This window comes from Desmodus rotundus, chromosome 4 (genome assembly GCF_022682495.2).
Source record: "Desmodus rotundus isolate HL8 chromosome 4, HLdesRot8A.1, whole genome shotgun sequence".
NCBI lineage: Eukaryota > Metazoa > Chordata > Mammalia > Chiroptera > Phyllostomidae > Desmodus > Desmodus rotundus.
This window is the reverse complement of record NC_071390.1, coordinates 9,750,693-9,872,588: the sequence shown is the minus strand read 5'-3', so window position 1 is coordinate 9,872,588 and position 121,896 is coordinate 9,750,693. Positions and strand designations below refer to the sequence as shown.

Genomic DNA, 121,896 nt, shown 5'->3' with positions numbered 1-121,896 from the left:
TTATAAATACGCATCACATCTTTCACCAACCGACCGCCCTTTCCCGTTTCCACACCACCAGGTTGAGGGTACCCAAAGACCAGAGGCTCAGTGACTCGAAGTGGTGTCTGCCTCAGGCTCTGAATGTAGGAGAGGAGAGGGGTGGTGGGGTGCAGAGTGCTTCCCCAGGATAGAAAGATCTGTCCCTGTTTCCCAACCCCCTACGACCCCTTTCCCGGCACAGTCAGCCAGCAGTCTCCACGACCTCATCAAGACTGATTTCAGGGACAGTGGAGATCAAAGAGCGTCTTAAGCCCCTACCTGGGGCCAGATGAAAGCACTGATCCGTAACTCCTCACCTTGGCTCGCGACCCTTCACCCAGGAACCCTTGACCCCACACCCAGGAGCTGTAACTTCTCTCTGTGCGCTCTAGCCGCCTCCCCCAAGCCCCTAGCCCACCCAGGTCCCTAGGAAGTGAGGCCAAGTGCAGGGGCGGATGGGAGTCTGTGCTTCGGGCGGCTTTGGACCTGGCAACCCGGGGGAGGACTCAGAGCTGGGTAGAACAGCAGGGGTCTGGGCGGGAGCAGGGGTGGAGCCCCTCCGGCACAGCCACCGTGGCCCCTCCCGCGCCCCAGCCCTCCGCCCCCGCTAGGCGCCGGCCGTGACGTCAGAGCCGGACCCGCTAAACTGAGCAGCGGCGGCCGCGGGGCGCTAGGGTGGAGGCTACGACCCCGAGGCGCCCGGACGGACGGAGCCCACAGCGGCCAGAGCAGGCAGCCGCCAGGGACCGCTAGGTAAGGAGGCCCCGCTCCCTGCCTGCAGGGCTCGGTGCGGGTGCAGAGCGCCGCCGGGGCGCAGGGGAGAGCGGGGAGAGCGGGGCCGGACCGGGGTGGGGGAGCTGGGGAAGCCCCCAAGGCGCTGGTTGCCGGGCTCCCGAAGGCAGCAGCGAGCCAGCGCTCAGAGCGCACAGAGCGCTTTGTCCCGCGGCGCTTTCCCAGCACGCAGTGGTAGAACCGGGACCCAGGTGCGGGCCCGACGGGCGCCCCTGGGCGTCATTAGCAAGGCGCAAAGGTGTGGGTGAGGACAGTCCCCGCGGGTGAGCCCAGGGTGGGACGCCGGGGGCCTTCAGGTCTAGTCCCTTCTACCGCCCCGGAAGCCTGAGCACGGGGGTTGGCGGGAGCCGCTGGCCTGCCGCGGCTACTCACCTCCCGCCGCGCCCGCAGCTGAGCCCTAAGCCATGGCCCTGAGCGACTGGGCGCTGCTCCGCTGGCTGGTGGACAGCCGCCACTCCAGGAAGCTCATCCTGTTCATCGTGTTTCTCGCGCTGCTGCTGGACAACATGCTGCTGACCGTCGTGGGTACGTACGGGCTGGCCCTCCCCGGGCCCCCCTTCCCTGGGCGCCCCACTTACCCGAGCGCGGTCCTGGAGCTCTGCGCGTCCTGGGAAAGTTGGGGAACACGCTTTGCAGAAACACATCCCCCAAGACCGCCACGCCTGGGCTAGTAAGAGCGCGTTGTGGCTTCGTTTTCCTGGCGGTCAGGTCAAAACTGTGACATCGATAAAACTCAGAGCTTGTGTTTCCTTCTGATAATTTCCAGCTTCCCCCGCCCACTGGCACCACAATGAAGAAGATTTCTGCTAAGGACTAGCAATTCCCAGAGTTCAAAGTAATGTTATAATAATTATTATGTTCCCCCGAAAGGAGGGTTCATAATTTGGTGTACCATCTGAAGGAACAGTAAACATCCTTCTCTCCGAAGAGGGAAGTGGCATTTCCGTAGACTGTATCCGTGAATGACTCAAGATGGGAACATTTCAGGACTGTTTCAAGAGCAACTTGAACAGTGTTCATTTGAGCCTTTTTTCTATAATGGATTTTTAAGAAACTAAATAATTTAAACCCAGGTCTCTTCATTAGCCGCGTTAACAGCAAAATATTTAGCATGTTCTTCCTGAAAAAAATATCCAAATTTTTAATGATTTAAAAAATGTGTTTTTTTTTTTTTTTTACTTTCATCTCTCAGGAGTGGGGTATCTCCTCTCTCCATTTGTAGGTTCTTCGGAGGCAGTTTTCAGAGCATCACATAGGCAGGGGCTCACCTCCAGGACTGGCAGGGATGTGAGGCCCATCCGAGCTCAGTGACGGGGCCTCGCGTCTCCTTTGTGTTGGGTGCTCTGTCGTTACACACCTGCCGGAAGCTTCTATTACATCAAAAGGCTTTTCCTTTATAAAAGTCTCAGAAATTCTTTTTTAAAAACTTTTATTTCTTTATCTGTTTCTAGAGAGAGAAAAGCAAGAGAGAGAGGAACATTGATTTGTCGCTCCACTCATTTATGCATTCACGGGTTGATTCTTATATGGGCCCTGACCGGGAATCGGACCCACAGCCTCCGCATATCAGGGCAACACTCTAACCACTGAGCTCCCCAACCAGGGCTCTCAGCAAGTCTTACATTTTCCAGATACGATGAAAATTTGCCAATTTCCACTAAAAAATAGAGAGATGAAGTGGGCCTGTTGCACAATCTCCAAATTATTACTTCCTGCAGGTTTATTTTTTTCTAAGACACACAGTGAAATTTAGGTTTCTGTTTTCTTCATTCACTCAATTAAAGGTCTTTGGAGCCTCTTTCCGAGAAGCCCTGGTGGACCCGGGGTCAGCACTGGCTCAAACTCAGACCAAAGTTTGCATTCCCCAAGTGTGTTCCTGTGCAGGAACCCTGCAATGAGAGACCCCGTGAAGGACAGGATTCTCGGGGGCTGGCTGGTCGGTTCTGCACAGTAATGGTTCTGAGCACATGGAACTTTCTTAGCCTCCTGGGGCTTTGTTCTCTCTAGGGAGCTAAGTAATGTGGGATTGTTCCAATGTCAGCATGGGAGGGGGGTGTTCCTGGGGTAGATATCCCACCTCTCTGTGTCTCGTTTGGCATTTGACGTGACCACAGATTTTCTGGCGTTTGTCCCAGGGAGGGTGTCAGTGCAATCACCACCTTCCTGTTCTGCTCTTGTCCCCAGTCCCCATCATCCCCAGTTACTTGTACAGCATTAAGCATGAGAAAAATATGACGGAAATCCAGACTGCCAGGCCAGAGCTCACCGCCTCCACCACCTCAGGCAGTTTCCAGAGCATCTTCTCCTATTACGACAACTCCACCATGGTCACCAGCAACAACACCAGAGACCTTCAGGGGAGCTGGCTGCCCAAGGCCGCCACACAGCACACGGTGACTAACACCTCTGTCAGCCCTTCCACCTGCCCCAGGGAAGACGAAGACCTCCTGAACGAAAACGTGCAGGTTGGCCTCTTGTTTGCCTCCAAAGCCATGGTCCAGTTCCTCACCAACCCGTTCATAGGACTGTTGACCAACAGGTAAGTTATATTATTTTGGCCAAAGAGTTTTGTACTTATATTGTTCCAAGCTCATTACCCCCTGGGATTCTGTTTCTCATTCATTTATCCAAATCGGGGAACTAGTGGGGGGTGAGCTGGGGAAAAATCTAATCCCTTCCCCTTATTTTTCTGTCCATAGTTAATTACAATTTCCCATTTGTTTCGACTTTCATGGCTACCCCTGTTGCTTAAAAAGGAAGAGGATGCGAAACAGAACACAGAGGCCCTCCCCTCGTGGGAGAACTTTGATTCTGTCTACATGCCACCTTTCATAGTCGGACTCTCTGTGTCATGCAGTTTTCTCTTCTTTTCCACCCCTGGTTGTGCACTTCCTCACAGAAAGCCGTGGGGGCTTCTGTAGAGCTGGCCGGGTGAAGGTCAAGTAGATGGCTGGGTGGAGGATGTGGGAAAAGACAGGTCATCTTGCTGTGAACAAGAAAGTCATAGCTGATGTGGAGGGCCTGGGCAGGGTGACAGGTCCGTCCCCTGCCAGTCCCTGCCCTGTGTCCCTGTGCACAGAGGGCAGAGAAGGGAAGCTGTTTTCTGCATGATTCACACCAGCTGATAATGCCCCAAATAATGCCCAAACTAGCTCTGTGCTACCCCAGATGTTCCGGACATTTCTAGACCCCCATTCTCTTGTTCACGTCTCCATTGTTGGTGGGTGGCCTCGCTGTCTTTGAGGTGAGAGGTGAGCCGTCTCTGTTCCACAGCAGAGGTGGCCCAGCTCTGCCTGCTTCATGGGGCTCCCAGTGTAGGGCCAGGGTTTGCAGTGGAGGGGAGGGGGCATCAGCTTCGAGGAGAAGGAGACGGAATGGTATAAGTGGTGGTGGTGGGCTGCCATCTCAACAGTGTAGCCCCAAAGGCAGAAGTGCAAAAACCAGAGGAGGAAGTGCCCAGAGTCCTAGAAACGTGAGCAAAGACAAAGACCAGAGATGGACAAGAAGGGCCATCGTGGTGAGGGGGGGGGAGGGGAGAAGGGCAAGCAGGGGGAATGGGCTGGTCTATTAAAGGCCCCAAGTGGTAGGATGAGAAAGGAGTGGGGTTTTTCTGTGGGGCTACTTGGAAGCCATTCAAGGTTCCAGTGCCAAGTTGAAGAGACAGCAAGCCAAGCACAATTTTAAGTAGGTCTGTCCAACACCCAGTGCAGGTTGGGAATAGGAAGGTCTTCGCATTGCCCAGGCTTGGGCCTAAGGAAGCAGGCGGTGGGCGGGACCAGGAGGGTCCTTTGTTTATTATTAGTCTCTCAAGAGGGTAACAGCAAGCATTAGGTCAAGCTTGGGGCCCTCTTAGAGGGGGCACCCTGTGTGATCGGGGGGTCATTAAGAGATGGGGCCTGGGGGTGGGTGGCAGAGGCTCTTGAAGGTCCACCTTCCCCCAGCACAAGCTGTCCTCGGACACACAGAGGTTGCAGGTAATGTACCCACAGTGAGTTGGGCAGAAGCACATTTTATTTTTTGAGAAGATTTTATTTTATTTTTAGAGAGAAGAAGGGAAGGAGAAAGAGAGGGAGAGAAACTCAATGTATGTTTGTCTCTCCTGTGCCCCCTATCAGGGACCTGGCCTGCAACCCAGGCATGTGCCCTGACTGGGAATTGAACTGGTGACCCTTCGCTTCTCAGGCTGGCACTCAGTCCACTGAGCCACATCAGCCAGGGCAGAAGCACATTTTAAACTTTTGCAATTTGATTTTCTGAACCAACTCAATTTGAACAATCCCAAGCCATGTCCAGCCAGCCACCCAGTCCGTACAAAGCAGTGCTATGATGCTGCCACATCAAATAAGCTAAGCAAACTAACTCGGCCATGACAGCCTGATGGCGGCCACCAAGAAGCACCATTGGCGAGGTGACATCACGGGGCTCCTCTGCTCTTGAGGGGAAACCAAACTGTCCGCAGTGGTTGCAGGGTGGTTTGCTTTCGCTTTTCAAGACTGAGAGCACGTCTTCAGATGCGTCTGGGGTAATTACAGAAAACGGCTCAGAGTTTTGTATTCTCAGAAAGCAGGCAGCTCGAGTTCTATATGGGAAAACTGAGGACGTCCTTGTAATAATGCCTTGCTGTTACCGTGGGTGCCCATGTCATATTCCCATAGTGTGATGATTAAAAACTCGGCTGACATGACGCGAGTGTGCCAATCTTCCAAATGCAAATGGCAAATGAAAAGCTTTAAAAAAAGCCCCATTCTTGATTTTAATGCTTTGTTTATTCCACGAGGAAAAGCTTGTTTATGACTAGCGAGCCCTTCCCTCTATATTAAATACTCCAAACACTTCGACATCGCAGCCACCCAAGGCTCCTGTTGGGGGCTCTGGAAAAAAAATGTCTTCCAAAAGAAACCTAATTTCGTTTTGTGACCTGTGAAATTTAGTCTATTCTTAGGGTGAGTAATCCGCTTTGGAATTTATGTACAGCAAAATTTTAAATTCTAACTGCTTCCTCCAGCTAATTTCAAGTTTCGGCAAATTTCAAAATAACCTTCATCTTTTAGTGCTGCCTTGTAATGTGGGAAATGCAAATACATTTTAATACTGATTTTGGCAGAATAATAGAGTGGTCTCTATGCCTCCAAAGATGATGACGATTTGTAATTTCTCTGATACTTTCCGAGCCCGGTAGACCCGAATCTGGGGACTTGCAGCGTTTGTGGGCACTCCCTGGCTCTGCTCAGGGAAGTGATAAATACGCTCCATTTTCCTTTATAGAATCTTCCTTTATAAGCCATTGCGAATAGTCTTTGAGGTAATTTGTGCCAATCACATCCTCAATTACACACAAGATGAAGGATTCACCTTTTCAGTGTGGTAAACAAGTGTGTTTAAAGCAGCATTTTACAGTTGGTTTAATATGTTTGTGATTAAGGAGTAGTTAAAAACACAAAGAACCAGAGACTTTAGCAAAGCCTTTGGGGTGGTCCTAGGATATTCGGGGCAAAGGAATTTGCTGGTCAGGAGCAGAAAGTGCCCACACAGCTGCAGGGCCCAGACTCTGGGCTTCTTCCTCTCTTCCTGTTCTTCCCACTTGCTTCCGGTCATACAGTTTGCATGTCTGGTTACTAAAAACCAAGAACGCAGGTCAAAATCTGTCTTTCTTGCATGGCCTTGGACTCTCTGATGGTACCGGGCTGAGCTAGTAAAGGCCCAAACAGTGAGTTGTTGATTGCTGTTTATAACAATGGGCAGGACATTCAGAAAACAATCAGCATGGTTTGGGGGACCTTCCCTTACCTCTTTGGCCCTAAAAAAAAATCTCTGTTTCCAGCCGCTGAGATGAGCTGGCCCAGCTTTCTAGCATCTCTGCAGTGCTTTTGACAGTGGGGAAAGGGGATGCTTCCTGCACCCCCAGAGGCATGGGGGATTTACCTAGAGACAGGCTGCTTGGAGCCACTCCCATCCAAAGCCTCTTGATGTAAGCAGGCCCCTCTCTGAAATGAGACTCCCGGCATTACACACGTCACAACCCGATCTTCCACGCTACATCCCAGACCCCCATATTCACAGCCGTGATGCTGCTGTGTGAGTGGCTGATACAAGAGGCAGACTGTCTTTCTGTTGTTTTATGTATCAGATAAGATCACATAACAAACCCTGAAAATAAAAAAAGGCAGTTCTTGGGAAGCATGTAAGTGTTTATCTGGCCACTAATGTAATACAAGTAATTTCTCTTTCACTTCCTCTTCTGGTACCGTAGTTTTACTGAAAAATATGTGACCAGATGGGAGCAGAGGACCTTTGATTTTGGCCAAATGTAGTGATCACATAACCAATAAGTGTTCTAAAGCCTGCTGTTACCTTAGTTGACTAGATTTCCATCTTTGGGGCCCGTGTGACTTATTTTCTAATTTCATTTTGTTTCATGATTGCCTTGTGTGTGAAAGGGGGTAGAAGGACTTCTGGTAGCAACACCAGTACCCTTTGGCCCAACAAGCAATTTTTACACATCCACACACATAAAAGGAATGCTCAGGCAGGTATAGTGTGAAAATACCTTTACGTGTCTGTGTCCACAAATCAGGTTAAGAACGTAGCATCATGGTCCTCACTTGCTTAGCGTGGGGATGACATAGCATTTGCATCTTTAGAACTGAAAGTTATTCCAAACATACTGGGTGGCAGGGGAAAGGGTTAATCCCTCCTTAGCTTGTCATTGTGTCAGTGGTCTGCTTTTTATCAAGCCAGCGACAGTGGCTTAATTTATTTCCATAGTTACCTAGTATATTGGAAAGCCCGTTACTTTCCCTCACAAATCGTAGCTAACATCTGAATGACAAGAAGGAAGCCACATGGCCCCGAATCTCCAGGAGATCTACGGGTGGCTATTTTTTTCTCTTGCTTCAGCCAGTTGGTCTAAAGTGGGCTTCGTAGGAAGAAGCAGTGACCTTTTCAGCTTCTCCATGGACAGGGAAACCAGCTGTTGTGGGAAGGGAGCTCCTGCCCTAGACGCTGTTAGGAGGGTGTGTTGGAGCCTTCGCTTCTGAACTCAGAAGCCGGCCATAGCATTGGGCATTTGCCATGGGAGCAAAGCCCCCACTTGAGCGGTGTGTCAGGGAACAGGGGGGCACCTAAGGGAGTGAGAAGCTCGTGGCTCACGTAACTCCCTGCACACGTGTAATTGCTGGAGAAGACGGAGCCACAGGCTAAACTGGAGGATTTGATTTTGTTTACAAATGAGATTGACAGTAAGCTTCCCCGTGTATCCTGTGAATTTATGCTGTTTACTGAAGATGTGCGCTCACCTTCTAGGAGGGCGCTGGGATCATGGAAGGGGCCCCTCTCGTCCCTTCTGGTGACAGTTTGCACTCTACTATGTGTCCTTGCTTTGTTACTTACCACACCGTGGGGAACTGAGGTCTAACAAGCCTGAGAGTGGAGCATGCGTAGTCTCTATGGCAAAGGTGAACTAGTTTGTAACAGAGGGAAAAAGTGTTGCTCGTCAGTGATGAATTAGGGAACACGAGGTTTCTCCACTGACTCCGTAGAGGTGTATATATAGAGTGACGACAACTTTTACTGCTTTGCACTTTTTTCTAGGGATTCACAATGGGATTTTTAGTCTTATCCAGTTGAATGAACTGCTCCCTGATGCTCTGAGGAGGAAGGCCATGGGCTGGGGTGACTCACCAGGGGTGACGGGGGGAGGTTTGGTTATAGGTTTGCCACATCAGGTCTAGCTCTGCTTAGCAATACTTGAGATGGCATTGAATTGAGACAAGAGGCTGACTCAAATGTTTATGACTAATGGCAATTGAGGTTCTGTCCACTTAGGAGACGTCATGGGGAAGGAGAAAGGGCCCTGGAGATCTGCCCATCACTCAATGACCCCAGGGCCTTGGATGACCCTCCTTCTGACGCGGGTGCTCAGGGGGCTAAAAGAGGTTGAGGGTGGAGATCCATGAGTGTTGTCTTGTGTTGGCGCGCTAGGGAAAGGCTGCCCAGCACTTTCCCCGGGGCAGCGCGGCCAGCAGCTTGGCCAGCATGGAAAGTTTAGGGTATGCGTGTCTGGTGATGAGAAGGAAGCCGCATGAGCCTCGGTGTCTGAAGCTGCCGGCTTGCTCGGCGACCGTGGGTGAGCTGCCCCATCTCTGAACCTTGCTTTCTCACCCAAGACGAGGGTTTGGACTCACCAGCCTTTGAGTGTCCTTCCAAACTTGCCATTTGGTTGTCCCATACGTGCTTTAATAAAGTTCCAAAGGAACTTTAGAAACAGTAGCTCCGGTGTGTTTTAAGAAAACACAGAGCCTGGGCCTGGTAGAAAGAATCCTCCGTGGGCACAGAGCCCTGCAGGTTCAGAGCCATGTGGTTTTCAGCAAAACTTTGGCCCTTCCGTCCCGCTCTCCCCATGTGAACCTGTGTTCCTGCGACTGGTGTCCCCACCGAAGGGCACACAAGCAGGACCTGGCCCAACTTATATGCTGGAATTATGCCTGTTGTCCTGAGTTTGGGGCAAATTACTTGAAATGCCTGAGCCTCAGTGTGGCCATCTGAAGAATGGGAATAAAGCCAGCTACCTCTCACAATTGCAGTGAGAATCACAGATGACACCGTCCGCTGGCTCCCTACCGATAGTCTCGGGGAGTGTCGGGCCTCCCGGTAAGAAGGAGCCCACCCCAGCTATGTCCTGCCAGGTGATCTGGGATGGTGGACAAGCTGCAGATGGGGCGTGTCACAGGTGGGCACGGGTAACCAGGTTCTTAGTGATCACGAACGATGAATTGAACAGAACACGCAGAAAGCTTATTGTAGAAAGAGAGAGCAGACTGATGAAGCGATAGAACACTCCACAGAACATGGGAGCAGGCCAGCTCCGAGCAGAGATTGACCTCAGGGGCTGGAGGGATTCTATTCTCATAGGGCGGCTATTTCCTGGCTGGGTTTGGTGGGGTTTTATTGTGCACGTAGACATAGTTACATTACTTTTAAGCTACTGCACATGCGGGTTCCCATGATTTTCCTTGGTTGATCACTGGGGAAGGGGTCCCACAGTGCTAATTTATTATAACGCTGTTATAATGAAGCAGTGGTCCTGTAGCATCTTCTACACAGGTGCATTCATGATTGACCGTGATTCAGCGCTTTTCCAGAGAGCAGGGACAGTGGGTCTTAGAACAGGATCTCTGTCCTGTATCCATGTCCTTTGTCTTAGCCCTGGGGCATTCTGGAGTTTTCTCATTCTGGAGGAACCAGTCTTAGGGTTTTTGTTCTGTATCTGTGTCCTTTGTCTTAACCCTGGTGTACCTCCGGAGCTTCCTCCCTCCTGACTACCTCCTGCCTCAGCTTTCCCCTGAGAGACAAGGTTCTCAAAAATCTTTTTGGGGTTGTTGAAGGGCAAAGAGCATTCTTCTGTAACTTCTTCTGGCTTAGATGGGGCAGCAGTCCCTGCCTGTTGAGGATCACGGAACTCTTGCCCTATTCCATCTGGAGCAGGGGTGTCCAACCTTTGGGCATCTCTGGGCCACGCTGGAAGAAAAAGAATTGTCTTGGGCCACACATTCAATACACAAACACTAACAAAAACTGATGAGCAAGAAGAAGATTTTAAGTAAATTTACGATTTTGTGTTGGGCTGCATTCATAGCCATCCTGGGCCGCATGTGGGCCATGTTTCTGGTGAAAGAAATCCTAGTCTCAGCTGACAGAAACTTAAAGGACTTGAGAGGATCGCCTCAGTCTAGTTTTGCTTCTTTTCCTCTGTTCGGTTCGGAGGTTCCGAGTTCCCTGGACACTATTTGCATAATTCCTGGTCCTAGTGAGTGTCCAGCCTGCAAAACACTGTAGGGAGGGAACCACCCCAGCATCCTCAAGCAATTGCCTGTCATCCTGAAGATCCCAGACCCACTGCTCTACCCAGGCAGCCTGGGTAGGTTTCCATTCCTATATTCTCCATCTGCGCAGACCCTCATCTTCCTGTAAGCCTCGGGTCTGGGGCAAAGGAAGTATCTTACTAGCAAAATAGTTTCTGACCCCATAAGCCACCAAGAGAGGCACCAGCATGACCTTATTATAAAATGATTCTTTTCCAAATCATAAAGAGGACACTAGGGTGTTCTTTTTTGTAATTCTTCTAGAGCTTTAAGAAATTGTACCTGAGTCTGAAATTTCCCCAGAAGGGACCTCAGGAGGTGCCTAACGGCCGCCGCTTCATATTGGAGGTGGATCTCATAGTGGGATGACGGCCTGAGAGGGGAAGTTAAAATACCCCTATAGAGGCAAGTAAACCACTTCAGAATTTTAAATCTGATTGGGTACGAGTGGCTCCACGCAGCCATTTCTGGTAACGAATGACCAGCAGGCACCTGTTAAGTGGCTCTGGCCAGTGTTGCTGTTTGCAGTGATAGTATAAACATGCTAAAGACAGGAGTGGCTCGTTCCTGCAACTATACTTAGCAATGGGACCATTAGTGACCCCAAAATAGATAATCTGGGTACGAATACAGTGGGAACCTTTCCTACACAACAGGCAAGTGGGGTACAGGCACAGGTGTAAAGGCCAAAAGTCAGCTGGGGAGGACAAGCGTAAAAGACTATCTGTGGGCCTGATGAGGAGACCGCAAAAGGAAGTCACAGCACAGGTGAGGTGGTGACTGACATCCTGTACAGGAGGTCAAACTGTGCCTACGAGGGAGCGGCCTCGGGTGGGGCAGTGTCTTGTGGTTTTCGAAGTGTGCCTGACCGGTGTGTAGACATTTTCTTGCACCTGGTAGGGGCTAAGGCTAACCCCGTTCCGCGCCCAGGTTGTCCTGTTACGGGCATCTTCAAGTGGCGGGCACCCTTGAGTCTTTTAACTGCCCAGCCCGTGCCCACCTTGTAGCGGCTGACCTTCTGTCAGGGAATATCAGACTCACCGAAGTGGAACAGATGGCAGTGGAAAGGGACATCCCTGGGCACCAGGGCAGCAAAGGGGGCTTACTGCTCCATTGACTTCTCCTGGCAATGGCTCACCAAAAACAGCTGTCGCAGGTGGGCACAGGTAACCAGGGTCTCAGTGGTTGCAAACAATGAATTGAATGAACACATAGAGAGTTTATAGCAGAGAGAGAGAGCAGGTTGGTTAAGCGATAGTACACTCCGCAGAACACAGGAGTAGGTCAACTCTGAGCAGAGATTGACCCTCAGTGGCTGGAGGATTCTATTCTTAGAGAGCAGCTGTTCCTGGCTAGTTTCGGCGGGCTTTTATTGTACACATACAAGTAGTTATATTACTATTAAGCTACTGTGCATGCAGCCTCCCATGATTTTCCTTGATTGGCCTCCAGAGGAGGGGATCCCCCAATGCTAAATTTATTATGATGCTATTATAACGAAGCAGGGTTCCTGTAGCATCTTCTGTGCAGGTACAGTCATGATTCAGCACTTTTCCAGAGAGAGGAGACAGTGGGTCTTTGAACAGGTCTCTGTCCTGTATCGATGTCCTTTGTCTTAGCCCTGGGGTGCTTCTGGAGTTGCTTCCCTCCTGACTGTCTCCTGCGTCAGGCATAGGTATCACTGGTATTCCGACAGCTTTGACACAGGTGTGGTTTCCCAAGCCGTGTGTGGGAAGTGGGGAGGAGCCTGTGTTTATTCCGGGGCAGCTGCAGGTATTGTCATATGTCAGTTCTTTCCCCAGAATTATGGTAGTCACTGAGAGGTATAAACTGCCTGCCAGCTCATCTCTCTGAGCCCCGTGGACGTCTCCTTATTTGGTATCCCGCAGTACGGTGCAGACCTGGGCTTGTGCATGGGCGCCTTTGCTACGTGCATAAAGAGCACAGAGCTGACAGCTGCAGGCTAATAGAGACAAGAGAAGCTGCCATCTGATGGCCATCTGGACGACAGACCAGACCGTGGCCAGGAGAACTGTTGGAAAGGTTATGTTCAAAACCAGATATGCCCGCTGGCTACTTGAGGAGGTGGGAGAGTTTGCAAGGTAAAACCCTGGACCGGATGGAGTGGCCCGAGTGAAATTAGCCTGAGGACGTCCACCGTGTGCCTTTCTGTGCCTGCGTTTCCTCACAAGTGAAACGGGAGGTGATCGGCTGTCCTTCGCAAATCATTGGGTTGACGGGTGGATGCACTTGGAGAATTAAGTGATTGATACTACAGTTTTTTTCTTCAAGGCTCAATGACTGGAATCAGGACTTTCTTGTCTCGGATCCAGGGCTAGGGGAAGACGGGCCTGGAGCTGCTCAGGGCTGTTCTGGGTGGATGCACCCCTCATGGAGGGCGGTGGTCCAGCCAGCTCTGCACTCCCTTTCTTGGCGGAGGGCCTAGGAAGCTGCCTTTACCCTCATGCCCCACCCACATGGCAGGGACCATAATCAGCAGAAATAGAAGGGAAAGGAGGAAGAATGAGAGAGAAAATGAAATTTCTGAAGCACTGTCTCTGTTCCCGGCGCCCTGGTAGTAGTGTGCATCCACATCTCCATTTGTGTGTGTGTGCATGTGTGTGCATGTGTGTGTATGTATGTGTGTGTATGTATGTATTCAGAGAACATCTTGTTTCCTGTGCCTCTTAGACGTAGTGCAGTTGTCTCTGTGGCCAGTCAGATCACTTGATGCCCTTTTTGTAGAATCATTTGACTGCAGTTGTCCCTTTGGTGAAGCTCCAGCAAAGACAATAATTAAGGAAATAATTTTGGAAAATGATGGAAACGGGGCCATATATTTGGGCTGTGTCCTGGGTTACTTGCCAATATTGTGGTAACATTTGTTCTAGAGAAATTTCTGTTCAGAGTGGCAGCCCGTAAACGTATTCACATTCTGAGACAGTCAAACACAGAAAGGTCACGCAGGAAGCACCCACTGTATGAATTTTCAGAAAAGTTGACCAAACACTTAATCCACCTGATCCCACAGGGAAAGCGGGAGAGACTCTGTGCAAAGCCTTAAGAAAACGCAAAGCAGTGGCCAGATTTGCCTCCTGGTTTTGTCTTGCAGAATCGGCTACCCAATTCCCATGTTTGCGGGATTCTGCATCATGTTTATCTCCACCATCAGTGAGTGTCTCGTGTTTGTGTTGGAGTCTGGGCCCCGGGATGGGCTCTGACGGCCACAGGAGGGGAGTTGAGAACACAGCTGGGGCGGGGGCAGGAGTATTGGCAGAAACTGCAGAAAGAAGTGGACAGGGAGGGGTCTCGGTGGGCAGAAACACCATGTGGCTAATACGGAAATGAAGCATTGGGTTACCGGTTACGGGTCTCAGAGGGGCCTGCGCTGGCCTTGGTTGGGTTGCAGTGTTGGCCGGCCCACCCTGACAAAGCCTGGCCCCTCCTCCCGGCAGTGTTCGCCTTCTCCAGCAGTTACGCCTTCCTGCTGATCGCCAGGTCGCTACAGGGCGTCGGCTCCTCCTGCTCCTCAGTGGCCGGTAGGTGTGGAAATGCCCGAGTGAGTCAGTGCCCGGAGCTCTTCAGTCTGTCCAAGGGACCACCGGCACTGTCCTGCTGGCCCACCCCTTGATGCTAGCTGGATCATTTAGGGAATCCAGGTATTGGTGATGGCGGCCAGTGATGAGCTCTCAGAGAAGGTACTCACCTCCACATTGGCCCCTGCTTGGTCTCGTATTTTCATTAATCTGACAGGTTTGGGAAGCTTGCAGGTCTGGGAGGGAAGGCAAGTCACGGATTATTCTTTAAGTGCTCCCAGAGCTTGGCTGTTGATTGACCTTTTCTTTCCCTGTGTAGGGATGGGCATGCTTGCCAGCGTGTACACAGATGACGAAGAGAGAGGCAACGCCATGGGGATTGCCCTCGGTGGCCTGGCCATGGGGGTCCTAGGTGGGTGAGGCCCACGGCGGAGGCAAACTGGGAGTCTGTCTGCTGCTGGACAGTGACGGTCCTCCCCGATTCCACATGCACGCTGACAGATTCCCTCACTGTCCCCTCTTATTGCCTACTTTCTTTGAAAGATGGTGGGCCCTTCCTGACAAGGGAGAACCTGGGCTCCACTGCCTCTACCCTCGAACTTGCTGGGGAACCTTGGGCGGCCAACACCAGACCTCCTGGGCCCAGAGGTAGAATGAAGGCTTGAACAGGCTGGTCTGCCCAGATCCTCCTTCCCCTCTCACACACACTCTGAGTTACCATCAGAGAGGGCCTCCCCACCTCCCGGACTGGCTTCCCAGACCAGGGGCTGGGATCTTGCTTAAGAGGAGATCTGGATCCTCTCAACTCTTCTCTGTTGAACCCCTGGCCTTCCTGTGGGAGCCCGTAGTCCCTGTCTGTGCTCATAAGGGAGGAAGTCCTTGCTGACCCAGTTTCCTGTGTGCCTTCGGCGGCCGAGATCTTGTTTCTCTCTGATCTTTACTTTGCAGTGACCCTTAGGGTCTCTTGCCCATGTGCCAGATGTGAAACCACTTGGGGGAAGTTGCCACGGCAACTTGGCACTACTGGATATAACATAGAGTGGCCACCTCAAATGGCTTTGGGAACGAAACAGAGTGAAACACAAGAAACAAATGGATGGTCTTGGTGGGGTGGGCGGGGCACTGGCCCCAGGGCCTGGCATGGTTCTCTTTGTCTTCCTTGCAGTGGGTCCCCCCTTTGGGAGTGTGCTCTACGAGTTTGTGGGGAAGGCGGCTCCGTTCCTGGTGCTGGCTGCCCTGGTGCTCTTGGATGGAGGTGAGTCCACATGGGGACCTTGGCCGTGACCTGGGCATATACATGGACAGGGGTGCGGGGCTACGCCTTTTGTTTTTCTCTCATTGTAGCTATTCAGCTCTTCGTGCTCCAGCCGTCCCGGGTGCAGCCAGAGGTAAGCCGCCGGGAGAGGAGGGCACTGCACCGGCCACGCTGAGGCTTCTAACCCCTGTTTTCTTGACAGAGCCAGAAGGGGACGCCGCTGACCACCCTGCTGAAGGACCCCTACATCCTCATCGCTGCAGGTGGGGCTCCCCCCAGCCCCTGGTCCTTTCAGCCCAGGGGTGGGCGGGGGGTGGGTTGGATGGCGAGAACCAGTGTTCATTTTGCTGCTGGTAATGTGGGGCTGTGGAGAAGCACAAAAGGCGCAGAGAAGGTCTACATCAGAAGAAGTGGTTTTCTTCTGTCATCGCTTTCTGACACGCAGCCAAGTTCCTATGTTGTTTTTCACTTGGGGCAGAGGTGTCTGAGTCACGGAGATGCCCTGCAGCAGAGGTTTGTTTTGGGTCAACCTTGTCCCTGTGTTTGTGGCAAAGACCATCACTGGTTGGCCTTGAACTTCTGGAAGGAATTCATGGCCTCCCTGCAGGCGTCTTAGCTGGGGGTCTGATTCACCTTGACATGCATGATCAGACGGCAACAGCAGAGCCCCAGAGGCCCACGAGGGCGCCTCCCTTTCTGGGGAGAGGGCATCCTGTTTAGCTACAGAGAGGCCGGGCCGGGAAATGCCCTTTGGCTAAGAAAGCTCAGGCCTTTGGGTTCTTGGCCTAGATGGGCTCAAAGGAAGCCACGGGTCCTGTGGCTCTCGGGGAGGATCATGGCAGCATTCACCCAAGGGACTGTCCCCTCAAGCCCATCCCAGTGACACAGGGCTGGGACCGCCTCACAAGGGCCCAGCCTTATGCTGCTGCAGCCTGGATGCTCTGATCTGCAGTGGCCCCTGGGGCCAGGCCAGGGGAGGGCAGGTTCTCTCCAGTTGGGGTTAGGTCTGTCCACGCAGGAGTCGGGAACATGAGAACAAGAGGCGGCTGGGGGAGCCGAGTGAAGTGGTGCACACCTTGTCCGAGGGTGTTCAAATTCAGCCTTTTTCCAAACCCCAGGCTGGTTTTGTTTCAGCTTCTGCTGCAGGGTTTGGTCAGGATGGCCCCTCTATAACCCTGGTGTAGGCCCTGGTTGTCCTGCCCATTGGCCGAAGGGTTGTAAACCTGGTGTGGTGACCTTTTCACATGGGGGAATGCTCTCTGTGTCCCCAACAATGCAGGGAGCATTCCACAGCCCAGATGCCCCTGGAGCCCTGGCCCCTAGGTGTGGCAAGAGATGGGGGGCCCAGAGATGTGACTGCCCGCACCTTGGGGCAGACACATGGGCAGGCCAAGCTGCCTGGGCCCCTCCTGCCTCCGCTTTTCTTTGACCCTCACTGTCGTGCCCCTGTTCATGGAGGGAGAGGCAGAGATCCAGCCAGCACTGAGTGGCAGCCCGCCAGCCGGCCCAGGCAGCCTCGGCTGGGGGAGCTGGGAACCAGGTGGTGTCTTACTTGTACCAGTGGGATTTCAGGTTATGGAGGTGACTGATGACATCGAGAGGTCAGTACCATTGGAAGATTTTATTACTTAGCTTTCCCAAGGAGAGGGAGCACACCATATCGTGCAGGGCCATGTGGAGAAGCCCCAGGTTTGGGCAGGAGGCAGAAAGGGGCAGGGGGTGGTCTAGGCCAGAGTCTTTACTGGAGATTTCATGGCAAATGCAAGGCAGGGCAGGGTAAACAGCTTAGTATTGGCTAGGTTAAGTAGTCCCAGCAGCCTTTGGGGCCTGGGGGCTGTCTGGTTGCCGGATTCTGCCCTGAGTGGATTTAGAGGAGGGGGGTAATGGTTTTGTGTATCAGAACTAGATAATGAGGGGCTCTGGATGGCAGGGGGACCATAAACAGTGCCGGCTGTTGGTTTGGCTCTGTAATTAATATAAGTGAAACAGACAGACACAGAATCTAAGAAACACAGGACAAGTGGGTGAGGGGGGTCCAGTCATTTCCACATCGTCTCTGTGTTCTGCCTTTAAATGTCACAAAGAAAGAAAAAAAAATCTTTCTTCATTATGGGAGCGCCTTCATCACAATTGCACAATGTTCTTTCAATCAACATTTTAGCAAATTAGAGGTTCCACAGGGCACAGCACAGGAAGCTCTCAGAATGATGGGAACAGTGCCCTGTGTCTTTTTCTAGATGGTCCTACATTGACAAAGGGTTCTGGTTATCAGGGTGATAATGGACATTTGCAAAGAGACCCTATATACATAGTTGATTTTAAGAAAATCAACTATGATTTTCTTAAAATCAACTATGGGTATCCCAAAACATTGCACCTGTAATTGAGCACACTGGATTTGGGGATCTCCCGGAAATTATTAGAAATATCCGTGTTCATTGCACAGTAAAACTTCAGAGTGGGAGCCCCTGGTCACCCACCTCTGTGTGGGGGCTGGAATGTCTGTGCCGCTGACCTCAAGCAAGTCCCTTCATCAATGAATTGGAACTCCCTTTCTTTGCTAATAAATCAGGAGAGTTAAACCAACTTACCTATAAGGCTCCCTCCAGTTCCAAACTTTATGACCCGGGGAACCTAGTTGTTTAAATCATAGTAATAATAAACACACCCTCTTCACTATCCCTTTAATTTGCTATTTTTTCTTACAAAAGTAGTGGGAGAAGTTCTGGGTATCCAAGCTCCTGGTTCTGGCTGTGGGCACATGGGGTCTAACTGTGCCTGAAAATGGTAGGGAACCCTGGAGACCCAACCCGAAGCACACTAACCCTCTTGCTCCCTTTCAGGGTCCATCTGCTTTGCGAACATGGGGATCGCCATGCTGGAGCCGGCCCTGCCCATCTGGATGATGGAGACCATGTGCTCCCCAAAGTGGCAGCTGGGTAAGGCCTGGGGCAGGCTTCTGATCCTAGAACTTTGTCCCCGGGGTGGGCCTCACTGTCGTAGCCCTGCTGAATGGCGGGTACCAGAATCATGATGAAGTGACTGTTTCTGTTTGACACTTAATGGGGTCAATGCTTGGGGTAACAATGAGCTTTGGGGTCTTCTTTTGGCTCTAGTTTCTGTATCTTCTGTGCCATCCTCGACGGATGGAGAATTTGTACGGAGGCATGAGACCCAGGCAGAAACCAGAGAGGAAGCACACACTCAGCCTCTCTGCGTGTTTCTGAACTGGACCGGTTATCTTAAATGCATGTGGGCGTGTGACACGCCTCTGCATTTCTGTTCTCTGTATGGCTTGTCAGTGTCCCGAGACCGGTAGTCCTCATGTGCCCATGTCTGATTGCTGCCACCTCTTTCGGGCTCAAAATGACATGTGTTCCTGGGCTCACCTCTGGGTTGTCTGTTCTGTATCATTCGTCTATGACGGCTCCTGTGTCCATGCTTTCCTATTGAATTACTGTAGCTTTAGAATATTGTTTACTCTCAGGAAGGCTTGTCGCTACACACACACCCTTCCCTCTAAGAATGTTGATTACCCTTCCTAGAGATTTATTTATTTTTCCACAGTTCTTTCAACATAAATACCGGTATCTTCAGATGGAGACTCTTGGTTCTGAATTAAGTGGACATCTTTAGTGCCCCCAGCCTCCCTCAGGCAGCCTTATTTCCCCTCTGGCATCGGCCGTCTGCAGTGGTCCCTTCCCAGACACTGCCTGCAGGTTCACGCTAGTCCCTGTCCTTTCTGCCTCACAACAGCTGGCCCGGCCTGCGCACCCGCCTTTTGGGTTGTGCGTGGAATTGCTGTGCCCCTTTGTCAGTCATTAAAAAGCCCCGAGGGCCCGGACTTGGGTGACTGCTAATGGACGTGAGGTTTCTTTTCGGAGTGAGGACAGGTTCTGGAGTTAGATGGTGGCGATGGTTGCACAACCCTGTGAATGCCCTGAGCACCAAGGACCTGTCCATTTGCAGAGGGCGAATTTTATGGTGTGGGAATTACATCACAAAACAAACACAAAAACGAGCCCCCAACAACAGCAGTCATTCAGTGAAGGAGGAAAGATTGTTGGAGCTGAGCTAGTAAGGCTGGTTCTTAGGCAGAAAATTTGGCTCTGAATTTCCTGGCTGTGGAGAGAGAGGAAACTTGGAAGCTGAGAGAGAGAGAGAGAGAGAGAGAGAGAGAGAGAGAGAGAGAGAGAGCGAGCGCGCGCGCGTGCACGCGCGTGAGTACATCACTTTGCAGAAGGGTTGGACTCGTTCTAACCCCGAGTTAGCAAATAGCGATGAGACGCTCTTCCTGTCTGATTCCTAGCCACACAGAATGTGCTTTTCCAGGTCGCCTCTCTCTCTGGTCCCTGTGGTCGTCTGGGCCTCCGGGTTTTTCCAGCAGGTGCCCTGTGTTTGGTGGCCCAAGGCGGGAGGGTGGCTTTGTGGTGCTCTTGGGCTGAGATGCTCTGCTGACCTTTTGATGTCTTCACTTAATGGGCTCATCACCCTAATTGAATGCATCAGGCCCTGTGCGGGGCGCTTCAGCTGCTTTGTCCTCATCCTCTCCACACACAGCCTGAAGCTTTCTTTATAAAATGTTTAAAGTTGCTCTGAGCCCCTGGGTCCTCTGGACTGGATAGCAGGCTGCAGGCCGCCTCAATTTCCTCTGGTGGGGCTTGTCACCCGAGCTAGATGGTCCACTTTCCACCAGCGAGACCACCGCATTCTTGGCCCTTGGGTCTCTTCAAGAGAGTTACTTTTCTCTACCTGTCCTGTGTCCTCTGCACAGAGAATCATGTCATCTCAGGTGCTGCCTGTAGCTTGTGGCCCACCCTTGCCGGCACCTCTCAGGCCCCTCTGAGCCTTGGAGAGGAGGGCACCCTGGGTGACATGATGTGAGGACTATTCCCCTGAGTCAAGGACCCAGGGCCAAGCAGCACAGCCCTGTCTCCAAGGCCCCCTCGGCTCAGCCCCTGCCCGCCTGGGGTCCTGTGTGAGCCCGAGGGAAGCCAGTCTGCCAGTTGCTTCCCCCATCATTCCGGAGAAGGACCCTACAACTGGGAGGCAGGGCAGAACAGTCTCATGAGCTGCACGCGTGACTCGTGATGGCTCTCGCCGAATGCTCCTAGAACAAACCATCTTGAAGCCTGACCGTGCTGGGAGGCTTGGCCTTCTGGAGATTTCATTGCTTACAGAGGTGCAGTGACAGGCTAGTGCACCCTGGGAGAGGCAGTGACACTGCGTCTGTGTGCTGAGAGCTGCCTGGACGCGGAAGGCCCCAGGCCCGTGCATGTTGAGGGCCGTGAGCACCTGCTGACCATCTAGTATCGACCATGTGTGTCTGATTTATGCACTCAGGTGATTGATGAATGCTCAGAATCACACCTGGCATATCTGATAGCAAGAAAAAAAAAGTAGAATTTTGAAGGCCACACGAAGAGTTTGGAAGGCCATCTTTCAGAAAGAGAGTGTCCTGTTGTCCTAATAATGAATAGGGCCCAGAGAGAGCTGACGTGGACAAGTCCCCTGGCAGCCAGGGCTTGGCTGCCTTGAGCAGACTTCTGTCCACTGCAGAGGGCACGGGCAAGGCCGCCATGGCCACCCGAAGCTGGACATCGGCTCTGTGCCACCAGGGTTTCGAGGTCCCTCTCCTGGGAGAGCACTCCACCTTGGACGTGAGAATTTCCATCACCTGTGACTTGGCCACAAAAATGACATTTATTTTATAACATGGAAAGATGTTCCTAAAGCTAACTGAAAAAAGCAGGATGTAGAAGACTACGTATAATCCCATCTTTTAGGAAAAAACAAGCAAAATCCTGTGCACACACGTGTTACTTCCCTTATAAGGGAACAGAACTGTGGTGATTATCCGAGTGATAGGGTGTGGGTTCGTTTTTGCTTTTTTCTTTGTCCTTACCTTAATGCTCCCTAGTTTTTCCATGCCTGTTGTCTGCTGTCCACAAATAACGAAGCGGGAGGGAGGGGGCAGGCGGAGCAGCCACGCGGGCTGACAGGTGCCCTGCTCCGACGTCCGGGTGCTGCAGTGTCCGTGCGTGTGGGAAGCTCACCACCGGGCAGAGACGGGGGCAGGGGTGTGAGATGGAGCCGCTGATAGAGAAATGAATTTCACGTCTGGAGTGTCTCTGCAGCCTCGTGCGACGGATGAGCCGTGCCGGCCAGCCTGGCTTGGGCAGCTGCCGGATATTAGCTGCTCGGGTGCCGGCCACAGGGCTGCGTTTCATCTGCTCTGATCGCCCCTGCGCCGCTTGCAATTATTAGTTTTCCTAACACTTGACTGATATCAGTCCTGATACGGTGTCCTTTTCATAAATTTACAGGCGTTGCTTTCTTGCCAGCTAGCGTCTCTTATCTCATTGGAACCAATATTTTTGGGATCCTCGCACACAAAATGGGGAGGTAAGATGGAAGGAAAATAACGCTCACCCTCTTACAATAACGTCAGTCTTCAAAAAAATTCTGTGTTTCTGCTTTGGCTGTTAACAAGTCATCGTTTTGATTCCCATTGAAAATTTGGACTGGGGGGAAAAAAGGGACAGTCGTTTATTGCTGGTGCTGTTTTGTGTTTTGGTAGGTGGCTTTGTGCCCTTCTAGGAATGGTGATTGTTGGAGTCAGCATTTTATGTGTGAGTAAAAGGCAGCCTTGAACCAGTGCAAATGGTCAGTAAATACCACTTCTGCTCTGGGCGCGAATCACCAAGAAATATCTTTTAGCAGTTTGAAATATCTTAGCAGTGTTGATACTGAGTTTTATTACATCTTTCATTTTCTTCTCATTTTTTATCCTCGTAAACACTTTGAACAAGACTCTCCAAGAGCTACATTTTCACTTCATGTCAGTGGGAAGCTATTTGCAATGTTCTCTGATGTAGTTACATTTTACCCACCTCTACTCCTGTGATCTTAAACATTACAAAGTCTTAACACTAGGGCGACGACCCTGAAACAACAGCAAGATGTTTTCCTAGAATAAAACATATTCTACGGATGGCCAATATCTACCCCCAAAGAGGTCTTCGGGCCCTTGTCAGAAATGGAGGCTGATCCTTCACAGCCGGGAGGGAGCTCAGCAGTTTCTCATGGTGCCTACACAAACCCTGTTTCAGCTTCAGCTTGGAAGCTTTGGAGGGTCCAGCTCTCACCAAGCCCATTCTCCTTCCTGTTTCCTTCAGAAGGGAACATGCATACCTGGCTGGAGAGAACATACTTTTCAGACTTTCCCAGGTGTTTTAGAGTTGGATATCATGTGATTGTAGTGTGACGTTTATTTCCTCTTGCAGATTCCTTTTGCAAAAAACATTTACGGACTCATAGCTCCCAACTTCGGAGTTGGTTTTGCAATTGGTAAGTCACATGAGCCTTGTGCCTCCCATTTAACACTGTTTACCCATTACTAAAAGGATTTCCTCTTACTTGGGCAGACCAAAATTACTCAGCCTGGAACTTCTGGAAGCTTGAGAGGGGGCTGTGGGCGGCCAAGCTCCAGTACAGCCTGTAGATTGTCCACAGAAAGACACTTGCTTCCACCTACTACTCATCTCTTTCCTGAAAACCAGTATTTTGAAAAGCCTGATACTTGCAGAAGCAAGCAGACACTCCACCACTGTGCGTGGGCAAACAAGAGTCCCCCACGCAGAGCGCGTTGTCTGGGCTCAGATCTGCGAACAGATCCTGCGAGCCTTCGGTACAGCAGGAAGAACGAGTAGAGCCTTTGCCGACCCCCTGGGCCGGGTTGGGTGGGCCCCCCTGGCGTACACATGTCCTCCCACACACCTTCACAGCATCAGTTACGATTGTAACTCGTTTTCAACTCTTTGCTTAATTAAGGCCCACTTCTTCTGTTCTCCCCATTGTCCCCACATCTCGCACATATTGAGTGATCAGCAAATACTAGATGAAAGAAAGACGTTTCCCTCATCCTCCTCCCGCTGGGACTGGGGCAGGGGAGAGATGAGTTTGAGTGCTTGCTGGGTGTGTTCACTGACACGGTCTCATTGCAGCTAGTCATTTCCATCCCCATCTGACAGGTGGGAGACTGATGTTCTGAGAGATAAGGCGTGACCGGGCTCACCCAGCCAGGGATTTGGGCCCAGAACTCTGAACACGCGCTGGTCCTTTATGCTTCCTGCCCCCGCCTATTGTCAAGAGACCAGAATCCATAATCCTGGTTTTGGAGGTGGTGGCTTCTTGTTCCCCCAATAATGAGCAAACCTCTTTGGGTTTTAGTTTCCTGAACAGGGTCGGTTGGTTCTTCAGACTTCCTCCTGTTCTGGTTCCTTCTGATGCTCCCACCTGTGTGAGGCCAAGGTGTGGATGGGGAGGAGACTGCCTGAGGCCTGTAGGTGTGTCCATTTTTGAGGGCAAGGGACCGGTGCACCAGACACTAGTGAGTCAGGAGAGTGGCCACGGGAAGCAGGCGAGGGGTCCACACAGCCAGTGACCATCAACCCACTGGGTCAGAAGAAGGCAGGTGGGTCAGCAGCGGACTGGGTGACCTCCACCAGAGGGCAGGCCTTCCAAACAGGGAGGCCAAGGTGAGGAGACACGGAGAGCAGGCAAATGGTGGCCCAAGTTCCAGTCCCAGTCTCAGCTGCCTGCAATCAGTCTTCAGTGAAAGGTGTGCGCTAGGGCAGGGGTCCCCAACCCCCAGGCCACAGACCGGGATGGGCCACACAGCAGGAGGTGAGTGGCAGGCGAGTGAGCAGAACTTCACTCGCATTACCGCCTGAGTCCTGCCTCCTGTCTTCTCCCCACCGACCCCCAACCCATCCTTGGAAAAGTTGTTTACCACAAAACTGGCCCCTGGTACCCAAAAGGTTGGGGACCGCTGCTCTAGGGAGTCTGCCTCAGGAACTGCAGGTGAGGAAGACAGAGAGGCACCTGGGCTGTGTGGCTAGGACACAGTCCTGACATTCATCTCATCTTCAGCTGACGACAGTTTACAGACTGTGTTCCCTGACCCCACAGGCATGGTGGATTCTTCAATGATGCCCATCATGGGCTACCTGGTAGACCTGCGGCACGTGTCCGTCTACGGGAGTGTGTACGCCATAGCGGACGTGGCCTTTTGTATGGGATATGCTATAGGTGAGGACGTTGGCTTTACAAAGCCGCCTTTTATCTCGGTGCACGACAGAGAATTCCTACTGAAAATGACTTAAACCTTTGCGTCTTTCTGCTGGCGAGACATTTGCCAAGAGCTTTATCTAATTCTCCATTTCCTGAAAGGTCCGTCTGCTGGTGGGGCCATCGCGAAGGCAATTGGATTTCCGTGGCTCATGACAATTATTGGAATAATTGATATTCTTTTCGCTCCTCTCTGCTTTTTCCTTCGAAGTCCACCTGCCAAGGAGGAGAAAATGGTAAGAAAACTTGAGGATGTAGTGAAGTGTTTCTTGATCATTTTAGCACGGTCTTTTGGATAGTTTCATCGTGGCTTAATTCTGAAATATATTTCTGCTCCTTTTGGGCAGAGCTGTCCAAACGTTAATGGTAAGGGTTTCCATTTAGTTTACACCACATAGGGCAGCTTCTTCTTTTATTATATCAAGCGCTATGTTTATACATTTGAATAAAATTATTTTTGTGCATAGATTAGCAGTCATTATTTTGTCAATGAAATATATACATGGGATAGCTTAATGTTCTATGGTTCCTGAAAATCATCACTATAAATATATATATATATCTCCTCCTGTGCTGACTCCTAAGGTCAGCCATCGTTTGGTGCTGCTTGCCTTTCTCCTTACAGCTCTTAGTAATAGTGTCTTAGTCCTTACTGCGCGGGACTCTGGAGGTGGTTTTAGTGTAGGTAACAGACCCTCATGGAAAAGTATTGTATATGCACCTGCGGGCACACGTGAGCACGCATAACCTTGACGTTCATAATTTCGTGGCCAGAATCGTAGCTCGAGGCAGGATAGAATATACAGTGTTCCTCTTTTGAACACGTGCAAGCTTATCAATTCTCAATCTGAGTTTTGAAATGCCTCAGCCATTTTAACCTTTCTGATAAGCACTCGTAGCCGGAGGTGGTGGGTGTTGGCTGATTTTTTAAAACTTCGAATGGTGATAGATGCTCATCCAGCTAAAAGAGGGCTTTAGATTAGGAGTGGCTGAGAGCAACACGGCGAGGGGAGGTGGCATTTGTGGCTCAGCAATGGGCACGAAGCTCCCTTGTGATGTTCTCCTGGGAGTGCCTGCCGCCCATGTTCTTTCTGACAATCACACAGAAATGGGTCTTGAGGCTGTGGTGGTTCTTCAACTGCCCTTTTAGGACTTTCCCCAAACGGTGGCTTCAAAGACAGACACAGGCCCTGAAATTAGGTTACCTGCAGGCTTTGCTTGTTTGGGGCATTTTTTGCATTTATTAATCTGTTCCATATTTGAAAACTATATCCAGCACTGTGCCCTTTATCTTGTGGGATTTAAGGAGATAGTTTTGAGTTACGCGTGACCCGTTTGACTCAGAGAAGAGAAGGCGCTGTGGGAGCATCCTGATGGAAGTTACCCCATTCTCCCTGCCCCTTGCTTAGTCAGCTGCCTCTCCTTAGTGCCTTATGGTACGTCTCTCGGGAGCTCACCAGTTTTCTGGCCTGGCTGTCTAAGTCCCTTTCCGTCTTTTTGGACCCCAGCACAGTACCTTGCCCAAATCAGGGTGAGGAAATTCTCAGTGCAACAATTGGAAATGGTCATTCTGTTGCCACAACATCAATTTGATTAAGGCTAATCACCTACAAATGCCTCTGTCACCCAGGAGACTGTTTAAGACCGTGGAGAGAGAGTGCAGGGCTGGCACGGGCCCTGGAGCAGGACTGTTGCACGGGGGATGCAACAGCTATTTTATAGAGTTGCTGGGAGGGTTAAATGAAAGAAAGAATCCCAACAGAGAGTTTAGCCCGTGTCTGGCACACAGTAGGCGCTCAAGAATTCTTGCTCTTACCTAAATATGCAACTTACTCTGTCAGCCCAGCTGATGAGTGGTCCCCTGTCTCATCCTCCCCTTCTTCCCTTTGCGAGGTGAGAGCTTCCTTTTGCTATTTGGACCCCAGAACTGCTGACTGGGTTTCCCTAGCGAGGTGAGAGCTTCCTTTTGCTATTCGGACCCCAGAACTGCTGAATGGGTTTCCCTAGCCAAGACAGCAGACATTAGCTGGGGCTGTTGTGTTATCTGTTGTTTGGCAGCTTGATGGCTAATCGGAGGGACCAGAGGAAATCGTGACATCAGAGGACCAGGGAGGGCACGGGGCGGGCGTGGGGGTTAAGCCTGCCCAGCCAGCTACTGCTCAGAGATCTGCAATGTGATGGCAGAGGCTGGCCCCGGCCTCACTGCTTCTCCTTCCACACTGGAACCAATGCTCTCCTTCATTTACAAAGAAAAGTGCTGAAGGAAGTGGAGGAGACAATCCTGAAAGGCAGAGCAACAATCATTACAGGCTCCCAGAAAGCCGCTTTCACCGCGAAATGTAGGACTCCTTAATAAGTGCCTCGCGAGATGAATCATTAAAAAGTGGGGAAAAAGTGCATCTCGCCACCCATAATTGATGCCACCACCGAAGGCATCGCCTCAGATGCCATTTAAGGGCACGTCGGCAACATCTGAGGGCAGCGGCCAGCAGTTGCTGCCTACTCACTGTGCAGACCACCAGCACCTAGCCATCAGGAGGAACGCGGGCGAGACCGCGGACGCCGCGCAGAGAAGTCATCGATTACGCCCATTTGAGTGTCAGCGTTGGGGACCAGCTGTTACCAAATGCAGGGGGCCGTGAGCATCAGAATAAGAAATACGAACCTTAGCGAACAATTCTGTCGCCGGGCAGCATTCCGATAGCATTGTGTCTGGACTTAGGCTGTTTTATATTGGACGGTCTAATGCCATTTTCACAGGCCCCAAGTTACACGCTCAGGAACTAGTTTGTGAGCATGTGAGTTTTTCTTCCATTTGGTTCACTGAGTTTATTACTTTTTGCTTCTTTTTGAAAAACGATCAGTGTTGATTTAGCAATACAGGTGGAGAGAAGTAAACTGTTGCACAAGCCCCTCAGCAAGTGTAAGAAATATCCACACGGGCATTTGAGGAAAACTGTATTCTAGTTACGAGACAATGAACACGCAGGTGGAACTCGCAGAATCCCAGCTGAGAATAACTGAGTTCTGGTATGGATTTGTCTTTCAGGTCGAAGAGTTAGTTTCTAAGATAGGGCACATTTCTTACATCTTACTCGTGAAGTTTCTCATTGTTGCCCAGACAGGAAAGTAGGTGGTTTGAAGATTGTAGCTTTATTTTTCTGGGAGGCTCTGAGCTCTTCCTGCATCCTTCCTGCTCAGATGCCGTGGGCTGGGCAAGGATGCTGTGGGTCGAGCAAGGATGGGGCGGCCAGAAGCCAAGCAGACTGCATATTGTAGTCTGTTTAAAGAAATGTGTCCCTTTGTAAGGCACTTACACAGTGGATGTAAAACCATCACTTTTTTTTTTTTTTTTTTTTGATATGGTAGATAAAACACTTGTAGCGTGCAGACCTGGTATTTTTCCAGGTCTTACATCCTGGAACTCTTGCATTTAATACTTGTATTGTTTACTATCCCGGCTTCCTATTTGTGTTATCTTTACACCTCATTTGGTTCAATGTCTTTTCACCACTTCGGAGATCTGAATTCAAAGGGTGACCTCCCCCTTTTATTTCCTCTTCTGTGATGAGTCAGACACACCTTTCTCCTCACAGCGGGGTACTGAGTGCTGGCTTAAATGACCAGGCTGCTCACGGCCACTCTGTAGTGACCCTCACGCACTTGACTTACCCATTTGACCCTGGTCATGCCTCGCTTTTCAGGGCACTTTTGGAATGCTACATGCCACCTAGCTTATTTAATCATGTATAACTTTAAACAAAAATAAACCTGTTGTACAATGCACCTTTCGAAAGAGGTTCAGAAGCCAGTAAGCTAGGTTTTAAAAGCCAAAGAATATTTCAGGTAAGAAAACTTCCTTACCCGGAACAGGCAGTGTGGTTCGGTTGAACTGGTCCATTCTCCATTTAAATCTGTCTGGTGTCGGTCAGTCTGACCGAACTGGGTTCCTTGTCATGCGGCTTGTGTCTGTATTACGGGCCCAGTGCTTGGACCCGGGGGTCTGTGAGAAGTGCACACAGATGTATGGTCAGGTCTAATGGAAGAGTGATGGCCGTTCTTTCCGAGGCAACCCTGCTGCCTTGGGCCAAGGGTCAAGTCCCTGAGCCTGGCATTCAAGGCCCTGCAGTCTGGTTCCAACTGGGCTTTCCTATGGCTGTCCCTCTGTGCCTAATCATTAGATCTCCGTGGTGGCGAGGCTGGCTGCTGGTGTCCCTGTTTGACTTCAGGTCCCATTTGGTAAACAACCCATGCTGCGCTCATCCCCACCTGCCTCACTGTGCCAATTCTTTCCATTGTTCTGGGTTCAGCTCCACCCCCATCCGTCCCGGGTGGCCTCCCCGAACACTTGACTGAAGTGAGCGCTCTGCCTGTGAGCCCCACGGAGCCTGCCCTGCCGTGCTCAGCGAGGTAGCTAAGTGCTGGTGTAGGGCCTTCAGGGCCCTGACCCACAGGCCTGGCAGGAGCCCCTGTAGCCGCTGTCAGCTGTAGCCCCAGAGGACCTCACTTAACCAGGGCAGTGATTCTCATGGCACATCGCCACCACCCATGTGAGAGTGGGCCCCCCCCAAAGTGATTCTTGGACACATTTCTTTGAGGACCATTAATGTAGGGAGATGAGCCCTTGAGCTCTTTGGGGCTAATTAAGCCTTTTGGCAACAGGGGGAGGATGGTCCTGGCGAACCATGTCAGTGGCCCGTTACCTATTTTTATAAACTGATCCCTTTATTAAACACATGTATCCGTTCACTTGGCAAGAAGCATGATAAAAAAAATGGAGCTAAGTTTGCAGCTGACGATTGGAGCTGGCAGCCTAAACGGAGGGCCCAGGAAGTCCTTATTTTAACCCGAATCGGTTCTTGGGAAATGAGGAGGGGTTAAGCACTGAGTGGCGCCAGAGAAGCACATCAATCAGCTCCGAGGGACGAGAACTGGGAGGAGCAGCAGACAAGCACTGAGAGAGACTGCAACAGGCCAGTGCAGAGCGCATTTTCACCCACATAAACGTGTCCCGCAGATTCTCAAACCGCCCAGGAAGGTATTAGAACAGCTTACGTGGAAGGAAGCTCCGGAAGACAGAACCTGACAAGAGAATTCACTGTAGTCGCACCCGGCGTCCTCCTGCTGTCCTCTGCGCTCCTGATGGTACCACGGCGCTCTGAGGTGGTTTGGCCTAGGCGGTCTGGCCTCACGTTTCCCCCACTCAAGCTGGACATCCCCTGGTCAAGTTGTTTAACCTCGGCACCGTCGGGGAGGGTTATCAGCCCACCACGTGGGACTACGGTTGAGGGATTTGATGGAACAAGCTTAGCACGGGCCTGGCTGACCCACATCAGCTGTGCTGTCAGCCCGTGCCAGGCCTGCACTTTGGGGAGGAATAATGACTCAGGTGCTGACCATTAGAGTATCAACTGACTTTTTTTTTTTGCTTAATTTTCAGTAACAAGGGAAGGCACAAGATTTTTATGTTCACAAGAGGAATGTATTTTTAAAAAATCATACATTTAAGCAAGAGGTGGGCAGCCAGGAACTGGGGAGAGGTGCTCTGAAGTGCCATTTATGAAAAGGGCCATGTGACGTTCAGTCTAGGGAAACCTAAGGGGCTATAGCGTGGTCTTAAATTATCGCAAGGGCAGTCCGTGAAGATGGCTGGCATTAGAACCTGATGCACAAAACAACGGAGACAGGTTCTAGTCCAGCCTCAGGTGCGTTTCTAACGTGAGCGCTCACCTCATTAAGGAAAGTTGGATTGGGTCATCTCCAGGGGCCTCCCCCTCCCCAGCTCCAAGATTCTAAGTGTAACTCTTCCTAAACCTAACCTGCATACTCCTTTCTTCATAGCTCACAGGCTCCCCCGAAATGACTAACGGCCCCTAGCAGGTATATGAAAATACTGGGGAGACTGCTTCTGCTGTATCCCATTGCCTGAGATTTTCACTGAGTGGGGAGTTACAGGTTTTCTGGGCCAGGCAGTTGCACTAAGTGACTGGTCAATAGTGGGTGGTTCATTCTTTCTCTTCCTTCCCTCCCTCCCTTCCTTCCTTCATCTACACACACAAGTGATCCTTAAAAACAGTAGGCTAAAACCACCTTATCTTTATGAAATAGGAAGTTAATATATCTGCACTCTGTTCTCTTTTAGGCTATTCTCATGGATCACAACTGCCCCATTAAAACAAAAATGTACACTCAGAATAACATGCAGGCGTATCCGCTAGGTGACGAAGAATGTGAAAGTGACTGAGACGCTCAGAAGTCATCAGAGTGTCTACTTGTGTAAAAGTGTTTCCAGTGAAGCGACTCGTCCAGAATCGTCTTAGTCGCCCCATTCATCCCTGGTGAAAGAGTAAACACCGTTATCATTTCTGTTCCATGTTGTGACCGATTGCCAATAGCCTTATAAAGAAAAAGCAGCTTTTCTAGGGGTTTGTATAAAGTGTTGAAAACTTTATTTTATGTATTTGGTTTTATTAAATATTATACAATATATTTTGACGAAATATAGTGTAAATCTATAAATATTAGGATCCAAATCAGATATAATTTTTTAACTTACATTCACAAACACTTGGGCAAAAAAAAAATCTTGTATTTTTTCTGAAATCTTGGTAATGAGTGTTTAAAACTAAAGCACACATTATCTCTGAAACGCTTCCCACAATAAGAAACTAGAAGGAAGTCTGAAGAACAGAATCAAGTTAAGACAGCACATGGTTATATAGTGACACGGAGCGTGGACTTACTCAACCTGTAATTATCATCAGTATGCTCATGAGTTAGAAGCTGGTTGTCTCAAGTACAGAAGACAAGAACTTGTCAGTTCTCTTTTGGGTCTATGCATCAATCCTAGCTTGGCATTGGTATTCTCTGTGTAATCACCTACCTGGAAACAGCTGGTTATAAGTTATGTTTACATGTCCTGTGGTTGGAAGCAAACATTAAACTCAGTGAGGGGAAGAAATAGTAAGTGTTCTGAAAGCAGAGGAAAGCACCCAAGTTAACAGTTTTGAACGACTCGAAGCTCTCCCTTTGAGATACATACTTGATTATCTTGCTGGATGAAAGGAAGCTGAGGGTAGCGGTACCTCATACTGCCAAGGTTGTTTACAACACAAGGCGCACAGCTGCCATGCCATGAAAACAAATCAGACTGTGCCATCGTGGATCTGTTTGGGGATCATCCAAGTGTTTTCTAGGGATCTATTAATTTTGAGTCGTCTGAAACTACTCTTTTCCAGACTCTGAAAGTTGTTCAGTTTAATGTGAAAAATTTTTTAAAGATGAAGGAATGAAAAATGTCTTGAATCGTGTTAGGAAAACAGGTAAAGGTAACAGGGTGGTCAAGACACACCCCCTTTCACAGGCAGGAAAACCCCCAAACATCTAGAAACGTCTATGTATCACCTGATCGTCTACTGCTGTGTAATGTGGTTTTTCTAAGCATGACGTGGACGGGCCTCTCCAGCGTAACGGCAAATACTGTGTCAGTGAACATCGGTGAGTTGACGTCAGGTTTTGTATGAGACACGATTGCTGTGTGACCGTAGTGTGGCACGTCTCCAGTACTACCTGCTGATTCTGTATTCAGTGCAAACAAAAATCAGCCAAGGCTGGTTCTTTCGCGTTAAGCTAAATCCGTGTCAACATGGACAGCGAGGAGCAAAGGACTGTTTAGCACAAGGACTCTTCAGCCCTTGAATTCTCTACAGAAGTGAGCTAATACTTCATTCCTGCTTGCTTTAGGAAGCTTTTCTGTGGGGCTTTGAATGAGCTGAAGCCTGCTGTCAGGTGTGGGGTGGTGGGAGCTAATGAGCTTCCTACTCACGGATTTGCGCCGGGCAACTGACAGCAGCCCGTGGTCTGCAGACGCTGCAGATGCGGGGCTTCCGGGCAGGTGGCGCTCTCCTTCCATCGGGGAGAGCCTCAAAGACGGATGTGCGACAAATCAGCTCTCCTAGAGGGTTTGTGGTTCTCCCTGCCCCAATACCGTATGGTTTACCTGCTTCAGTTTGGCCTTTAAGGCTTCAGTCTCTGCAAGAAGGCCTGCTATTGATTCCCAGAGCTAACATAAAAGATAGGTGGCGTTTTTCAGGACTGTTTTAGGAGCAAAAGGGATCAACTACCTGAGAGGGAAAAAGGAATTGTAGGGTCTTTTACGTGGCTAATATTCTGGGATTAGCCAAGACCAAAAAGAGAGGCTTTAGGAAGAAAAAAAGAATGTCCAAACAAAGAACACATAGCTCTCCGAACATGTCCTTTTGAGCAGAGGTGGTTTTTATGTTTGTGCCTGGCAAACAGGTAGAAAAGCCTTAATGAGGTAGCAATGACCATTCAGTTCTTTCTTGTGACTGCTGAGTGTACCTAAGTCATGTTTTAGCTGTTCACTTAATAAATCTCCTGAACACCACTGTGCCTGTTTGTATCCCTTTATACACCAGGCTACCGTTGGAACCAAATACATGAGAAGGTATAAGGGACTGTGGCCATTTAATTAAAAACTGTCTCTCTCTGTTTGCAGGCATCAGGTAAAATCCACTCCATGTTTGAAAAATGTTTTAAATTGAAATAGGGAACTAGTGACATGTCATCAGTGTGGAAAAACTCAGTAAGTTATCCTTGCATCTCTAAAAATGGTATTGTCCTGATTGCTGGGAACAAACATATCTGATAAAGCTAACTAAACTATGCAGCCGCCTGAGAGGGTGGGCCCCTGTCCCCCGAAGTTCCGTAAAGCTTACTGCGTGCATGTGTGCGCCTTGTAGGGGTGAGAGTCTAGGATCTTCAAAGGGGACCCATGGCTTCAAAAGGATTAGGGGACCCTCCCCCCATAAAAGGAAAACTATTATCTCCATTTAGAAAAAAAACAATACACTTTAAATTGAAGTGATTTTACTAAACTTACTCACTTTTAGTGGACTTAAAATTTTATGATCTTTATTATGTATTTGTAAGAGCCAAACATCTTCAAATTGCCTTTCACAAAGTTCAGATACTTTTAGAAACTGACAATACCCTCACATTTTTAGCTGTTTTCTTTCCTCAAAATCACACACGATCACATAGTCATCAACTAGTTCTGATATTGAAGGCTTATATTTAAGGCTGGACATTAAGAAATGTAGCATATTAATTCTGATTTTAAAACAGTGCTAAAGTGTTGCTCAACTTGATTATCTAACCCAATCATCAAGTATCAATGTAGAAAATACACTCTTAATAGTCTAATTACTAATAAATAGGTAGCAGAGGCAAATCCATAAATCCGGTATTTTAAAGCTTAAAGAAACTAGTAAAACCAAAACTTAATGCCTCTAGGCAATTTCCAGAATAGCACTTCGGTTCAGCAACAACGGACTGCGGGGCTCCTTTGCACGGCCAGGGTACCCCAGGCGCTCATTGCAGAGATGCAGTGGTCACCTTTTCCAGATGTCATCAAAAAAGATATTCTTGTTGTCTGTGGTAGTTTCTCTTTATTGTTTTTAAGCTATTGATAACATAGCATGGCGGCAAGATTACATCAGGAATGTAATATAATACAACTTTGCATCGAAGCCTCATCCCTTACTACCCTCTAGGCTGTTCGGAGCGCTCCCCTGCACTAAAGCACAACCAGGGCACCTCCACTGCTTCTCCCAGTACAAGTGGCAAACACCGCACCACGCGAAGGGCTACTGGACAAACAGCACGAGCAGCATTACTGAGCTTTCCACGGCTGTGGTTCTACATACAGCGTTAAACACTTGTAAAGCACGAGGGGGTTTTTATGAAACCAAAGTTTTGCCGTATTTCTACAGCTCTTTCCAACGCATCAGTTTCAGCAGCACGCTTGGGTGTCAGTCACTACAACTTCCACGGTATGATCCACAGACACCAGCCACTTACAGGCACTCCGCCTTCCAGGTTATCGACGGGAAGTTATTTTAATAAGATGAACGTCGGTTATTACACTGGGCAGATTGTTTCAAGCACAGGTTACAGAACAACATTTTAGCTTTCAGAGAATTTTGTGTATAAAGACTTCTACAGCAGTGTTCTTTGCAAAGGCAAGCATGCTTAAGTAAACAAGGGGGGGCATATACAGCTATGTTTCTGTTATTAACTTGGCCAAGAAAGTACTGTTTCCTAATATTTCACTTAACAGCGGAAATGAGAATTGGCCATTGATTTCAAAAGTGGAATGACTTGTCTACCCTCGAAAATGTTTTTATCGCCCATGTAAGCCTTACCTTCTATTTGAATAACTTTTTACTATCCAGAGCACTTAGCTATGCTATTGCTTCCCTCACAACAGACTGGTGAGGTAGAGTGAATCTTGTTTATTCCTACTTGGAGCTGGAGCACGAAGCCCTGTTGTGGCTTGCCTATGGCTATACAGTTCATTTACAGCCAATGGAAGAGCGTGAACTTAAAACTCTAGTGTGGTGTCCTGGGCTACAGATTCGGGCCAGAATCCATACTATTATACCATGCCTTTTCCTGCCAGCCATACAAGCTTTATATATATAAAACTAGATGGGACAGCTTGTACATATATATTTTATATATATATTATCATAGTAGTTACCCACAAAAAGGAAAAACATATGGCTCTTTGCAGAGGCACAGGAAAGACCACAGCTTCTATGGCGCGCCAACCGAGGCCGAGCTCACGTCACCCTCAATCACGTGCCACTGGTCCACGTGATGGACCAGGTGTCACAGCAGACCTTCATTTTCAGAGAACTGGCCCCAGTTCCTATGTATCTACTATTTTTTCTACCTAATTTCTTTTTTCCCTCACGTATGAAGATATCTGAACTACAGCAGCATTTGGAATGATCACCATTCCTTGAAGCCTGCAGGGTGTCAGACGAAGCAGTGAGTCTATCGTGCGTGATCCCTCTCCTTCACCCCATTGTCCTACGTGGAAGTGTTTCTAGAACAAAACAGCGCAAAGCAGTTATCAACATGGTCATTTTAAGAACAGTCCTCTGAAACTTTAAATATCCTTGCACATGCTTTATTTCCTATGGGAGAACTGAAGATGAAAAAGAATCATAAATGTTTCAAATCCCACTGGTTGCTGTTTTTCAGTAATCTCATCATCTTGCTACGAAATCCTTTACCAACTGTTCTGTATTTACTCCTTATTACATTTTGTTTTTTCAATGCAAGCTCTTCAAATTAATCACTATATCCTTATTATACTTCGACTGCACAAAACCTTTAGGAAAAAATTTCACAGAGGCATATAAAGCAAGCAATATATGTAAAAAATTTTTTTTACTAAATCAGTATAACTGACTAAAGCCATGATATCTGCTTTCATGTTACATTTGGCAAAAATAAGACAAAAAGCACCCCTCCCAGAGCCCCAAAATAATAAAAATCTCAAGCAAGTAGAGATGACAAACTTCCCAACACAAAGGAAGATTCAAAACCTGTTCCCTCAGTGACTGCTGCTGTCAACTCGGGCACGCGGCAGTCTTTTACACCTGTGATAGAAACAGAACTATTACAAGAAGCTGGACAGTACCCTATTTAACACTGATTCAAAAACTAAGAGGAAGGAAACTAGCACAATGAGACATCACATACACTAACATGAAAAGTCAGCTTACATAATCTCATAATTAGAAAAAGTTAAAAATAAATTAGTAAAAATAAATTCCAAGTATAAACCCAAAAAGCGTAGCTGTAAATGCAATTTGAAATAACCAATTCAGTGAGCTGGTCATGTTTTTGCTGGAAAACAACCTTTTCGTTCCGGTTCTTAACACAAGCAAATAACTGTGGAGAAGCAGACCAAAGCGCATTAGAAGAGGGTTTCAGCGCGGTTATATCCATGGTGCTTTAGATGCAACTTTCCCCCAATCACTTGGACATTTAAACAGACTGTTACACAGACTCAGATGGGCCAAATAAGTCATCTGATATGCTGCTGAATGGTTGAGAGTCTATTAGTTGAGTTATTTCATTATCAAGATCTTCTTCTGTATCATCTGTGTACTTGCTCATTTTTTTGGAGTGCTGGTCTAAGGACAGGCTTTCCAAAGACTCGATATCCTCAATGCCTGCCCGGTAGTGGATCATAAGCAGTGTCAGAGCTTGCAGTCTTTCACCTGATTTAGCCAGAGCGGCGGAAAGAAGTGATTTTTTCCTTGTATCGGTTGTCTCTCTTTCTTCTCGAATGAGGGAATTATTATGTTCCAACTCCTGATCGATTTCATTTTGCAGTTTATCCAGCATGAACTCCAGTTTCTGGATCCTCTCCTCTGTAGGCAGGCCCCTGTACAGGTCACGACCAATCTCCTTCACCGCGATGAAGACGCTGTCATCCAGACCGCCCTCCTTCCTCACTAGCTTTATCCCCGTGCTGCCCACCCGTTTAGAAGGGCTGTTCTGGCCGCACACCTCCGTGTCGCTGCCCTCATTATCTGATGTGTTCGGGGTGTGTTTTGGTGAAGGTTCCACGAGATCGGCTCCTGGTTCAGAAAGGCGGGTTTTAGACACCTGGCGCAGATTTAACAAACGAGAGCTCGTGTTGATGATGTGCCTCGTCAAGCCTGTTGTTTTGTTGGCCGACTTGCTGGCGTCGGCGTCGGCACGAACAGGCAGGCCTAGGAGGGCTTCTTGTCCTTCCAGCCTGAGGTTTTTCAGGGTGCGGTCTAGCCGCCTATCGGTGGCTCCACAAAGGGGAGTCTCGGTTAGACACTTTTCCTGGCATTTTTTATGGCAAACGTAGGCACAGAACATACACTGGGAAGCAGCTTTAGTCCACACTTTCTTCTTGCAGTAATCACACCAGGTGGGGTTCTGGAACTGAGTGTCCTGAAAGCTATGTTTATTTTCTGTTAAACCCATCTGTCCAGCAAAGTGCTCCTCTTTCGGGAAGGCAGAAACCTCCTCGACCAAATGAAATTCTTTCTCTTTCTCCAAGTTAGTAACTATATGGTGGTCCGGTTCTCCTTCTTTCAAATATTTGAAGTGAACAGTAATGTCACCAAAGCAAAATTTGTCATTGAACCCCTTCTGCATACTCAGATTACGCAGTGCGGTTCTCGTGACCGCGGCCTTAGGGGACGGGGCTTCCAGTCGGAACTTTGAGAGGTGCTCCATGTTTGATGTCGCTAGGCACCCTAAAGCCAGCTCTTCAAGTTTTAGGCTCACATGCCCCAAACAGATGAGCCCCCCTAACTTGAAAGGATCCCTGCACCACAGTGCAATGTTTAAGTACCTGTGGCAGGCCTCTATGTCGAAGACACAGGTCGCTCTGGTTCTTGTCCATTTTCCTAGCTTATTACGATATGGAATTTCTGAAGATTCCCACGTTTGAGGGTCGTCTGAACTGTCCTTAGTGGGGCAGGGACCTTCTGAAGTTAAGTCTTTCGCCACCTCTTGCTTTGTTAAAAACTGCTTTGACGCAGCTACGTCTTCTAGGTGATCCATCATTCTTGCTTGCTTCTCAGCAGGTTTTTCTGCAGGTGGAGGAGGCAGCACCTTTTCCGGCTTTTCAACAGGGACGTCGGGTTCCGCCTGACTTGGGGCGTCGGCAGAAGGCAAAGGAACTTTCACCTGTGGGCGTGGTGGCACAGGTGGTTTGAAAGTGGATCCCTGGGTGGGTTTTGACACTTGTGCTGGGTCTGTTATCTCAGGAGGCTTTAGGGCTAAGGGTCTGTTTCCTTCTTTGGATGGGAGTTTTGGTGGTGGTGGGTGAGTTCCTGCAACTAATTTACGGTTTAAAACTGGTGATACCGTTCCAAGGGGTTTAACTGAAAGTGACGTTGGGGTACGTTTGGGACTATGACTTGTCGATTGTGCCTCTTCTTTGAACTCAGTTTGAGCTCTAACATCACTTGCCAAGTCTTCAAATTCTGAGTCCAGATCTTTATTCTCAGCATCTACTGCCAACCCAGTTGCTTCTTCATCATAATTTGGTTGGCATGAGCTTGACAGAAAGTTTTCTTCCAGCTGTCCAAAATTATCCTGCAGGACTGTGCCTTGATTACTCTGGCCAACGGGCCTCTCATAATACACCAGCACTCGGTCACCAGCCTGCTTGATAAGCTTCAACACTTGCAGTGTAGATGTGATTTTCACACCTGTTTTCAGATTTTAAAAAGGAAAACATAAATGACTGCAATAAGAATTACCTAAATTGCTAAATATAATTGCCATTAACTCATGATTATTTAACTAATGAAAAAGTAATGTGGAAACCTCCAAAATACATGATTAGCTTTTGGATGCACCTGTGTTCTGATTCTGACTGTGCTGACGTCCTGGAAATGTTTACCTTTTGAAACCAAATGACGACACGAAAATCCTTAGAAAGGTGCCAAGCTGGTAACTCCTAACTGCTTCCCACTCCTTCCTAGGTTTGAATGACACTGTGTCTCCGTTCAAGTGAGCTGAGTGAGACCTGAGGAAAAGGATTTTATCAATGGCTCTGCCTGGGCAGCTCAGTTGGTTAGAGCAGTGTCCCAATGCACCAAGGCCGTGGGTTCAATCCCTGGTCGGGGCACATACAAGACTCAACCAATGAATGCATCAATGAAGTGGAACAAATTGGTGTTTCTCTCTCCCCCTCTAAAATCAATAAATTTTTTAAAATTAAAAGAAAAGAGTATTAATGGTTAAACTAGACTTTGAATGATGGAAAACTGATTCTACTGCAGGAAATCCCAAAATATACCAAGTATTACAAGCAGTTGGTTCAAATTAAGAGACAGGTGCTTAAAATAAACTTAGCAAAATACTGTATTATACATAATGTACTCTTTTATAGACTCTTTTTATCAGCCTTACCCATTAACTAATCCTTTTTAGAACCAGGAAGAATAAGGAAGGCATAAGTTGCTTTAAAGTTAAACAAGTTGGTTACTATCTGCGTGTATATTGATAATATCTATCTTAAGTTTTCCTTTTATTATTTCCTAGCAGGTGCTACATTACATAGGTCAGAATTCAAAAGGTACAAAAGATGTATACTGAAAACCCTTCCTTCCACCTCCATCTCCTAGCAATACTCTTCCGTCCCTGAGGCAGTCAGAGCCAGCAGCTTCCCGTGCAGTCTCCTAGAGATCTTCTGGCTGTGGATCATTTACAGGCTCCAGCTGTTTCCTGCTCTGTCACTGCCCTCCCCCAAACAGTACTTACCCAAACTACCACTTTCTGTAGGACTTAGAGAAAGGTGTGGCGGGTCTTTGCCTCCCAAAGTTCTTACGGTCATCCTAAATAAATCAAAGTAACATCAGCCCCATCTAACAGCCTGACTTTGGAGTTCCTCAGCCTATCTCCTCTCTTCGGCTGCCCATGCTGTAGACCTGGCCATCACTTGGCATTTGCCACAGCTAAGGCCTTTCACTTGGAAATTAATCTCTGGCCGCAATCTCTTATTTCACACCTCTGACAATGCATTCTGTGAACTGAATCTGCTTTGAGGTCATGTCCAGATTTCACCATTCCTCCTTTGCTTTCATGGTCCATCTGGTTCTCCTGATATCACCTGCTTTCTTTCTGACCTCAGTCTCAAGGTTTCAGTGATGTTCACATCAAGATTTTCTATTCTTTTGCCCTGGCCCTCTCCTCTTCTACACCTACCTGTCTTTCTGAGCTCCAGGCCCACTAGCTCCACCGTCTCTCCCCCCTGTTCCTGAGATTACCACCTGATCCAGCACCAAGTAACACTCTCCATCTTCAGCAAGGCCTTCAGTGCTGCCTTAGCATTTTGTTGAATGGTCTCTAAACAACTGAGTCTCTAAAACACCAGCTTCAAACCTCTCCTTGTCCTAGAAGCCCACCCTTCCTGCTCCTTAGAAGACATCATCTAATGTACTAAAAAGATCCACCAGAAGCTACCTTTCCTCCCTGCCAATCGTGTTTAGTACTCACCCACCTCAGAGAAGGGGGAATACCTTTCCTTGTACTTGGGATCCCACTCTCCCCCAACCATCTCCTTCAGCACTTTGCTCCATCAATTATCCTCATATTTTTAGTCCCTTCCTCCTTCTGCTTTAAAACTACATGACACTGTACTAATCAGGTCAAGATCATCTCTTCTCTGCTTTTTCTCCACCTCCACCTGCCCTGTGCATGCAGATGTTCCCATGGTTTAGGCCGTCTTTAGTTTTCTCTGCCGTTTTGCTCTCTTCCTGGATTATATCCACTTCAGTAGTTTCATCCTTTCCTTTGGTCCCTCCCCTCTTCCTACACTTCCAGCTACTTCTGGGTGTCACCGCCTGGGTGTCTGTCTGACGCTGCAGACTCCTCCCCTACTCCTCCAGATCACTGGCTTCAACTACAGTAGTAAACAGCTCTTTACTGTGATGATCCCTCACTCACACCTTCCCTATTTTAACCATCCAACATATCGCTCAAAAACCGTTGGCCTATAAACTCACCACACTGAAATCCAGAACTTTCTAACATGACTTCATGATTCATTCAGCCTTAACTTCTACTACTTCCCTTTAACCACAGTATGTCCCAGCAAAATTGTAGTTTGACATGTGCATAAATGAAAAATAAGCCCATCTAACGATCTGTAGCAGGCAAAAACTTCGACTCAGTCTAAACCCACTCTCTGTGATTTAACACCTGCCCGCATCTCATCGCTTCCCCAACACCAGGAGCTCTTTGGACATGGCCGCTGGGCCTTCTAGGGCTGGCTGGCCAAACAGGAATTCTTTTTCTTTTGGAACATTTCAAATATATGCAAAAGTAGATGAGATAGTAAAATAAACTCCATTATTGAGTTGCAAATATAGCAAACATTTTGTTAATCTTATTTCAACAGTCTTCAATCCCATTATTAAATATTTTAAAAATTATTGTAGCCCCGTATAAATTACAGCTATAAAAAAATTAACGTATATCACACTTGCCCCTTATCAATATTTTTTGACACGTTATACTTTTCTACTCTGCATACATTTATATTGCTTAGATTTATTAATTTTTGGTAATAGATATTTACTAATTGTATAACTGAAAACAAAACCCTTTCAAAAAAGTACATGAGAAAAAAATGAATTTTATCCAGTAGGTAAAACCAAAACAGTATGTGTGAATATAAAAAAAATCTTATATTGAATTGCGGTTTTTAGATGAGAAAGAGTAACTGCTATATTTATGTTAAACAATTAAGTAACAGGTGAGGTTTACTTTATGGCTTTGTTATCCTAAGTGTCTATGGCACATGTGTTTTACATTAAGTTTCAAGGTGTCCTTCAGATTTTTATTTATAATAAAGTTATCACTTTCTTTCCACTACAAAAGTAACCTGTGCTTATAGAAATAAAGGAAGACCCCCAGGAAGACCCCCACATCCACCCTCTGCACTCGCTGTCAACGTACAGCACACGGCATACTGGCACGGTTACCTCCAATAGCAATCAGGCGGTCTCCTCTCTGAAGATCGGCCATCGCGGCAGGCGAGTTTGGGGCCACAGTCTCAATGATGACGTGCCCGGCATAACCATCAGTGGACTGGACAAGGCGAAGTGTCAGCCCAACACTCTGTAAATTCCCCTTAATTAATTCAACCTTCGAGAAAGAGAAAAAAATGAAGACATTCAATGGGGCCACAGCAGTGGAGTGAGAGAACATTAACACACTGAGAACGCTACAGTTGAAGCTGACTTCTGTATCATGGGGACTAGTATAAAAACGAGCAGAGGAGGAAGGGAATCTTGTTATGAATATAAATTAACACATGCTCTGATTGCAAATCTAAGCCATTAAAAAGTCAATTCCTTATCTTCACTATGTCTTATACATGCTCACTGTGGAAAATTTGGAAATAAACAGAAAGGCAAAAATGAAAACTACTCCTAATCACACTATCTAGAACTATACTGACAATATTTTGTACTTTCTAATGTATGTATTTTAACACAAAGTTGAGATCCCATTATGAATGTAATTCTGAATCTTGCTTTTTGGAAACATAATGGGAAAGATCTCTTATGTCATTAGATGCACTTTTAATTTTTTTTCAATCCTCACCGGAGGACATGTTTATTGATTTTTTTTTGAGAGAGAGAGACGGAGACAACGATGTGAGGGAGAAACATCAATCGGTTGCCTCCCATAGGCTCTGCAACGGGGGGTCAAATCCGCAAACGTTTTGGCGTACAGGACGATGCTCCTACCAACTGGGCCACCCGGCCAGGGCTGGGTATACTTTGGAACCTCCATTTCTCATGGTGTGTTGTTAAATATTCTTTTTGAGGAGAGGGGGTGAAGGAAAAGCATTTACATTTATGTTTTATTAAGAGTTACCTTGTTAATGAGATATCCTATTCTAACTCATAAAGTTGATTTTGTTTTCTAAATGAATGCCATCCAATTTATCAGGAGTATGTATCCCAGGCTCACATTACCTGTGATTTTAAGAAACAATACATGCTATCTGTCTGCATTCAAACCAAAGGGGAGAGTGCCACATCCCTCTAGATGGCAAGAATGCAATCTGTGTTTATTGAGCTAAGTTATAAATCAGTCTAATTGTATTATCAGTCAGCTTAAGTTTCTTAGTTCTATTCAAGATATCATCATGTTTTTCATGAGGAACTGTGCCAAATAACCTGCTAATATCCAAATACGTTACTATCTACATTGTTTTAATATAAAAATCCCACTTATAAGCCAGAAACTTTATTCTCCTAGCTAATGATGTTGCTGAGTAAAAAGTCCTTACTGTAAGTTGCTCTTTAATGTAAGTGTTAATAGATTTTGTAAATTTGTTTTTATATTAAGGAAAATCTTAATCATATTTTGCTCAAGAAATGGGAAAGTGCAGTCAAGTTTTTGATTACTTAAAAGTTTATAAAAAACAAAAACCCTTCCAAAAACATTATGTGTTTAAATCTCTACATTTGTCTAAATAACTACTTTATAATGTTAAAAGTGTTTCCAGTTAACAAAATCCCCTAAGAACATTCTCTCAAATTCACAAACATAAATATATTCTTAATATAAAGTACCAAAGCAAATATTAAGAATGTGAATTGTTCTAGTATCAGAGAGCTAATGGTAGCAAATGGATGAAGAACTAAACTGCAGGAATCTGAGGACTACACATTTTAAAAGCTAACACTCAGATTTGGAATGTCTGTGATTTACTTTGTCCTTAAAGCGGAACGGAGGTGGGGGGTGGGTGGGGCTGAGGCGGAACTGCGGCTAGCACAGGGTTTTGTGTGCTGCAGTTTCCTATTCATTTTCTGCCTGCCAATCATACTATTCCCTTTGCTTTTCCAATTTCCTATGATCCTTGAAGTGAACATTTCAGATGGAAGAGAGAAGGTTTTCAATAGGAATAATTAGTAATGGAAAATACTAAATAACTTCCCTTCCTAATTTTTACTACTGATTGTTAGTAAATGCTCTTAATTTCATACTCATACAAGGAACGGAACTTAAGACACCATTTTACCTCTTTTATTTGTTAGAATATAAAAACACCATTTAATTAAAAATCTGACAAAACAAAGCATTTAAATATGAGTATCACAAAAAATTGTTATTTTAATATAAAATTTAGGATAACGTTTACAAGACCACCCAAATGATACTGTGACTTCTGGAACAAAACTGACATCTCCCACTGGGGTAAAACTACTTAAAAACAAAGATAAAAAGTGTATCATGTTACACAATTCTCCCCCATATACATGTACCTGTGTTTTAAAATTATATTTAAGACTATGGGATGTACCGTGCACTATAAAACATATACCAAAATAGAACCTTTTAAATCATGAGGTAAAAATTAACAGAAATCTCAAATACTTTTTCTATTTCTAGTGGAGCAAGTGGCATTAACTCCCTGAAATATAACATCATTACCCAAGAGATTGCGGCTTTTAAGATTTTATTCTGGAAAATTTAAAATATATACAAAAGCAGAGATAACAGGTGAAACGAACCCCGTGACCACAAATTACTCCTACTCCTGTATGCACATCCCTTTGCAATTAATAATTTACCAAACCTGCCATTAAAGACGTAATCTGTCTCTATCCTTTTTTCAGCAACCACTGGAACCAGAAAAGATAAGCCAAGACACAGACTATGTGAACATTATCAACCTCAACTTCCACGACATCTGCAGAACACTGTGCCTAACAGTACCGGAATACACAGTCTTTTCAGGTGCACTTGGTACCTTCCCCAGATGTGCTAGGTCATAACACAGGGTCAATACATTTAAAAAGACAGAAACTCAAGGTATGTTCTGTGAATGGAATTAAATTAGAAATCAATTAACAATAAGATAATCAGAAAAACCCCCATCAAATATCTGCAAAGTAAAACAACACACTTCTAAATCATTCATGGTCAAAGAAGAAGTCAAAAGAGAAATCTTTGTAGGTTCAAATGCTGATGTTAGGAAAAAGTATCTAAAACTAGTTATCTTTGGCCCCGACTGGTGGCTTGTTTGGACATTGTCCCACAAAGCGAAAGGTCACATGCCTGAATTGCTGGTTCGGTCCCAGGCTGGGGAGCTTAGGAGAGGCAACCAATCAATGTTTCTCTCTCACATCGATGTTTCTCTCCCTCTCTCTCTCTCGCCCCTTCCCCTGTCTCTAAACATAAATAAAATCTCTTAAAAAATTAGTGATCTTTATTCCTACCTTTAAAAATTAGGAAAAGTAGAAGGAAAGAATAAAGAGCAGAGATCAATGAAATAGAAATATACCAGAAAAGTCATGAAGGCTGATTCAATGAATTGATAAGCCTGAGAAGATGATTCAGTAACACTGATACACCTCTAAGCTAGACTGAAGAAAAAAGGAAAAAAAAAAAAAAACCAGGATATATATTACCAAAATCAAAATAAGAGGAGACTATTACTACGGAATCTACAGACATTAGAAAAATATACGGACAACTTTATGCCAATACACTTGACAACCTAGATGAAAGTAAAAATGTCCTTGAAAGATATAAATGAAAACAACTGACCCCAAAAGACAGAAATTTTGAATACCCCTATAGCAATTAAATGCATCAAATTCACAAACCTTCCCAGAAAACAAAAAACCAAAACCAAAAAAACTCCTCCAGGTCTAGACTGCTTGCTTCAACTGATGAATTCTTAAGGAAGAAATACAATTTTACCTGGAATCTTTGAGAAACAGAGAAGGGACACTTCTGAAATCATGAGTTATGGTCAATGTTACCCTAATTCCCAACCCAGACAAACACAAAACAGGAAAGCAGAATTATAGATTATTCTAATGTTCAGACATGGATTCAAAATATCCATGAGTACATATAGAACTCCTAAAACTAAACAACAAAAAAACTAACAAGATTTAGAAATGTGCAAAATATAGTATTTGAATGGACACCTCACACAAAAAGATACAAATGGCCCATAAGCACATTAAAAACATTCAGTCATTACAGAAAACACACATTAAAACCACAGGGAGACACTACTACTACTAATGGATAGCAGTAATGCTAGAATGGCTGAAATCAACGACCAATGATATCAAGTGTTGATGAGGTAAACAAAGTAAACGGAACTCTCATGCACTGCTGGTGGGAACATAAAATGGTGCAGCTACTTTGCAAGAATTTGACACCTTCTTATTAAATTAAACATCATATGACCCAACAATCTTTTTTAAAGGTATTTTACCAGAGGGAAATGAAAATATGTCCTAAGACTTGTATGCAAATATTCACAAAACATCATTCATAAATTAATTGGCCAGTCAAGAATTGGTCAGCTGGTGAATTGATAATTGAACTATTAATACTACTCAGCAACAAAAATAAAATTTTAATACACACAACACAGATAAATCTCAGTGTCATGCCGAGTGAAAGGAATCAAACACAAAAGACAGTACACGTCTATGATTCAGTTTGTATGAAACTCTAGAAGAGGCAAAATTATAGTGACAGGAAGCAGGTCAGGACTTGCCAAGGACGAGGGGCTGGGGCTGAATATTGAGAGCAAGTAGCACAAGTAAAGTTGTCAAGGTGAGGAAATATTCTATAACTTGATTGGGGTGAAGGTTACATGACTGTATACAATTAGCAAAATTTACCAACTATACGTTTAGTGAATTTACTGTATTTAAATGATACCTTATAAAACTATTAAAGATAAAGCAAACACAAAACCTTGAATATGCCATTTTTGTCTTAAGATACTTAAATACACAGATCACTGGTAATTCATTCAGATAGCTCTTAGTTTTCTAATATACTTAATTTAATAAAACAACTTGGGATGCATTTAAATGGTCCTAAGTCAATCAGAAAGGAGAGCAACATTTAGACAGTTTTTCCGTTTGACTTATGTCAACCAAATGCACACAGCCTCTCAACCACAGATAGCAGAGATGGCTAGACTCTAGACACAGGATACACCAGACATTAATGATAAGAAGAAAGAACAAACAGAGTGTTTGAAAGAAAAAATGACACTTGAAAATGTAACCCACATTTTTATTTTACTGTTAAATAAAACAAAGATAAACCTTTAAATTGTCATCAGATACTTTCATGTAATTATAAAATAAAATACACAAAAGAACGTATAATAAAGGCCAACAGTCTTCTGTGGCTCCGAGCCTCCACTCCGAGGACACAGCAACCACCTTTAACACTTTCTGATCTGAGTGGCTGTGGGGACTGCCTTCTTTGCTCCCTCTGGATAACGCATCATTTCTTAATATATCGAATTTTAGACAGTCTGTTAACTTACTGTAACAGATAAGGATGTTAGTCCATTCTCCTTCCCCCAAATTACAGTGGAGTTGTATCAGTTTTTAGTTCCTCTACATAATCTCTTTATAACTTTAATTAATACCCATACAGCCATATTTCTTATCTCATCAACTACAGACACCACCGCTCTGAGAGTAGGACTTCCATCCTTCCCCATCACCTCTCCTCTCTGCACACTCTACCTTCTAACCTCTACCACTGACGTTGATAACCATTACATTTATGTTCTAACTCTAAGTAAGCTGTCAAGGTTGACTGATTCTAAAGGCTAAAAAATGAACAGTGTTTATATTATGACTACATAAACATTATTTGTTGCAAATCTGGATATCATTACATTTTGTCTTGTTCGGCCTTTTGTTGTTCTCGGGTGTTTTGTTTTCTTTCAACAACGTAAGTTTCACTTTAAATGCAGGATTTATATAAGTCCTGCTTCTGCAGTTAGCTCTTAAATTTATCTATCCATTTGTTTACATATTAAATTATTTATTTAGCACCCAGTAGAAGGGAAGTTTTTCTTTAACCTCCATCTCCACTCCTGCCAAAAATAACCCAGTTAGTAAATGTAGAAGGAATGATCATATTAGAAAAATCACCCATTTATGCCCTGGCTGGGTGGCTCAGCTGGCTGGAGCATCATCCCATACACCACAAGGCTGCAAGTTCAATTCCTGGTTGGGTCCATACAGGAGGCAACAGATCGATGCTTCTCTCCCTCCCTCCCTCTCTGCCTCCCTCCCTCTCTAAAATCAATACAAAAAAATCCTTTGGTGAGGATTAAAACAAACAAACAAACAAACAAAAATTACCCTTTTATAATCTCCACTCAAAGTTAGAAGAACTATTTTAGATTTTTAAAAAAGACAAAGAAAGTCAACCCAATGTAATGTATGAATATTGATGAGATCCTAGTTTAGGGAAAAAGCTACAGAAAAACATTTATGGGACATTGGGAGCATTTTAATACAAACTGAAAATTAGATGAAATTAGGGAAATATTAATTTTGTTATGTGTGACAATGACTATGTACAAGTCCTATTTTTAAAAGGTTCATACTGAAATATTTAGGGGTAAAATATGATTTCTACAACAATCCTTGCCTATAATTTTAGGCAAATGTTAACTTCCCTGAAAGTAACTGGTAAAAGTAAGATCCATCTCAGATGTGGAGCTGTGAAAAGGTTCAGTATTTATTACTATTATTGTTATTAATAAGACGGGGCACTACTAGTCAAAGATGAGGATACAAACGGAAATGGAAAAACCAGACTGCTATGAATGAACTCAATGAACAGCTAAAGAAATAAGGCAAACATGAAACAAACATCAATTAAAGACAGAATATTTAAACTATCTTACATCATTCAAATATTAATTTACTTTTATAGCATCAAGATGGAGAAGCTAAAGTATAACTGTCTTATTAGAAAAGACAAAGATGGTAACTAATGTCCATATTTAGTAACAGAAAAATAGCCAGTTCAACCCCCCTAGAAGAATAATGAGCTCAAGCATGGTCTTTACCTCCAAAGAGTAGAGATGATACTGAGGGTGGTAAATATCTACTTTTTCACAAAACTGTAAGTTTTCATCCCTTTACAAAGCTTCCTCTGTGCAGTAGACTAAAGACTTATCAAATGAAAGGAAAAAGAAGGGGCCATAAAAGGAACAGCAGGAAGAGAAACACTGTATTTCTTATGGACAAATAAAAGCATAGTAATGAAAAAATGACATGAAATATTATGTTGTCCTTTGGGGTGCTGATAATGAAATCTTTATTTAAAAAGAAATGGGGCAGGGTGGGGGGGGCGGTAAAAGTGGCGGCAAAATGTCTGTGATAACAAATACGGGTACAGATTGTGAATGGGAGGCTTTCGGTCTTTGCGTACCTGTTTCAGCAGGTTCTACCTTACCAGGCATATGTTAGAGACTGTTACACACAATATCTCATTATACTCAAAGTGCTGTATTTATCAAAACAGAAAGCTACAAATACATTATAAATGTAAAATTCATTATAAAGGATGTAAAGTGTTTTCTCTGTGGCTTAGCTGGTGTCAACTGGCCTGAATTTTGTTGAAGCCAAAATTGAAGTAGAAATACTATTTCTAGTACTTTTTAATACAACATACATAAAAAAGCTAATCAATCATGACGAATTTCTGACACATACTAACTAAATAGCAATTACAGGAGCCCACCCAAGAGTCAATACACACAAGACTGCGAACAGCCCGCATTTAACTCCACCAATAATGGCGGCCGCAGGTTGACAACTTGCAGCTTCGTACATGCATCTGTCTTGCGGAGAGCAATTTAGTAAAGGCACCCAGAGAGCCCTTGAGAGCTCTCCCACTCTGACATCCCTTTTAGCCTTTCTCGGACCCAGCTGGGGTGCCTTATTTTCACCTGGGGGAAAAACAACATTGATTTTTAAATCCCTTCCTAACATGGACATGATTTTATACAATGGACAAAAAGGATATATTTTAATAACACATCAATGTGACTCTTTTACAAACTGTTCTCCCTGACGCAAGCTTATAGCATTGAGCAAAAAAGCAAAAATGCAACAAAGAGTAAAAGGATCACTAAGTAAAAGACCTGAAATTACTGTGATCAGGTACACTTAGGAGTATTCTTTCATTACATAAGTTTCTGAAAAAGACATCACGAAGACTACTTTGGCAGAGTAGTGGGGAAGGGAAGGGAGATATGTATAATTTGTCAATTAATGCTGACTGGATTTTGTCAATTTTGTGACTGGAAACTTGAATGCAAATAATATTTACTCTATATTGATCCATTCAAGTCTCCTTTCACAAAAAACACACAACTTCATGAATATTAGTACAAAAGGAATTTATTCCCTGAATAAAAAACTAAACAATTAAAATGTTTAAAAATGTTTCAAATTATTTCAAAGTTCGATATACAACACAGCACTTACAACAACGTTTCATAAGATACACGTATCTGTGAACCATCAGGCGCTGCTCTTTCATAGGCCACGCCACGTGACCCATATCCCCAAAGCTCAAGGGCTCTACACTTAAAACCCATGTCCGTGAAGCACAAACCCTGGGAGTTTGCAAACAGACACTTCCCATGGGTATATTTATTTGCTCAGACTGACCCCAAATGGGGAGTTGTCAAAGATACAACACCCCACTTCTGAATGCCTAAACATCATGGGGAAAACAGCGAGAAGCACAGAAATAGGTCTGACACACACAGCACAAGTATTAGCTCCACGTTCCTGGGCAAGCTCGGCCTGGCCTTGCTGCCTGCGCAGCCGCAGGGCCAGGATCCAGGGGGAGAGTCCCTGGACTACTTTCCCATCTATAAGGGCAGACTGAAACCTAGTTCCCTTTCTCCCTTCCTTTCCCAGTGCAGTGGGTGAGGGCCCCGAGCCAGCCCCCAAAGGACCCAGGACCACAAGGTTAAAGGGCGAAGAGGAACTGGACTAACACAGCTCTGGAGGACTTCAGGGCAGTGATGGCCGGCATAACAGAAGAGCTTCCGATAGGAGCTTTCTTTTTTGAGAAACACAGCGACATGAGACAGCGAAATGACAAATAGTATCTGACTTTAGCAGAGGGAAGCCTTGAAGTCCAACCCCCATCATTAACCATCTTCGGCAGGGCATTTCCTACTCGCAGTATTCAACCACTACTGCGCTGAATCTCCAGTGCTTGCGCTGTCCACATTAAAAAAAGGAGGCGGTGGAACTGGATGAAAGAAGGTGAAAGGATCAGCCAAAGAACATATGAGCATAACCCAGACTCAGACGGCAATGACAATGTTTTTAAAATACTGAAAACCTGTATTCTTTCAGCTGCGACACAGGTTTTTGTGGAATGGCTGAGGAACCCGCACAGGCACAGTCTGTGTGGGGAACTCCATGTTCCTGTCACCTCTCCCCTCTCTTCCTCCTCCAGGTCTCTCCTCAGGACCAGGTGGTTCTCTAGCCTCACCTACTCTCTCACAGGTTGCAGAGATCTGGCTACTTTCCCCTCCTTTTCAAAAACTGCCACCAAGCACCTAGGGTTTGTCCCGGCTTCCTAATTCTTACCACCCCAGAAAAGCACGCCATTCTTGCTGAAGGGCCCTCTGGCTGGGTGAAGACCCTCTGCAGGGGCAGAACGAGAGTGACAAGTGAAGAGGTTCTGAAAACAATTAGCTCATAAACTGAAGTTTTCAAAAAATACATATCTGAAAGTAGAATTATTTGTTTATGCCCATCAAATCCCTGGATATTCTGGGATTATTCAAATTTACAAAATGGCCTTCAAAAACCATTTTTATTAATTCACCATCCAAATATTTCTGTCAGAAGGCCACTTGGGTTTACAAAATCTGGTTACTGTGTTCATGCAAATATAATACGGTTTCATTCGTCAAAGTAACCAGACCTCTACATGCTAAGGATTTCTAGAAGGTGACTAAAAATCATCATTTTTGATGGACCATCGTACAATTAACCTTTACCTGGCTTGGTCTGGGATGTGGAATTGAATTCTGAACATTAAGGACCCAGGCAATTATGACCAGGGCAGCGGTTTTCAACCGGTGTGCGGCATGAATTTTTAAAACATGCAAAACCTGACTATTTAGTCAGGGGCACTGACCTCTTTTCTCTTAGATTATCAAATAAAAAAATGAAAACAGCCAATACAACAATACCCATTCAGTGTGAGTGAATCAAAATTATACCTATTTTTTTTTTTTGTCAAATAAGCAAAACATATTTTTTGGTGGGTCACAGAATTTTAGTAATCAGTTTATGTGTGCCATGAGATGAAAAAGGCTGCAAATCGCTGGACTAGTGCATTGAAGATTTATCCTCAAACTCTGAATTACAGCGGAGAGGTCAAGATTTCGACAACCAGAACTTTTATGTTAAACGCGTTACTGAGCCGCTGCAAGGGCAACTCCTACGAACAACGTGCTCAGCACAGCTGTGTTACGAGATGTACCTGTCTGGCCACCTCACTGAGCACCAGATACTGGATCCACCTGACTGTGCTTACAGGGCACACATTAATGCCAGGCTAGGGACCAACAGCTCACGTCCATCTCAGTTAGAAGCAGCAACAAGGCTGTTGGAGATCTAGGGCCAGATTTCACATATTACCATCCATCACCTTTAGTTTTTTAACAATAATTTTATTTTTTTATTGATTTTCAGCGAGGGAGAGACAGACATTGATCTGTAGTTCCACTTGTTTATGCATCCATTGGTTGATTCTTGTATGCGCCCTGACCAGGGATTGAACCCGCAACCTTGGTGCGTCGGGATGATGCTCTAACCACCTGAGCTACCCGGCCAGGGCCACCATCCATCACCTTTAAAAATCAGAACCATAATTGATGATCCTACTAACTCCATTAGTGCCATGCTAAACACTGACAAGGAAGTGTATGTGCTTGTTCATACTCATTTTCTCCCCTGCTCCTCCTCTCTTCCTTCCTCTCTTTCCCATATACACACAAACACACTCGGTCAATTTCTGCTTATTAAACACATTTCAATAAATTATAATTCTGAGAGCATTTAAGATCTTGCTTCCTAGCACATCAGTTTGGCTAAAATAAACTCACAAAAATTCAAAAAATTATAATTCTGAAATGTGTATAAAACAATTTCTAAGTTCTAGAATGAAAAACTAAACACTTTTGAAAAGAAAGAAAAATTGAGTCTCTGAAGGGTCATTCTGTATCAACTGAACCTACTTTTAAGTACAAGCAGTTGTAACAGCACAGAAGATGCAAACTGAAATATTTCATGGCACCTTCAACTACTGGGTATGCATTTCTGCTTCCACAGACTCAGCTAAATTCTCAATCATCTTCCATTTAGGTCCAACACTCTAAAAGAAAAAAGGAAATACAGTACTATATTTATTAGAAATCTTCTTTGAAACGTTCTCCTATCAGCAGAGAGGGCTCACAGTTTGGATGCACACGGCCATACCACCCCCACCCCCAAAGAAAGTACAACACTTGAAACAGACATACGGTATATTCTGTGGTATAGAAATTACTGTCACCTCCTACACAACTTTTCAAAGACCTGCCAGTAAAGTTTAATTCATAAAGGTTTAAATCAGAACAGTCCTTAAGCCCATACGCCAGATAAATGAAAAGAAAAGCATCTGTCAGGTGAAGAGAAGTGCTGCTATAGAAGTAAATTTTCACACCCCTGTCCCAAATGAAGAAAAAATTCTATTTTTTAAAAAGATGCCTTAAAGGGACATATTTAAAGAGTACATATTGAATAAATCTTAAATCCTCTCACGAATTTTACATGTAAACATTTTCTTTGTCAGCAGAATGCCTCGATTTTCAGTAATTACCTCTCAGAGGAGAGTTAAAACAAAACACAACAGTGAAGCCAGCCTCTCCTCAGCATCACGGCCGATCCGAAATTCTCCCTGCAGAAAATCCGCAATGTCCGGGATGACCTGCAGGTAGTGTGGGGTTTGAATTTCGGCTCTGCCGTGTACTGGTTTTGGGCAGGCTCAGGCAGATGACTCAGCCTCTGGGTCTTATCTGGAAAAAGGAGACACTAATGTCTACCACACTGGGTTGCTGTCACGTTAGACACAACTACGGGCATGAACGTCTAGCACAACCCAGGCACTCCCGGTCTCTCTCCTCGGGTGGGTTAGGAAGAGTCCTTTCAGGGGTGAAGACACAACTGAGGACCCTCCGCCTTTGAAACCGAATGCCCGCGTGGCCATCTGATTGCCTGGTCTGCAAAGCAACTGGGTAGTAAGTAAATCAGGACTGCATCCTCTGGTCGCCTCACCTGAGAGCCGACAAAGACACAGAAATATGCGGAAACAGTAAAGTCCATTAGACAAATACAGCTGACCTGAGAGGTCTAAAAAATAAAAATGATCATCTGCCCGGGTTCAAAGGCTGTTAGGAAAGTAACTGCATCCCAATGATTACCTTGTAATACACTTAGGTATCTTCTTCTCCCTCTCTTTTTAAATCTGATTGAAGTCTCCAATGTTTTAATTTGAAACTAATTTAAATTTTATACAACCATTCCAGTGAAATAAAAAGCTCTAAAAATATGGAAAGTCTGGAGTTGTTACAGAAACAAGAGTGGAACGCTCCGCTCCCCCTTTTTAATTCCTTTGTAAGACAGAAACAGGTCCGACTCTGAACCATCAGGTCAACCCTCGGCCTCAAGCATCACCACTGTGCTTCTGCAGGGTGATTTACATCTCTCACTAAATGAGGAAGTGTGAGAGCCTTAGGGACAGACTGTGTATTTGTTTTTTCATAACTTTTTATCCTGAAATAATTTCAAACATATAGAAAAGTTGCAAAAATAATACAAAGGATTTCCATTTATCTTGAATCCGGGTCTGTCAATTGTTTAACATTTTGCTACATTTGTTTATCTTCCTCTCTCTCTGAATTGTGTTCTGAACCATTTGAAAATAAGTTACAGACACAATGCCACCTTACCCCTAAATATTTAAGTGTGATTTCCTAAAAAGGACATTTGCTTATGTAACCACAGCACAATCATCAAAGTCAGAAAATTCACATCGATGCAGTACTATTAGCTACTCTCAAGACTATTCTAGCTGGAATGCAACTTTAAAATGTGTACCAATTATTTTTGCAAAATCTTTGACCAAGGAATCACTTAGATCAGGGGTCAGCAAACTATAGCCTTGGGCTGTTTCTAAAGAAGTTTTGTGGAAAACACCCGCGTTTGTTTATCTGTTGTGCCCAGCTGCTTCAGACGCGAACACAGCAGAGCCGAGTGATGGTGACAGCAGCTGTCTGGCCCACGAAGTCTAAAATATTTACTATAAAAAGTGTGGCAAATGTGTATACAGATAAGAACTGTGCTAAACCATGACTTAAAGAATAAATGTGCATGAATATACACACGCTGACACTATGGATTTCTTTAAACATAAACACCAGTGAAGAAAGTTACGGCACACAATGGAACACCACACAGACACAAAAACAAGGCCACGTGTGCGGAGATAGAGCCATAGACACGCCCTGCAAACAGTGCGCGCAGCGCCTGTGTTTATAAAGCTCTTCTATCAAGTTAGCAGTGGTCTCTGAGGAGAGATGATGGTTGACTTCGGCAATTTTCACTGCAGCTTTCTGAAGTTTTCTTTAATTGGGTAAAAAAATATATAGCTCATGCCCATTTGAAAACATGTATCATTTTTATCTTAGAGAAAATGCAGATTTTGTTAGAATATGCAAGTTTCCTCTAATTTCACAAATGAAATATCACAAAAATTAAAGCTCTGCTTTGTGATACCCACTGCCTTATGCTCAACGGTTTCCTACTTTGACTTCTAACATTTTCAGTGTTGCTCAATTTATGAAAGAAAATTCACGTATCATTTATTTAGAAAACTAGCCATCTGTCCACACTCTGAGAATCACTTGATGACCTTTAAAGAAATAACAATGAATTATGCAGAAGTAGTCTTATTTACAATGATTAATAAAACCTTATCCCCTCCAGTATAGAGCATACTGTTTATATAAAACTGCTTTCGAATATAGCCACCTACTTGTCTAGTACAATCCGATATCAATGTGTATCAACAAGCTTAGAAATGGGAGACACAGCTGTCCCCAAACCCACTTTAAACCCTACCCATGTTCAAAATTTATATAGAGAAATACTCAACACCTTATGGAAAAAGGCTGACTTAGTAGGACATATGAATTAAGTGCTGCTGCCACCCTTTCCACTTGCCTTTTTGAAGATAACAACAAAAATTTCCACCTCGTTTTACTTCAGCCTGTTAATTTTAAAGTACCTTCAATTACTTCCCATTTACAGTAAAATGCAAAGGTGAGTGCCAGAGCTCTCAAACAGCTTAGTACCATGGACTACTCCTTCCTGAATGTCCTAAAACTATGTTATTAATTACAAATATCTAGATTTTTTGGTATGCTACATTAACATTCTTTATTCCTAAGAAGTTCTTAATTAACCTTAAACCTTTCTGAAATTTAAATGTTTGTTCATGTTTTATCCTCAGTTGAGATGAGCAGCAGCTAATTAATCTCCATCCTTCTTACAAAAGCCCTTAATAAAACTCGCTGATGTTCTTAGAAGTCATTATCTTTAAAACCTCCTGTCTTTAAAATCAAACAAAACACCACCATCTCATGACTGAGGAAGCTATTCCTCTGTCCTCCTCGCCTTGTTATAGGACGGATTTAAAAGGGAGTGGGGGCAGGGGATTAATAGAATATACAAAACATCAGGAGCGTTGGCAGCAATTAGGTCATGTTCGATGATAACAGTAACTATTGTAGTTGCTATATGCCCGAACTGTGCTAAGTATTTTACATACATTTAGCCCTTATACTGTTAGTATTATCTTTATTTTAGAGATTATGAAATAACTTGCTCATAGGCATAGAACTAGAGTGGAAGAACCTACCATTCATGGAGATGATTTGGTAATTTAAGAACATCCGCTCTGGAGTCACATGGCCTGGGTTTGCAGACTGTCTTTCCCACCTGCTGGCTGGGTGATCTGGGTACGTGACTTACTCTCTGTGTCTCGGTTTCCTCATATTTAAAATGGAGATGATAATGGGGGCTGTTGTGTGCCTGTTCTGGGGTTGTTTTGAGGATTAAATGGTTACTGCCTGTAAAGTTTTAAAATCATGACTGACACAGAGAAATTGCTATCTTGTTATTGCTCCTAACTTCCGCTGGACTGAGTACACATGAGCAGGGATCTGCACACGACTGCAGGATCTCTGGTAACACCTCTCTAACATTTCCCTAATTGTTTATTTCCTAGTTCTGCATCCTGTGTCTCAGTGTATGACTCATCAAATGAGCTTTTTGGCTAAGTGGGTTTCTATGGGAAGGTGCTACTATGCCTTGAGTAGGGTGTCTGAGTTCATGACAGAGAATGGCCTGAGTCAACCAGTTTTATTTGGACTGCAGAATACGGGCGGGTGCTCGGTAATCCAAAACAATGTGTAAGTTTTATTACTGTCATTTCCTTAACTTGTTCTCAAAAGCTCTTTTACAAGAATACTTAGAATCTTACTACTTCATTGTAAAACCATTGTTTTTTCTTCTATCTCAAAAAAGAGATCTAAAAATAGAGCATATACTCCAAATAAAGTACTCAACTTACTAGATGTCAACACTTCAAGTAACAACACTGAAAATACAAAAACAAAAAAACACTAGATCAAAGCAGCGCATGAAAATAATCCATCTATGAACTGACCTTTGACAATCGCTGTACCTCCAAACCAACCTGTCCATGATGAGATCATTCTCCTCTTCTTCCTCCCTCCTCATGGCCCCAGTATTTCTGGCTTCTTCTCTCACTCACCCCAAACCCCTCTGCTTCCAGTTGTCTAAGCCACACCGATTCTATGTTCCATTTCCACTGCCACCACCCTGGTTCAGACTTCCACTGCCCCTCACCTCTCCTATTTGAAGCCTTCCCTTTGTCAAATCCTTCTTGACTGGACCCATCTGCTACCAGACTTGGTAAACGTATTATTTATTACCCACTATATGCCGGGTACTGTGCTACGTATTTTTATTTACAGAATGTCACTTGTTCCTTATACAACCATGTGATGCATTACTGGTCCCATTTTACAGAGGAATAAAGTACTGTACTTGGAATGGGATGGGTTTGAGGACTTTTCCTAAGATCATACTGCCAAGAAGTGACCTAAGACTAAAATTCCAGAGCCAAGTCTGTCTAAAGATAGATTATGATGAGATCACTTTCATTCTAAAAGCCCCCATTATTTCTACTGTCTTGGGGTAAGAGTCAAATTTCTTAGCCTGCTACTTAAAAGTACTTTTATGATATGGTCCAATGATTTTATTTTTGTTTTGCATGATCTTCCTACGCTGCTGTATTCTTTAGCCAACTCGGACAATGCACTGTTTCCTAAACATATTAAAATATTCTCCCTTTTTATTTGGGTTTACTCCATGTCTTCCACTTTGAAATGTCCTCCCTACCATCTCAAAACTCTGCATGTATACGAGGCCTATTTGGAAAAAGTCCAACCAGTGTTAATATAATGAGAACAGTTTACACAACATCAATGTAACTGGTCCCCAATGTAAGGAGAGCGGACTGGAATGCACATGCATGAACAATGACATGTACTTCACTGCACTAGTCAGTGGGGTGGTAAACACCATTGAGTGAGCATGTGTACTGTGTGGCTGTTGCATTCAAAATGACTAAGTTGAGTAACAAATCTGCATCAGATTTTGCGTTAAGCTTGAAAATTCCTCTGTAGAAACAATTTGGATGCTTCAGAAGGCCACAGCTATGGGCAACTGGTGATGGGCAGCTTCATCACAACAATATATCCACTTACGTATCACGTCTCCTGCAGAGTTTTTTTGCAAAACATCAAATCACTCAGGTGACTCACCCCCACTACAGCCCAGACTTGGTGCCCTGTGACTTCTGGCTTTTCCCAAAACTAAAATCACCTTTGAAAGGGGAGAGATTTCAGACTGTCCACGAGATTCAGGAAAATATGACAGGGCAGACTGACGACGACTAGGAGAACTGTGTGAGGTCCCAAGGTGCCTACTTGGAAGGGGCTGGGGTGTCACTGTCCTATGTACAATGTTTCTTGTATTTTGTTCAATAAATGTTTCTATTTTTCATAGTACATGGCTGGCTACTTTCTGGACAGACCTAGTACTGTGAGCCTTGGCTCCTTAACATACTCTTTCCCGATCTTCCCAAAAGAATGCTATCCCCATCACTGGAACCTCACAGTTCTTTATCCTGAGACTCTTAGAGCATTCATATGCTGATAGCGACACTGAGGGTAATTGTTCTGTTGATCTTACTTCCTCACTGCTTACTTTCCTCGGAGGAAAGGACCATATTCACATTGCCTTACACCTCACACTCCTTTCTTCTTTCTCATACTCACGGTACCTTATACTTGTTTACTTTGGAACATTGTTATTTCTACATTTGAACCAAAGTTCCTACTCTTTACACAGTATTTCAAGATCATATTAAATACAGTTAGAAAATATGAGACCGAGAACCTCATTCTTCATTTTCAACTAAGATAAACTTTAAGGGTAGAAATACCTCATAGGATTTACTACTAAAGATCAAAAACATTTAGCTTATTTAAGAAGCCAAATTATAGAACAGTATCTGTGGTTAAAATTTATCGAGTCCCTACTGTATTCACAAATATTATGAAACTGAACTAAACCAGAGTTTTCATAAAGACTGACATTTTCAAAAAAGCTGTATTTGCTCTAATCTTTCTCTTCCTTTGCTAAGATTAAGACTGTAAATGGCAAATGATTAAATAGAAGCACCACTATGCTATCTGCAAGGCATCTGGCCTAAAACAAACACCAAAATGCCAACTTGGAAGCAACTTGCCTAATGTACTTATAAATGTGTGTGTCTGGGAGGTTCTTACTGGAAATCAAACTTCTTTAGGGAGCTCTTTTAGAGTCGTTTAGACTCTTTGTATATACATTCAACAATTCGTAGACAGATCTAAATAGATAACCAGTAAGGCTTCAAAAACTCTCCAAAACTAAAAGGGAAGTAAAATTATAGATCACTCAGTCATTTTATTTAAACTATACACACAGAGTTAGAGGTTCCTTTGATGTCTTTAATAATAGTATCATCATTGACATCAAAAGAATTATTAAATAATAATAATTATTATTATTTATCACATTTATAAACTAAAATCCCTAATTTAAAAAAAAAGACTTTATTTACTTATTTTTAGACAGAGGGGAAGGGTGGGAGAAAGAGAGGGAGAAAAACATTGATGTGTGGTTGTTTCTTGCGCACCCCCTACTGGGGACCTGGCCAGTCACCCAGGTATGTGCTCTGACTGGGAATTGAACCAGTGGCCCTTGGTTTGCAGGCTGGCGCTCAATCCACTTAGCCACACCAGCCAGGGCTAAACTCCTTACTTTAAAAACAAGATTTTAAGTTATTTTTTCAACAACAGGAATACTGAGTAAAAATCTCCTCCTGTGGACTTCCTCAACTCAGACATTTTTACTTGGTTGAGACATAAATCAGAGACAGCTTGAAGGGAGAAAAAGAGAGCAGTGTGACTAAGTCACGCTGAAACCTGAATGTGTGAAAGAAAAAGGGTTGAGGGTAAATGTAGGCTCATGGCCAGACAGCCAGCCTGTCTTCCTAGAAACATTTATTAAATACCCACTAAATGCCAAGTGCTGTGAGCCAAAGCAATCATCGTATGTGCTGTGAAGGAAGATACCGGTGGAAATAACACTGATCAAATGTTCATACAAACATAAATGTGAATTCCCAACTGTGATAAGTACTACCAAAGAGGTTCATGCTCATTCGGGAAAGTTTCCCAGAATGATGATGATTGGCTGCTGCGTCAGGATCTGATGAAACAGAAAACAGACGAACTTGAAAACAGGGAAAGGTCTATTCAGTGATGGAAGAACTGAGAACCAAACAGGGACCGTAAGGCAACTCAAATATCAGCAACAGTCAGATCTCACACGAACCTTGGGCTGGAAGGACAGAGGGAGGGTGTGTATTTGTAGAGGCCAGGGGCTGGCACATCAGGCAGAAGCTGGAAGCAGGGTGGGCCTGTCCTGTGAGAAGCATGGAGTCATGGAGGAGAAAGAGAGGCTGCCAGACTTGTCCAAGGCGGAGGAGAAGGTGAAGAGCACCCTGGCCTCTCTAGCCCACACCCACTTCCCACCAGAGCTGTACGTAGTCACCCCCAGCTGAGAGTCAGCTGACAGCAAAGCTCTGGACACGTAGTCAGTAGAGGTAAGCCTTCTCATGACAGTGCAGGGGAAGGGCACAGGAGTGGCTTGCCCTTGGGTGAGGCCTTGCACAGCAGAGACTTGAAGAACAGGGGTAGGTATAGGTACCCACGTGGAGACCTGGGCTGGGGGAAGGAGACACACGTACAAAGGCTGTGTAGTGGACAGAGTATGCCGAGTATGAAGGAGTGAAAGATGGCCAGCATAGCTAAAGCAGAATGGGAGCGTAGACGGTGGGGCTGAAGAAATAGAGATGAGGCCAGAGGAGGCTTTCTACACCGTATCAGGAATTTGTCCTTATTTTAGGAGCTATAAATAACCATTGAGATTTAAGGAAGCAGTTGATAGGGTCAGGTTTATATTTCAAAACGATCACTTATCCTCCCCCCACTCCCCAGGACATTCCCATACGAATATAGCACGTTTGTGCCCCTGTGAGGTCTACCAGCAAGTCTGCAGTGTAAGTATTACTGAAGACCTTTCAAGTACCCTCCTTTTTGCATTTATCATCCGATACCATCAGAAATGTTATATTCACAGCCTCACACACTTAGTTCCCTGCTCAGTAAATCTGTTGATTAGCCTACTGTTTACTTTTTGTATTTATAGCTTCCATTAATCATTCACCCACCTTTGCCTTTTCAGCTGAAGACTACTAATTTTTTCCCATCCACTTATCTTTATATGGCTATCTCACTTCCATGTTAATTTTAGTTATTTCTCCCCACCTGATCCAGCTGTTACACGTTTCCTGTATTGTAGAAACCTGAAATACACAAATAACTCTCTCTGAGAAGAATCTCATGGCTTTTAAATAAGTGTATTAATTTTATGAACCTACTCTTACGAAATGTTGAATAATTCAGAATATTACACCTAGTCAAATTTACTGTTTCCCAAATCCTTAAGAGAGATCTATCAGGTGATGTGGGAAGCTTTGCTGTTTCCGTTCCTTCTACATGCTTGTTTAGCATCTTCATATTAGACAGGAATGATTTTCCTACATTATGTTGGCCAAAAAAACCATATGGTTTTTGCCATAAAAAAACGTGTTTTATTTTCACCAATAACTTTATTGATTTGGATATTGTGAGTATGTTGGCTGTCTCCTGTGTGGTATAATGTTGATTATCCTCAGTTAATGTCTTGATTTCGTTGCTATCTACTTCACCTGGTCTACCTAACCATGGAGCATTGTCCAGAGAGAAAGCTTCCGCACGAAACTTCACAAACCACTTTTGACACGTTCTATCAGTCACGTACCTTCTCCATACACTGCACAAATCTTTTTTTTGCATTTCAGTTGTTTTTACCTTTCTCGAAATAATAAAGCATAACATGCCAAAAATGTGTATTTTTTCCATCTTCAGTATTAAAATGGATACACAAAAATTCACCAATTTTGATAGTTTTTTAACGTATGCTGATATGACAGCTGTCACAATACAACCTAACAAAATTGTTTTGAATGAAGTTAAAGACAACTAAGCACTACTAGAGCCATAATATGGAAAAAACCAAACAAACTTTTTGGCCAACCCAATGTATTTTTTCCCAACTGATTACCTTTTCTCTACCAACTTTTCCTCTCCTAGTTGCCCTAAGCTTTACTCTGTAAGTAAAGGGAGACTCACTTGATTCTGTAATAAGGCAGATTGCCTCCGAATCGGGCTCGGTCTCGGGCAATTGAACACGGCTAATCTTATTAGGAAGGCCCTTCCAGTCAGACCCTAGCTGCCCATAGTATCAGAGCTCTCCCTGCCTCTGTCCCCAAATGACTTCACTATGACCACTCCCGAAATGTCTCCTATTTACCAGAATACCATTCACAGTCCCATTTTTGGTAGAAGTATGGGATTTAATGGAACAAGTAAGTATAGACTCTACAGTCAGAAGACAATGACTCTTTGTATACGGCAAAAGTATTTCACAAACTCTAGGCATCATCTCCTCAAATATCTTTTTAATTGCAAGAGTATGTTCAAAAAGAACAGAGGAAGTATGATACAAATGATTTACCTCTCAGAATCAGATCCTTCTGAAAAGGAGGGAAGCAGCACTGAAGAGAAAGAGAAGTGTCACTTGAGTCAAACGAAAAGATAAAGTCCAGAATCTAGGAGGTGAATCCTTCTGACTTCACCAGTTTCGGTGCAGAGACGCCATCTAAAGCCTTCAGCAGCTGCCAACAGGAAACTGCCAATTGATACCATAGAACCCACTGAAAGGATACACCCAAAGAGTTCCAAATTATTATTTATAGGTTCTCCCCAACTGTTAGCTGAATGCGCTTCAGGGATTTTCACTTATCTTTCAGGCAGGTCGGAAGTACCATGACATCCCATGCTTTTCACCACAGTCCCCCTGGTACCTGCACGTGAGGCTATGTGAGACCTGAAGCGCTCCTGCTGCTGTCTACACAGAGCACACGTCTGTTCAGGAGCCCTCTTCTGCCCATCTACTGTGTATACCCAAGGGACCCAAACGGTTCCTAATTCCGTCTCCACTTCCGAACAGGAAGAAATCCATATTCTTCCTTCGTCTTTGATAGTGACATACTTATGCGATTGTACTGACTTAATAGTTACGTGGATCTTTAGCATTCTGTCTCCAATCACAGAAGGAAAGACCTGGTCTCTTATAAAGAACAATTGTTTCAAAGTGTCTGAGAGCAGAGTGTGGTATAGGCTGGAAGGAGGAAGTGGGATCAGGATCAGAAATGTACATTGAAAAGCTTGTTTTTAAAAACTGAAACTCATTTCATCCTTTTATTCAAAATGAAGCCCAAGGGAAAGAACTAGACAGAACAGCCGGGTGCCAGCTGGCCCCAATGCCTTCTCCTCTGCCCCAGAACTCCATATTCAGAGGTTCCATAGCTTATTTTCATGGTGTCTTTTCTTGTCCCCAAATGGCCTCAAGCATTCCAGATTGCACCAAGAACAAAACAATGAGTTTGAAGAATGAAGAGAGAGTGTGGATAATGATAGAAGAGATGACACAGGTGGTACAGGCGGGATGGCTGAAACAGGTAAGAGAAGGTAAGGGAAAAGAACAATTTACTCATTGGGAATTTTCATGTCTGGAACTAAGGGTAAATTAGCAAGTGGGTGGTCAGTGGTGAGGGAACTCCAGTTCTGGGAGAGTAACACTCAGGATCTCTCTCTTTAATGCTGTGTTTTTATGTGATATTTATACGGTCTGTTTCTTTTACCACACACACAATAATGATTATGTATGCTTTAAACATGTTGAATTTTATTGTAGATTTTGAGAACACTGTAAGTTCTAGAGATATATAGTTGTTTTTTAGAGTTTTCCTACTGAAATCAATCGTGGACTGAAACTTTTTAAAAGTCTGAACTCCTTAAATCTGTTCCTTAGTGAAAGGGAAGCAAATTATCACCACCAAGCCTGCATATGGCAACGGGATGAAAACACCCTGCCCTGTCTGTTTTGGTGTAGGTGAACATATTTTTAGTTTTGACCGTGTCATCTCTTGTAAGATAATCCTCTAATTTTTCTTTAAGCCTAATATCCAATTTATTTGCAACTCAGCTGTCATATTTTATAGGATTCTCATGAGGAATCTTTCCTTATTATTTTTAAAGAACAAAGTACCGTATTTTTCAGACCATAAGATGCACCTAGGTGTCAGAGGAGGAAAATAGGAAAAAAATTTTTGAAGCAAAAAATGTGGTAAAATATTTAATAACATAAGTAACATAATATTTCACCAATGTAAATGTAAGCTACACTCAGACTATAAGATGCACCCCCATTTTCCTCCCAAATTTGGGGGGGTACATCTTATAGTCTGAAAAACACAGTGCACGATTTCGCCTGTGTGTTCTTTTATTTTGCAAGGGAGATAACAAACGGGCACTGACCTGAGTGGATTTCTAACAAGGAAGAAAGTAAGCTTTATGCAAGCTTTTTAAATTATTCTTTTCAATTATTCCCTGATACCCCAATTTAAGAAAAATTCCCTTAAAAATAAAGTCATCAAATAGATTAAATCTTTTCTTGTGGCAAGACCACGGAATGATCACCTAAAAGGCATTCATAACCCTTTTCTCTTACCTTCTACTTCTACAAAGTCTGGAAAACTACAGTGATTCTCCACACTTCCTTGCTGCTGGGGGAGGCCATATGACTCAGTTCTAACCAATGAGATTTAATTGGAAATCCTGGGTGGAGCTTCCAGGAAAGAATGTAGAAAGGGCAAAACCTACTGACTGTGTGGCTGGCATGCCTTACACCTCATCCTTTCTCTTGAAAGATGGACACCTAGGGGTGCGTTAGATGTTCTGCAACCACGAGAACAAAATCTCCATGCTAAGGATGATGGAGAAGAAAGTCCGTACTAACCCAAGACTCATTCATCACACAAGACAAGTTTCTTTTTTGCTTAAGCCACATTCAACAGATTTTGCTAATGCATTACAACTGCTCCATCCCCACCCTCGACATTTGTGCAAATAATACAAATCTAAAGCTTTCCATCTATTACCGATCTTCCCCTATTAATGGCACGATAAGGTATGTTACGGTGCTTTAAAAACAAAGGGATATTTAAAATATGGAAGGGATCAAGTTTCTTTCATTCTGCATATTCACTGAAATTAGTGACTGAGTAAATTTCAACATTTAAAAAGCTAATTTAAACCTGAAGATTGTGTTTATAAAAAGATAGCTCCCAAACTACCCAAATAATTTAGCATACTTATTTTTTAATGACGCCCTTTTTTCCTATCCAAATTTGTAACACAGTCCAAATTTTCAAACCCTATTTTGCAATGTTCTATGTATTCTTGAAGAGCACTCTAACTCTCCCCCTAGAGTTATTAAATTCAGACATTCGTAATTTAGTGCCTGAAGACAGTTAACTGCTGCTGACATTTTCGACACCAGATGTAATCAGTAACTAGAGCTATTTCTCTAAAACTACCTATGACATATGCTAAGATCAAAAATTATGACAAGATTAAAGTCTTCCTAACCTTTGCTATGAAATATTAAAACTGTCTAATCCCATATAAGGGGAACTGAAAATGCCAATAGCAATGGCAAGTTATGACTATTTCACACCCGGACAAAACAATGTTTTTTCGCATGTTTCTGTATTTCAGTACAAAGTGTAAAGCTGCTTATTTTATTCCTCTGAGGAGCTGCTTCAAACTGGCTGAGATGTAACTTAAAAGAAAGTTAAAACAGCGTGAACGACCACCAAAAAGGAGAAGAATTTCCTAAAAACCACTATGTTGACCATGCCATTCCCATGTTCAAAATCTTCAATAGCTCCCTAACACTTCACAAATTCACACCGTGGGTCGGCCAACCCTCCCTTTCTAGTGTTACTTTTCCCTGTGTTCCCACCCTGACCAACATTACTTATTCCAAAAGAATTTCGCACTGCTCAGTTTCCACGTATGTTCACAACAGTTACCACATAAAGAAAGTGGAAACAACCCAAAAGTCAAGGGAACGTCTATAAAAAATACCACATAACCATTAAAAGTCATGCTCTTCAAGAGCATGACAACATGCTTATGGCCTGTTTAAAAATTGACAATTGCGATTTTTAAAAATGCTATGAGGAATAAAACAGACTATTCTAGAAATACCAAAAGGCACATTACTACTACTATAAAACAGCTAGGTAAATACAGTTCAAAAGTACCTATTCATCAGCATACTAAAGACATAAAAGAGGAACAGTTTTCTGGAATATTGGCTAAATAATCATATAATTGGCTATACTACCACCAAGAGCTAAATGTGAGAGAAACAGCAAAACACCTAAGTGATTAAATATATCTTTAAAGAATATCACTATGATTTATTCCTGCAAAAAAAAATTATTGATGTGCTAAGTGGATCTTACCTTTAAAAAGACCAGAAGTAACCCCAGAGAGGGTTGGGAATTCCAAAAGCACTCCTGGAGTTTTATTATTACCAAACCCATAGTATTTCCAGTTACATGCTTGGTATATACAATAAAGCTTAAAAAATAAAAACAGGCTGCAGGTGCCTTTATGGCATAGACTTTTTTTTTTCTACTTCAGACATAAAATTCTAGGATTTAATTTCCAATGCAAAACTTCATGGGCTATAAAAGGAATTCTGCAGACAACAGTTTGATAAATGCTCTGAATCTTTAATAGTGTGCTAGATTTATGCAAATTCCAAGAATCGTATCATAATTCCTATTAAAATTTCTATGCAGAGCATTCAGAAAATCCCAACTCAACTTTGGAAAAAAATTAACTAATATTTAGTCACAATTTTTATTTATTTAAGAACCCAAAACCCAAGTCCAAACGAAACATGTTGAGAATCAAGTAGTTTTTATTTATTATTAATTCTATCACTTAAAATATTTTAAAAGCCTTTAAAAGTCTTGCCATTTAGGAGACAGTCTCTTACAAGACATTTGGTGTGCGAAGTCCTTCACACACCAAAAGTAAGAGGTCTGTCTGGAAAAAATCCGGCCCTTGTTAATATAATGAGAACACTTTGTGCAACATTGATGTAACCTGGCAGCCAAGGGGACTGGAATGCACATGTGAACAATGACAACTTTACTGTACTAGTCATTGGGGGTGGTAGATGCCATTGAGTGAGCATGTGTCCTGTGTGGCCATCACATTCAAAATGGCTGAGTTGAGCCACAAATCTGCATCAAATCTTGAGTTAAGCTTGAATATTCCTTCACGGACACTATTTGGATGATTCAGAACGCCACAGCTAATGGGCAACTGGTGATAGGCAGCTTCATCACGACAACGCATCCACTTATGTATCATGTCTCATGCAGAGTTTTTTGGCAAAACAGCAAATCAACCAGGTGACTCAGCCCCCCTACAGCCCAGATTTGGGGTCCTGCAACTTTTGACTTTTCACAAAACTCAGATCGTCTTTGAAAGGGAAGAGATTTCAGACTGTCAGTGAGATTCAGGAAAATATGATGGGGCAGCTGATGGCGACTGGGAGAACTATGTGACATCCCAAGGTGCCTACTTGGAAGGGGACTGAGGTATCATTGTCCTATGCACAATGTTTCTTGTATTTTGTTCAATAAACGTCTCTATTTTTCATATTATATGACTGGATACCTTCTGGACAGACCTTGTATATCCCAAATCTGTTCTCTCCTTTCCATTTCCTCGGCTACCACCTGAAGTCATTAACACCTCACCTGGATGCCTCCTAACTGATCTCTCTTTAGGTTTACTCTAACCTCCTATAATCCTTTCTTTACACAGGCAGAAAATTTTTTACAAAATGTACACAAGATCTTGTCACTCTTTATCTGAAAACGATCCCACCACAAATAATGAAATTCAATGTCCTATACAACTGGGTCATGCCCTACACGATTAAACATGACCCCACCTCACTTACCGTGCTCCAGCTACACCAGCCTGCTTCCTGTTCCGCAAACACACCTGCCTTCACCTCTGCTGATCCCTCTGCTTGAAAAGTCTTTCATCCCCCCAAACTCTCCCCAGGACTCACTCTTCCTCATGATTTGGGCTTCACCTCCGGTGCAAGGTTTCAGATTCAGTGAATAAAAATAAGGGACTTACACTAAAAAAAAAAAGATTCACTGTTTATCTTAAATTCAAACTTAACTGGGCATCTGCTCCAGGGTCATGGGCTGGCAAGCCTACTCCAGTGTCACCTTTTTAGAGAATTTCCTAATTATCACCGATCTAAAGGATCTCCTTTGTTGTAATGCATTACTCCTTCGCCATAACCTTATTTTCTTCATCGTCCTGGCCAATCTCTGGAAAGTTCTCTGCTCACTTCTCTGACTTACTCATTTATTGCTCTGTTCTTCCTCCATCCTATAATGTGTAGGTCACCGCCTCCTCGTGGACCCCTCACGCCAAACCTCTACCCTGTGTTAGCACCACAAAAACATAGCTAAAGCAGAATGGGAGCGTAGACGGGGCTTTTCTTGTCTTGAACTGTTTCCCTAGCACATAACACAATGTCTAGTACAAAGTAAGCACTCACAAATATCTGTTGAAAGAATGAATGCTCTGAATTTATATGCTCTTTAAGGTGTTTAGAATTATTTCTAATTCTATACCTGTGAAACAATTTTAAAGTTCTGGAAGGAAAATTAGATTAAGTTTCTTATGCTAACAATCTGAATAACATAGTTTTGTGTGAGTCATTTCACTACTGATACTGTACTATAATAGGACAAATAAATAAAAGCCGTTTGTAATTATTTATACATGACCAAAAATAAGTAGGAATACAGAAATATTAATAAAAGCATGCTTACAGAAGACAAGCTTTAAGCAGATATGCAAATCAATTTTACCGTCTTAATAGAACTCCTCTGTTTTTCTTCCCAAACGCCGCTGCTCAGCTCAACTGTGCAATGAATGTCTGCCTCTCGGTCATGGGATCCGAAAATGAGCAGCCTGCAGCATAACAGTACAACGAAGAGGCTGTTACACCGTGGTGTGCGCGAAAACTTTTCTTTCAGACCATTAAAGCACGAAGCAATAAATTATCCCATTACTATTATAATTTTGATAACAGAAAAAAGTTAAATCAAATACTTGGTACACCCTCTAGTGGAAAAGTGAAGTAAAGCTAAAATTAGGTGAAATTCCAGGACAGGCTGTTTTTGGGCAGCGAAATCAAACAGAAAGTAGCATCTTTTAACGAGGTACGCAAACTGACTGGGTATCTGTACAAGAGCTACATAGATCTATAGCGAGAGCTACAGATCTTCAAGTCAGTCTGTTGAATTTAAAAAGTTGTAGAATAATGCCTATAGAAGTGATTTTCAATGGTTGTACCGTAAGAATTTTTAAAACATTCAGCACCTGACTGTTTACTTAGAAGCACCGACCTCTTTTCCCTGAGACTGTCAAGTAAAGAAAAATAACACAATAATCGCCATCCATTGTGCATTAAACAAAATTATACCTACTTTTCTTGTTAGATTTGCAAAAAAACCCATATTTTTTGGTGTGCTGCAGAATTTTAGTAATTAGTTCATGTGTGCCATGAGATACAAAAGGTTGAAAATTGCTGCTGTAATAGCATCTCTATAAAAGTTAAACAGGTACAAAACAGTACAATAGAGTTGCTTGTGAACACACATATACACTTAGTTATGAACACACACACACACTTGTTAAACAGTGCTTAACAAGCTAGTGCCAAAAATATTAAGATTCACGATTATGAAATACTATTTAGAACGAGAGTTTTCATTTAGCAAAGCTCTGCTGCCACCGTCTGTCCGAAAGAGCAAACTACCGAAGGGCCTTCACTGCGGTGCAGAGAAGGCGGTGCGCAGGGCTGGCGCTTCCAAATTCCCCAACGAGATTACTTCTCAGGACTCAGGAACAAGAAAGCACAATTCTTGGAATCCTCCCTTGAAATCGTCAGTTAGCCTGTATTTTTCATGTCACCACTTTTATGTTTTTAAAAAGAATAACAAAATTTAACAAAAAAATTAACTCAAAATGAGTCACAGACCTAAATGTAAGAGAAAATGTAAAATCTTTCTAACTTTGGATTAGGCAACAGTTTCTCAAGATAGGCCACCAAAAGCACAAGTAGCAAAAGAAAAATAGATAAATGGGACTTCACTGAAATTAAAATTTTTGTGCTTCAAAGGACACCACCAAGTAAGCGGAAAGACAATCCACAGAATGGGAGAAAATATTTTGCAAATCATGTGGACCTGTGTCCTTCTTAGGGACCTTAAGTCTCAACAAAGAATGTACAGCAAGTACTCTGAAGACCATCAGGCTAGATCTGGGAGGGCTCTAGTCCTCTGACATGCAGTGATGGGGGACAGGCTCCTCTGTGCTAATCGAGGTCAATGGCCGACTGACTGGGGTGTGATCTGTGCACCCAAAATCGAGGTGCTGTGAGCGAGAGGGAATCTACCGCCAAGCCTCACAGACATTGCTCCCATCAGAGAAAAAAACTCCTCCTGAACCACATGCCCTCCTATTTCCATGATATTGAGCTCCATCATAATCTTACAGGACCACCATCATTGATGTGGTCCACTGTTGACCGAAACTTCTTCATGCAGCAGGTAGGTTGTACAGCCCTCGACCGTACACCCTCAATCTTGGGTAGTGTAGAGAAGACTGCAAATAAATTCTGACTTCCTTCCAGTAAGTATGTTTTCTGGATTTCTATGAATAAAGCAACTCTGGAACTATTTGAGATGTATTACAGAACTGAGCAAATGAGTAAAGGTGCCGATGTTACTGGAGCCAGGGTTCAAGGGACAGGAAACTATGAAAGCGGCAGCAGCAGCCAAGGCAGGGAACAATCCTTGGATGAACTGGAGTTGGAGTATCAGGTGGACTGAGGATTTCTAAATTGTGTAGATGTATGCAGATATGTGTAAGTGTCTATACATACATGTATATACACAGCTCTCCACTGAGGGGACCGATGAATGTATGAAGTAGCAATGAACCACCCAATACTCAGATCTTAATTTCTAGTATTATTCTGTATTAAAAGGAATCAGGGCTTTTTGGTAGAATAGCTGATTCTGGGACTGTGGCAGAGAAGGTACAAAATGAACCTGGAATAGCTTGTTATACCAGAAAGTAATGAAGATTTAAAAAAAAAAAAGAAAGATCTACAAAGCATACAGATGCATACAAAAGCATACATAGTCAGTTTGAAGGGGTTCCTAGTAGCCAACTCAGGGAAAATTCACACACAAAATAATTAAGAATAGTAAAGAATTGTGACCATTGAAAAATACAGAAATCCATTGAGTCTGTGCTGATAGTAGATAATTGGGCAGTAAGATAGGACTCTTGGTAACAGAGTAGAATGTCAACTTGTGTAATTTTCTGTACTTGTGTTAACCTTAAAAAATTTTTAAGTGATTTATTTTTGGAATCCAGTTAAACAAAACAACATTCTAAAAGCTGCTGAGAAACTACAGGCTTTACAATAGTGTAAGTGTGGCTCAGTAAAGAACTGACCTTAATTAGAATCTTCTATCTATAATTAGGACAGATTACAGCCTAAATATACCACTTTGTGGCGTGCAGAACTCTCACACAACAAAACATTATAGGCTTTGCCTTCACTAACTAGAATTTTAGTTTGTTTTTTAAAATATAACTGGTTGATAAAACCAGCCAAAGAAAAGCAAAGAACAGAAAATGTCACCATTATGCAAATGGATACATAAAATGTCACATAAAGATGTTATAAATTGAGCTAGAATTTGGTGCCAAATTTCTTATCCCCTGAAGAACACACTCAGTTTATCAGCAAATGAAAGCTAAATAATCCATTAAGTATCCTTTGCTGCTAGAAAATTGATCTTCTCTACATGGTTGTTTTTAATCTAATTACCTTCTATTTAACTGCACATGGGCATATGCTTTCTTTGTAAAATACTTCAAATCCTTTAAGATTATAAATTAAAATAGTCTTAATAATATGACAGTAACACAAATGTGCAATAATTTAGTTTTCTCATAACCCTACAAATACAATAACTGCGTTTATCAGACGAGATTGGGCGCGTTCAGGGTGGTATGGCCGAAGACGGCAACTGAGTTATTCAGGGACTCAAAAAAATCAACTTTAGTTCAACACAAAAAACAATGCTAGAACCAATTTTTATAAATAAAATTGTGTTTCCATTCCCAAACTTTTTTCTTAATGATTTTATTTATTTATTTTTACACAGAGGGGAAGAGGGAAAAAAAGAGAGGGGAGAGAAACATCAGCATGAGAGATACATCAACTGGGTCACCTTTTACAAGACCCCCACCAGGGGCCTGGCCTGCAACCCAGGCATGCGCCCTGTTTGGGAATCAAACCAGTGACCTTTCCATTCGATGGCGGGCACTCCATCCACTGAGCCACACCAGCAGGGCCCATCCCCAAGTTTTTAATTGGGAAGTTCAAAACTCTATTTCAAATAATTAGGAAAGAAGCTCCCTTTACTGTTTGAGGCCCTTTTAAATTAAGAAAAGTCAAATTCCTGTTCTCACAATGAAATATGCAAAAAAGAACAGGTTTGTTTAAAGATTTTTCTTCGTGATAAAAAACTATAATGACTACATTTAGGCATAATAATATTGTAGAAACTCCATTTGCTGAAGGCTAACTATGTGGCAGCAGGCTCTGTGGTTTACCACCTATCCTTGACCTGGCCGTGCCTAGGTACAGATGTGTCACTTGCCTAAGAACATACAACAAACAGGAAGGGTACACAGCTGGGATGTAAAGACAGCACTTTCCAATTCAAAAGTCAGTCTTATTTCCACTTCATGTTGCGTCCTGAAGCATAAAGTTCCCAGTGGTACAACAACTCCCTATTTTCAATAAAGTTTGTTTTCTATGAATACTTCCAATTTTTTCCTCATTGGGAAAGTTCACTTTCAAAGCTTTACAACAGGTTAAGTTTGATGAATGAATGGATGGATGAATCTCAGTCAAGGCTATCTTTACCAGTTAGGGGATGGGTGGATGAGTAAGTAGGTAGCAATTAACAACAGCAGAGTAAAAAAATTTTGTGCAAAACTGCCCTTCAAATGTTTAGAAGTTGCTATAGTTATTTTGGAAAAGGTAATCCAGTAAGTATAATTCTGATGCTTGTGGATCTGCAAGAAATTCACAAAAAGAAAGAGAGCACCAGTTCAAAATTTCCCTTGACACAGGCCACTTGAAGAATGTTCTGAGTATTAATATAACTAGCCCAAATTATAATTACATATTTAGTACTTAGGCTTACTATAGCACACTAGCTCAGCAACTTCAAGTTCAGACTTGTGTAGAGCCACGTTTTGTTGTATATGTCATTTTGCTATACACTGAAGTTCCTTTTTATAAAATTTACTGTATATTTAGCCTTTGGTAAAAGAATTCCTTTTCAACCAACTTTCTGACCTAATGGTGCACAATAATGAGTCACTCCAAGACAAACAACAACCAAAAATGTTTTAGCACATTAAGTTTTTCAAAATTAACTTAATTCTTAGTAAGGACACAAATATACTAGGTACAAAAATATGACCTTTGTACTCAAGCACTTGTTTTTATTATGAGTTGGAAATAAAAATAGAAGTGGTAAGTATCAAATAAGTGGTACAACCAAGTGTCATAGAAACGTAGCACAAGAACAGTATACTTGCACTTGGAGTGATTAGGAGACACATTAAGGATGTAGCTTTTGAGGTGAACCAAGAAGGCTGGTTTCCAGGAGCAGGAAGTGGGGTCGGACCTCTAGCAATCAGCGGGGCCCACACAAGGGGCTTGGTGCTTTAAAATACCTGAGGCAGGGACAGTGAGCTGTGGTGGTCTGTGGGCCCAGTCCAGCTCACTGCTTGTTCTTGTACAGCCTGTGGGCTACCAGTGCTCTTTACATTTTTAAATGATCGGAAAAAAAGTATTTCATGACACACAAGAACTACGAAATCCATTACGTAAAGTTTTATGAACACACGGCCATGCCACACCCAGCTGTCCCCGGACTGCCCATCCCTGAGTGCTTTCACACTACAAGGCAGCGCTGAGTGGTTGCAACACAGACCACATGAATCACAAAGCCTAAAATATTTACAATCTGGCCCTTCAGAGAAAGAGGCTGCCAACCTCTTGCCTTAGAAAGGCGTATGTGGATCAAGTACCGTGAGCGAGGGCTGGGCAGAGAACAAAGCTAGAAAGGTCAAGAGGGCATGCAGGCCCTGGCAGAGATTTGAGTCTATGTTCTAAGAGGAGTGGGGAAGACGTTACAGAACATTACGTAAGACAGTGACCCTTAGACACCATTTTGAAAAGCTCATTCTGGTTGTTACACTAGTAACCAGTGCTAGGAAACAAGTGGATGAAGAAGGGGTTCCGTGTAAATCTAACCAAAGCAACCTCACAGGGTCATGGTGGGCAGTCATGACTTTGCCTATTAAAAGGTTTATCTTTGCTTTAAGTGGGCTCTGTCCATTGTTCTTGTACCTCTAGGTTAGCCCACCTGTGAATGCTAGAGTAATCCTCATTTTTAGACCCCTCAGAGGCATAGCCACCTTTAAGGGGCATCTGAGTATACAGTGTAATCTTTTTAACTATCTGGAACGTCATTTTCTCCCACCTTCCTGTAATCTTCCTTAGTTCTCTCCTTAATTCCAGCATATAAAAGACAATGCAATACTGTCATTCTCTGGGGCATCTGAGACCTTGCTTCTGGCATGTTGTTAGTTTGGCTCAAATAAACACATAAAAAAATTCTCCACAATTCTCCTCCAACACTCATGTTGGACGTTTTTATGTCAACATAAGTAAAAAGACTAGTGTAATAAGGATTCAGAATATGAACACAGCTTAGACTATGGGGCTAGCAAAATAAAGTAAGAAGGTTGAGCAAGATTATATCTGAGATCCCTTCAGAAAGCTCTGAAATTTTAAGAATCAAGCCTGATTTTTTCAACTTTCCAGGGTATTTTCAACTATCACACAATTCTCAAAACTGTTAGTTATGCTATGAACAGTTTTGGGAATTACTGAAGAACAAATAACCTCCTCTTCCCTGTCAGAAAGCTTTCTAAAGTATGGTTTACATTTTTTTACAAGCCGGAAAGGACTATTTTTATGAAGTTTTTGATTAAAGAATTTCCCGATAACACACTGTACTGCTTAAATGCATCTCACTGCACTTTCTTTCCCATAATGCAGTAATGACGAAACAGAGAACATACCTGCTACATTCTAACAATGTAACTTTGAGGCGGCCTTCAGTAAGTGCCCATTGTTGTATATGGATATGCTCTTCTTCATCTTCTTCAAATCCTTGCACGGTTTGGAATGGAAAAAATGGCTTAAACCTGAAAAAGTAAAGATAAGTCTAAATTTCTGAGTAGTAAATACCACTGTTTAAAGCACAGAAACGAAGCCTACCTACAGGAAAACAACACAAAACACCTAACACTGCAAGTGCTCAACCAAACCAATGCTTGCTGCATGCCCCGTAACTGGCAGCAAACGGTGCCTTCTCTGTGGCACCCGCACCTCCTGGTTCTGTGGCATACCCTCGCCGACAAGGTAGGACACTTAGAACAAAGAAAAAGAAAATCTAGAGGCCACCAGGTGGCCCTGAAACTCAGGTGGGGCAGGACAGAGATTCTTTCTGGACCAGATGGAAGAGTGTTCCTACAACACACGACCACAACTCAGAATGCGCTAGTCTATGGAAACGATGTAACTGATGGCACCCTGGCTGGTGTGGCTCAGTGGACTGAGTGCTGGCCTGCGAACCAAAGGGTCGTCGCTTCAATTCCTGCTTTGATTCCTGGTCGTGGGGCCAGGTCCCCAGTTGGGGGCACACGAGAGGCAACCACACATGGATGTTTCTCTCCCTCTCTTTCTCCCTGCCTTCCCCTCTCTCTAAAAATAAATAAATAAAATCTTTAAAAAAATTATATATATAATTGATAGTGACTAGTCCCCTCACATACAAGATACCACGCATATTCCCACTGTTAAAAAGAACCCATAGGCCCCCAGTGGAGTCACTTTGCTAGGTCCCACCAAGACTTTAATTCCTGACATTTCAACTGTAGTTTCAGCCCTCCTATGAGTGGAAATTTAAACCAATCCGCAATTTCATGGTCAACATTAGTGAGATAATCTGCCTGATTAGAAGAACCCCTGCCTCCCTAAGAGAAGGTGTCCTTGCCTGAAATATTCGACTCTAAACATCCTTTTTGTAACGTGTTTCTCCCTATGGAAACCTTCCATTTTGTACAATTCCTCTATTTGCGAGAGTGGATACTGCAGATTCACGAATAAGGCCAATTAGATCTGTACATGTAGTTGGTAGAGATCTAGCTGTTCTTCGACAGCACCAATTGGAGGTCTGCCCTGCTCCTCGAAGCCTATCCAAGCCCCACACGCTTTCTGTAGGGGCTTCAGGTCCCGACTGCAGCAGGCCACAGCACCGCTGTCACTCTTCGTCACCCTGCAGTCCAGTCATCGCTGTGCCTTTGTGCCTTGAAATCTCAAAGGTGACCTGGTCTCACAAGTCTCCGCACCACCCACACACCCACTCAGGACTCAAGTATTCACTGAGCTGATGAATAAAAATCCAACACCACAAATGAAACAAACATTCGAGAAATATGAACAGCGCCCTACAACGCACACTGAAACACTGTGTTGACGGAGGAGGAGAAATGCTGTTTTATGGTTTCCCAAACAACAGGATTAAAGGAAAAACTTCTTGGGGAAAGATAAATAGGGTTACAATGCTCAGTGCTCTTCTTCTGCCTTGGAATTAGACGAGAAACAAAGTCCCGTTGTTCCTGCATTTGAAGTCATCTGATTCAGAAAGATTCGCACCAAATTTTTGAAAGGAAAAAAATTAGGAACTAAATCTATTATGTTAGTACAACATTGTAGCTGAGTGCTTTTAACATACAAGCCTCATGTCTTCTGGAGAACATTTTACTCTGTCACTCTGCACTAAATACACTAGCAACTTTGAATAAAATAATCCAAGTTTGCTAAATCACAGCTGCTTTATGCATCAACTTTTCTGTTCAAGTATAAAGTTAAAATTCAATAAAATTTCTCACAGGTGTGTGACTTCAATGTTATAGGGAATACAGTCTAATATGGGTTTATTAATGCTCCTGGGGGCATTTGCTGTAAGTGTTTATAAAATCAGAAGGCTGCATTCCATTATAAAATAATATCATAAGCAGCGGGATAAAGCTATTTGTTCAGCAAGCAGATAAAGAAAATACACACATTCACACTCTCTAAGACCTAACATGGCAGGGGGTGGACTTCTCTAAAATGGTGCAGGCAATCCCTAAAAAACAAACAAGTAATAAACCCCGGAAAGAGGGACCAGTACCTAGAGTTGCTCTGATATATTAAATTAACTATTTGGTTCCCAGCAAAAATTATGAGGCACACAAAGGAACAGGAAAGCATGGCCAAGAAGGCAGGAAAAAACCAGGCAACACGAACTGCCAGTGTGAACGACCCGGTGTTACATTGTATAAAAAGACTCCAAAATAGCAATTATAAATATGTTCACAAATATTTTAATAAAATTTAATTAAAAAAAGAACTAAGTGGTAATCTGGGGTTGAAGAGTACAATAATGGAATAAAAAACTCACCGAAAGGGCTTTCAACAGTAGATATAAACTGGCAGAAAAGAATCAGTGAATTTCAAGATCCTCAGTTCAACAGAGGTTATGCAAATCGAAGAACAATGAGGAAAGAGAGAATGAAGAAATGAGCTTCAGAGAGATGTAGGAGACCATTAAGTACTCTAGCACGCACATAGCGGGAGGGCCAGGGGTAGGGGAGGAAGAGCGATAGAGGGAGGAGCAGGAAAAATATTCAAAGAAATAACACAGGTAGCCAGTAAGCCCTGAAGCTGCAAATTATACGATTTCACTTATAAGAAAATCCAGAATAGAGAAAGGAAGTATACCGTGGTTGCTCAGGGTTGGGGGTATTATGTGGGCTAGGAGGATGATAGCTGAAAAGTATGGGGTTTCCTTATAGAGGTGACGAAAATGTTCTAAAATTGTGATGATGGCTGCACACATCTGTGAATATACTAAAACCACTGTACTGTAAGCTTTAAATAGGTGAATTGTGTGGAATACGAATTATATCTCCATAAAGCCATTTAAAAAAAGACCCAACCCCGTTACCCAGAAATAATTTTCCTTGTCATTGCTTCAATTTGTACATGTTTGGTTAAACTATCTGATTAAATAAGAAACAAAATTATAAATAGCACGGCCCCATTACAATAACGTACAGACCCTGTTAAGGCTATGAAAAACAGAGTTATTAAATGGTTGCCATAACCGGTACTGGCTGTTAACACACTCAGAGTAGCCCCCAATATCCGTGGTTTCACTTCCTATGGTTTCACTTACCCGCAGTCCACCCTGGTCCAAAAATATTAAATGCAAAATGCCAGAATAAACAATTCGTAAGTTTTAGGTTATGCACTGTTCTGAGTAGTGTGATAGAATTGTGTGCTGTCTTGCTCCGTCTTGCCAGGGACATGGGTTACCCCTTTGTCCAGCGTATCCACGCTGTAGGTGCTCCCTGTCTCAGTCATCAGCTGGACTGCGGAGGCCCTGCAGCGCTTGCGTTCAAGTAGCCCTTATTTTACTTAATAATGGCCCCAAAGGAAGAGAAGAGTGATGTCAGCAAATCAAGTATGCCAAAAGGAAGCCATAAAGTGCTTCCTGTCAGTCAAAAGGTTAAAGTTATTGACTTAATAAGGAAAGAAAAAAAATCATACGCTGAGGTTGCTAAGATCTATGTAAGAACAAATCTATGTGCGAAACTGTTTAGAAGGGAAAAGAAATTTATACCAGTTTTTCAGTCACACTTCAAACTGCAAGTTCTGGCCACAGTGTGTGGTAAGTGTTTAGTTAAGAGTTTGGTGCTAGCTGCCGTTTCAGGCGCCTCCAGGTTGGGGGACTGCTGTATTTGCTCACTTAATCCTCACAAGAACCCCCCAACTATGGGCACACTGTACATAGGAAACAGTTTGAGAGGTCTCACAGATATTAGACGCTGAAGCCAAAATTGGAAACTACACTATCCTGCTGGCCCTGCCATTACAGGGCACCACAGATGGGGTGGCTGAAGAGAACAGAAACATTTTCCTACGGTTTCAGAGGCTAGAAGTCCAAGACCAAGGTGCCGGGACAGTGGGTTTCTAGCGAGGTGTCGCTCCTTGCCCTGTAGACAGCCACGTTCTTGCTGTGGCCTCTCCTGACCTTTTGTCTCCACGCACATACTCCTGATGCCTTTCCTCTTCGTGACACCAGTCCTAATGAATTAGGATTCCCTCCTTATGTCCTCATTTGACCTTAATTACCTTCTTACGGCCCTCTCAAACACAATTACATTCAGGGTTAGGGCTTCAAGAGATGAATTTTGGAGGAGAAAATTCAGTCCACAACAGAACTCAAATGGAACTGCAGAGCCTGGTCTACAGTCCCTGGGGCTCATTTAATCACCACCCTGGTTTCTGCTGGAACGCACACTCTAAACCCAGTGTATGGGTTCATGAAGGTCCCCGACAAGGACACACAGGGTTTTACATACACTGCGGGGCTCCACCCTCACGGTAACTTGGTGATGCACGGCTGCAGAGTATCTCCTCATTCCGCAATGAAAAGGAAGCAGGTTCGGAGAGAACAAAGAGCCTGCTGGACACTGCATCCTTTATTACAAAGTTACAAGGTATGCATGATATATGCCAGCAAAATGAAGGCATAAAGCAAGAAAGAATAATAATCCAGAAAACAGTGGCTCCAAGTCAAGAAAGCAGTGATCTTCTAAACCCAGGCGGCAGGTGTGTGGAAGCCAAGAGAAAAGCTCAGTTCGGGGCAGGTGATGAAAGCTCCGGGAAGATCTCTGGGAAATAAGGGGAATAGGTAGGATAGGCAGAAGGAAAAATAAGAGGAGGTTAATTTTCCAATTACATCTTGAAAATTGAGTTAAGGCAATTAGGTAAGAGTTTAAAAAATTCGAACTGGACTCTAGGAATGTACTGCTTTGAATGGCACAAATAGTTTGAAATAGGACTACAGAGAAGAAAACATGAATCTGCATCTGAGACAGATCTGCAATTAAAAATGATACAGACTTCATTATAGCGTAAATAATAGACCAATCAAGGAAGATTTAACTCTAAAACAGAACATAAATGTCATCAGTTACTTATGAGTAAGAATGTAGTTCAATGAATGACATGCAAGCAGTGACACAGCTGGACTGGGAAAAGGCAGAAGGGAAGGCGAGGAAGTGTCACTTAGTTAAATCCTCCTCTGCCAACCAAGTCAACCAAGAGACAACGTCCAAAGTTGTTGCATCAAGAACAGCTGAATGTCGTTGTTGAACAATACAGAGGTGACACCATGATTAATTAGAATAGTTAACATTCACTGCGTACTTTCCATGTGAAAGGCATCACATTTATTCATTCGCACAATAATTCTGCATTACAGTTACTCCAATCAATCCCCATTTTGTAGATGAAGAAACTGAGACACAGAGGTTAAACAATTTGCTCAAGTAACACAAGCTGTGAGTGGTAGAGCCAAGGTAGGAATGGCAGTGTGGCTCCAAAATCTGTGTTCTTAATCACTGCCTCTGAAAAGGTGTTAGAAACAGAAATAGTTATTATACAAATGGTTGCTTCTGAAAAGTGTGATTCAGGAGAGGAAAGCAGAGGGTTTAAAAGTAATTGCTGATCTTCATTTTAAGTCCTTCTGTAATATTTGATTTTTTTATTTGATGTTTAAATTATGGGCATTAACTAAAATGAAAAGATGGACTATGCCAAATGTTGAAGAGGATGTGAACCTCTAGTACAGGCTATTATAACTGCTTTGAAAACTACGGGGCAGTATCTACTAAATCTGAATAGCTGCATAACCAATGATCCGACAATCCTACTCCTGGATATATCCAACAGAAATGTGGACAAATGTTCACTATAAGATTTGTGTAAGAATATTCATACCTGAAACCTGTGTAATTTTGTTAACCAGTGTCACCCCACTAAAGAATATTCATAACAGCACTAATCCAACTGCCCACCCATAACAGACAGAATCAACTGAGGTACATTCACACTGAAATACTCTACAGCAATACAATAAACCATATTTATACACAGTGAATTTATCAACTACATCTATACACAGTACACATGGATTAATCTCACAAACATATTATTAACTAAAGAAGCTAGAAAAACAATGGTGCACACAGTAGGACTCAATTTATCTAAAGGTCAAAAAGAGGCAAAAAAAGGAAAAAACCCAAAGGCGGTGGTGGCAGAAGTCAGGACGGGAGCTACTCCTAGGCAGAGCAGTGAGGAGGCAGCGTGGGTGGCAAGAGGGACTTCCCGGTTCTTGGTACTATTCTACTGCTTGTTCTGACTGCTGCTCTGCTCACTTGGTAAAAATTCACTGAGCTGAATCTTCATGATTAGTGTACTTATTAAAACTTTAAAAGAAAAAACATTTAATTTTAAAATGTGAAGACTTTGGCAACATTTTAAAAATATATAATTAAATTTTATACCTGTAAGAGTAGCTAAGCATTCTCATATGTGAATCTGAATCTTTTTTTAAAAGATATTTAATTAATTAAGCTATTACTGTTGTCCCAATTTTTCACCCTTTGCCCCCCTCCACCCAGTACCCCCACTTCTCCTGGCAACCCCTCCCCCTCAGTTCATGTCCATGGGTCAGGCATATAAATTCTTTGGCTACTCTATTTCCTATACTATTCTTAACATCCCTCTGTCTGTCCTGTACCTACCAATCTGTACTTCTTAATCCCTGCACCTTCACCCCCATTTTTCCCCTTCCCCGTCACCTGATAACCCTCCAAATAATCTCCGTTACCTATGATTCTATTTCTGTTCTGCTTGTTTGCTTAGTTTTATATTCAATTATTGATAGTTGTGAATTTGTTGCCATTTTAATATCCATTGTTTTGCTCTCCTTTTTCTTAAGTAAGTCCCTTTAACATTTCATATAATAATGGCTTAGTGGTGGTGAACTCCTTTACCTTTACCTTGTCTGGGAAGCACTTTATCTGCCCTTCAACTCTAAATGATAGCTTTGCTGGATAGAGTAATCTAGGTTGTAGGTCCTTGCCTTCCATCACTTTGAATACTTCTTGCCGTCCCTTCTAGCCTGCAAAGTTTCTTTTGAGAAATCAGCTGATAAGCTTAAGGGAACTCCTTTGCAGATAACTCTCTGCTTTTCTCTTGCTGCTTTTAAGATTCTCTCTTTACCTTTAACATTTGGCATTTTAATTATGATGTGTCTTGGTGTGGTCCTCTTTGGGTCCCTCTTGTTTGGGACTTTCTGAACTTTATGTCTATTTCTTTCACCAAATTAGAGAAGTTTCTTTCATTATTTTTTCAAATAAGTTTTCAATTTCTTGCTCTTTCTCTTTCCCCCGTCTCGCCTATAATTAGAATGTTGGTACGTTTGAAGTTGTCCTAGAAGCTTCTTAGCCTATCCTTGTTTTTTTGGATTCTTTTTTCTTTTTGCTGTTGTGATTGAATTTTTTTCTTCCTTACGTTTCAAATAATTGATTTGATTTGTGGCTTCATCTACTCTACTGTTGGCTCCCTGTAAATTTTTCTTATTTCACTTAGTGTAACTAACCTTCATTTCTGCCTGGGTCTTTTGAATGCTCTTGAAGTATCCAATGAGTTCTTTGGGCAACCAGTATTTTAACTCTGCACTTGATAAGACTGCTTATCTCCCCTTTGGTTATTTCTTTTTCTGGAGTTTTGTTCTGTTCTTTCATTTGGGCCATATTTCTTTGTCTCCTCATTTTGGCAGCCTCCCTGTGTTTGTTTCTCTGTATTAGGTAGAGCTGCCTGTCTTAGTAGCATGGCCTATTGTAGAAAAGCTTACTGGTAAGTTGGATAGAGCGGAGTCTTAGGTAATCGCCAAGGTGGGGCAACCTGTGTGAGCCAGGTTGATGGAGTCTCTGATATGGTGTCGTTGCTCTGTGGCTCTGTGTGGGGGAGGGCTCAGAGAGGGTACCATGCCACTGCCTGGCCTCTGGAGTTTTGTTTAGGAGGAGGCTGTCCCCCGGCACTCGCCTTGATGCTAGACACTTCAGTTTCTCCATATGCCACTGGTGCCCCTCCAGCTGCTGCGCTGGTGCTGGAGCCCAGAGGGAGTGAGTCTATGTAGGTCCTAAGTCCATTGCAGACCCTTTAAGAGGAGATGCCTGAGAATACTGCAGTTTCTTAGACTGCCCCAACTCCCACTGGTTTTTACAACCAGAAGTTATGGAGACTTATCTTCCTGGTGGTGGATCCCTGGGCTGGGTGGTCTGGTGTAGGGCTGGGATCCCTCACTTCCAAGGTATCCCTCCCAATTTTTAGTTGTTTACTTCTCCCAATTTTTATCCATCACACGTGAGTGTGAGACTGACTGTTCCATGACTCTGCCCCTCCTACCCACCTGGATTAATGTGACTTCTTTAATTCCTTGGTTGTCAGACTTCCACACAGCTTGATTTTCTGATGATTCTTGGTGATGGTTGTTTTGTAGTTTAGCTGTACTTTTTGCTGTGGTTGTGTGAGGAGGCGAGCTGTGTTTACTATGCCTCCATCTTGACTGGAGTCCTCCACCACAATCTTCTTTTTAACATCTAAAATATATTTTTGTTCTAAGATGTTTTTTTGAAGACTGCTCTATAAGCACCCCGAATGCCAGCTGGTGACAATTCCGTCACATGGCAACAAAAAAACTGTTTGCAAACACTATGATATTTAGGAAAAAAGGTTTACTACAAACCCAATATAAAAATAGTGAGAGGTCTGAATCTACTCGTGACTTCGGGATGGGCAAAGTAATAAATCTGCTAGTTTTCAGCTCAAAGGGAAAACTTTCCAACAATCAGAGCTAGTCAAAAAAGGACACAGCTCTCTCATTGTACTGCATGCCTTCTACCTCTAGAAATATTCAGGCAGAAGCTGGATAAGGCTTTGTCAAGGAGGGAAGGTATTGTGAAGAGAACGCAAAATTTAAAATCCTACAAATATATAGTTCCAATTCCCAGAGATTTGTTTGAAAATAATCATGGAGGGGAGCATGGGGATAGATGGATGATCAAAAGTGGCCACAAGTTAATTATCTGCCTATGGACAATGGGAGTTCACTGAACTACTCTCCTAACTTCTGAGTAAGTCTGAAATTTTCCATAATGAAGAACCAGAAGAGGTTCGTTCTATACACTAAAACCACCTGGGTTCTCTCCTCCCCTTTCTCTTCTACACGTTCCTAAGCAACATCATTTGCTCTTACTGTTTCTGTAAGTTCCATATATTGATGCTTAAAAGTAAAGTAAACAATTTTTCTTCAAACTTGTTCCTCTCCTGTTTTCTCTTATTGGCACCACCAATTTCATAGCCACCAGGAAACCCGCAGTTACCTTTTGCTCCTCCTCACAACCAATGAGTTCTGCCTCTATTCCCTTATAATATTGCTAACATGTCTCTTCTGTTCTTCTGTGTGCCCCATTGGCCTGGTTCAGGTTTTCTTGATTAGTTAGAATGTTGTGATTTCTGAAATTATGATTCCTCTTCTTAAAAAGACTATTTTTTAAACCAAAACCAAAAACCTCTTTACTTTTTCTTTAATAAAAAGCTATCTTACATGACTACTACAAAGATTTAGAGAGTTCACAGGTGTTAAGCACCTAGTAGAGATCTTGGCACATAATGGGCACACAAATAGTGATTTTCTTCTTTCTCAATGATCAACTTTTATCAAACTGTTGTCCTCGCTGAACCTCTAAAGATACTGCACAATATTCTGATTCTGTCCCTTTGCTATTTCTTCCACCTGCACTGTATTTCCATCCCATCTCCCTGTGTATAAAACTAAACTGTCTTTTAACAGAGAGCTCAGCTGTCATCTCCTCTCTTCACTAACTCTGCTGACTTGGGAATAGAGAGACCAATCAAAGTTAGACACTCAGAGACTACAGTCTTATTTCAGGCTCAGGAATACAAACATTACATCCTGGCTAGGAAAGAAAGTAGAACAAGCAGCTATAAACAGGCAGCTAGGAGTTTGTGTGGTTTTTTCCTTTTAGTCTCAGTAAGAAACTAGCAAACCTAAGTGTGCTCCAAATCCTCCTACGCCAAATATAGAAACTAGATAAATCAGGTGATCATTTTCAAAATGTTTCTTCATTTATTGTTCTTCAGAGGCACCTCAGTGTACTTTTAAATAATGAGTTCCCTGTTGCATTTAAATATAGTTACCAAACCTCAATGAGCCATATTTTATGGTGCACGTTACATGTCAAGTACGGCACACTAACACAAAAGTAGGTATAACCTAGAGAGAACACAAAGTGCACGTGGTTCAAAATACTCTTAATTTTCTGTATGTATTGATTGGTGAGCCATGAGCCTAAATCTCAAATCTTCAATTTTATTTAGACAATTTGATTAACATCACACTAAAAAGACAATTCATACACCAGGCTGCTCCACGCTTACTAAAGTCAGTACTGCCACATTATTTCTCCTAAGAGACTGCCTGCTAACCACTCTGATCCCGTGACTAGCCCCACGTGGTAAGCTCCTTTTCACCATTCAAGTTCTATTTCAAAGTCACCTCATCTCTGTAACCTGTCCCCTCCCTCTACCGTCTTGTAATTACTTCCTCGTCTGTGTTCCAAAAGCACTTTATACACATTTCTACTATGCCACTAGCCACCCCGTTTACATGTCTGTCTGTCTCTAGCTCTCCCCAGAGCACCCCCTCCTCCCGACTCAACTGCGATGCCTGAGGAAAAGAAACACAGGACAGGTAGCGCAGAGCAGCAGTTACAGCCAAGCTCTTGGAGCCAAGCAGCTGGGCTCAGAGTCCCGTTCTGTCACATTCCAGCCATGTGACTCTGAGCAAACTCTTGACTGTAAGTCTCAGTTTCCTCATATGCAAAAGGAGGAGAATAATTACACCTCCACCTCACGGGACCGTTATCAGGGTTGCATAAAATAATAAAAAAGCTCTTCACAGCCTTCACTTCTCAGCTTCTTTCTGACAAGACAATTTAAGGAAGTGTCAAGCACACAGGTTTTAGAGTCAGTACTTGGTTCTGAATTTTAGTTCTAACACTTACTAGCTTTGAGACCCTGGGCAAGCGACTCTAACTTTGAGAGCCCCCGGATCTTCAGCAGTAGACAGTTATTGTAAGGATTAGATGAGAAAGTTCATGTAAGCATCTGGCACAGTGAGGTGCTCTAGAAACATTTCCTATCACACTTTCTATTTACCTATTTAAGGCTGATCTGCTAGAGACACGGTAGACAGCAAATGTCTTCCCTTCCACAAGGAATCGTTTCAGAGCTCAGCATTCACCACATACGATGTTCAAGGTCATAGCTGTCTGTCTTCCTCAGGTTTCAGAGTCCACATGGCCATAATTTCAGTCACCATACTAATTGGTTTTTTAAAAAATCGTGTTCTTTGTGAGGATATCAAATTAACAATAGGCAGTGTGCCTCCCTACCCTAAGTATCAGCTTTCTACCTCTGCGTCACAGAGCTTTATAACCAAGGCTTACGTTAAGCAGAATATATTAAGAAACTGGCTTACAGAAACCAATGGAGAAATGTTCTATTTATGGAATTTCTTGGTGCGCACTATAGGGACAAAGTCCATACTTGGCAAAATGATTTTAATTTCTGTACTCCTAAGGAGAAAAAAGTGCTCCAGAATAATTCTAAAACTAAGAACAAGGATAACAGATACCATTACAAAAAGCCTTACCCCCACTCTTCCATACATCCTTCTACCTAACAAGAAATGTTCACTTTTATCCAAACTCCTGATTCTGCACAGAATAATCAATATCTAAAATGCCTCACGATTTTCTGAAGTGGTTTTAGATGCACACGGAACAAAGGAGTGATAATAGAGGTCGCAGGTCCCTCATAATAGAACTCAATAGCTGGTGACTCACAGGTGAGTCAATGTTAACCGATATCCCGTGCACCAGAGATAAAGTATCAAATGAGTTGCTCAAGGAACCAAAGTAATCCTCTTGACCATGTCTGATAAATCTCATATCTTTTTATGTTCATCACAACCTATATTATGAGGGTCCCTTACCACAGCCTATGATGAATCAAAATTCCCAGTTTTTGCAAAGCTTAAAAATAAATGGGGGTGGGGGGTGGGGAGGCAGAAACATGAGAACTGTCCTCAAATCCAAACTCCTTCTATTCCTCTTTACCAGCTCCCCCAACACATGCCTTTAAACAAGAGAATATAAAAAGTACCACTTTACATGTTTCCAGCACACCTGTCAATTACACTTTCATATACATCCTTGATTCTCATGATTCATAACAATGTACAGCCTTGTAAGTCTTATATTACATATGAAGAAACCAATGATGAGGATGTTCAAGTGGCTTTCCATGATCACATGGTAAATGATACAGTCAAAGCTGCAACAATCCCGGTGCTCCTTACAAAAGCAATACTATAAGTCAATTAAAAATAATGTATCTAATATCTGTGAAAGCTGATTTAGCAGATGGTAAAAATAAGTGATCTTCAGGTTAGACCAGCAGTTCTCAAATACTTTGTTCACAGAATCCCTGTATTTTTAGAAATTAGTAAAGACTCCAAAGTCCTGTTCTTTATGTGGGCTATATCCACTGATATTTACTACGTTAGAAATTAAATATGTGACACTTTTAAATGGAAGAGTAACTCAAGCTCACATGCCATAGCCACCAGGGTGATAATGTCACCACTGCATCATGTAACTCCTGGAGAACTCCACGGTACACTTGTGAGGGAATGAGAGTGAAAAAGGCAAGTAACATTTCTGTATTATATGAGAACAGTTCTGATTGGTAGATGCCCCAAGACTAAAGGTCTTGGAGATCCAGCAGAGTCACCAAGCCACACTTTGGAAACCACTGAGCTAGACAGAACCAACTCTTAGCTACGGCAATTCCTAAATTCTGAGTTGTAACCCATTTCTCACTACTAGATTAAAAATAAATCTTGAAGGAAGGAGTGTCTTATTTATTCCCTCTTAGCACTAACTGTCTTTGCAGTGCACAGGGCCCTGGACAAAAATGGTATCAAACATTTACTGAATACATTAAACGTCTTTTGAAGTCTAGTGAATGAGGGAAGAGAAAACATCTTAAAGTCAAAATTATTACCTCTCTACTATGGTAAAGACAACGAACAATAAAGTTTATAACACAGAGGTCTGATCTTCTAAAGCCAGTTAGATGTATGGACAAAAACTCCATCCCAGGTGTGAAGTAAGGAACAGCAAAATATCTGAACAAGAGAAATGAGAAAAGCTAGTACTTAACTGTCTCAGCTTCTCATTTTTTTTCTATTCAAATAAAAGCAGCAAGGCTTCTTTTGAAGTATAAATGATTTTTAACATTATCTGTATTCTGCTTCTCGTATAGTTACCTAACATCAGAACTTATTAAATGAAAATATTTTTAAATGATTTGTACCTGCATATTTGAGAAAAATCCCTGCATTAAACCTATGCAAAAATAACAGAGAAGTGCCTAGTGCTACCTTACATTTACATAATTCTTTTCTCCAAGAACTTTAACAACTTCAGATTTTTATTTCATTCAGTCTCAAAAATAACAAGTTGCATGAGTTGCCCAAGGATACACTAAATCAACAAATCAACAGTAATTCTAGAAATAAAATATAAATTCCTAATGATGCAATCCTACTGTTTCAGGACAAGAGGCTGAGTTACTTTCAAGAGAAACCTCCACAGCAGAGTATCCAGCAGGCTCCAGCAATTATCACCATAGTTTCTCTAGCCTAATAAGCTCTTGTTGACTGACACGAATCTTGGAGTAACTGAGTTCAAATTCTAACTCTCTAGTACTAAAAAACTCAAATATTTTGAGTAATTTATCCAGATATTTTAAGTAAGCAACTTACTAAAGCAATAGCCTATAATTCAGATAAATTGTATTCATGGGCTTTATTGCAGACCAAAACTGTCACAAACTTTCTCCTTATACTTCCTTAACCTCAAAGATATCTGAACTAAATTCAATCTGTTTTACCTACCACTCTAGTATTAGTTTTTAAAAAAAGACGCATTTTGCTACAAACATATTTTAAATTCTTCCATATCAAGAGTTTGCAATTCTAGTCCTGATTAAAATCTAAAGTTAAATACTGAGAATAAGCTTTTCAAATATTAAAATAGACCAGACATCACCTCTCCTAAATTTTACAGAAAATAATATTATACTTAATAATGGTGAGAATTACTCTTTACCCTTCAACGAGTAAATCAAATTTCTAAAGCAAAGATTTAATTGATCAATTCATTATTTACCATCTAAATGTTTTAAATGCCTAAATCACAATAATTGAAAGCAGCTTTAAGAAAACCCAACTTGCGCCCTGGCCTGGAGGCTCAGCTGGTGGGGGTATCGTCCAGCACACCAAAAGGCTGCAGATTCAATCCCAGTCAGGGGGCAAAGGGGATGCAACAAATGGATGTTTCTCTCACCTTCCCCCTTCTTCCCTCTGTGTCTCCCCCTCCCTCCCTCTCTTTTTCCCTCCCTATCATATCCTCAGGTGAAGATTAAAAAAAAAAAAAAAAAACTTGCAATAAGTAAAACAGCAAATAAGTTGGAATGTGTTTAGGTGTAGTGAGGAACCTAAGGTCCCAAAATATTATACAACACATAGGAATGACGTGGTTGCCTTCACAGAGACACTGTCTCTCTTCTTGCTGTTTCTCACAAAACTAAAGGTACTAGGTATATCCAATGTGCCCTGACTGGTGTGGCTCAGCCTGCAAATGACCAGGACACTGGTTCAATTCCTGGTCAGGGCACAAGCCTGGGTATGGGGCCAGGTAGGGCCAGGTAGGGCCAGGTCTCCCGCTGGGGGCATGTGACAGGCAACTAATCTGTTTCTCTTGCACATCAATGTTTCTTTCCCTCTCTTTCTCGATCCCTTCCCCTTTCTCTAAAAATAAATAAATAACATCTTAAAAAAATACATATGTATATATCTCCAAATGCCTGTTTAATGAGCTTTAATTGTTGTTTGTTTTCCCTGGAAAGACTAACCATCTTGAGAGCATGAACTGTGTTATAACCATTTTTATCACCTCCACCAGACCTACCACAACACTAGGTGTTGGCAGTCTTCAGGAAGTAACAAACAAAAATAAATGACCTTTTTAAAACAACCTATTTAGCTCTAAGACAATGATCTTTCCATTCCTTTCACATAGAGATATTCATCTGAGCAGTAGTATAACAAAAGCCACAATAGATAAAAACTAGCTACTACTGCATTACATCATTACTGGAGAACAGCAAGAACAATGCACTATGTCCTGGTGCCCACACTCCCAAATACTTCTTAACACTGGGAAGTAAAACCACAACTCCTACAATAAGCAAAAATTATAGCAGGTATTTTAAAGTATTTTCCGGCCTAAGACACTTTTTAAGTTGTCCATATATAGAAAGAAAAGTATGAAAGTAAGTGAAAAAATATAGTATATTACACTTAACTTTACAAATGACTTTGTCAGCTCCCAGCAAATTTACTTGGAAAGTTTTTAAGAAAATATGGATTACTCAAAACCATCTTTATCTTAAATAATTAGTAAAATAGAAAAGCGATAATTAAGAATAAATGTTGTATTTCCCCAGCTCAGAAGACCAAAGAAGAAATAATTCAATTGCAAATCACATTACAGAATATGAATGAGGCTTTCCAGACGAAGCCTAATTTAGTTCTCTGAAATAAAAGGTATATTGAGAGAAGATTTAAATATAAATATGAAAAAGGCTCTATCTAATTAAATACTAAAAGTCTTGACCTTACCTTAGTGAGGACAGCGGTCCTCCTCCATTTTTAATCACTAAGAATATTTTAAAGTTTCCACAAATACTTATCAGACTATTTTCAGGAGTAACAAAATAGTGATAACAAGATAGTCATATCAGAAGACATTCCATGAGCCTGACAAGTGATGGTTTCCCCAAATATTTGTTCCATACTCATTCATTAAATTCAAACACTGTCAATAAGTACATGCCCCCCGCCCCCCGCATTATTTGTAGATCAGAGAAGTGAATGAAAGCAGTCATTATCTACATACTACACTGCAGAGAAATGGAAAATGTTTCAAGGTATCTAAAAATATTCCTGGCAGAATGCTTTTTAAAAATTCAACATTATACTGATAATGTCTTTTATAAAATAAATTGTTCAATGGAAGTCCCTTCAAAAATATGTTTAAAGAGGGCTAAAAATGATCACCCTCCACTATCGCTATTAACTCATCTCGTTTTCACCCCGTTTAAATGGCGAGCATTTAGGGAGGGTCTCAAGTTCACTTGAAGACAGCCAGGCGAGTAGCATCAGAAGTGTAACAAGCAAGTGCGAACTATAAACGACGAATAAGAGCTTCCTGCAGCTGTTATTAGACTCCATCTCTCCATCCTGTTATTGCTATGAGGAATGCAACCCTAGGGCCACAAGATCTTCCAATTTTTCCTGAGAGAATCCAAAAAGCTAAATCATGCAAAATCTTCCATTTTTAAATGCTGGCAATTAAGACAGGAACAAACCAGTAAGAAAACACAATGCAGGCCAAATAAAATGTACCTGCAAACTGAATTTGGCCTCACAATATGTAACCAGTGCTGGCTGCACAGCAATAATATTCTAGGACAACAAGCCTCAGTAAGAATCCCAAATATCTGTGTCCCAGACCTTACACTCCCCAGGACTACTGTACTCAGATTTCATGTTAAAGATGGATTCTCCATGTAGTCAAGAACATCAGTGGTATCTTTCTCTCTTGAGGACTAATTTTTAGGTTAATTTTTAAAAAATATTAGTTTAAAAAAATCTTATGGGTACTTTATTCAGATGCTGGCTATCTGAGAATATGGTAGGCTACGTACCTTCAAAAACCGTCTTAACATCTCATGTCAAGCTGGCCTTTTTATAGGGAGAAGAAAGGGTAGGTAAGGGGTTTGGGAAAAAGGTTTTTAGACAAGAGTTGCAGTTAAAAATACTACTTTAATTTACTATTTTAAAATATACGTTCAAAGGAAAAAGCAAAACAATATTGAGGTGGTTACATTTTGAATTATATTAGTAACATTAGGATTATAGTATCTAGAAAATTTATACATGTTAAAACTCTTTTTAAGAAAATACAATGTTTTACAAACTGTTAGTTGGTTAAAATGAGTGTCATCAGCTGGGTCCTTAGAAAGCAACCACTTGAACTCCTTCACATCTCTCTATGAGACACCAGCAACTGGCAGTTCTGGGCCACCTTCACCTTAGTACCATGAAAATGGAAAAACAAATGAAGGAGGGAAGAGATGACAACCATGTTAACTGGCAAGATATTTCTGTTATATAGTAACAGTGCCAAAGGATCCTAGGACTCAATACAATTTTCTTTCCTACTTTAGCTCTACTACGTAAATTAGGTGGCTAAAAGGAATAAACTAGCAAGACCTTCTACCTGGGAAGAAAATCTACTGGATTAAAAAGAAATGCTATGTGGGGCAGCACCCAAGGTTTAATCCCTTAAGAACAAGGGGTATAGTCCGAGAGAGAGAAAGGCAACCTGGCTTTAACAGAGCAGGATTTCACCACCTGACAGCTCAGTGACTTTAAGCAAATTATTTAACTACTCTGAGCACTATTCCCTCGTTAAAAAAAAAAAAAAAAAAAAAAGGATAAACACTAACTACTTTAATTCTCATTATGAGAATTATGATACATCTTACATGTTTTACTTCCTTCTCTTAGCTGAAACTTGAATCCATATGATCTCACCTTTAACTGGAACATAATCAATAGAAGAAAAAAGCAAACAAAATATAACCAGAGACATTGAAGTTAAGAACAATCTAACAATACCGGGGGGGGGGGGGGGGGGGGGGTCGGGCAGTGGGAAGAGGGGATTACAGAACTACTAAGGACACATGGACAAAATCAAGGGGGAGGGTGGGGGAGGGAGGTGGGTTCAGCTGGGGTGGGGTGGAGGGATGGGGAGAAAAGGCATACAACTGTAACTGAATAACAATTAAAAAAAAACCACTTCTGGTTTGACCTGGCTGGTGTGGCTCAGTGGATTGACTACCAGCTTGCAAATCAAAGGGTAGATTCCCAGTCAGGGCACATGCTTGGGCTGCAGGACTGGTCCCCGGTGGGGGGCGTGCAAGAGGCAACCCCACATTGATATTTCTCTCCCTCTCTATCTCCCTCCCTTCTCCTCTCTCTAAAAATAAATAAAATCTGAAAAAAAAAAAACAAACCCACTTCTGGTAGAATAGCTACACAGACAAGAGAACTCAACACTTTCTGAAACAGTCCTTTTCATCCTCACACTTCTATCATTCTCTTTTACTAAACTAAAATTAGCTTCCTAGTTGTTTCTACCCCATCAGTCACATTCTAGTTTAAATCTTATTAAGTAAAGCTAATTCAAATCTTACTAAGCTCTAGGCTCCCACAAAGGTTGAGGCTGTTCAGTATTGAAGCCCCAACACCTAGAACAATGATAAGCACGTAGTAGGTGTACAGTATTTACAGATTGAGTGATACATTTTGTGCAGTATTTACTAATTGACCATTGAAATGCCTTCTAATATAAAGAGCACACGTGTCTACATTTCTGGATGTGATCATTTAATATTTAAGGTTTAAAACTTTCCTAGTAATGGCTTCATAACTCCGACTCATAATTTCCTTCAGACTTAACTGAATCGAGTCTGAATTTTTACAGACCCTCACAATGGTATGTAATTTCATGGCCACTGTAACTATTCTGTGAAATGTCCTCCAAATAATAAATCAAATTTTATTATCTGAAAGTTAACCAGAAAACCTCAGAATCGAAGTTGTGACAGAACATCAGAATCTGTAACTTTTCTCATGACTTTCTTATTAGCAACACACTGCTATAAACCTCTTCCTGCACGAACACTAGAACTCATTCACAATTTAGTCACTTATGTATGTGCTGCAGCTTAGAGAGCAGGTTCCACAAACCATGTTGTACTGTTGTACTGCACAGAGCAGGAAACCCAGCAGCGAACCACCATCCCCTGCAAACCTTCGGAAATAGTTCCACTACAAAGTAAGCCTGTCCTGCTACCTCACAGTTTTAGTTTGAAGCTGTTACGCTGGGCTATTAACCTAAACGAAGCATAATTAGTAAGGTAAATCTGCCACATACACAAGTCAACAATCCATCCCAAACCCAAACATCAAATATTTCTGGATTATCTGGGTCTCTGATGCTTGCGACTGACAGAAGGTGAGGGATCTCCATAGAAAGAGGCAACTTCCACTAATGAGCACTAGGAAAGGCAAATACCAGATTGACATAATTTCATAATAAAGGACAAAATCCAGAAGAGTCAAATATCTTAATGAACACAAAATTAAAGGACAGAAAGTGAAATTAAATATTCAGGCATTTTAGAAGAAACAGCTACGTACAACCCTTTCTACTCCGACGACCATCCTTCCCGGACCCAAGTCTGGTCCTACAAAACTTCCTTTTCCCCGCCACTTCTCCTATTAAACACACACACACACACACACACACACACACACACACACACACACACACACACACCCAAAACACAAGAGCAAACCCTGTACATTCATCAAATCAGCACAGTACATAAAATTAAGCCACCAGACCCAGGAGGGCTTGCGAAAGTTGCAGTCACTACCTAGCATTAAGATACTCTCTGCAGGGTGACTTCAGGTCCCGAGCGAGCGACTCACGGGTGCAGGGAGCTGACCCAGGAGGGGCAGGGCGCGGGGCTGGGCCACAGCACCTCCCCCGGAGGGCAGGCGTCACCCACACAAAATGTGGAGGACGACCCGAAGTATCCCGCCTCGCTTACAACCGGCCGCGGAGAAGCTTCCTTTACGACAGCTGTCACTGCGAAGGTGGCCTGCAGTTGCAGAACACAGCAGCCCGGGGCCACCAGCGCGTTCTTCCTGCCAAGTGTTCGGCGACAATTTCTCAACGGGGCGAAGGCGATGCTGCAAAGCGCCCGGGCTGCGGCAGCCGCAGAGTTTCTCAGCGGCCCCAGAGCCGACTCCCGGGGTCGGGGAGGCTTCCCCTCCCCTTTCAGGATGCCGCTTCTACGCACACGGACGGCACCTTCCGTGTGAAAACACGCGAAAGGGTTCCCCGCGCCCATCCACGCCCTTCGGGAGAAAAGGTGTGCACGACTGGCCTTTGGCTGAGACCCCGTCCCCGGCTGGGAAGACCCCTGGAAAAGCAGGGGCTCCCACCCCACGCAGGCAGCAGCCTTGCCCCCGCACCTGCCGGGTGCCTTCCCCGCGCCCCTGCCCCTCACCTGATCTTGTAGCTCGGGAGCGTGTGCTTGCGCTTGATGACTTTCTTGAGCTGATTAACGATGATGGAGGTGAGCTGGGGCATGGGCCGCCCTTCAAACTGGGAGCGCACCTCGAAGTCGATTAGCGGGTCCTCCACGAAGGAGAAGAACCAGTGGGTAAAGGGCACACGGGTGAGCACGAAGCGCAGCCTCCCCACCACGCGGGACAGCTTGACGAACAGGTACGCGGACTTGCCGAAGACCAAGTCCACGTCGATGGCCAGGTGGAAACCCCCGTTGTACTCCACCTCCGCCTCGAAGGCCAGCTCCTCCGGGGAGGTGGCGGGCAGCGCCTCCCCCTCGGGGCCGTCGGGCTCCCCGGAGGCGGAGGGCGCCACGGGCCGCAGGAGCCGGATGGTCTTGATGAAGGGCACGGTCTCGCCCAGGAACACGTCCCGCAGGCTGAGCCCCTCCAGCAGGCGCCCGGCCGTCTTGGTCTGCAGCAGCTCCTCGAACTCCACCTTGATCTTCTTGGTGACCCAGCGGCGGGCCAGTGCGGTGTCCCGCAGCTCCCGGAACAGGAACAGGATGATGGCGTTGAGGAAGTAGCAGGTTTCCCGCGTCGGCGGGGCGGGGGTCTCCGCGGCCGGAGCAGCGCCGCCCTCGGGGGGCCCGCCGGCGGGCTCCTCGGCCCCGCCCCCGCCATAAAGGTAGTCCCGCAGGGCCAGGCCCGGCACCGGCCTGAGGTAGCGGAAGCCGTCGCGCGCGCGGGCGGCCTCGTCCGGCGGCGGCTCGGGCTGCCTGCGGTACAGCAGCAGGAACTGGGTGAGCAGCGTGAGGAAGGAGCCCAGCACCGCCGACGCCAGGATCATGAGCAGCAGCCCCATCCCGCCAGCGTCTCCGCCCGGGCAGCCCCGGCAGCTGCTCCCGCGCGCACGGCGCGGCTTTCCTCACGCCGCCGCCCCCGCTGCCTCCATCTTGAGGACATCGGGCGGCGAGGACGGGGCGAGCAGCTCGGAGGGCCGCGTCCTGCGGTTTGGGTCTGCGTCCTGCGACGCCCGAGCCTGCGACGGCCCGCGGCTCCCCAGACGCTCCGGGAGGCGGCTGCTTTGGCCGCGACTGCCGCGGGGGCGGGAGGGGCGGGACGGCGCGTCCCCTCGGCCTTTGCTCATTGGATGAACGACGCGTGACGTCGGTGGCGTACTCGCTCCCGGCGGTGTCGCCTGGCAGCGGGCGCCGGGGCGCGCGCACGTGGGTCCTTCTTGCCTCCTCCAGCGCCCTTCCAGCCCCGCCCCCCACACCCATACTCCTTTCCCCCGCGATCCACGTGGCTGTCACTTGTGAAGCCACTGTCGAAATCGGAGGGGATGACTGGGGCCACCGGTTGGAGGATAAGAGGGCCGGGAGGAGATGGCGCGGCGCGTGGTCGATCCTGGTCCTCCCGTTATCTTCTAGTGCCCCCATCCCCCGTCTTTGGCCGCGGTTCCGGTCTGTTACGTCTGCTGCAGTGTGATTCTTCCACTCGCGCCCGGGAGATGTGGGCTGGCAGGGGATTTCCCTGCAAGGCAGTGCCACGGAGACTTCCTAAACCCAGGACGAGAGAAGACTGACTGCCTCACAGACCGCTGTCGCTGACCAACCATCCCACCAACAGTCCGCGGAGGGTGGGCCCTGGGAGGGAGGGACAGAGAAAAACAATAAGATTTAAACGAGGAGGAAAGAAGTAAAAGAGCTGGGACAAGAAAGGTGAGTGAGATGAATTTGCCAGATGATTAGAAGATGGATAGTGGTTCGCTGTCAAGCTCCTGCAGTGGGATAAGCCCCCTGTGTATTACCTACAACCTTTAGTCCATCCATGAGGCAGTTTTTGTTAGCCCCAGCCGTTTTACAGATACCAACACTGCCGCGCAGAGGCAAACCAAGTTTCCTGGGGTGATGCAGTGGAGCCTGGTTTGTCCAACACTAAATAAACCCCGAGCCCTTGGTCACTTCTCTGTACCATGACACCGAGATTGCTAGGGTTGGAAGGGGGCGTATTGATTCCCTGATGCACCGGAAGAGGGACTTGGGGAGGCGGGGTCGGGGAAGACTTCACGAAATTTTGCACAGGGTAGCACCTTGACCAAAGTCATAGAGGTAATGAAGCCAGGTTGGCAACAACGGTGTTATTCCTCATGCCCTCTGGCTACTTGGTTGTTATAATGCTTATGTGGCTTCAATCACAAGGTCACAACAGTTCTACCTCTATTCCTATGAGGATCAGATATTACACACCCAAAACTCAGACCAGTTCTTGTTGGCCCCAAGGAGCTAGGGCAGGGCTCCTCTCTAGCCCTCCAAGATCTTCAAGGCAGTGTTTGTCTTGACTCTGGGTGATTCTAGAACAAAAAACAGAGTTTGGCCACCTTCTGACCCAGCTGGAGCAGGTAGAGAACTTTGGAACCAGGCCCATCTCGTCTTACTCATGCCCAGGTGTAAGACCAGATGGCTCTTTTACTACAAAAATGCAAGACAGGTGTCTGCTGAGGAACTAGGCTCAACCCCCACATTCCACATCCTAAGAAAGTCTAAGGCCCTACTGGGATTTCTGGGAGCTCAAGGCAACCCCTGTTCTTGTGGTCACCTCTGGCTCCCGGCCTCTGCTTCTGGACTGCTGCCTCAGTTCTACACTCTTTCAACCCAAATGGAAGTTGTAGACCCTTCCTTGGTTTCCACCAAAAACCTTGTTTATAAAATGTATGCACCATTGTAGAAAATGTCACTGAAGCTGGAGATGGGGTGGAGCAAAAGATTAGTTCCTCATGTTACTGAGACACAAAATCCTCAAAATGTATGCTGACCTGTCCTGCATCTTAAAATACTCTTCAGCCACCTCCTCACCCACAGGGAAAGTTGCTGTTCCTCCTAGGAGTGAGTCCTCAGGGTCCCACTCCATCCCACAGGCTCCTCCCTCTCCTTTCCTCCCACCCGCCCCTCCTTCTTACTTCTCCGATGATCTCTGGGAATCCCAAATCTTTGTAATCCATTAGAGTAATTTGATTCCCAGCAAAACTTGTCTCCTGAGGGGTGCACTTCAAATCCATGAAGGAGCTCAGCACACCTTTTGGTAAGATAAAAGAAAAATATTTTTCCCTTGTGTTAAAAATGGTAACATTAGTTGAACACTTACAATAATAAGGGTAATATATATGGAGAATTGACTGTGTGCCAGGCACAGCGTTAAGCATTTTATGTGCTGTATGCCATTTAAGAATAAGAATGTCTGCGAGTGTTGGCCCTGCACTGCCACCCCACCCAAGCCTGGGGGTAGCTGGTCCAGCCCCCAGCTGGCTGATCCATCACAGCCCAGCTGGGCAGGCCTTTCCATGGTTTCAGCCTGCAAATGCCTGCCAGCCTGGGGGGCTTTGCTGCTTTTCCCCTTCACTAGGTCATCAGCTAGCCCAGGGGTTCTTAACCTCAGAACTATTGCCATTTGCAGCTGGAAAATTCCTTATTGTTGGGGCTGTCCTGTGCATTGCAGGAGGTAATGCTGTGTTAATAGAAGCTTATTATTTTTCATGGCATTCCCTGGAAGAATATAAAGTCAACAATCTTTTCTTTCCCTTTAATATTAATGCTGGTTCATGGAAACTCAAGAGTCTGAGAACCTTTGGCTCCAGATCTGAAAATCTATGATTCTGAATAGGTATTTGGAAGAAGAAGGTACTTAGCCTGCCTGGTGACCTTTTAATGAGTTTTAAATGACATCATGAAATTAAGCTGCCCCAACAGCCTTCATGGGAAGTATTCATTTCAAGGGTAAAGGCTGTTGAATACTGGAAAATGTAAGACAAGCATTCTCACCAGCTAGAGAGAGGTATGGGTCACTTCTCCTACTAAACTCTGAATCCTTCCTGGTGAGTGGCAAATAGGATGAGAAAGCCAAAGCCTGTGAATATGGAGAGTTTGGAAGTAGGGTGAAAAGCAACCTAATAAAAATGAAAAAGTGACATAAATTCATGCAAATATAGCAAAATATGGTGAAAAGCAGATAAGTGTAGAATGATTGCCTAAAAACAATACATTAAACCATTTTGTGAACTGTCAGGATTCAATTTCAACCATTTTTGAGCATCCAGCATGTGCCAGGATCTGGGGTTGGTGAATGAATAGGACAGAATCCCTGCCTTTGGGGGTTCCATGTCCAGGTGGATGCAGACACACCCCTACATAACTGATGTTAAGAGATAGTACCCAGTGTATTGTGGGGACAGAGCCTTCTGAAATTGGATTTATGTTAAAAAGACTGGGGAATGTCCAGAAACTCAGCTGAAAAATTTTCAGAAATCTGGGAGTGAAAGGTCTCTCTCTTCCCGCCTCCCAACCCCATCTCCCTCTCTCTCTCATTCCTTCTGGCCCCACCCCCACCCAGTAGCTTGTCTCTACATCTCTCTGCATGTCTGTACCATATTCCTCCATAAGACTTGATTCCTCCTTCCTCAGGGCCTCAGCATGCAGGTAGCTTTGAAAGGCACCAGCTCTATACCCAAATCTTGAGGGGCCCATGTTTCTGGTGCCTAATGTGAAATGATGCTATTTCAATTTCAGGTGCTGGAGGAGAAACCCCAGATGGGCTCTCCTAATCCTACCGCTTATGCCCAAGGGTCTTGCTTCTTCTGGGCTGCTGGTGGGTAGAGCAATTTCTCCAAAGAAGGGGAGAGGATTGAGAATGAGCATAGATGGGCAATTCTAGGTCAATGGGAGATGAAGTGTTAATTCTGGCTGGGGGAGTTTCTTGGGGCCAGTGGATTTGCATTGGCCTTTGAGGATGAGAAGGGCATTCTAATCAGGAAAGGCCAAAGTTCAGAAGTTGGAAACCCAACAGAGTTTAGGGAAATTGAGACCAGGATGGCTGGAGGGTGGTTTGAAAGTGGTCAATGCAGGAGGAAAATAGAGATTAAAAAAAAGAAAAAGTAAAGTAGGATTGAGCCAAATTATGTAGGGTTTGAATGCCAGGGCAAGTTTGGCTTCTATTCTGCAGTTTTTGTAAAGTTGCCAAAGGTTTTTAAGCCAAGAGCATAGCTTTAACCCTTTTCCTTCCACCGCCCAAGTCGCACTGTTGCTAGAGTGATATTTCTCCAGGACAAATCTGGTCTTGTCACTTCATGGCTAAAAGTTCTTCAATGGCTCCCCACAGCCATATTAATAACAATAATGGCTATCATACATCAAAAGCGTAGCAACTGGGAAGGGTTGTACTCAGCACTTTAGAAGCATTTTCATTCTCATAACTGCCTTTTGGGGTCAGTAGCATCATGTCCATTTGACAGGTAAGGAAACACGCATAATGCAGATAAAAAACCTGATAAAGGTCACTAAGTTAGTAAATGGAGGAGCAGAGATTTGAGTAAGCTCTGTCTAACCCCAAAGCCTCCCCTTTTAGGGTACAGTCCAAACTCGTCAGCACTGGAAACCACTCTCTTTGGGATCTAGTCTTTGCTTACACTCTAGCCGCCCTCTCACACGCGCTCTGTCAACAAAGCCCGTTGGCTCTACCTTCAAAATACACTTGGAATTTTACCATTTCCACATTCACTCTCCTGGTTCAAGCACCATCTTGAGCCTGGATTACTGGAGTAGTCATTTAACTGGCCTCTTTGCTTCTGTCCCCAACACCTCAGTGTCTGTTCAAACACAGAAGCCAAAGTGACCATGGTCAGCACAAGTTCAATCATGTCATTCATCTGTTCAAAAACACTGGTGGTTCCTGTCATGGGCAAAATAGTGCCCTCCCTCCCCCAAAGATGTCTGTGTCCTAGTCCCTGTGAGTATGTTATGTTACATGACAAAGGGGAATTAATGTTACAGATCGTTACTAATTAAAGGTTGCTAATCAGCTGACCTAAAAATAGGGTGATTATTCCGGATTAGCCAGTCGTGCCCAATGTAATCACGAGAGTCCTTAAAAGTGGAAGAAAGAGGCAGAAGGGAAGATCAGAACGATATGACCATATAACATGAGAAAGACTCAACCCAGCATTGCTAGCTTTGAAGATGGAAGGGGACTAGGAGCTCAGAATGTGAGCGGCAAAGAAGGGGCTCCCCAGAGCCCCCAGAAAGGAATGCAGCCCTGCCAACACCTTGATTTCAGTCCAGTGAGATCTGCTGGACATTGGGCTTTTGACTTCCAGAACTTTCAGACAATGAAATCTGTGTCGTTTAAGCCCCTAAGTATGTGGTGGTTTGTTGTAGCAGCCACAAGAAAGGAATACAGTTCCCACTCTCAAGCAAGGTGACATGTCCCCTGTAACCTCTGGGGCCTCACCTGCCACTTTCTACCTCATTCATGCTTTTTAAAAAATATTTTATGTATGTATGTATGTGTGTATTTATTTATTGTTGCCATTACAGATATACCCCATTTCCCCCCACTTTGCCCCCCTCCATGCAGCCCTTCCTTTTCCCTGGCCTTCACCACACTGTTGTCTGTGTCCATGGGCTATTCATATGTGTTCTTTGGCCAATCCCTCCACCTCATTCACTCTTCAGCCACACTGGTCTCTTGCTCCAGCCACACAGCTCTGTAGAATAAATGCATGATTTTGAAACTTCATTTTCTAGAAGAAGGAGAAGAGAAGTGACTTGCCCACCATCCCCAGCAAGGACCTGAACCCAGGACTCTTGCCCAGTGACCAGTGGGTTATTATTTCTATTGTACTTAGCTTACACTTCAGCTTCCGCCCCCAGAAAGCCATATGATTAAATCTCTCTTGGCCACCTAGCAAAGTGTTCAAATTCCCTTCCAATGAGGGAATCTTTACATAGATTGTAATATTCTTTGCCAGAGGAGTAGTTCATTTCTTTCTGCATGAAATTCAATGATGGAAACAGTTCTTTTAAAAGAGAAAGAAATTTCTGGAGCATCAGGTTGTACTGACCCAGACGGGCAAATTTCTTAGGAGAAAAGCCGGGCCTGGCCTTCCTTCAGCCAAGGAGGGTTTACTGTGTGGATTTCTATTTATACCCCGGGACATGGAGTGAGCTACACGGAAACCTGGAGACAGTCCTCAGCATTGTTGGCAGTACCAGTCTGAGTGCAAACAGCCCTCCCTTTTTGCTGACCTGGCATTTCTATTTCCTCATGAGAAGGTTTGATTCGTAAGCTTGCAGCCACTCAGTGGAGGGCTGCCACTGGACAATTGTGCTGAGTCACTTCGAAGCTGATCCGCCTCCCTGTGTCCAGCTGGTAGGTGCTGCAGGCTGTTCCAGGACTGATCTCTGGTTCAGTCAGCTCTGCTCACAAGGGCAGAGGTGGCTTTCCCTACAGAGCTTATGGGTACCAGCTTGGCGGCTATAAGCGGGCCCATTCTGTTGTTTGGATTTTTTTTTTTTTTTTTGTCCGTGTAACATTCCTTTCCTTTGGAAACTTCTCCTTCTAGGTTGTGCTCTCAGGGTTCTCATTTCCAGCCCTCTCCACCCTCCCCAGCCTCAAGGATAGCCATGTGACCAATGTCCGGCCAGCTTATAGGACTCAATCCCTTTCAATGCTGATTGTTCTAGAGAGGGTGGACAGGGGACTCAAGCAGGGCCCATCAGAATCCACACCCAAGAAGAATATCCAGACCATAGAAAGTAGACTCACTCCTCCTGCTAGGGTGGCTAACCTTGGGAGAATGTGATTCTGGAGGTGCCCAGTGGGAAAAAACGCTTGTTTGTGCAGGACGCTAAGCAGAGTCGTGCAAAGATGAAAAGTGAATGAAGAGATGATTCTTGAGATGGTGAGTCCCTGATTCAAGTGGTGTGGGCTCTGTTATCTGTTGCTCTTGCATTCTCTGAGCCTCCCCACTGACCTTCCCAGCTATGTGAACTGATGCATTCCCTTCCTGCTGTATACAAGGCTTCAATTGTGTTTCTGTCACTTGTTCCCAAAGGAGTCTGGCTAATACAAGGGGCTTAGGTAGGAAGAAGCTGATAGGGACCCCTGTGATGGGCAAGAGAAGACATAGACCCCATTCCTGCAGGGGTTAAAGCCGGTTTCCTCAAAGGGGTCTTTGGAGAGCCTGGCCTGGGACATCCCAAATTGTAAGAATATATTTGGCTCCTGAGGAATCCTAATGAAGACTAGATCTATTATCTCCTATCCACTTTCCCTCTTAAAACACTGCAGTGGCTTCCCACAGATGTGAGGATCAAGGACACAACCCTTAACAGGTCTACAAGGCCTGACCTCCATGGTCTGGATCAGGGGTCTGCAAATTTTTCCTGTAAAGGACAGAGAGTAAATGTTTTAGGCTCTGTGGGTCATAAGGTCTCTGTCTGAACGACTCAACTCTGCCGTTGTAGCCGAAAGCAGCCACAGTCAGTAAGCACGCAAACGAATGTGGCTAAGCTCCAATAAAACTTCATTCGGGAGAATAGGCAGCGGGCCGTATTTGCCCACTCCCTGGTCTGGAAGGTCTGGAACCTTGCCCTCCATGCGCACATCCAGCCCTGCCGGCCTCCAGTCAGGGTCTTCACGCCCTACCCCACGGGCCCCCTTCTCTCACAGGGCGCTCAGCCTGGCACATTCTCCCGAACCCTTGTATGTTTAGCCCTGCCACCCCCCCAATCGCTGCTCAGCTGTCGCTTTCCCGGGGAGCTTCCCTGATACCCTGGGCCCGGGCCAGACTCCCCTGGTATGCTGTCCTGATGCACACTCTCTCTTTCGTGTTATTTGTGTTGTAGTTGTAATTTTTCAGGGTTTCTTGTTGATTTTCTGTCTATCTCCCCATTGGATAATGATTCCCATATGTACGAGGCCCTGTCTGTTTTGTTCAGTGCCTAGAACAGTGTTTAGAGCATTGTGGTAACGTAACATACATTTACTTTGAAAAGAAAAGGAGCGGGGAAGGGAGGGAGGATGGGAGAGGAGAGGGAGAGAAAGATGGAAGGAGGAAAGAAGGAATCGGTCCTCTGAATCTGGCTATAAAATGCCTGAGGATTCAAGAGCAAAGGAAAAAAAGGATGTTTTTCACCTCTGCCCATTGCTGTAATCAGTAGAACATGAAGACCTGGCAGTCCTTCTTGTCCATTCAGACATTTGGTGGCCTTTGGTGCTTGGGGATGTTCCCTGGAGCTGACATCAGATCTTGGGCTTGACTGTGGAATTGGGGACTTTTTTTTTTTGCAGCCCTTTTTCCCACCGTCCTGACCCTCCCACATTGCCTTCTGTGTGTCCAAGTTCTCCATGAAGATGTCAGCCAAGTTCAGCTCTCCCAAAGTGCCCTTTCCCAAAGTTGCTCAGATCTCCTGGGGTCAGATCCCAGCTCCAGGATTTACTGGTTATATGACCTTGAGCAAGTCACTTAAACACACCAAAGGTCAGTGTCCTCTCTGTAAAGTGAGGGTAATAAAATTACCTATGACAGGGTGTTTGAGAGGATTTAATGAGATAATATGTAGACATTACTTAAAGTCTGGCATGCTTAGTGTCAATAAGTGAACTATTAATAGCTCATTTTTAGAAAAAGAACAATCTGATGATCTCATTGAAGCAATCTGGCTCATCTTTAAAATATGTGGGGTCAAATGGTCTAAATGTTTAAAAATTATAAGTCAAGGTTTTAATTGAATTTTTCTTCTACATTGACAAATATTGCTTCATAATGGCAAAGTTATTTTTAAAATTGGAAAACTATAGTTTTAAACAACTGAAAGTTGCCAAAATATCAAAAATAACTGAATTTAATTATTATTGTACATGTGCTATTGGTGGCCCAGAAATATTTGGATGAGTGGTAAAATAAAGCCATATTTTATGATTTATATATTCTCTACAACCTATTTTTTTGCATTCATGTCATAAAAAAAATCACTAGTTATATAATTATAATCAATATGTATACATAATTTATGTGCCATTGACAAAGATCTAAAGGATTAAAATTAACATGTAATTATCTTCAAAGAGTATCAAATTTGAATATATTTCCATCAAAATGTAAATGAAAGTAAAAGTAAAAAATAAGAATTGAATATTTTAGAAGAAAGTTTATTTTTAAAGCATAAAGCATCATAATAATGTATAAAAACTATAAATATTTTCACACAAATAAAACTATTTACACCTGGCCAGTGTGGCTTAGTTGGTTGGGGCATCTCCCCGTAGACCTTTTGAAAGGTCACAAGTTTGATTCCCCGCCAGGGCACATGCCTGGGTTGTGGGTTCCATCACTGGTCAGGGCATGCACAAGAGGCAACCAATTGATGTTTCTCTCTCACATCGATGTTTTTGCTCCTCTCTCTCCCTCCCTTCCCCTCTCTCTGAAATCAATAAGCATGTCCTCAGGTGAGAATAAAAACAAACAAACAAAACTATTTACAATTCTAGGACTCATTCTTTGAACTTAGTTGCCAATATAAATAATCAGTATCATACTTCACTCATGTTATCCCTAGATTTGCAAATATTTATATTTAAGAATAATATGAATATTTTTTAAGGGAAAGCACAAACACAGTCCCCCACTGCCAAATTATGGAGTTGAGTTTCCCACATTTGGGGAAAACACATCGGTTATCACACCCAGAATGCAATGGGTGAGCCTCCCCTGGGAAAACCACCTTCTCGGTCTCGGTATCTCCCCTACCAGGTAAGTAAGAATAGTTCAGTATTAGAGTGTGTTTCTCAACTGCCCATGTGCACTCTCTTTTGTGAACATGCTAACTCATCATTACTTTAGAAACTACAACTGGAACACAAATAAAAGGAAGAAAAAGATGCTCAGCATTGGCAGGAATGATACTGTACTATATACAAATATCTGTTTAATTCATGCTGTCTGAGGGGGAAGGAATTGACAAGTGAGTTAAATTGCCTTTTCTGTTGTTAAAGGCTCCTATCACTTCAGTCCCCTCTGTCCTCTGAAACGACATCCATCTCAGACGTTGGCAGCAGCAACTTACAAACCTTTGTGGCATGGGGACCCAGTAGCCTTGGTTTTGAGGCCAAAAGGCAAACTGTGGGAAAGTTTTCCCTGGGGCCTGAGCATGTCAGTCCCAAGAGTGGATATTTAGTTTAGGATTGGGGTAGTGATGTGCCAGTTCTAAGCCCCAGGTCCCAGGTAATAGAAACATACACATGTTCTTTAATGTGTGTGTGTGTGTGTGTGTGTGTGTGAGAGAGAGAGAGAGACAGAGAGAGACAGAGAGAGAGAGAGAAATAATGTGGGGTCCTCTAGGGTAGGGACCTCTCTTCCCTGCCCAGGTCCTAGAACAGTATGAAAAGGAATTGCCTGGATCCTGGACTGATAGGCCATTTAGGGCATTTGCTTAACTCTAAAAGAATTTCTGGGGTGAGTGGGGCCTTAGAAGGCAATTTTGAGCCAAGGATATGTGCAGTGCCTCTGCCCTCGCTGTTCCTTACTGCCCACCACACGTCCGAAGAAGGGGGTCCTTCAGCTAAGCGTGCTCATTCTGACTCTGCACTCTATGTTGTTTTAGCTAAACAACAGTAGAGCCACAATTAAGTAAGAAAATACTTAGCAAGTAAATGTTTTAATTCTTTCCTGATTGACAGCAGAGTTTCAGGGAAGTACTTTGACAAGTAACTGAATAATAAACACATCAAAATAGAACCAGTGAAAGATGTGCAGAAAATGCCAACACTATATTTTTTAATCAGGAAAAAACTACCAAGACATACTGTTCATAAGTGCTTACTAAAAGCCTTTTTAAAATATAGGCACCGTTAATGGGCACCCTACTACAAGATAAGTCCTCCAATAAAAATGCAGGTAGGTATGGCATTCCCATTTTACAAAGAGGAAAGGGGAGCACAGAGAGGCGAAGCAGCTTGCACGAAATACAGCTCCTACGTGGCAGACACAGTTCTCCAAGCTGGTTCGTTTGTGTCCAGGTTCTGGCCTGGTGACCACCGGGACACCTCCACGTTAGCGGAAATTCAGTAGGAGCCCTGGCTGAGCGTCTTTCTTCTGCTTACTCTTCAGGTTTCTCCCCCCACCCTCCCAAGGAAAAGAAGTCTTATTAGCACTGCAAATAGTTAATAAACGTGTTAGGTTATAAGATGTTGTAAAGCAACATTTACTGACATTTGCTCTTCCCTATTGGGTAAAAAATCTGACCACTGAATTTTGAAGTACCTCTTTCCTCTAATTACAAAATGCTGACTTGCTTCAGTTTACTTTCAAAGTTCGACAAACTTTACAAGGTTTCTGCAAGTTGAAAACGTGCCAGTAGGGCCTTGAGTGCTGTTGACCCTGGAACAACACGGGTTTTGAACAGCATGGGTCCACTACTATGGGGATTTTTATTCAATGAGTATGTACAGCACTGTAAATGTGTTTTCTCTTCTTTGTGATTTTCCTAATAACATTTTCTGTTCTCTAGCTTACTTTATTGTAAGAACACAGTATATAATATATAGAACATTTAAATATGTTCATTGTTTATGTTATCGGTTAAGGCGTAGGGTCAATAGTAGGCTATTAATAGTTAAGTTTTTGAGGAGTCAAAACTGATATTTGGATTTTTGCCTGTGTGGGGGCAGCATCTCCGACTCCCTCTTTGTTCAAGGATCAACTGTGGAAAGATTGGGGAACATATTGTAATGCTATTAAGATATTGACAGTATCTTTATGTTTTGTCATTATCTTTATGATTAATAAGATTTTTAACAGCTTTATTATTTTTCACATACCATAAACTTCACCCATTTAAAGCGTACAGTTGATTAGATTTTTAATATATTCAGAGTTGTGTTGCCATCACTACAATCTAATTTTAGAGTATTTTCGACACCCTAAAAGGAAACCCCATACCTGTTAGTAGTCACTCTCCACTTCCTCCCACCCTCACCCCGGCAACCGTGAATCACTCTCTGTCTCTGTGCATGTACTTAATCTAGCTCTTTTGTGTAAAAGGAATCATATGTGCTTTTTTTTTGTTACTGAATTTTTGTACTTGCTTTTTTTATGTTACTGGCTTCTTATACTTGTGTAACGCTTTCAAGGGTCATTCATGTTATAGCATATATCAGTATTTCATTCTTTTTATGTCCAAATAATACCCCATTGTATGGATATTTATTTACATATCCAAATTTATTTGTGCATTTATCCATTGTTAGACATTTAAATTTTCCCAGTTTTTGGCTATGATGAATAACGTTGCTATGACAATTTGCATACAGGTTTTCGTGTGGACATATGTTTTATTTCTCTTGGGTGCATGTCTATGAATACAATTGCTGGACCATGTGGCAGCTCTCTATCTAACCTTTTGAGGAACTGCTAGACTGTCTTTCAAAGCAGTTGCACCATTTCATGTTCCCACTATCAGTGTGTGAGGCTTCCAGTTTCTCTGTTTGTTCACAATCGCTTGTTGTCGTCATGTTAGCCGTCCTAGTGGGTCCATGGTAGTGTCTCCTTGTGGTTCTGATGTGCATTTCCCTAATGTCTAATGGTCTTTGTTGAAATACCTATTCAAATTCATTGCCCATTTTTAAATTGGGTTACTTGTCTTTTATTATTAAGTTGTGAGAGTTTTTTATATTTCTGGATACAAGTTCATTCTCAAGTGTATGATTTGCAAATATTTTCTCCCACTTTGTGAATTGTCTTTTCCCTATCTTGATAGTGTCCTTTGAAGCACAAAGTTTTAAAATTTTGATGAAGTCAAATTTACCTAGTTTTCTTCCAGGAACTTTATAGTTTTAGTTTTTACATTTTGGTCTAATCCATCCTGAATTAATTTTGTGTATGGTGTGAGGTAGGGGTCCAACTTCATTCGTTTTCATGTAGATATCCAGTAGTCCCAGATTATTTGTTGAAAAGATTATTTTTTCCCTCATTGAATTGTCTTGTACCCTCTTCAAAAATCAGTTGACCATAAACATGAGAGTTTATTGCTGGACTCTCAAGTTCAAGACCTCAGGGCCTTCGCATAAGGAATTCTTTCATAATGAAGCTCCCTTTCCTTCCTGCCAGACTGCCCCTTTATTCTTAAAGACTCTATCCTCTCTCCCAGGCATTATGACACCCCTTCTTTGGGCCTCATTGTTCTTGGTACATAGTTCTGTCCTTGACTCTGTCACTCCACAAGGCACTTAAATGTGCTAATTGCCCATCATCCAATTACACAGTGCTTCCTGAAGGCAGGGACTAGTCTTATCGCTCCAGGCCCAGGAATTCAAAGTGTGTTGAATGAATGACTAGATACATTTGGCACATGTAAACAATGGGTAGAAGAGTAACTAAAATTTTACAACTATTAACCCTGGAAAGCACATCTGTGGGCATGTTTTTATACAAACTGAAGAGGAGTTTTGACAATTATTGGATTCATTGGAAGGTTTTGGTTTATTAAGAGCCTTGTCAGGCTTTATACATACATATTTAAGAGAAATTCATTTGAGGACTTGAATGCATTGGTCGAATAAACCAACGGTTGTCAAACTTTCCTTTTTCTGCAACTCGATATAAATTGGGCTAGATGCTCATCCAACCCCTAGCAAATTCTGTTCTCATTTCTGCTAAAGCTACTTTCTTCAAACCATACTTGGGTTTATAATACCTTTTGACACCTTTGGGTCAACAGGTAGAAGATGCTCATGTGTTTCAGATATTTTTACCCTCGCTGTCTTACTTCCTGGCTCAGATCAAAATGTCTTCGGACTGAGGACCATTTAAGAGCTGGCTAAGACTATCGATCCTGCCCAATTTAGATCCTGTGCCTTTTTATAGTCACTCCATCAGAGGGAGTGTGATTAAGACTCTAGACCGATGAGTGTATGGTCCTTTCCACAGAATTGCTTAGCTAGGCAGACCTTTCTTCTTCCATGTCCCTCAGTTACCTCAAAGGTCTCTGAGGGTGGGGTTGGGAGTGGACCGCTTTCCTAATTGTCTTTGCAGCCAAATTGTCTTTGGCCAAGGACAGTTTTCTACCCCAACATTTACTACTTCATTCATGTATTCTATGAACAAAACCGACACTTATTTCAATGTATTATGAAGGTAGGAATCTTCTCTTTGACACTGTTCCACGTCTGAACTATGGCACGGATCCTTCAAAGGACTCCATGTTGCTTTTAAATGCAAAGCCACTACAAATGGCTTTGCCATTGTTTTAGAGTTCAGAGGTCATATGTAAAGCTTGAATGAATTGCTCTTAGTTTGTGAAATTAATAATTCTCTTACCTTCTACTTGAGTCCTAAACTTTTTTATTAAAGCATTCCTAACCACTTATTCTTCCATCAAAACAGCAACATTTCAGAAGAGATGTTAGAGCTACAATCTATTAGAAGCAACAAAAATGAACAACAAAGGCCCACTTAGGAAAACCCAAGTTGGAGAGAGGTGGAAGAAGGGCTTGAGCTGACCTCTCTTCCCCTCCTCCGTTGTGGGGGTTGGTGCCAGAGTGAGGCCAGCAGCCTTACTCTGACGGGGTTTCCTTCACACGGAAACATAAAGGGACTCACCACTCCCAAAGCGTTTTTTTTTTTTTTTTAAGTCAAATAATTTTGGGAAACAGTGGGCTAACTCTCATAAGGAAAGTCAGTCCTTACTACAGACTAGGGAGCCTCTAATATGCTCACGTGGGTTATGATTCTTAAGGGAGAACATTATACGTGATTTTGTCTAAAGGCACTTGACCACGGAACATAATCTTCCCAGATCATCTCTTTTCAAGGCTAGTGTTCCATGGAACACACTTTGGGAAATGCTGCCTGACGACTTTTATAAGAGTCTAACCTGTGGGTTTGCACATAAATTCACACTCCTTTATCCATACCTGAAAACCCTGCTCTCAGAGAACAGTTACTTCTCAAAAAGGAGGAATGTGCGTACAGCTTGGGGCACCTGTGGTTTAATTCAGGGAAGTGTTTCCATGCTATTTGGCCAGAGCTAAGCCATGTCCTCCAATATAACTTATTAGTAACAAAAGTGATATTTTCATTCCCATCTATTGGAATCCTGTGTCTCTCAATTTGTTCAAAACTCAGCAGAATTTTTTACTGGGCCCATTAAAACCCCAACAGGGCCCATTAAGCTGGGGGTCCTCCAGATACATTTTGAAAACCACAACTGTAGATTAATGGGGGTAGGTGGACAATCACAGAGTTGAAAGAAAAGGAACAAGATCAAATCAAGAGCTGCTGGAGGCAGGGAGACCTGATTGAGTCCAGGAAAAAGATACTGGGGATGTGATCCAGGGAAATGACAGTTAGGGAGGAGAGGAAGTCACATAGGGGGCAGATTGGTAGACAGGACTTGATGACTGATGGCTCTTGGACGGAGGGGAGCTAAGGATGATGTCCTGGTGGAGCCACAGGAAGAGGAATAAAGGGGGAAGATCAGTTGTAATTTTTATGTTGTCTATGTGTCCTCAACTCTCAATGGTAGAGGGGGGAAGACAGCATTGACAATAGGGAGGAGGAGGGAAGTTATGAGACTGGAATGAGGCTTTCCCAGGGTTGGGGTAGAAAATCATTAAGAATGAACCTGTGCTCAGAGAAGCCTTTGCTTTGGGGGTTTCCCTTGGAGGCTGCCCCATTCAGTTCCCATCCAGGCCCATAACTTGGGAGGTGACATTAGCAGCTTCTCAAGCACAATGAGTATCCTAATTCAGGAAGTGCTTTCTCATTATCAGTTTACAAGGGCCATCCTGTCAGACACAAGTGTCTGCCTGCAACATGTTTCCTCGAGTTACCATGAGTAAATCTGTAGGAGCTGCCCCCCCCCGCCCCCCGCCCCAGTTGACAATGATAAGCAGGAACAACTGGGACTTTGTCCCACTGACCCGAGCAGGTTATGTCCATGGGAAGCCCTGACTAGTGCGATCACTTTTCACTAATTGGTGCACCTTCTCTCTCGCGGGGAAATTAAATGAGGTTAACAAATGTGAAGCACCCAGTGCACTGCTTGGCACATAGTAGGTACTGCTCATGTTAGGTCTTCTTCTTTCTTCTAATATTCAGAGCCCTCAAATATGCCAGACCATCAAAGAGTTCATCCTAGTGGTGAAAAGCCCCTGGCAGCAAATCAACTTGGGTGTGAGTCCTGGGGACAATAACCCTGGCCTCAAAAGAAACAATGTGATGTGCTTCCTAAAGCGCCAAGTCCAGTGCCTGACCCCTAACAAGTGGTCAATACACCACAGTAGCCATTTAACTGTATTATCATGAATACACATTCCAAGGAGACTAGAGGAGACAATTGCTTCAGATGTGGAAGACCAGGCTTGACTCCATCCCAGAATATTAAAACACAAAATGCCATGAAACAGTTTTCCCACAAATGCAACTGGCTTCATTTATTTATCCACCCTTTGGAATCTATAAATAGTTTGGGCTGTAGGCTGTGCATCAGCCGGTCGCCATACTTTGCAAAGCTAATCAGGAATACTTGGTAAACTTGTTTTAGGGTTCAGTGGACTATAAGGTGTGGTGAATTGAATGGTGGCCCCCCACAATCCTAACCTCCACTATAAAAGTGACCTCGTTTGGAAAAGCGGTCTTTGCAGATGTAATTAAGTTAATGACATTGATCTGACATTATCCTGAATCAACCAAGTGGGCTCTAAATCAAATAACTAGTATCCTTAGAAGAGACAGAAGAAGAGCAGACATGAGAAGAGAAGAGAAGAGAAGAGAAGAGAAGGTCATGTGAAGAGGCGGGCAGAGATTGGAGTGATGCAGTCACAAGCCAAGGAAAGCCAGGAGTCACCAGAAGCAGCAGGAAGCAAAGGAAGGTTTCCCCTGGAGATTTGTGGAAGCTGGTCCTGCTGACACCTTGGCCTTACCTGGTTTACAGAACTATGAGATAATAGGTTTCTGGTGTTCTGAACCACTCAGTGTGTGGCAATTTGTTACAGCAGCCAGAAGAAACTAATACACAAGGGACAGAAGTGTATTCAGACTGACTTTGGCAATAACAGAGGTGGAAAGGGCATTCTTTAGAAGGACATGAGGGGATGTCATGGATCCCAAAGAACGAATTCAGGCTGGCCTCATAAGGAGCAAGGACCAGGCTTAGAAAGTTGGGAATAAGGTGGCTCTCCCATTCGTGGACACTTGACCTCTCCCCTCTGGACATTCTTCTCGTTCTATCTGCACACTGGCCCTCTGTGGTTCTTCATGCATGTGGCCAACCTGGCCTGTCTTCACATCGCATTTCAAGTGCATAACAGACTGACAAATGGCTCTGGAGTCTGATTCCAAATTCCAGGGACAGAACCCCTCAGCCTTGGCAGAATCAGCTCTTGCCCAGGGGTGAACCTTGTGTCTGTGGCCTTAGTTTGGGGTGAGCAGGCTGCTGGCATATACCCTTGAAGGTTTCTACTCGAACGCCAAAGATAGTTTGAAGGGCGGACAGTGTTCCTCTAGCCACCAACTTGACAAATCAGGGAGAATCTGACCTTCTTTCCAAACTTCCTTCCTGTGTTAGGCAATGGCCTTAGCCTCCTACCCTTCTGTCCCCTCGAATGCCTCTCCGGTGCAACCGCATCATATTACTGAGGGAGAAAAGCAGGCGAAAAGCCATTTAGTAGGTTCCCTTCCTGTTCCAAATGTGGAGTTCATCTACCGGAACAAAAACATTATTGATTTTTGTCTATAATAGTCTAATGAAACACCAAATTTGTGCTACTCTTGGTAAAATGTTTGACTGTTTTTGGACTTAGATCTTAGGGTTTTTTAAATACTCGTTTATGTATTTATTTTCATGCTGCCTTTGAAAGGTTCCTTTAGGCCACGTGGCACAGGAGATTTTGGAGGTTGAAGGAGGGACTTTGGTTATAATGCCTTTTTGATCAGCAAAGCAAAGCCTCAGACCAAATGGAAATCCAAGCCAGGCAGGGCTGTGGTAGAACAAGAGAAACAGGTTCTGGGGAGTGTCCATTCCTTGGACTTTATTCTACAGTCTAGGAGGATTTGTCGAGTGCATCCTAAATGCTGGGCACTGGGCTAGAGCTAGGATAACTGAGGGCACTGAGTTGGACGCTGTGAGTCCTGCGTGGGACATGCAACTACAACAAAGGGCATGGGGGAGAGGTGCCTGGCACAGTGAGAGTGAGCGAGTCAACAATTAGCCCATTGGGTCCAGGGAGGCTTCTCTGGGGAAGGCAGATTTCCCTGAGATCTGAAGGGTGAGTGGGCGTTTAATTAGATGAAGCTGACAGGCGTGGGGAGGCAGAGGGAATATCGCATGCAGACATTCATGATGCCAGCCAGGTGGAAGCCCATAAAATGTGAATTAGAGACACGTTTACGTCGGGGAAGGATGAGATGTCAGGCAGGTGTGCTGGGCTTTTCTGCCATCTGTAGATGCGGGAGGCTGCGTGACCCCCTGTCGCTGTCCCTGGGATGTTGTAAGAGGCTCCTGGAATCCCTGGCCTTGCTGAGGGCCTCAGGGCGCTCTGTGTCCGCACCAGGGGTGTGCGAAGACGCTCTCAGTCTGTAAGAGCCTAGGCCGATGGAATATGATAGATCTTGTCGGAAAGGAAATGAATTATATAAAGGGGAGCTATTTAGGTTTCTTTCCTTTTGTCTCTAAAGGGAGAAGATGGGATTCTTGGGGCATGGGGAGATGCCCCCCTGAGATTTTCCCATGTGAGGTCTGACCACCTGAGGCCTGCCGGTCCCCCTGAGAAGACCACCTGGAAGAGTAAGTTTATCACCCCAGGAGCATGAAGTGCCATGGGGAAATGTAGAGGCCATGAGTAGGGGACACTTGGCTTCTCCCCAGGACACTTTCTTGGCTGTTCCTGGTGCCCCCCTCCTTCCTGGTGTCCCAGGAGCTGGGTGCCCACCCCTCTTTCTCACGGTGTGCTTTATAATGCTTTGCCAACGTCTCTCCCTCCCAGGCTGGTTGCTGGGCTACTCAGGGGACTGTATCTTTTTCAGCTATTGTTGTGTGCCTAGCACCTGGCATTTACATAATAAGCATTCAATACAGATTTATTAAAGGAATGAATACACAGACCTTATTAATTTATACTCTGCTTTAGTCCCAAACATTTTGAGGCTGAATCATGGTGCTTAAAATTAGATGAATGAGAATAAATGGAGGGTATTGTTCACATTGCCTTGTACACTAGAAAGTGCTCAATGGTGACTTATCGAATGGGTGCTTATAAATATCTCCAGTTAATGCTCCGGTATTTATATGTAGCACAATTCATTTCTTAATGGCATCGATCTTGTAACAAAGCAGCACTTTGGAGCAGCATGCACGCATCCCTACGCTAGTTATTCCAGGGAGGCAGAGATCTTCCAATTACCATTCTCTTTGTATGTAAGACTATATACTTCTGCCCTTTGATTGAAGAAGGACGTAGGTTTTTTTGGTCCTATCCCTGACCCTTGTAGGTCAAGACAACTGGTTCCCCTATTGGGTGTGTGTGTCTCTGTGTGTTCAGGAAACAAAGGCTGAACGTCATTCAGCAAAGGCAGTTGAGGTTCCTGTATCTCCTCCTTGCATAATGAGTCCTGCTAGTTATGGTTGCACAGAGTGGCAGAGGTGGCAGCTTGCCAGATGGTCTGTGGCCTTTGGATAAACAAACATCAATATTTATCAGAGCTGCTCCGGTGTGCTTCCTTGGCTGCTGGAACCGGGAAACCTCCCTGTGCTTTTATATAGTTTTCTCTGTATGAGATAAATGTTTGGGGCCATTAAGGGGAAAAAAAATGTTTGTACTCTGCTCCCCAGTTACCCAGGCTAATTTACTGCACTAGGAGGCCCCGTAATTCATTAATAATGCACAAATACAAACCAAGGGAAGAAATTGCCTTGTTAATTGACTTTGCGATGCTAATCTAAGACTCATTGGCTTTAAACATTACCTAGCAACTGTGCTTGTACCACACACCTTAGAGAAAGCAGAAAGCCACCCAATGCAAATACTTGAAATCATTGCCTCTGGGCTTTGTAAACAGACTCTCAACTCCACTGGTTCTCTTTAGGAATCTAGAGGTAGAAGAGACAAGGAAAAGAGGCAAAGAGATGGAGATAGACCCTAGAACTGTCAGGCGTACTACAAGGGAAGACTGGGCCATGCTGGGCCATGCTGGATTGTGCTGGACTGTGTTAGGGTGTTGCCAGGCTCTCTACCCACCCCAGATGGCTGTGAAGCTTGACTAGAAAGAGTACCACGAGGCTTAGCTGCTGGTCCATTGATCTAACTAGGCCTTCCCCACTGGCATCACTAGGCTTGCCTTCTGTCCCTTGCGCTCTGTGATCATTGCCTATGGAGAAGACATGGAATTTTTGTCAGTTCGTTAATAATGAACTGGGAGGTTGTACAGTTGAGTGATGAGGTTTTGCAGGCCAGCCTTGATGGTCAAATGGATCTGGATCTGAATTCCACTCATTCTCCCCCTGTGACTGCCAATCACCCAGTCCTACCAGTCTGGAGCTGGAATTTCAAGTTCGTGAATGTGACCTTAGACATTAGCAACCTCATCCCTTCCTTTGAGTCTGCAGTGGGGTCACCTGGATGACAAATGTGGCTCCTCCTTAAAGAGGCCACACACCCATGGCATGGGGAGCCATGCAGATTTCACTGCAAATTTCACAAGAGAGGCAAAGGGGAGACTAGTACATTTCCACAGTGCACGGCCTGAATCCTCCTGCTTCGTTTGTCTGTTCTCCCCAAGATTCTCCTTGACTGCTCTGCCTCTGGGACTTTTCCTCTCCGACTTTGACCTTGGAGTCCTCTAATTCCTGTCTTCTTGCCTTTCTTGATTAAAAGAATAAAAGAAAGAATATCAGATCTTTTGTATGAAGCTTGAGACTCATTTTTCTTGTCTGTAAAATGGAAATGATAATAATTCCCATCTCATAAGGTGAGAGGGGGAGTTAAATGAGAGTTAAGTAAATGCGAACTCTAAAGCAATGTTTCTCCAACATGACCTATGAAATCAGTGCAGTGGGTTGCCATCACCATTAAAAAATGAAATAGGACAAAATAGAATAGAAAATATCAGAGGGCATCTTGTATAGGGGTAAGTTTTATTTTGTGAATCTTTTCTTTCAGTTTCATATATGTATGTGTACCACTGTCAAACAGGTTCTTTTACTGTCAGTTATGGTAAATGATGTTTGAAGTATTTGTTATTAGATTCACCTTCAGCCTGGAGTTGGCGATCTATGGGACTTAGGGAGTCGCAAAGCCCCGTTGCTGAAAGATCAGAGACCTGCAATCTAGCCCCCAGTCAGGAGCCCATATGTCACACAAAAGGCACATTCTGGCAGCCCAGGGACTTAATTCTGTTCATAAATAGCATAATCATAAAGTATAGTTTTTGAAAACAAAAAGAACAAAAAAGTATTTTTGTTAGACTCACATAGCATTTATAACATTTTTTGAATGAATTACTATCATTTAGAAATCAGGAGATAAGACATAAAAGTCGAGATTGTCACCTTCCTGGGAAATTTGGATGGTCCGGCCGCAACAGGCATCTTTCCTGCCGCCTGCCTCTCACCTGTGTCCTTACTTGTCTCCTGCCTGGGCTCAGGAAGCACAAAGGCTACCCCTGACCTGGAGTCCTTCCCACCTAAGGCTCAATGTTTGTTTTAAAGAATCACAAAGCTGGAGGGTTCCTTTGGTTCAAACTCTCATTTGTGGGTGGAGGATGGAGACTGGGGGAGGAGGTAACTCCCCAAGGTCACAGGGATCATTAGTGATGCTGGTGGGAAAAGCACCCAGGCCTGCATCCTCCTGGGTCAGGGCTCCTGTTCAGCTCTTGGGAACAAGTGGCCATCATCCTCATAAAAAAATGGAGATTTTCTTAAGAGATGTATTTGATTCACCTCAGAGGTCACCAGCCCTCACTTTTTCCCTTTGTCTACGCCAAGGCAAATGTTTCCATTGCAAAAGTGAAATTAGATCCAGAGTGGTTCCTGATTGTCTCACACAATATTTACATAACGTCTATGTCCTCCGTGACTTTTCCTGGTGGCCTTCTGTGGCTGTAGCTGCTTTGAGTGAAGTTGCTGCCAGCGGAGAATATCCAGGCAAAGGGATTCACCTGAGTGGGCGTTTAGAAAGGACAAGTATCCCCCATGTTGCCTGGCTGTTTGGTTCGCCCTGTTGTAGTTGAAGGACAGAGAAAACCAGCTTTTGTCCAGTGTGGTCACAGGCAATGCCAGCAACAGCAGTCTGACGTATGTGTAATTCCCTGATCGCCCAAGAGAGAAGCTGCAGGGTGGCCCTGACGGGGCCATTCTCAGAAGTGGAAGCCACCCTGTGGGGGGCCAGAAGCTTGACAAATATTTTAGTAGTTTTAACATTTTTAAAATTTGTTTTGCATTATAAAAATAGTCAAACATATACAAAAGTAGAAAGAATCGCGTATGAACCTCCGTATGCCTATCATTCCTTTGCTCCATAGGCTTCCTAGCCACCTGCCCCTTTTAACTTTAACTTTGGCGTATAATTTCCCTACAGTAAAATGTGTAGATCTTATGAAGTTTGATGAGTTTTTTAACTTTTACTTTGAAATAATTTCATATGTACAGAAGATGTGGAAATAATACAAAAAGCCCCATGTACTCTTCCGTGAGATTCACCAAATACTAACAACTTACCACATTTGCTTTATCATGCAATGTACACATACACACACATTGTTGTTATTTTTCTGAACCATCCTTAGGCCAGTGAGTTTTGCTGAATATCTATGCCCATGTCCTCATCTCTCAAATCAAGCTACAGAACATTCAGTACCCCAGAAAATCCCCACTTCTCATTTCTTTTCATTCATTTTGTTTACATTTCATTTCAATTTTCACTCTCAGTTTTATCACCATAGATTAGTTTTGCCTGTTCTTGAACCTGCTGTAAGTGAAATCACCTCACTTTATTTTTGCTCACTTATTTTAAAGCAAGCCCCACATCTCAGGTTCTTACATCTCTACATACTTTGTAAGTATCTGTAACAGTCATGGGCATTTTTTTTCTGGCATCCCCGCAGTGCCAGTGGGATTATGTAAAATGTCTTCATAACAAGCTACGAGGAGGATCGAGGATCGTCTTTGTTTTCCAAGTGGGCACACAGCCTCGGGGAGGCTCAAAATCTTGCCCAAGGTCACCCAGCTAGCAGCTGGTGGAGCGGACAGTCTTCCTTCAGAGCCTGTATTTTTATTTCTTAGTCTCTGCTCTCGGTCCCGGTGCAGGGTTCAGGCAGAGCTGTTTGCGGCCTGTGGGAAACAGGAAAGCCCGGCGCCTCCCCAGACCCTTTCCGCTCCTCTCAGCTGCGCCGCCTCAGTGCACGTCAGTGCCCAAGTGCACTCACGTTGACCCTTGGAGCCCGTCTGCCCACATACACACTCATTCATGCCAGTGTGTCTTACAAAGGCTTCCTGATGCCTCTGGCCGCCTGTCTTTAAAGCCAGAAGAAAGGAAACAGCCTCCGTGGTTGGCTGGACAGACTAGACAGCAGGCGCGTTTGAAGGCTGCTAAGACCTTCCCATCCCCCAGGATCCATACCTCAGAGAGGTGCTGAGACAAATCATCAAAATGCAGAAAAGACACATGCTTTTAAAATTTTAGATCATATTTGCAAACGAGTTCTAAAAATACACAAACCCACATTTATTAAAAAGAACAGAAAACAAACCAACCCCCTCCCCCCAAGCCCACAGCAATCTGTTCTTCCAGAAGACAATTGGATAGAAACAAATCTAAAAAGTATTCCCTTCCCCAACCCCCAAATGTGGAAGCCAAGCACAGAACTTACCAGGGACAAATAATTTATTGTAAGCCTGAATCAACTGCCAGCAATCACAATTTTATTCAATCTCATAAATTGTAGGGTCCACGTAACATCTAGATAAGTCAAACACTTAAATGTAGTCACAAATCAAACCCTATACTCTTCCCAGAGGACATATTTGTTTGGTAAAAACATCTTTATTGCTAGTTTCTAAAACTGAGATGGTAGAGCTATTGAAATGGAAATGGATTTTTAGCAAAAATATATTTCCCAGTTACTTAGAAGTAGCATCCGCCCCACCTCCCCACCATCAGCTTCTCTGTTCTCCACATGGTGGGCCAGTTGAATATTATAAGGTTTCCAAGCTATGTTTCCTTGTTAGGCAGAGAGATACAAAGAAGGGCCTCATGGACTGGGTGATGGGGTTCTGGGGGACTCAGGGGGGATGGTTAAGGCTCTAGCATCCCTCCATCCCTTCCTCCTGATAACATGCCTGTCTCCTTTGTAACCTGTTTTACGCACTAAACTTCTGTGTAAGATTGCCTTGGCAAACCACTGGCCTCACTGACCTTTTCTTTTTTCTAAGAAAGTCCACACAAGAGTATGTAATTCCCTGGACTGTAGTCCTGGGAATTCTAGTCTGATGCCCATGGACTTGTCACCATGATGCTGTTTCCTTCCCTCCCCCCAAAACCCCTCCCCAATGATTTCTTGGTATCCCGAGAGGGAAAGTATGATTTATTATGGGAACCAGCAATACCTGGGGTCTTGAGAACCCTTTAAAAGTTCTTTATCTTCTCCCTTTCCTCCTCCTTCTTGTCATTATTATAATGATAAAGATACATGCTTATTGAAACATTAGTAAAACAGACAGGTAGGACGAAGACAAAAAAAGCCTTCATCATCTACTGCTCAGAGACCAGAAGGTGTGTTTTTGTCTAAAGCATTTTAAAATGCATTTCAGCATAGCTTAGATCATTCAGTGTCCACGACTTTGTACCCCTGTTGTTCCACAGACGTTTTTCACTGCAAGCGTTTTTGCTGATTGTATAATATTTCATCACAGGGACATACCAAGATTTT

At 43.8% G+C, this 121,896-nt stretch overlaps 2 protein-coding genes and 1 non-coding gene across 3 annotated transcripts; 1 reads left to right on the top strand and 2 right to left on the bottom strand.

Moving 5' to 3' along the window:
* Positions 1-682: 682 nt before the first annotated feature.
* Positions 683-31,272, top strand: SLC18A2 (solute carrier family 18 member A2). The gene is made up of 16 exons (XM_053922222.1): positions 683-774; positions 1,204-1,338; positions 2,998-3,352; positions 13,786-13,844; positions 14,129-14,212; positions 14,529-14,621; positions 15,375-15,464; positions 15,554-15,597; positions 15,667-15,727; positions 18,308-18,403; positions 21,791-21,869; positions 22,045-22,096; positions 22,751-22,814; positions 24,438-24,557; positions 24,699-24,832; positions 30,739-31,272. The coding sequence occupies exons 2-16, from the start codon at positions 1,218-1,220 to the stop codon at positions 30,838-30,840; spliced, it is 1,554 nt and encodes a 517-aa protein (XP_053778197.1). The 5' UTR covers positions 683-774; positions 1,204-1,217; the 3' UTR covers positions 30,841-31,272.
* Positions 31,273-35,579: 4,307 nt separating this feature from the next.
* On the bottom strand, positions 35,580-97,251 carry PDZD8 (PDZ domain containing 8). Its single transcript, XM_024555562.3, has 5 exons — positions 96,140-97,251; positions 75,889-76,014; positions 69,504-69,606; positions 41,960-42,122; positions 35,580-38,677 (listed from the first exon to the last, which is right to left on the bottom strand). The coding sequence occupies exons 1-5, from the start codon at positions 97,003-97,005 to the stop codon at positions 36,474-36,476; spliced, it is 3,462 nt and encodes a 1,153-aa protein (XP_024411330.3). The 5' UTR covers positions 97,006-97,251; the 3' UTR covers positions 35,580-36,473.
* Positions 97,252-106,575: 9,324 nt separating this feature from the next.
* LOC112300518 (U1 spliceosomal RNA) lies at positions 106,576-106,736 on the bottom strand. The gene has a single exon (XR_002974399.1). It is a non-coding gene; the product is annotated as a U1 spliceosomal RNA (small nuclear RNA).
* Positions 106,737-121,896: the final 15,160 nt, after the last annotated feature.

Coding starts and splice junctions, on each gene's coding strand:
- SLC18A2 (XM_053922222.1), top strand. CDS start 1,218: ATGGCCCTGAGCGACTGGGCGCTGCTCCGCTGGCTGGTGGACAGCCGC. Junction 3,353..13,785: donor ATAGGACTGTTGACCAACAG/GTAAGTTATATT, acceptor TTTGTCTTGCAG/AATCGGCTACCCAATTCCCA. Junction 15,598..15,666: donor CGTCCCGGGTGCAGCCAGAG/GTAAGCCGCCGG, acceptor TTTTCTTGACAG/AGCCAGAAGGGGACGCCGCT.
- PDZD8 (XM_024555562.3), bottom strand. CDS start 97,005: ATGGGGCTGCTGCTCATGATCCTGGCGTCGGCGGTGCTGGGCTCCTTC. Junction 69,607..75,888: donor ACATTGTTAGAATGTAGCAG/GTATGTTCTCTG, acceptor GTTATGCTGCAG/GCTGCTCATTTTCGGATCCC. Junction 42,123..69,503: donor AGAGGAGTTCTATTAAGACG/GTAAAATTGATT, acceptor TCTTTCTCGAAG/GTTGAATTAATTAAGGGGAA.